The 117,176-nt window shown below is 43.3% G+C and overlaps 10 protein-coding genes across 14 annotated transcripts; 4 read left to right on the top strand and 6 right to left on the bottom strand.

The window, feature by feature from the left end:
• Nucleotides 1–6,385: 6,385 nt before the first annotated feature.
• On the bottom strand, nt 6,386–9,564 carry bcas2 (BCAS2 pre-mRNA processing factor). The gene is made up of 7 exons (XM_080534991.1): nt 9,414–9,564; nt 9,021–9,113; nt 8,753–8,823; nt 8,225–8,386; nt 7,939–7,989; nt 7,748–7,828; nt 6,386–7,041 (listed from the first exon to the last, which is right to left on the bottom strand). Exons 1-7 carry the CDS (start codon nt 9,504–9,506, stop codon nt 6,915–6,917), a joined length of 678 nt encoding a protein of 225 aa, XP_080391117.1. The 5' UTR covers nt 9,507–9,564; the 3' UTR covers nt 6,386–6,914.
• Nucleotides 9,565–16,564: 7,000 nt separating this feature from the next.
• dennd2c (DENN/MADD domain containing 2C) lies at nt 16,565–28,379 on the bottom strand (the record flags this gene model as incomplete). Its single annotated transcript, XM_080534510.1, has 18 exons — nt 16,565–17,801; nt 18,145–18,231; nt 18,380–18,631; nt 18,913–19,021; nt 19,450–19,491; nt 20,226–20,403; nt 21,838–21,986; nt 22,090–22,230; nt 22,574–22,651; nt 23,059–23,128; nt 23,470–23,579; nt 23,902–24,089; nt 24,308–24,358; nt 24,585–24,669; nt 25,838–25,981; nt 26,395–26,501; nt 26,708–26,832; nt 27,472–28,379. The coding sequence occupies 18 exons, from the start codon at nt 28,377–28,379 to the stop codon at nt 17,770–17,772; spliced, it is 2,856 nt and encodes a 951-aa protein (XP_080390636.1). The 3' UTR covers nt 16,565–17,769.
• A 3,888-nt stretch (nt 28,380–32,267) lies between these two features.
• Nucleotides 32,268–38,086, bottom strand: ampd1 (adenosine monophosphate deaminase 1 (isoform M); the record flags this gene model as incomplete). Its single annotated transcript, XM_080534509.1, has 14 exons — nt 32,268–32,423; nt 32,768–32,878; nt 33,199–33,372; nt 33,486–33,606; nt 33,844–34,007; nt 34,263–34,389; nt 34,530–34,693; nt 34,766–34,897; nt 35,186–35,380; nt 35,662–35,791; nt 36,084–36,303; nt 36,418–36,583; nt 37,368–37,473; nt 37,935–38,086. The coding sequence occupies 14 exons, from the start codon at nt 38,084–38,086 to the stop codon at nt 32,268–32,270; spliced, it is 2,118 nt and encodes a 705-aa protein (XP_080390635.1).
• A 6,977-nt stretch (nt 38,087–45,063) lies between these two features.
• Nucleotides 45,064–46,713, top strand: rassf11 (Ras association domain family member 11; the record flags this gene model as incomplete). The annotated part of the gene is made up of 2 exons (XM_080534508.1): nt 45,064–45,166; nt 45,311–46,713. The coding sequence occupies 2 exons, from the start codon at nt 45,064–45,066 to the stop codon at nt 46,711–46,713; spliced, it is 1,506 nt and encodes a 501-aa protein (XP_080390634.1).
• A 289-nt stretch (nt 46,714–47,002) lies between these two features.
• Nucleotides 47,003–65,767, bottom strand: csde1 (cold shock domain containing E1, RNA-binding). 5 transcript variants are annotated; one of them, XM_080534981.1, is made up of 21 exons: nt 65,697–65,767; nt 62,490–63,203; nt 61,423–61,714; nt 59,303–59,501; nt 58,415–58,581; nt 57,558–57,644; nt 57,370–57,488; nt 56,980–57,061; nt 55,913–56,041; nt 55,533–55,658; nt 55,104–55,319; nt 54,740–54,880; nt 54,390–54,557; nt 52,937–53,044; nt 52,154–52,329; nt 51,874–51,986; nt 51,657–51,779; nt 50,877–51,055; nt 50,498–50,661; nt 50,114–50,246; nt 47,003–48,515 (listed from the first exon to the last, which is right to left on the bottom strand). In XM_080534981.1, exons 3-21 carry the CDS (start codon nt 61,546–61,548, stop codon nt 48,468–48,470), a joined length of 2,604 nt encoding a protein of 867 aa, XP_080391107.1. In that variant the 5' UTR covers nt 61,549–61,714; nt 62,490–63,203; nt 65,697–65,767; the 3' UTR covers nt 47,003–48,467. The 5 variants fall into 5 exon arrangements, with proteins under 5 accessions (XP_080391107.1, XP_080391108.1, XP_080391109.1 ...); XM_080534982.1 differs by having other exon boundaries at nt 57,370–57,467; XM_080534983.1 differs by having other exon boundaries at nt 58,472–58,581.
• Nucleotides 65,768–79,974: 14,207 nt separating this feature from the next.
• On the top strand, nt 79,975–91,307 carry sike1 (suppressor of IKBKE 1). Its single transcript, XM_080534992.1, has 5 exons — nt 79,975–80,410; nt 80,513–80,618; nt 80,855–80,997; nt 90,077–90,190; nt 90,351–91,307. The coding sequence occupies exons 1-5, from the start codon at nt 80,252–80,254 to the stop codon at nt 90,468–90,470; spliced, it is 642 nt and encodes a 213-aa protein (XP_080391118.1). The 5' UTR covers nt 79,975–80,251; the 3' UTR covers nt 90,471–91,307.
• LOC308159627 (polyadenylate-binding protein 1-like) lies at nt 82,094–84,630 on the bottom strand (the record flags this gene model as incomplete). The annotated part of the gene is made up of 4 exons (XM_080533446.1): nt 82,094–82,188; nt 82,797–82,857; nt 83,207–83,635; nt 83,761–84,630. 4 exons carry the CDS (start codon nt 84,628–84,630, stop codon nt 82,094–82,096), a joined length of 1,455 nt encoding a protein of 484 aa, XP_080389572.1.
• Nucleotides 91,308–91,615: 308 nt separating the features above from the next.
• micos10 (mitochondrial contact site and cristae organizing system subunit 10) lies at nt 91,616–93,110 on the top strand. The gene is made up of 4 exons (XM_080534995.1): nt 91,616–91,748; nt 92,425–92,472; nt 92,679–92,788; nt 92,970–93,110. Exons 1-4 carry the CDS (start codon nt 91,685–91,687, stop codon nt 92,976–92,978), a joined length of 231 nt encoding a protein of 76 aa, XP_080391121.1. The 5' UTR covers nt 91,616–91,684; the 3' UTR covers nt 92,979–93,110.
• A 1,336-nt stretch (nt 93,111–94,446) lies between these two features.
• htr6 (5-hydroxytryptamine (serotonin) receptor 6) lies at nt 94,447–100,498 on the top strand (the record flags this gene model as incomplete). The annotated part of the gene is made up of 3 exons (XM_080534504.1): nt 94,447–95,400; nt 96,155–96,289; nt 100,139–100,498. 3 exons carry the CDS (start codon nt 94,447–94,449, stop codon nt 100,496–100,498), a joined length of 1,449 nt encoding a protein of 482 aa, XP_080390630.1.
• A 443-nt stretch (nt 100,499–100,941) lies between these two features.
• Nucleotides 100,942–115,848, bottom strand: tmco4 (transmembrane and coiled-coil domains 4). The gene is made up of 14 exons (XM_080535066.1): nt 115,733–115,848; nt 115,132–115,267; nt 114,736–114,910; nt 114,467–114,494; nt 114,223–114,352; nt 112,782–112,879; nt 112,215–112,358; nt 111,891–112,010; nt 111,588–111,752; nt 111,131–111,267; nt 110,678–110,762; nt 104,202–104,319; nt 103,686–103,803; nt 100,942–101,820 (listed from the first exon to the last, which is right to left on the bottom strand). Exons 1-14 carry the CDS (start codon nt 115,770–115,772, stop codon nt 101,224–101,226), a joined length of 2,091 nt encoding a protein of 696 aa, XP_080391192.1. The 5' UTR covers nt 115,773–115,848; the 3' UTR covers nt 100,942–101,223.
• Between the last annotated feature and the right edge of the window lie 1,328 nt (nt 115,849–117,176).

The following is a 117,176-nucleotide window of genomic DNA, read 5'->3' as shown; positions in this document are numbered from 1 at the left end:
GTGTATGTGCGTGTTATTTATTAAGCAGTCTCCTGGCCTGAGGAAAAAAGCTGTTCTTCAGTCTGTTTGTGCGTGACCTTAGGCTCCTGTACCTCCTGTCCGAGGGTAGCAGGGAGAACAGACTGTTGTGTGGGTGTGCTGGGTCCTTGATGACCTTCAGGGATGGTAGTTCCTACAGGCTGGGCAGCTCACACCAAGTGATGTGCTGGGCCGAACGCACTACCCTTCCCAGCGCCTTACGGTCCTTGCCGGTGCAGCTGCCATACCAGGTGGTGAAGCAGCTCGTCAGGAGGCTCTCTGCGGTGCCACGGTAGAAGTCTCTGAAGATATGAGGCCTCAGGCCAAATTTCAGGCGCCTGAGGCCATACAATCGCTGTTGAGCCTTCTTTACAACACTGTCATTGTGGCTGGTCCATGTCAGGTCTTGAATGTCTATGAATGTTTGCCTCTGGGTATTTGAATTTTTCCACTGTCTGCACCTCTGAGTTGTTGATGGTGATGGGGTTGTGCATGCTCCCAGAGTCATCTCTTTCCTGTAGGCCATCTCATCGCTGTGGGAGATCAGCCCCAAAACTGCTGTGTTGTCCACAAACTTCACAATGACATTTGAGGCTTGTGTCGCCACGCAGTCGTGGGTGTAGATGGCATACAGGAGGGGGCTGAGGAGACAGCCCAGTATAAAGCCCAGTCTTACCATTAGGCAAGTGGTAGTAAATATTTTCATAGGTGAAAGACTTAAATTGGTGTGGAAATAAAATAAAGCCCAGTCTTGCCATTAGGCAAGTGGTAGTAAATATGTTCATAGACAAAGGATTTAAGTTGGTGTGGAAATAAAATAAAGTCCAGTCTTGCCATTAGGCAAGTGGTAGTAAATATTTTCATAGACAAAGGATTTAAGTTGGTGTGGAAATAAAATAAAGCCCAGTCTTGCCATTAGGCAAGTGGTAGTCAATATTTTCATAGGCGAAAGACTTAAATTGGTGTGGAAATAAAATAAAGCCCAGTCTTGCCATTAGGCAAGTGGTAGTAAATATTTTCATAGTGGTGCTGGTGGAAAGCCAGTGGGAAGTACAGAAAGACTGTGTAAGGTAGGGACTAGGGAGATGAAAGGGATATGAAAGTTAGATCTTTACCTTTTCTTTTTAGTGTTTTCCCCTGCTTTTATATTCATTCTATGCATGTATATGTTTTTATATGTTTTTATATTCACTTTATGATCTTTACCTTTTCTTTTTAGTGTTTTCCCCTGCTTTTATATTCATTCTATGCATGTACTGTATATGTTTTTATATATGTTTTTATATTCACTTTATGTTCTTATTCCTGTTGTAAAGCACTTTGAGCTGCATTTCTTGTATGAAAGGTGCTATATAAATAAAGCTTTACTTACTTACAGCGTAGTAGAATGTATTGCACTCTGTGGCAGTGCGTGTGATGTAGTATTGAGTACTGTGACTGTGAGCTTAAGATTTAGGTAGTCTGTATACATGGGGTGTGCTTGGGTATGATAGTCAATTGTCTACAGTAGGTTTGTTTATGAGCCTGATTGCCTGGGGGAAGTAGCTGTTGGTTAACCTCGAGTTTTGGCCCGAAGACTCCGGAAGAGGCTTCGTCTTTTGGACGACATTGGTTCAAACAGACTATAGTTGGGGTGGCTGGGATATTTGATTATCCTCCGGGCTTTGCTGACACACCGTTTGTTGTATATATCCTGGATGGAGGGAAGCTCACCTCCACTGATCCACTGTGCTCAGCTGTACGGACCACCCTCTGTATCGCTTTGCAGTTGAAGGCAGTGCAGTTGCTTTCGTTGTGCCTCTGTAGAATGCCCACAGGACCCATGCCGAACGACTTCAGCCGCCTGAGGTGAAATAGGCGCTGCTCTGCATTTTTCACCACCTGTATGGTATGCTTGTCCCAGGTGAGGTCGTCGGAGATGTGGATACAGAGGAACTTAAAACTGCTGACCCTCTCTACGGCTGACCCGTTGATGGTGATGGGGTCCTGTTCCCGACCTTTCTTCCTGAAGTCCACCACCAGCTCCTTGATCTTGTTAGTGTTGAGAGAGAGGTTGTTCTCCTGGCTGTACTGAGCCAGGGGGTCGACCTCTCTCCTATATGCCGTCTCATCTCATCTCATCTGCCGTCATTGATCAGGCCAATCACTGTTGTGTCGTCAGCAAATTTTCTTTTATTTAATTTACCCTGCAGGTGTATCACTGACTTCCTGACAGACAGGAAGCAGCACGTTGGGCTGGGCAAGGTTGTCTCGGGGTCCAAGACCATCAGCACTGGAGCCCCACAAGGCTCTGTGCTCTCTCCTCTCCTCTTCTCGCTCTACACCAACATGTGGGGTAGTGGTGGTCTAGTGGATAGTGTGTTGGACTTCCGATCGGAAGGTTGTGAGTTCAGATCCCGCCTGAAACCACACCACTACTAGTGTGCCCTTGAGTAAGGCACTTAGCCCTCAGTTACTCCAGGGGGACTGTCCCTGTAATTCGTAATTGTAAGTCGCTTTGGATAAAAGCGTCTGCTAAATGGCTAAATTATTACCAACAGCTGCACCTCTAGCCACCCTTCTGTCAAACTCTTAAGTTTGCGGATGACACAACCATCATTGGATTAATCTCCAATGGGGACGAGTCCACCTACAGAATGGAAGTTGACAGCCTGGCTTCCTGGTGCAGCCAGAACAACCTGGAGCTCAACGCTCTAAAAATGGTAGTGGACTTCAGGAGGAGCCCAGCCCCAACCGCCCCCCTTATCATGTGTGACTCCCCAGTAAGCAGTGTGGAGTCATTCAGATTCCTGGGGACAATAATCTCACAGGACCTCAGGTTGGAGACCTGCACCTCCACCATCAAGAAGGCTCAGCAGAGGATGTTCTTCCTGCGGCAGCTGAAGAAATTTGGTTTTGGATGGTTCAGTTCTACACGTCCATCATCGAGTTCATTCTCATCTCATCGATCATCGTCTGGTTCGCTGCCTCCACTGCCAAGGACAGAGGCAGATTACAGCGGATTATTCGGTCAGCCGAGAAGGTCAGCAGCTGCACCACCTCTTCCAGAGTCTCCCATCTGGAAAAAGGTTCCCGTCTATGAAGACCAAAACCGTGTGCCATCTGAACAGTTTCTTCCTCGTGGCAGTGGTTCTCACAAACAAGCCCCTGGCCTCTCATTGACGCTGCAACTTCCACTTCTGCCCCCCCCCCCCCGTCACACGCACATACATACTAATATATGTATTAGTTTTATATTTTTACAGTCTTATTGCTCTACTGCCCATTTCTGTAATTTATTATTATTATTTTTGCTTATATAGTGTTGTTTATTACATTGCTGTTTAAAAAAAATAAATAGATTGCTGTCTGTGTCTTTATGTCTAATGCACCAACCACACCAAGTCGATTTCCTGTATGTGCGAATATACTTGATAATAAAAATTATTCTGATTCTGATTCTGACCTGAGACACTGGAACAAAGCTGATACTACACTCCAACACTGCAGGTGGCAGTAAACCACCACCATTTAAGGCCACTCAAATCATACAATATTAACCCTTGTGTGATGTTCGGGTCAACCGGACCCGTTTTAAATGTTTACTTAAAGAGAAATGGTACAAGAATACATTTTATCAATCTGAAACTCCATGGCCTTGGCTTATTTTCTATGAAAAACATGTAAAAGGAAAGATTATTTTTTTTACACATCCTACAATACCCCAACACATTTATGTCCTTCATAAGATGTTCGGGTCATTTAGGCCCGGATGCACAGAGACACACAGAAACATACACACACTCACACTGACACTCACTCACTCACTCACACACCTCTGCTCTGGCTTTCCCGCGCCAAGAAGCCGTCTGCTCTCGCACTTTTTACCCTTTGAAGTGCAACATTGTAAACATTTTTACATTTTCTTGCACTGTACAGAACGTATGCAACAACTGCAAAAAGTACATTTGAGGTACACACACTGTCACATTCTGTGCTTCATGTGTTGTGTAGAAAGGTATACCCATGCACACACAATTGTAGCCAGTGTTATTTCAGAATTATTTGGGATTTTTCAGACATAATACTGTATTTTGACAGTGACAGTGAAAACAGTGTACATTCCGTTCGTGTTTTGTGATTCTGCATTTGCAGACATTTTTGAGAGATATATTTCATAGCTATTGATAAAAACAATCTTAGTTTGGTTCTTTCATTTCTATTCTTGTTCATCACCTATATTTTCTTTACAGCTTTGATTATAATTAGATAAATGTGAAAGTCAATTGACAATATAAATTCAAAATAATAAACAGCAATGAAAACATTGTTTCATTAACATTTTTCCTAGATAAGTATGATTTATGACACCCAGGGCCCGGATTCACAAAGCGTTCTTAAGAAAAAATGTGTTCTTAAGAACAACATTTGTTCTTAAGACAAAATGTAAGAAGATTTGGTATTCATGAAGAAATTCTTATATTTTCTTTAGTTTTTTCTTAACTTTCTTCTTAAGATTTTTCCTAAGATAGAACTTAAGAACAAATGAGATTCTCGACAACAAAGTTCTTAGATTTCTTCTCAACTTTAAGAGAAGCTCTCACCTGTCTTAAAGCAACTAAAGTGAAAGGTAAGTCTTACTTGAACAATTTTGTATTGCTTTTTTTATTTATTTATTAATATTTAGTTTAGCCCTAGACAATGTGTTAACACATTTTGTTAATTCAAGTTGGTCAGAGTACTTTTGTGTGAATGTAGCCTATCACATAAAGCATGTTTGAGATATAACTGAAGAACTCCAACTCCTGCCTTGTGAAATTCTTGGACCTCTTAGCTGCACTGCTCTTCCATTTTTAATTAACCGTTATGACCGTTATAACCGTTATAGTCACGCGAGTGATCATAAGTTCAAAATCTAAGAGTGAGAAAACTAAGAAGTTCTTAAGACATAGGACAATTCTTAAGAAAAAAATTGTGAATAGTGTTTAAGAACATTCTTAGGAACATCTTATATTTTTTCTTAAGAATTGTCTTAAGAAATATCTTAAGAACACTTTTGTGAATCCGGGCCCTGGTCTTTATTATAGTGGATTTTGCATTTTCAAAGTTAGGGGCATCATGTGCATAAAAACGCTTCTACTCATCATGCTGTCGTTCGGCCCCACCTATTCCCAGGGGTCTGACACTTTGTGGGTTGTTACTAAGCATCCTCTGCTCCAGGCTCTCCAAAGGGCAGCCCCCCCAGAACACAAGATATGCACTTTTGAATGTGTACACAGTACCTATTGTGCATTATTGGGTACAGTACCTGTTTGTGCCCACAGGAGGCGCCCTTTAATATTATGGGCTATTTTGGGGCTTTCTTGCGCCCTGAGTATACCCCCTTGTACGGGTCACCCTTAGGACTAGGAGCACCGTGTCAGGACAAGTACTTTTAAAACCCCAATGATGTCCCGGGTTAACTGGACCCGAACAGTACGAAAGGGTCGAAAAAGTGAACATCACACAAGGGTTAAGAAAGTTGACTATATATCACTCCCTATATATTCAGTCATAACTTTACAGTCTGGACTTTTTTTTTTACAACTAACATCCTTTCAACTTGATCTCAATATTTCCATTACATGGTGAGGGAGAACTCTTTCCCAGGTGACATCCCTTACCAGGTAAATGTAATGGCCAAATAAGTATTTGTAATAACCAACTGCTAGTAAACATTAATAATGCTGATGTTGATGTACTAATCATTTAAGCATTAAATCATTTATCATTTAATGGCATAATCATGTAATCGTTGTATGAAGCATAGAACACATTGTACCTAGATGTTCTATTTTGTTACAAATACAAACTGGTGGTGTAGGGAGATATCCTGTTCCAGACTTGACTATCACTTCTATCAATTTTAATGAATTGACCAATTTTTATTAATTGACCAATATCTGTCTGGCTGCTTTCAGACTGATGGGTGTGACCAGACCCAGGTGGTGGCTAGAACTGGCACCTGGAGATCTATCATCCTCCAAGATAGGGATGTCTGATCTGACCACAGAGCCCCATTGTCCACCCCACTGTCTCAAGGCAGCAGGAACAGATAGTACACGTCTCAAGACACAAGTCTCCGCCGGCCTTGGATTTGAGGAGTGTAAGGAGCACTAGAAAACGATATTGTATTCTGTAAAGGGGGTCTTCTATCTTGGGTTCTTGTTTAAGACAGACTGGCCTATGTTTGCAACCATAATCAAATATTGTGTATGTGTTTGTGTTTGTGTCTCAAGTCTCATACATTATGAAGTGGAGAACCCTAGATTTCCCACAACCACAAAATAGGACACAATGCATCCCACGACATTAAAATGGGACACAATGCACAATGTCCCGACAAGTATGACATTTTATTATAACACTAACAGTGTAGAAAAACTAAAACACGGACAAAGAGGACATTTCTGTATCATAACTTATGTTGACACAGTTTTTTCAATGATTTCCCTCGTAACGTAATTTTCATTTGCTAGGCTACATCTGAGTGTAGCCTACTTTTGCACAGGAAAATGTCTGTATTTGAAGAAATTATCCTGTGCATTTTGTGGACAGAGTTTCTAGTTCAAGAAACGCTCAATTACCTTATTTCAGAACAATTGAAGATACATGAAAAGCATTTGAAAATACATTTCAGCTATGGTAATTCACCTAAGGTATCTAGAGTTCACTTCGGAAGAGATCTTAGGACTATTGATAGGGCCTTATTCAGGGGCAATATCTTTTCAATAGTCGACGTCAGACAATAACATAAAGAGATGCTGTGCAGCCAAGGCAACTAGGTTCTTCTGAAAGTATGGCGATACAGTCCAAAGTTCTCTTCATCTTAGTTCTCAATGTGTGCATGTTGGTTCTCCAAGATCCAGTCTCTTTATCTAGAAGTCTTGTCGAATGTTCTCTTTGTTTTCGTCACCCTGCTGCTGTTTGAGCTGTGCCGCTTCATTCTCGAACTGGACAATGGCACGCTCAATCTCGTAGTTCTTACTGACCAGAGAGACCCAACTGTAAAAAGATGTAGCGAGTTAGACATTATAATATAGTTCCAATACCGGACAGTGTTATTTATTCAATGTATTAACCAGAGTTAAGACAAAATCGCTATTATGCCGATGTGTCTAGCTAGCTATCTCTATCATTACAACAATGTTTTAAGGCTGATTTGAGCACGACAGTCCCATTGCATTTTCCCCCTTTAATGGCATATCGCGCCCGAAATGTAACTCCAACCCAGCCGTGAAGTTGTTGCACTTGTTACTGTTCCTCTAATATCAGTGTAGACTGGCAGGGTAAGAGCACGGGTTGCTACCCTACAGAGCACCGCTATTCTGTCATGACCTTCCGAAATCCACCCAGAATCAATCACAAGATGTTGGAAACATTCCTTTGAGATTCTGGTCCATGATGACATGATCGCATCAAACAATTCCCGCTGATTTTTCAGGTGCAGTTTCAAGCTGTGAATCTCCCATTCTACCACATCCCAAAGGTGTATTATCATGCTGAAAGTAGCCATTAGAAGATGGTAACAATACTCAAATAGGCTGTAGTATTCAACCAATGATTCATTGGTATTAACAGGCCCAAAGGGTGCCAAAAAAACATTCCCCACGCCATTACACCACCCCCATGAATGTGTGTGTGTACAGTTGTTCCTAATAAAGTGTTTGGTGAGTGTGTGTATGTATACATATATATATATAGTACTGACTTTGACTCCAGCTCTCTTAGTTTGGCCCCTCCTGCAAGCTGCTCATTCTTTCGCTGCCAGTTTAGGTCCTGAATCTGTTTTCTGCAAAAACATGCACAAACAAAACACCTGTTAAAACGCTAGTCACTGAACAGAAGGGTCAGTAAGCAACATAATGGAAAACATATTTTCGTATCAAGTATTGTACTTACCGGAATTTCTGTAGTTCCTTTTGAGCCAATTCAATCATAAATGCCAGGTTACTGTGGGGTGGAGAGGACAGTAGCAATGTTGCACTACTCATAACGGTCTCCCCAAGCACAAGCACAATACACTTCACCCATGGTAAACAGATTAATTTACTCATTCACACTAACATTATTTATAAATAATCCAATTTGTTAGCATCCATCCATCAAAACAATGTGGGTGTCTCCCCTGTCTCCCAGGCCAAATAACAATGTTCACCTCTACTAGGCATGTGCTGCAGCCACTTACTCATTGTAGACCTTCCATGCGTTGGTGCCATATTGTGACATAAGCTCCAGGTTCTCAATGCGCACCGCCTGATGCTCCAGCTGAGCCATGGAGTTGTTCACACACTCCTGCCACGCAGTGATGTCATTCTTCTGACCTGACGATGGAGCTGGAAGCTCATATCTGTACAAAGTGCATAAGTGCACAAAACAGCAGTAAGGGCACAGGCCAAACAAGTGATGTTTAAGCTCATAGGGTGAAGGCATAAAGGGACAGAGTGGGTCACACTGAATATCGAGTTTTTTTCAAATGTCAATTTTTGCAACTAACTGTAACATTGGGTGTGAGGGTTTGATTGATTTCACCTGAATCCATATAACCTACTTTCCACTAAGGACGCATCTAAATCACAGGACTGTGCTGAGACGTGCTGAGATGTTGAGTGGCAGGTCACATAACATATTTGGTAGTTCTACTGGAGGACAATTATTCACCTATGTTGCTGTCTATTTTGCTCTCATGATCAGGAGTATTCCGCATGGTGTTTACCTTTTCATACTGAGAAGCTCCAGAGGCTGGCGGGCTGCTAGCCTCTCAAACTCATTCCTCATGATCTCAGTCTGAATGGAGACATGGTTAGCAGCATTAGCACTCGGTTCACATCATGTCAACACAATTACTCTCCAGATAAGCATGTTCTAGTGTGGCTATTTGGAGTGAAATCAAATCAGCCAAAGCAGCACTAACTGTATCTACTGCTTGACTCCAATTTTAAGCTAGGCCAATTAGACTAGGTCTAGTAAAGTATGCTACTCACTTCAAAAATGGTGAAATCAGGTGTGAGTAAATAACTCAGGTAGTTCTTAGTGGGTCTGTATCTGCGCGTCTCCTCCTCCACCAAGGCTGCAGCCTGGAAGGACAGATGAATGGAACTGAACACATGATTGGAAACATGGTGCAACTTGGTAACCTGGCTTCAGCGTGTTGTTGATGGCTATAGAAATGTCATCGTTGTGGTTTATCACGGCGATATGGGCTAGCTCGGCCAATGCCTTTAGGCTTCTTTGATATATGACACAGATCATATCTGATCAGTTATTGAACATACTGCTAGCCAACTACATGGACTGGTAGCTGCTAAGTTAGCTAGCTAGCTGATACACTTCCATGTCTGCAGTGAAGCATGAAGATAGCTACAACTTTAACTCACCGCCTCTCTGACGCCGGTCGCATCATACCCCTGGTCGAAATACGGCAGGGCGTCAACAAACACTTCACCAGCTACTGATGAAGTTCCAGCCATTTTCACAATTTAGAAGAGTCCGTTTCTTTGATGTCAAGCTAGCTTGATGAGGCTTAATCAACGCGGCCGCCGCAAGTGTGGTGTCGTTTTCCTCCGCGAGACTTGTCATCCATGAACATGTACCAGGTATACCGCCCCCTAATGCACTGGAGGGCACTTTAAACCTGGCTGCACTCGTAAATTCGCTCTGGAAATCTGATCGGCATTCATGGAATGCCTCTTGTCCAATCAAATGACCTGGTCCCTTCATGACGTTTGGAACGCAGTATGAGCCCCGGCGCTCTTTAGCACATTTACGAACTGTATTCTAAAATCTCAGTTTATAATAATAATAATAACAACAATACATTAGACCAGAGGTGTCAAAAGTATTCACATTCATTACTCAATGAATGAATGAATGAATGAATGAATGAATGAATGAATGGACTTTATTGTCATTGCTACAGTACAGGTACCAAACAACGAAATTTAGGAGGGGTGGCTCCCAAGTAGAAGTATAGATACTATGGTTTAAAAAGACTTCTGTAGAAGTTGAAGTATCAACTCAAGCTTTTTACCCAAGTAAAAGTATAAAAGTACTGGTTTCAAAACTACTTAAAGTATAAAAGTAAAAGTAATGTAAGGGGGAAAAAATGCCATTAAGGACAAAAGCTTAGGCCACGCACTACCCCACCTTCCCCCCCAAAAAATATTTTTTCTAAAGGCTATATATGACTATTATGTTATTATTAAAATGTTAATGTTGAAAAATTTGGGATGCACTTGTTTCAGACGCATTTATGCCCATTGAAAATGAACACATTTTAGTACAATGCAAATACATTAAAGAACCATATATGTGTACTACTGAGCATTAACATGTGAACACGGAAGGTATGATGACTAGTTGCCTAAGTATTGTAATGGTGCAAAAAGTCAAACGTCAAAAGTCAAACGTCAAAAGTCAATAGCCTTTATTGGAACTGTGAGGGCAAAACCATACAAACCATAACAAAGTAGTGATTCAATATTTCCTGAAAAAACACACACATACACACAATCTACATCAGCATCAGAGTTACCAATAAGCTTTGTTCAGCCGCAAAAGCAGCAGGTTCTCAAAGTTCTTTGAGCCAATGCATGCTCTTTTTGGCCTGAAGATCAGCCCTGCGACACTAAACAGTCTTTCACAGGCTGCTGAGGCAGGGAGTCCCGTATTAAGTTTGAGTGATAGCTGGCACACAGCTGGGAAGGTCTTCAGTACCCTGGGAAGGTCTTCAGGCCCAAAAAACAAGACTCCAGACAGCCCAAAATAAACTGGTTAGGCTTCTGCTAGGCCTCAACCCTAGGACACATCTAACCGCTGCTCATTTTTTGAGCCTTGATTGGCTACGAGTAGTTGACAGAGTGCAGCAGCTTGCACTGGGCCTGGTCTTCAAGATACGCTACACCACAAAGACACCCAAGTATCTGTCAACATACTTCCAAAAAGTGAACAACGTCCACACATACAATACCAGAGGAAGCTCCACGAACCACGTTCAACCGCGTTGCACCACAAACAAGGGGTTAAACTCGTTTGCAAACTATGCAGTAAAAATGTGGAACGCCCTTCCTATAATCTTAAAGGAGTGCAAAACACTGCCCACCTTCAAAACCACTCTCAAAAAACATTTACAGGAGGCTGCAATCCGTAACTGGACCCTCTAAATCAAAAACTGTACATACTTGTTGTTTTGTCCCCCCGCCCGAACTACCCATTGTACATATTATATGTCTGTCCCCCTGCCCGAACTACCCACTGTACATACTTTGTGTTTTGTCCCCCGCCCCCACCTGTGGTGTATGTCCCCACCTGTCCTACCCGCTGTACATACCTTATGTTTTGTTGTATTGTTCTTCCCATGTTGGATGTATGTTTATCTTGTAGATAGTACTAGTTATTTGTCTGTATTATCTTGTAGATAGTACTAGTTTTTTTTTGTCGGTCTTACATGTAACGATGAATTGAGAATCAAGGACCCCAATTGAAATAAGCCAGTGGCTTTCTTGGGTTTTTATCCTGTTAGTTGACCTTGTATGTAATATGTACTTTCATGTACCTACTTCTGCAAATCTTCTAATAAAGTTTTCAATCAATCAATCAAAACCTCTACTGTGTCTCCTGGGCACCCCAGGTACGCATCCAACTGCTGGGACGTTTCAAGAGGGCCGGTCTTCTTCAAGGAGGAAAATAAGTCCTCTTCCTCAGACGATTGGGAGCCCTCACTGAAGTGTTTCTCGGCCTGACAGTCCAAGTGGCTTCTGATATAGTGAAGGCCTGTGGAATAAAAAACAAAAATCATGACAATTTAGACTATATGGCAGTATTGTAACTGTGTATTGGATAGTGTTGTGTGTGTGTGTCATTAAATGTAATTTCAAACTAATTTCACTGTCTTCATAGAAATTACACATATTAAGCGGAAGTGAGACACTTACCAAGTTTGAGGATATTTTCGTCACTTGTCCAACAGGTCTTAAATTTGGGAACTAGAATGGCTGCGGCTATCAGTTCTGGATCTGCAAGCATCTCTCCGAAGCGTTTCTCAAGGCCTGAAAGAAGTGCAGCAATCAAAGGCTTACAGAACTTGGAGGCGACTTGAAGGTGCTGTAGCTTGGTCCTTAGCAGAGTTATGGTGGGGACCAACCATCCCATCTGCACACTGGTTTCTCCCTGAAGAACATCCAGTGCCTTTGCAACTGGGCTCATTGTCTTCGCATATTCTGCAAGAAATGCAAGTTCCACTGGAGTAAACCTGTACAAAGAAGAAGAGAAAAACACAACATGGAACATTAAGTCTACTTGATGTAGCACCTTCAACTGGAGGAACTGATCATTAAAAAGGACAAATATTGTCATCTGAGACTTTTAGAAATGAAGTTGTGTTGCTACAAATCACATTCATAGTAAATATGGGGACTGCATATTGGCATAGTGCATACGTGTTCTACAGTATTCCAAGTATAAAACTGTGACTTAATCTATTGTTAATCACTTCATTAACTGTAAGGCAGAAAAACAAGCACTTACTTGGGTGTATCTAGTTCACTGCAGACAGCTGCAAGGGCTCCCTCGCCTTGTTCTCGTGTTATTCTCACTATTCTTTCTACGGCTGAGAAGAGTGAATTCCACCTTGTAGCAACAGGCCTTACGAGTTGGAGTTTGCAGTGGTCTTCAATTACTTCAGATGCGGTGGTTGATCTTGAACTTTTATTCCACAGGCTAGAGCATTTGGCAAATGTGGACCTTGACACGCGCTTGTACAGTGGGTTGACCTCTGCTTTTGAAGCATCAACTGTGGACAAAATTGAGGAGGTGGCAGGCGCAGCGATGGTGCTTGGGTAGCTGGTATTCTAAGTAGTCATCTTCTTCCAACAGGGCTCCGGCATCAACAAATTCAACACCCTCAAGGCTTTCCTCTTCTTCATCGTTATCATCATTTTGGCCACCATCATCCTCTTCTCCATCACCCTCTCCTACAGGTTCAGCATTGTTGTTCTCGTCAGTCTGCCCATAAACTCTGAAGGCTTTCAGGAAGTTTGATCCGTTGTCAGTTGTAGTGCGAACGATCTTTTCTCTGACATTGAATTCTGTGTGAATATCATTTAGGGCACCAGCCAGGGCAGAAAAGGTATGTGACCCTTTAAGTTGCTTGCATGCCAGGGCAGCACAGGATCTCTGCATGGTCTGGGGGTTAAACCAGTGCGCAGTGACACCAATGAAACCGCGACAGTGTGCCGTCCAGCAGTCTGTTGTTGTTGCTATGAACTCAATTTCACTAAGGGCAGCTTTCAGTTTTCTTTTAATTTCAACAGAGGCCTTTGTGACTTTGTTAACAACAGTATTACGCGTCATGACATTTGTATTTGGCTGAAGCTGTTGCACAAGCTCAATGAAGCCCTGTTGCTGAACAATGTGTGGTGGGTGCAAGCCTTGGACAATGAATTTGAGGACTACTTCATCCACACTTGCCTGGGACACTCTTCGAGCCTCCCACAGCTTGGTTTGTTTGGAGGGTGGGGTCAAAGAACCTTCAGTGGATGACTTCCTTTTGAGGGCTGTTGAAGAAAGTTGTGTGTACCTCTCTAGACGAGTGGGGTGTTTCTTCTGTGGAGAAAATGAATGCACAGGCACAGATTGAGATTCATATTATTTCTCTCAAACCACAAGCTGAGACTATCTAGGACTTCCGCTGTATTAAATGTCACGCTGGAAGTTCATGAATGGAGGTCAGACTACAAGTTAGGGAGCAGTTTCACTGGTCTATGCAATTATGTTGAGCAGACCAGAATATTGCCACTTAAAGCTGTTTTAGGACCACAAGCAGCTGCTGGCATGACTGAAAAGTAACATTATTGTTAATGGCACACACCGCGCACATTTCTTCTCCCGTGGGAACATAATTAACTCTTTACAGCAACAAACACGGTAAAACTCTGACCTCAACACATGAAGGATTACAAATCATACATTGAATCATAGCCTACTGCTAGCAAGCAAACCATGGCATGTTCTTAGCCATAGCAAACATTGCAAATTTACCATTAGTACGTTACTAGGTTACTACAAAATGTCGACTGATAATAACAAACTTTCAGCTTACCTCAATATGCTTTTTCAAATTAGACGGTGAGTTTTTGAAGGCCATTAGCTCGTGGTACTTGGGTGCGCAGAGCTTGCAGCGCATTCGAAAGGAGTTGTTTTTGCATCCAACCATTTCAAAAAATTCTTCCAGGTGCGGCCAGGGATGGAGAAGGGTTGGCTGATCTTCCTGGCTATCAACCTGGTTGATGCTGGTGCTTGGTTGGGACATTTCGCTGTTATTTTGAGTCTCTGGCACGGTCACAGACATCTTTGGCTACATACATCTGCTTTCCTTGCTGGAGTGTGATTTGTGTCATATGCAGCAGATGGAATGCATCTCGTACAAATCAATAGGGTGTTGGAATGGTATAATGTTTATACTTCTCATCCAACCACAATCAAATTCACTCTATCCGGATGGCGCGACTTATCTGGATAGGTTTTTTTTGTGTGTTTTTTTTAACGATGAAAAGCTGTAATGAAAACAAGCTGAAATGAAATAGGAGTAACAAGGCTATTTTTAAAATGTAAGGAGTAGAAAGTACAGATAATTGCGTGAAAATGGAAGGAGTAGAAGTAAAAAGTCGGCTGAAAAATAATTACTCCAGTAAAGTATAGATACCCAAAATTTCTACTTAAGTAAGGTAACGAAGTATTTGTACTTCGTTACTTGACACCTCTGCATTAAGAAGGCACAACAGCGGCTATACATCCTGAGAGTCCTCAGGAAGGAACACAGCAAGCAGGAGATACTGGTGACCTTCTACCGCGGCGCAGTGGAGAGCATCCTCACCTATGGCATCTGCAACTGGTTCTCCAGCTGCACAACCGCGGAGAGAAATGCGCTACAGAGAGTCGTGAGAACAGCCCAGAAGATCACCGGCGCCCCCCTCCCCTCTCTGGAAGAGCTGTACAACACACGCTGTCTCAGGAAGGCCTCCAAGATCTCCAGGGACCCAACCCACCCTGGGTACGAACACTTTACCCGGCTGCCCTCGAAAAGGCGGTTCAGGACCATGGCCGCAAGGACAAACAGACTGAAGAACAGCTTCTACCCCAGGGCCGTCCAGGCCCTGAACACAGCAAAGACCTAGGTTCTGGGCCCTGGACAGTCTGGACGGATTGATGGCAGCTGCTGGACTGAAAAAATCAGGTGTAGTGCTGAGGCACAAATATGTACATTTCAAGCCTGCAAACTGCGACACTTTAAATAATATGCAATAACACTATGTGCAATATGACAACCCTAGTCGTCTATCTGTACAGTATAGTATAGTGGATAGTGTACATAGCCTTTATTTATGTAAACCAGCTCCTTCCCTTCTTGTGTTTTTTTTTTAAAAGTGTTTTTTAAAGTGTTTTTTTCTTTCCTAACACCAGGGGAGCCACCCCTCCTAAATTTCGTTGTTTGGTACCTGTACTGTATCAATGACAATAAAGACCATTCATTCATTCATTCATTAGACTTATATAGCGCTTTTCTAGACACTCAAAGACGCTTTACAAACTGAGAAGATCAAGTAGTAATAATAAAAAGAAACAAAAAAGAAATAAAATAAAGTATACTATAAGGGCCTAATTAAGGTAATGCTGGAGACACATGGGAAGGGGAGGGGGAGAGGGTTAACTGGTGAAGGCAAGCTTAAAGAGGTGGGTTTTGGTGTCGTCTGCATAGCAGTGGAAGCGGAGGCCGTGGCGGCGGAGGACCTGTTCAAGGGGAAGGATGTACAGGATGAAGAGGAGGGGGCCTAGCACTGAACCCTGGGGGACAGCGTGGGTGACTGGAGCAGTGGAGGATTTATATATAAATATGTATATATTTCGGTCAGACACTCCTCTGGGATGGCATCCTCAACCAGGATTTGCCGCAAGTCAGCCAACATGGTTGCGTTGGTCACTCTGGCACATACAGCACGCCCAAGCTGATCCCACAAGTGTTCAATTGGGTTGAGGTCTGGACTCACGGCCATCCCACAGCAGTGTGTGACCAGGCTGGTGACCAGCATGAGGAGGTGCCAAGCTGTTGTGACTGTGTATGGATCTTCCACACCCTACTGAGGTCCCTGAGAGTGTAAAATGAATTGAGTGTAAAAATGGCCAATATGTGTTGTTTTTTCCTTATTACTGTGGGAGAGTGCAATGTTCCAATCCACCAAGCAACTCAAAACAAGAGTGAATACCAACAGAAGAATATTGCAGGGGATTTGGTAAAAATGCTGGGCCGCTACCCACACGTATTCTCTTAAATAACAATCTTTTAAACTATGTGGGAACAATGATGTGACTAAAATGGCAAGAGAGCAAATATAGAGAATACACACAAATACAGTACAAGTACAAACATTGTCCATTTCAATTTCTAGACTGTTGTCAGTAAGCCTAAGTGGCCTATGAATAAATACTGTTCACAATAGGAGCACATTTAATTTGAAATGTACAGTATGCTGAACATTTCATGTTTATAAAAATATACAAAAAAACTGTACATTAAGTCCTTGACATAGTGCCACATGAGAAGTACAACTCCAGTTAATAGGAAGGAGATATGACCAGTTTATGGTCTTTGTTTATGGCTGTCTGCTCCATTTATGAGAGCATCAAGTGAGATTCCAAGAAAGGATACAAATAATAATAAAATAAAAACATTAATTGGAATGTAGAATTTCTGAAATGTACACCTATTTGATACTTGAAATACATCCTTTCTTCCTGCCTGGTGATCTGTAATATTAAGGCGATTTCACCTAATTCCAGATAAGTGATCACTTGAAGGAAGGAAGGAAGGAAGGAAGTGTGCATCTTTGAAGTATTGAAACAGGGCATAACAATCTCACATGTTTAGTTGAAATATAAAACATTTTATAAAAGTAGCTGAAACTTTATAAACAAAATATTTTACAGAATGAGCAAAAAGGAATTCAGCATGAACAAAATAAAAGAATGATAAAAAAGACTCATGCAAAAATGCAATTCACCGAACAATCTAGGACAGATTGGGCCAGTCATTCATTATTCAACACATTATTCAAATTTCTCAAGAACATTTAAATATTTTATACACAAAGTGAATTATAATCCCAACATTGCTTTGTATCAGAGTGCTGATGTGATGCCCATGCAGATAAAACATGGCAAAAGTATCTATTTCCCCCCCAAATGGAAACATGACAGAAATAACTTACAAAAACACCTATTTTCATAACACTGAGACAAAATACTAGAGCTAACCACCCCCCCCCCCCCCAAAAAAAAAGACCTGAACAGACATGACGAGGCATGGTTAGTTACGACAGTATGACATCTGTTAAAAGTTAATTACTGCTACTTTCATAGTAGAAATGTCTTTTTTTGACAGCAAGTATAGTACGCTTGTTCGAAATTCTAAACACGCATTTCCAGTTTTCCTCGATTTACAATTGCACTGCACACTCCAGGGCAATACAAGAGAATGGCCCTCTCTCTTCCACAGCCTTCCATCTACATCTGTTGGCTTGACTGCCCTACATTCAGAGAAAGAAACAGCCTTGAATCCTCAGCTTGAGCTTGTCCAAGACATGGCATATCGTATGGTTGTCAAAGTTGGGCATGTCTCTTAGTCTCTCAGTTAGAACACCAGTAAAGGTCCATCTTTTCCAGACTATGTCAGCCATTCTTTTACTTCTTCTGTAGGAACTTCATCTTGCTCCCTGAAAATGAAATGTACAACATTATAGAACTGTGAATTTTGTATTTATTACTGTAGTTGAACAATGCATGAGCTTAGAATTATAAGGTTCTATCTCCGTTTAGGGTAGTTCAGAGATATTGAGCGTCAAAGTTTTTACATTCCATTATGTTTTGTGAGATGGAACCTTAGTATTTTATTAATTACTAACTAAAAAATTGAAACATTTTAAAAATAACACCACACAGGCATTAATAAACATCTAATGGATCAGATTATGTAAAAAAACTAAATTTTGACAAAAATGGAGATAGAATCTTATAATTCTAACGTCACGAATGGAGAATGAATGGAGTACAACTAACCAAGTGCCTTGAAGATTTTGTTCACTCCGCTAGGTTCAGGCTCTGGGTTCGACTCCAGGTATTCTGCAGCTCTGACTTCAAAGAGCCCTAATGGAGGGAGAGAGCAATTAAGTACTTATAAGGCCCATAAGAAAATATATGTCAGTTTTTCTGAACTGTGAGAAATTTGAGTTAACTGCCCCTTTAAATTACAACTATTTTCTCTTTGAGAATAAATGGTGACCCTCTCTCTGACCTTTGCCCCCTCCCTTCCGCAACTCCCTGTCATGGATGAAACCGGCGAACATCTGTGTGTCCATGAAGAGCTGAAGGAACTGGCGGGCACCGCGAGAGGGGTGAGATTTGCGGAAGCTCTCCCTCTGCAGCTCCCTGACCCCACCACCGGGGGCGCAGCCTTCACTCATGTGACGGGAATAGTGGCCCACCAGCTCCACAAAGAAATGCACAAACGCCTCTGACAGCAGGGCACTCAGCTCACATTCCTGGGCTGCAGGGGACAGAGGGAGAGAGGAGAGCTGAGACTGGTCTTATCAGTCAGGAAAAATGTATACGCAATGTGGTTAGAATGAGTCTTGTGAAAAGCTTTGATTGTTACATTTCTATACAATTACATCTTATGCAACATATTGACATGAAGGGTATTTGAAAGGAGTTCTACTGTCAATGTTTCTGACGGCAAGTCCTTTTTGAAAAAGACTCCAAATCAAATTAATGAAAATTAAATCTTAACAGACATTTTGTAAAAATACTTGCTGTGCTAACCTCCACCAGAGTGACAATCTCCATCCTCTTCTCTCAGTATCTGCTCTCTCTCTTCCAGGATCTGCTGCAGGGCAGCCTGGAGCTTACTGGGTAAGATACAGTCCTCATCACCAAGCTGGAGGAGACAAGAAGGGGTTAACACGAGAGGCAAGGTGAACTCAACTGCAACTTCCAATGTGCAAAAAGGTTATTAGCTACCGGCAACTACCCATACATTTTCATTGAGTACCGTACATTCACTTGAGCATTAAAATGGTTGCCATAGAAACTAGCCTTCATTACGGACCAAGAATTCATAAGTGAGAAACATGTACAACTCCATGGCAACTACTCCTCCTACACACTTTTTACTTGGAGAAGTTCATGCACTAGTTTGATGAAGCTTTGCACAAATCATGGAGTTGAATTGATTAACACGGTCATTTCAGAGACATCCTGGGACAAACAGACATGGCAAGCACAGACAACGCCCCCATTTCCAGTTCAGTTGATGTGTTTTGCAACCACACCTGTCATACATTGCATAACACCTTGTGTACACACCTGAATGACAAACTTGTCTGCACATAAATCCACAATAAGAACCTGGAATGTGAACAGAAATATAAAAGAAACACAGTTAAAATAGAATAAGATTAGAGTATAAAATACATTTATGTAAATCACGCATCACGGTCAATACAAAAATGTCATGTTAGGATTTGGCCCACTGTAAGGTTGCTGTTCATAGGTGAACCACTAGATGGAACTAAAATATTTGAAATACATTCTTCATGTGCCCCAAATCATCTCGTGCAAAAGTCTTCCTCAAAGAGGACTAACTCAACTTTTCCCAGTGCAATCTGAGTGGAAGTGGAATCTGATCCTACAAGATCGGTCGGTGCCCAAGGCCACGTTATGAGCTAGCTAGTCAGGAACTTACACACTATCATGCTGATGCAAACATAGCTCTTTCAGTAAGTACGGCACATTATAGATTCTGTATTCCTGCAGTAGCTTATCACTTGGCTTGTAAGTTATTGGGTTCAGCAAATTGTTTAAGTCAAACCCATCTGAAAAATGCAAATGTGAATAGAAAATATCTAAGCCAGCACAGTTCTGTTTGGTATTCCATGATGGGTTGAAAACCATGGCACAGAATCTCAAAAAAGTCTTTCCTGAATTCCTTGCACCCTCTCTCCTTGCCACCTGCTCAAAATGCATTTGAGGAGAAAATCTGAGATTCCTCCTGTTTGACTCCATCTTGTCCTGAGAAAGAGGCAAAAAGAGAGGAAGAGAGGAATCTGGGAAAGGCTTTTGAGATTGGGCTTGTAACTGACCTCCTCTATGGGCAGCTCTAGCAGCTCAGGCAGACAGGGCGCCAGCGCCCCCATGAGAAAGGGTGTGGGAGAGCAGCTGATGTCCAGCATGCTGGCGGGCAACACGGGTACAAAGGTGTGCTGCCAGGTAAACGGGTAGAGCAGCGCCAACGCAGCATGGCCACAGCGAGACAGCACACTGGGGAGAGGAAGAGAGGAATGAGATACAGATGAGATATTGCTGGTAAGATTCGAAAATATAATGAGCAGGGGGGGTGGTTGTTTCTGGACTGGGCCTCGCCAATATGTCTTCACAAGAAAAGTCAAGTGTCATGTCAAGGTAGCCTAGACAATAAGGATGTCTTATGGCCTGGGCCACCAGACTGAGCAATGTGGTCACTAACAAGAGAAGAATAGCAGAATACAGTTGAAGTCAGAAGTTTACATAGACTTTAGCCAAATACATTTAAACTCTGTTTTTCCACAATTCCTGACATTTAATCCTAGAAACACATGGCCCACGGCTGTCAGAACTGCAGAGTCACTCCCCATCCGCCAGAGACTGAAGACCCATCTCTTCAGGTTACACCTTAACTGCTCCTCTTGAGACATCTACTACCCCCCAGCAATGTGCCTCCTGAGACACTTGCTTCCCCCTATACTGTGTCTCCTAAGAGTTCTACTTCCCCCCCTTGTACTGTTTCTCCTGTGTTAAAAAATAAATAAATAATAATAATAATAATTTTTATTAATTATAATATAATCTTTCTGGATTACTCGTCCTGCTACGACTGGTGAATTGATGATTCACTTGCTTAGTCAAATGTATCGATTGTAAGTCCCTTTGGAATAAGGTGTCTGCTAAATGCCAAAAATGTAAATGTAAATGTAAACATTCCCTGTCTTAGGTCAGTTAGGATCACTACTTTATTTTAAGAATGTGAAATGTCAGAATGATTTATTTCAGTTTTTATTTCTTTCATTACATTCTCAGTGGGTCAGAAGTTTACATACACTTAGTTAGTATTTGGTAGCATTGCCTTTAAATTGTTTAACTTTAGGGTTTCGGGTAGCCTTCCACAAGCTTCCCTCAATAAGTTGGTGGAATTTGGGCCCATTCCTCCTGACAGAACTTGTTTAACTGAGTCAGGTTTGTAGGCCTCCTTGCTCACACAGTTTCAGTTCTGCCCACACATTTTCTATAGGATTTTCTATAGGAGGTCAGAGCTTTGTGATGGCCACTCCAATACCTTGACTTAGTTGTCATTTTGCCACAACTTTGCAAGTATGATTAGTGTAGGTAAACCTTTAACCCACTGGAATTGTGATATAGTGAATTATAAGTGAAATAACCTGTCTGTAAACAATTGTTGGGAAAATTATTTGTGTCATGCACAAAGTAGATGTCCTAACCGACTTGCCAAAACTATAGTTTGTTAATATTAAATGTGTGGAGGTGTTAAAAAATGTGTTTTAATTACTTATTGGTATGTAAACATCCGACTTCAACTGTTGGTGGCCTCTATAAATTGGCCACTGACTTTTCCCAATCTGAGCAATCTTTTGGGCGATTACATTTCTCCAGTATTATATCCAAATAATGATCCAGTCCAAGGTTGGGGGAAAGCCTTGCCTTAGTTTGTCTGCGATGAAGATCACCCTCCTCTCCAGCAGCAGGGAGGCAAACACCTGCAGGAGTCTCCCCAAGCTGAGGCACTGTAGCAGGCTGTCAAAGTCCACGTGTTCCAGTCTGGAGTCCACCGGCCGGCATAGTGTCAGCACCTGACAACACGTACACTTATTTTCTCACACAGACACACACACGCACAACTATGTTGGAGGAACCTCACTAGTGCAGAGCTTCCTCTTTCTACAGTTGTATTACCTCATTTCCAGAGCCTGGGAGGAAGCTCTTGACTGTGATAGTGCGCCCAGGGGCGGGGAATGGAGCCTCCATGACACTCCGCATGAACGGGTGCACCAGCGCTGGTGAGATCTCCCTCCGCCTCTCCACCTCCTCTAAGATCTATGCACACACGCACACACGATATATGACTCATTATAAGTGACGAGTGTTAACAAGTGGTGACAAAAGAATACATCAGGACCAGATACGCAACTAGCTACTTTGCCATTGTTTGTTAATGTGACTTTTATTAACACTAATTCACACCTTGTCTCCTGCACAAACTGGAATATGTGGTGTACATAGTTACACATCCCAAAACATGAATTATCCTTCTCAAAACACACCCTCTGATTGTTTCACGGGTCTTTTCTTTTTTCTGTAGACAGAAATAAATTAAAATGCTAAAAGTCACATGCTAAAAGAGCAGGTCTATCAGGTCTCTTGGCTGCCTTTGTGTTACCTTAGCAAAGAGATTGAAGCAGCCCAGTCTGCTAACGATACAGTGCACCTCAGGCAGCCTCTTCCCCTTTCCAACGGGCTAAAGGACACATATTAACACAGAGATGTAATGTGGACCCACCCTGTCACTCAATATCAACATCAACAACATCAAGATTGACCAGGGAAACATAAAACATAGAAAAGAAGAAGAAATATGTATTAAAAAAAAACTTTGTGCTACATCACATACAAATATGTGAAGGCAGATTGAAGACAAATGGAAAATGTTAAATTCTTCTATATCTCAGTCATTGATTTAGTAGGTTTTTATAGTCTATGACTCAAATGGAGTATCCCCATGAGACTTTGAGTAAGCACTGCCAGATCATGACAAACTGAGCATGATGACTCACACTCACGCTTATATACACACACACACACACACACACACACACACACACACACACACACACACACACACACACACACACACACACAACTCACCAGGATCTTACGACAATAGCAGAACCACCGGCTGCCATCCTCCCCCGTTAGGACAAAGGAGAAGGTCTCACTAGAAAGACAAGATCAAAAGAGCATTTCCTAATGAAAGGGATACAGCGTGGTTGAGTTAAACATTCCTATGGAACAGTTTCTCAGAAAATTGCTTTAGCGTTAAGTTATACCAACTGACTTCGAAATTCTCCTGTTTGTTTAACAATAAAGAAGAAGAAGAAGAATACTGTAATGCGTTTCATTTACTTGTTTAGTGCTTTTGACAAACCCAAAGCTTTTCCCCCAAAAAACACAGCACAAAACTCTGAAGTGGGCGAAGATAAATTGAGAGCCAACAACATATTGATTAAAGTGACAACTGTACATTACGTTTCTTTTATGTGACCCTCTCTTGCTTACCTGGGCATGTCTGCAGAGGGCCGCCATTCCCGGGCGTCTGGGAAACAGAACTTGGGGATGGCCCTCAACCGGTCCTCAGCATCACGGGAGTGACGCGACGACTTCTCAAACTACACCCACATAGAAAGAAACTCATCATATACCAACAATACAGCAACTTACGGCAGTGTAGGTAAACTTTTTTTTGCCCAAGGGACCAGCATGCTATGGTCCTTCTTTCATGGACGACCATTTACATTAAAACTAGCATGTATTAAATCTGTGTCACCTTAAAATATCAAGGACCAAGTTAGAAAATATCCTGGGGACTAGCCTATGGACCAGGGATTATGACACTATAAGGGTAATTCAATGGAAAAGAAAACAGAACACTTTAGGGTTCCTCTACTACGATGAGCTGAGGAGGGACCATTTTGATGGACTTCCTCTAACCTTGTTGGGGAACTGCTGTGTGATCTCTGGGGAGTAGGTGTTTGCCGGGGAACTCTTTCGGAGTGACACCACCACGAAGAGCTGGAAGAGCTGCTGCTGCTGGAGCTGGATCAGGTCCCTCTCCAGGGTGCGGTAGCCCGGCTTGCGTTTCAGTGTGGACTGGACATAGACCGAACGCCTGGACCCTCCTTGACCAGAGACACCACAATAAGACACTTTGATTGGACTAGGTCTATATTCATTTAAAACCAGAGGACTGTATTTCCTGGTTACCTCAGAAAAGTGCTTAAAATGAGGAACCATTTTGATGTACTTAACAAAACAATCAGAAAGAAAGAGATTGACATCAGCGATCTCACATTTACACATTCAATTGTTTTTGAGGAAGCAAGGTGTACAGTAGTACCTTCACTACTGTCCTCTTGGTCACTCTCTGTTCCACTGGTTTCCTCTGTTTCTATGAGAGAGAAGATAGGGAGAGAGGAGAGAGGAAGAGAAACAGAGAGGAAAAAAAAGATAGGATGAGACACTAAATCAGACAGACAGTGCCTTTGTTTGTGTTGTGTTCCAGGGACTGGATGTAACCTAGCATATCAAATGCTGGGTATTTCCAGAATGATGCTAATTCAATTTCATATAGACATATTGGAGTGTGTAATATCTGGGCTGTCTGGGTCTCATACCTCGAGCCAAGCCTCCCTGGTTCTTCTCCCTGGCTCTCTTCCTCCCTCGCTTGGCATCGAAGATCACATGAATCTTGTTGACGTACTGCATCACAGAAACCACAGACACAGACACAGACACAGACACACACACACACACACACCTAAATTCAACATGTGATATGTTCATCAGACTGTTGATGTACAGAACATGCTGTATAGCCATTTGAGAAGGAGAAATGCTTATCATCATACCATATTCAGTCCACTGGTATGATTCAGTCAAATAAATGGAATATTTCAACCCCGCATCCTCAATGCACTGCAGAAAGTGGTTGTCTACTGGTGACCAGTTTGGTTACAATAGTGCCCTCCGTCGCAATTTGAGCGGAGGAAATGAGAGAGCTGGATTCCGAGCCCAACACACAGGAAGCTCAGACTTATCTTGAGTGGGACAGTACACATGCATGGCTTCACTATGGGTGGAATCGTAGTCCTAGCTCTGCATGCTCCACACTCTAGAGCCTGTCAAACATAGCGTGTTCAATGGTTACTAAACAGTCGTGGGTGGGTGGGCAGTTGATGTTAAAGATGAAATTACTGACAGGTCGTAGCACCAATCAGATCTCAAAACTTCAAACAAGCGTTTTGTTTTTAGACTGCTGGACATCTCCATTGCTAACTTGTTACTATCTAACGACTTACTACTAGGACAAAAATGACGGGGTGGGGAGGAGCTTCCTCAGGCCCAATAGAAATGTGACTTTCGTGTTCGAGGGGTATCCAATCATGTTGGATTATTTTGGGGGGTCTCATTCGAATGCCAATATAAGGACAACAGGCATTCTGTTGGACCTATATCGCCTGTGAAAAGAGGCTAGTAGAATCCACACTTGAGATCTGCGTGCATAAGTCGAATCCACCCTGTGTTACCATGCACCAGCAAAAGGAATATGCACCAGTAGAGAATAAGGCTTACTTACAAAGGGTTTTAGCAGGGCTAAATTGCCAGAGTAATTCCCCAAATAAGGTATAAAAATGTCTGGTTTAGCGCAAAACATACGTATGTATGGGATTTCTTAACTGTGAGTAGTAATGTAGGCAACAATTTTACCTTAGCAAAACAAGAAATCTCAAGCAAATCGCAACCACTGACAGCATCGCAGGTCTTGATGCTATCCATCATAATCATTGATTCCACAAAGTAACAAATTATTATTAACAGAATATCTCAATGGTGGTAACTTCTATAGAACAGGTGGCAGTGTGTTTACCTGAGGCAGTCTGTATGTTTTGTGGGTAGCTGTGCGCTTGGGCATGGCTGGTTTGGGGGTATCCGTAACGCCCACAGGGTTGGGTGATATCACTGACTGTAAGACGTTATCAGTGTACCCCAACGTGAGGGGCTTGGGAGGCAGCTGCAGCACAGAAGACATGGGGTTAAAGGGATCACTATTTCTACAAGTTACATGTTTGATACATCTGCACTTCTGTTGCTCCAAATGGTCTTTAAGTTCACATATGGGTTATTTAGCTATGTCCCGTTGGCTCAACTCAGTGTTATAGTAGGACCTAATTGGCCAAACAGCTTTCTCCTCTACAAACACAGAAACGTCATTGAGTGAGTGGAGTCGAGTTTACGTGAACGGGCTGCTGTACATAGCTAAATAACCCAGACAGGCATAGAAAAAACCATCTCTTTAACCTATAATAAGGCCTAAATATTCTTGGTTTGAGTAACTGATTAGTATTAAAAAAAAGAAGAAGAAAAGTATTCAATGTTATGATGCATACTCTGAAAAAATAATTCAGGGATTTCTAACACAACTACCTTTGGTCTGCGGGGGCTCTGTTTCTGTGCGATGGTCCAGGAGCGGCCAATAGGGAGACACATGGCCGATGGCTTCACATCTTCATAAGGGTTATTATCTCTGGTCACTGAGGGGGTAGGGCCAAATATGATTGAGAGACAGATACTTTTGAGATACTTGGTCGTAAATGGCTACCCTTTTCCTTTACCTTATCTTATAAAGTAACCACCAGTGATTAGAAAGAATAGGATAGGTGTTAATAATGAGGGAAATACTATTGGGACCACCTTATTAAATGTATTTTTCAGTTAGTGTCACAGTGGGGAAACTCACAGGTAATGTCCTCGTAAATGTTGTCATCAGAGAAGGCGTGGTACAGCGCCGAGCGCCTGGCCTCACATCCCAGTGAGCCCTGCTGGGCTGTCAGCTGCACCACATCCTCATACTCAAAGGACTTCCTGTAGTGACGGAGGGAGGGAGCAATGAGATAGGGGCCTATCCATCCTAAAGATAGTCAGTGTGCTATTGTTCAATGTATTGTTGTCTGCTTCTTCAGAATGGAGTGATTGAGCAAGGAAGAAAGCAGGAAAGAGATGCAACATTCACAGAAAACTATTTGGTAATGCAAAATACTAATAGGAAATAAGGCGACTCTTGTTGAAAGCTAACAGTCGGAGTTGGAGCCAGAGTATGCATGTATGTGTATGTGTGTAAAAACAACCAAATGTGACCTCTAGACCCTTGGCTGCAATGGGAATCGGCCACATCCAGACAATGGCTTGTATCGCTGCCAAATATCATCTGACATCACACCTGGACGCTGGCCAAAAGCTTAGCTCTGACCCTTCTCTCACAGAAACTGTCCTCAAAAACTACATTTTGTCTCCTATAACAAATCAAATGATATACAAATTATGGCACTGTATTTTTAGACATAGATCACAATAGAAGAGAGCGGGGGGAGAATGCTGAATCAAGTATGCAGCACCTGCCACACATTGCCCAAATTTTAACACTACTTAAGTATATTAAGCCTACACCAGAGGCGCATTCTTCATTCTGCAGGAACAAAATAAGTAAGAAGTGCATCATCTCACCTGTTCTTTTTGTGCCTCGAAAATCCATTGCTGTTGGTAACAGGGCATGGAGGTGGTGGGAAGCTTGGTGGGTGGGCTAAAGGCCGACCACTGCTCCTGCTGCTGGATTGACTGGCAGACGGAGGAGTTCCCGTATTCCATTGGACCCAGTGTCCACGGTTGCCGTCAGTTCCCTGATACTGAAATGTCCGTTGTGGTTTAGGTGGGGGGTGAGCTACTGATCCCAAAACCCTCTGAGGGTCTGCTGCAGTATCTCTCCCCTTCTCCCAGAACAACTTATCCCCCTCCAGCCTCCGCCAGAAGCCCCTGGAGGTGTAGAAATTACCTGGGGGCAGGTTCTCTCCATTATCATCCACTGACTGAGGTAGGGGTTTGGCTATTTCAATATCCAAGATACAACCAGTCTTCAGTTGGCCATTGGTAGTAATGATCCTTTTTACTGGAGAGTTGTTCGTGTCTGTGTGTGAAGGTACTGTGAATTGCTTGGACTCTGGAATTGCGGTAGGAGTCTTATTGAGACAGGGGTGATTCTGTTGGGGATCCGACTTTCTGCCAACGCCAATATGTCCATCCCGTACTTGGTCTTCCCTGAAATCCAAACTTTTGGCTTTGGAGAGGTTCACTTTGCCCTGAGGCCCGCCATGCCGACAGTCATCGCATACACTGTTATCCAGGACGTCCCCCCCCGAGAGAGTTCTGGACAGAGCAGCTTTAGCCTTATCGCCAGGCGAGCTGTCCTGTTGACTGCGGTTTTCCCATTGGGAAATCTTCTGCCTGATGTTGATACCTGGGTCATGGGTGAGAGGCCTCCCTGAGGAGGGGGAGTGCCAGGGCGCGGATGCCCGTCTCTGTCCCTCGCCACCACCTCTCCCCCCTCGCCTCCCCTGCTCCAGCCCCAGAGCCAGCATGGTGAGAGGGGGCAGACTGACGGCTCACCCTCACTGCATCGTTGGTTGAGGCATGAGGGGCGTATAGGTCAACAGACAGAGACACTGTTGAACACAGTGAGTCTGTCCTATTGGTTTACCCAGAATATAGCCTCGAGGGCACAGAGTTTCACAGGGGCTCTGTGTTTGCACCTTTCCGTTTCACTTTCAAACTTCCTTTCAACAGCGATAGTGACCGCTCTTTCCCCTTCTCCTTTCAATGAGAAACCTGCAATGCATAGGACACATTAGGCTACTACTCACTAAGCCGTCAACACTTTGAAACAAGTCAAAACAAGTCCCTGTAAACTGAAGCCTGAGAACAATAATTGAGCAAAGACTCAAGAATACTCATGTTGTAGTGGCAGTCGTACGGGATGTGTGCAGCCGGAGGAAATTGGAAAGGATAGAGTCCTGTCAAGGTCAGCAGCCAAAAATAAAACGAGGAGGAGAAAAGAAGACAACGGCAGGAACAAGAAGCTGGAGCATTGTGCAGCAGTGTCTCTCTGTCTGTCTGTCTGTCTGTCTAGAGTCCACCACCCCAGGGGAGTTGGCCATCCTGTCCCATCCTTAACCACGCAGCTGGCCCATTAGGGAACGCCATGACACATTAAAACATTTAAACTAATTTACTCCCATCTCAAAGGTCTCTTTCAGTGAATCAGGAAGGACGGGTATTCCAAATATTTTTACACTGACTTCAGAGCCTTGACAGGAGCACAGACAATTGGAGCGATTATGGAGGATTGTGGTAAATACAAATCAACAACCACTTACACAGAGTGACATAGAAAAGTACAGTTTTATATGACTCTGAACTTTATCTAGCCTACTCATTTAGTTTGGTCTATTTGATAGGAACAGATACAATTGACGCCTAGGTATAGCCACATATTGAACCATAGGCTAATGCTTTCTGTTTACATTAATACATGTCTATTTAGATTGACTTTGAATAGTTTGGCTTGCTGTAATTGTATTCAGGCTCCTGCTCAGCCCTCTTATTGTCATGTACCACATCAAGACAAATGATTCTTGTCCTGATTTACTAACTTGATACAAAATGGTGGCTAAATGTCTACTGTCTCCTGTTCACTGCTCCCATACCAGTGAGGTTACTATACTCTGTTGTATGGGAGCTCTTTGCTGGAACCGAACCACTTGGACACGTTGCACATTACGTCGAAAGCTGAAACCAAGAGAGGGGAGACATGGTAAAATTCCACAGTGCAGCTCATGATAATAATAATTCTATGTGCTGCATTCCAGCAGAGCCAACTAGGAGGGGGTGGGGTGGGGGGTCTGGGGAATACATTTGACCAAAAACTGTCGGTCAGTCAGGCCTGCAAATGACGCCTTTGTTGGCTTGACCTAAATCTAATGCATGTGCTGGAATCTCACTAGATCACAGCCAGGACCCATCCTACACCGAAACTGTCACTTGTGTCTGTGTGTGTGTCTGTGTGTGTGTCTGTGTGTGTGTGTGTGTGTGTTCAGTCTTGTGTTATACAGGAAGGCCTAGCCTGTGTTTCCTGCGACTCAGGAACAAAGGATCAGCAGACTGTCCATAATTAGAGCTCTTAGAGAGATGTGCACTCAGTTACAGCCTACATAATGTATTGGTCTTATTTTCTGCTATTCCCTTTAAAATATACATATGTTTGGGCCTATAATATTGTTGTTTCTATGCACCAACCTCACCAAGTCAATTTCCCTTATGTGCAATTATACATGGCCAATTCTATACTCAGACAACACATTGAGACTATGTCCACTTTGATTCAGAAACCAATGAAGCCATATCAACTTTCATTTACAGTTCATACTGTCAATCAGATGTTACTGGCTGAAGAGTCCTAACACAAGACAACTCTGACTCATAAACCTCTTTGTATCTCTCATTCAGTGACAACTTTGCATGATCACCTACATGATCTTGTATCACTTGCCTGCAGTGTTTACCATACCATGCACCCTATAACAAATGAACCCTTAGCCTCCACCCCCTATGCACTTGTAGAGATCTGAGCAGATTGGACAGGTGTATTTGCAATATGTCTGCAATGACTCAGATCTCTACAAGTGCACAGGGGGTGGAACTTACTGACATCCATGAAGAATCCAGACATAAAGCTGTCCAAAATACCCTGTCATCACCTGGCAAGGTAAATTAAACCTAATTGCGCCTTCAAAACAGCCATAAACCGCCCTCTCCAAGAATTGCTGCATGACACAACTTGCCCTAGGTGGGGTTGTACCACAGAAAGCGTAGTGCAGATGCGTGGTTTACCAAGTCAATGGACAGTTATGTTATCCAACAATAGGCTACGTCATGAAACTCTTGACACCCAAGTAACAATGATATTAGGCTATATAGCTAAGCTGTTAGTTAAAACACAAATTCAACAAAGTTAAAACGTATTGCCATGCACCACAACACAAGTCTGTAATATATTAGGCTATGTTAACAAACCAAAAACAATGAATACAATAAATGCAACAAGTTAGTCATCAGTGAATGAAATGAGACACAAGCTACTTAGCTAGGGATAATGAAATGAGAGTTTATCTCAGACAGCAAATGTTTTGTAAAAACCTGTATTCCACCAAATCTGGAAGTGAATGTAGCTTAGCCACCCACCTCTTCTCCAGTCTCCTGCTGCGTGTGTGTGTTTAGATCCGCTATCAGTTCAGAAGTAGGCAGGCTTCAACATTTAATAGCAACAACAAAGTAATAATTAGCAGTAAAAACGACTTGGACTTTGTCGTGGTAAATGCAATATAGCCTGCCTGGTGGACTCCATGTCTCTCTCCCACTGTCCTGATCACGGCATCATCACACTCCACAACAGTGAACTTTGAGTCCCGGTCCTCGGAGATCAGCGGCGGAGGCGGCTAACTAGCTAGCTAGCATAGAGAGCTAGTCAAGCTAATAAATGAACTGTATCCCCAGAAAATGTCTTTTTGAAGAGAAAATACCTATGTGTTTATCTACGTACTGCCCAACCTATCAGAAATACACAGGCAGAAAGACTCAGGGGTAAATCCGGGGTACCAATCCGCCTCGAAACGAGAGAAAGTTGTTCAACTCCTCTTCCACACTGATGATCCTGGCGGTGAAGACGTCAACATCTCTGCTGTCAGCTGGCTGAGCCGGAGACCCACTGAGCCATTCTGATGATGGAATTAGCTGAGGGAGCATACAGTTTTCAAACATTTCTTTAAAAATGTCTTTAAAAATAGCAAGAAATATTAAAACAAAAAAAATTGATCTCAACCATGAAATGGAAGCTTTTTAATATGTATTTTATTGGTTCATTCTTGTATTTGTGTCCCTCCAATGGAGAACATCAGACATGTATTTTCCCACAAACAAGTAACCAAATGATGTAATGGAGCAGATAAGATCATCCAAATTCAAACTATGCATGATGCCTATGATGCTTATATTTACTATTTGAGATTACATTAAAAACACATTTTACATGCTATAATAAACTGTGGTTTGCAATAGAGAGAACACCAATAGACAAGAAGGCTTTGTCTTAAAGAGTCATTAGATTTTGCAGGGGCTGTCGACAAAATACATCACTTGACATACCAAATACTGTACTTTCACCTAGATGATTAAGATTGTTCTACAGTGAATAGGGAAAAAGTTATCTTCTAGGATCCTGTTTTGTTTTTGAAATGTTCAGTCATGTTTTTGTTGCTAAGCTCATGGTGCTTATAGAAGCAAGAATTGAGTGGACCTTTAGGGTTTGCCCATCTTTGACAAAGAACATCCACCCCAGCCACTGAAATGTCTCTCTCTCTTTCTGTGTGTGTGTGTGTGTGTGTGTGTGTGTGTGTGTGTGTGTATATATGTGTTCACTCAGTCTTCACACCCTCCTTGATGAGGTTCAGCTCATAGCAGAGTGTCTCGTGGCGGTAAGCCATACGAATTTGTGGCACGTTGGTCTTACGGATGTCATTGCCCTCAGGACCCTCCTTCAGGTAGTCCTTACCCAAGAAGGTGGTCTTCTCCTGTAAAGATGAACCAAGACATTATGTTGTGGTGTTGATATTATCAGGCTACCTAAACGTGTCACTCTGACATAGTGCCTTGTTATTCAGTCAATACTACCAAACCCTTTGATACATTACAATCCATAGGAGTGCAGTGCAGTCATATGTGTAATCAATAGCAATCAAGTACAATATTGACAATCTTTCAAAATGTGAAATGTGAAATGTTCCTTCATGATAATGCCTCATATACAACATGTACTGTATGCACAAATAAACTGCATTAGAAATTGTTTAAAAGCTATGATGTCTATAATGCAATATGTTATATAATGCCTATTGTCATCTGTAAAGTTTGTTACCTCGGCAGATAGGGCGCTCTGCAGCACACTGTTCTTGGAGATCTCACACATGTCACAGGTACTGAACTTGAACACCTGGGCTGCAATGGCATACTCCTCCATCAGGGGCTCCTGAGATACATACAGGAAGAGAAGAGTGAGGTGGACAAGGACGGACGAGGTCCACTTCATTCTTAACTGCGAGTATGACCAACTATTGGGAGAATCATGTACATGGTCGAAAAGAACGCACCAAAACAGTTAAACATCTTCACACATACACACACACACACACACACACACACACACACACACACACACACACACACGCACGCACGCACGCACGCACGCACGCACACGCAGACACACACACACACACACACACACACACACACACACACACACACACACACAAGGTATAGTACTAGCCACGTGCAGAAGTTTGGCCTCACCTTAGTGTAGTGGAACTGCATGGGGTCATCAGTGGACAGTGACACAATCAGGCCCTTACTATGGAATTCCAGTAGAGGATTCTTGGCGTACTCCAGGAAGAGACTGTTGTTGCTGAGTGGCGACATAGCAATGGGAAGCTGGGTCAGGAAGTACAAGTACTGCAGCACAGGGCTCTGTTGGGGGGGATATTTCAACATTAGCACCATGGGACCCTCCATCATATGTTGAGGTGTTTATGGTGCCAAATGAAGGACGGCTATTTATTTGTGTTTTCTAGGACACCAACCTTCTTCAGATTGAGACCGTGAGAGATGTTGTCAGCTGTCATGAAGGCAGCCAGCAGATGGGTCACAGCTCCAGCCTCTCCACAGTGAGGCCTGAATTGGAAAGTGTTCATTCCTCTCTCCCTGGAAAGCAAACAGAAATGTACTGACTCATAAACAGAGTGACACTCATAATAATAATAATAATAATAATAATAATAATAATAATAATAATAATAATGGTGGAAGTTGACACTGTGTCAGTGTCCTGCCTAAAAAAGTACATATCGCGGTACAGAAAGTGCTTGGGAAGAGGTGTTTGTGATTGGCTATATTATAAATGCCCTACACTGTTTTCATCATGGTTGTGGTCATACTCACTTGCGGAGCTGGTTGAGCATAGCGATGTTGGCATACATGTAATAGATGTAGTAAGAGTAAGAGGGATTCTTCACAATATCCCACTCCTCAGGCTTGGGGCTCTTGGTGCAGAACATGTGACCACTGTGCTTGGACTCATCATCCACACTGTCGAAACCTGTCACCTACACAACAGGGGGAGATGGTGAAAGAGAATGGACTGATTACCTTGAATTTCCCCTAATATGGGTCATAATGTTCTTCAGAGCTTAAAACTAACTTACTAACTAACTTTTTTATCAAACCTTGAGAATATTATTAGAATAAATAAATATATATATATATATATATATATAAACTATTTAAAATGTTAATTTAAAATCTACTCCAGCTTATAGCCTTCCCCATCCTCCCTGGTCCCCAGTGCCTGTCTCACTCACATGCTTGAGGAAGATGCTGAGCTCAGGGTTGGCATGGGGGTCAATGGTGGCCTGGAAAACAGGCAGGAAGATGTTCTCCAGCATCTTTCCAAAGTGGGGCACAAAGTCCCTGCCTCTGAAGACGTCACTAGGGGGGAAAAGAGAGATTTTCCAAAACATGTGTTCCTTAGACATCCGAGTATTACTAGTTCTTTCCATAAAATAGGAAAAAGACTTAATGGGGACTGAGAGGACAGAGTACATGTATAACTGTGAGATAGAACATACTAGATCCTGGGAATCTGAATCATCCACTTGAGGTGAGGAGAGAAGACTCTGTGCTTGTTGAACCAACCGGAGAGCTTGGCCCACTCATTGGGGTTGCAGCCATAAATGGACAGACGGGGCTCTGCATACTGGTACTTGGCATCCTCTAGGTCACTGGCTACTTCCTGGGTCAGAGAGCATTCAAATTAGTTGCCAGTCAGTGTTAATGGAATACAACAACCATAGTAGAGTCTAACCTTAATGATGCGGGCAAAGTACTCTCCATTGATGTGGTTCTCTGTCTTCATGTACAGGTCACGCAGCTCACTGGCACCCACAGGGTTGTACTTTGCATTGAATTTGTCGAAACGCTGGAACGTTTGTCTGCCCTTGACAGAATGGAGCAAAGGAAAAGAGGCATTCAAGACCAGGGAATGTCCACAAACGCATAGGGAAAATAATCAAATTTGAATTTGACCATGTGCAATTTAAAATGTTTTGATTATCCCAAACACTGTTATCCCTTCCTAAATTTCAGTATTGTCTAATGTACAGTAAATTCTACAGCCTCTGCAAAGAGGTCTGGCCCTTACTTCACTGTTGGACTGCTGGGTCAACCCTACCTACCCCCCCCCCCCCATCACTATTAGCACTGTAGTATAGTCTGTTGGACTCACGGCATGCACATCCAGGGAGTCAACAGTGAGGTCATAGGGGTGCAGGTTAAGGGAGGCGAACAGCTCCTTCAAGGTCATTTCTTTGCCCTTCGCCATGTGCACCACGCGGTCAGCATCCACACGGTAGGATCTCTTGATGAAACGGAGCAGATGCTTCTGGTTCATGCAGGCCGCTGCATGGATGTGAGTGTCTACCTGCAAATGTGAGAAACAGTTTTAAGTTATATTCATGGTGTTATGGCTATGCCTGAGCAATAGGGGGAGCCCACATAGCATGTCCTTAGAAGCCATTATATTTCATTCAAATGAAAACAAAATCTGGATGTGAATTACTGGAAGAAATAGTTGAGAATACAGTCAGCAACACCAGTTAACTCAATCATAACAAGAAGTCATAAAATAGCCATTGTAATGGATGTAAAACCTATTTAGCCTGCTAGTAAATGTGTAGCCTACCTTCTTGTAGTTGTGCCTACCTTCCTGCAGTTGTAAAAATCTCTGTGGGGGTTGCCCTTAACCTCCTTCATCTCCTCCATCTCATTCAGCATCTCATGAACGCTGAACTTGGACATGAGGAACTTCAGACGACGGTGAGTGTATGTCTTACTGTCCGTCAGGAGAACAAGAGAATGATACAAAATGTCAACTGGAGCTCAGAAATGTATATTCTTTACTTACAAATATGAGATGAAGTCCTAAATTGCATGTGCATTTGAGTTGATTGCCACACGACTGTGGCAATGGTCTTAAAAATGGATTATGAATGTGTTGTGTAATCACTTGGTTGAAGCCTACACTTACGAGGATTGTCGAGATTTAGGAAAAAATTAAATGTAGATATTGGGATGAGATATTCCCTGAAAAATGTGCTGTTGACAATTTCTGCAGTTAAACTCACGTCGGGCCCTGTGCGATCAGAGCGATTAGAAAATTCATGTCGTCGATGAAGGTTTCGTAGTCAACGGTGGGCAGGTTGTGGGGTATGTGTTTGTCAGCGGCCACAGCGTCTTTGTACACGTGGATGACACCATCTTTCATACGCGCTACGTAGCCCAGGTTTTTAGGAAGGCTCTTAGCATCGAAGGGATCCTCGCCATCCTTGCATGGGGGTGTGAAGACTGGATAACACATTGTTTGTTACCTGTTAGACATGTGCTGTGCATCCATCAGCCTATGCATAGATTAAACATACAGCACTTCCCCATGCCGTCTCGTCCACCTGGTCAGCCTACCTGGTTGTGTGGAGTCCTCAGGCTTGAAAGCCTCGCCCTCCATGGCACGCAGGCACTGAGATGTAGTTAGGGGGAAGCGCTGGTAGGCCAGTCTCATGTACTTCTCTCTGATAGTCAGAGCACGGTATAGGCCCGCGCAGGAGACCTCAAAGTCATCCGAGGTCACCTAAAAGTGTATAATTAATGATGAGAGTGGTTTAGCAGTGCTACTTACTTGTAGCTTGTAGTAATTTCACTGTTTGTCAATACATAAGATAACTGTTTTAGTAGCCCCACAGAGGAGCCACATACCATTCATACTTGTCAACTTGTAATTGGTGGAGAAGTTTAACCTAGCATTTTATCAATTATATTATTGTTATATAATATTGCAATATTGTCCAAATAATGCTTCAGAGGGTGTAATAACACAGTCTGTTCCAACACTGCTTTTATACAGACAGAGGGTTATCAACAAAAGTTTGGACACCTGTAGTAATTGTTTGCATCAACTTTCAAGACTTAATTTACTTCCATTGCTGCAGAAAAGCTGTAAGTTAACCCATTACCTTTTCAGTTTTTGGTAACCTAAACTTTTTCTTTAACCTTTGGCAAGTCAATTCTATTATTGTTAAAACAAGTTATTATGACGCAATATTCCTGTGTATCAGATAGACCAAAATGTCAGACCCCCACTCTTGAAACATAAGCTTAAAGGTCGAAGGTGGACGGCTTATGCAACTCTAGCACCAACACCCAACTTGGGTCAACTTGAACCTGTCAATATGGACACTGCTCCACAACATACATCGTAAACAAGGCTTAAAGCAACTGTACAGTATGTTAAACATTTACAATATTTGTTTTCATATCGGTAATTATTGGTAAATCCCACAGTTTGTGTCATGCTGTCATCTTGAAAGCAAGATTTTATCATCACACTGCACTGCAACATAGATGAAAAAGAATACCCCAGAGGCGTAGTCTCCGATGATGGCCACCCTCTGGAAATCTGGCACCTCCAAGTAGGTTGGGGTGTCTTTCGCCACCTCAGCACAACGCTCGAGCCTCTTCTTACTGTGGAGGGGACAGTGAGAGGAGTCACAGAATGAGTTAGTGCATCTGTTACTGCTTTGGATGGTACAAAAATACATTAAAGACCATAACCGATTTGATCAGTATCATAAGTGCATACTCTAAAATACCTTATTCTGTTGGTTTCATTTAGTTAGGTATCCAATCTAGTATATCTCTAATCATTGTTACTTGTATCACTTTCAATATGTGTGGTTGAATCAGAAGCCTGGATCTATAATTCCCAAATCGTAGCTCAGGTAGCAGCATATGCTTTTGGGACACCTCTGAGAACTAGATTGTTGCTTAAACATTTTTATTGTTTATTTTATCCCAATAATTTGTGGGATGGTTGGTTGATGGTTGATGGCACAAAAAGATTGTAGAGATGGCACAAACAATAACTGGACTCGAGTATGTGATATGAGGATCCCTAGACATCCATAGTGACATCCTCATCTCACCGTTTCGCAATATCGTCCGCAGTGTGCTGGTGGTTGCCCATCTCATTGTGGAAGATGGGACAGTCATCTGCCACGTCGAACAAGTCGACCTCATCGCGGCTGTTCTCGCTTTTGGTATCAGATGCAAAGACACTCTCAGCGAGGGCTCGCATACGGTCATCGGTCTCTGACAGATATAAACGTACTGTTATATTCCTGCTTCTAGTATAGGTCGAAACCAAGTTGTTATGATTTGCAAATATTGTTTCCCAAAGCAGAAATGTGCGGTACAGAACATGGTGCATTGAAAAGGACAACATGGAACACTACTAATCCAGAACAAACATAGAACATGGAGCGAGCTAACAACTACAGGTCTAAAACAGATGTGACCAGGCAAACTACTCTAGATGCTAGGCCTACATGAAAACCGTGAATGTATGTCATTCAAAATGAATCATGAATGAAATGATTGGTTGAGATGATCTAGTAAACTACAAGGTACTATCACAAAATAGAGACATACCTTACTGTGACAGTTACTGACTCCAGCACATGCTTTGTGTACAAGATCAAGCAGTACTTGGTCCAACGTTAACTCTGCAGTCACCACTCCACAGCTCTGAGTGACCACTAGTTTGAGCTGCGAACATAAAGTCTCATGCAAACAGAACTACTGTGATCCAGCACAAACAAACATTAGGCCTGAGCCTCGACTCACATTGAAACTCAACAGCACGCTTTATACTGTACTTACACTACAGTACACAGGCATTAGCGTCAAACAACAAACTGATAATGATACTACACATCTGCAGTGCCACTTGACCGATTGTGTTCCTGGAGCCAGTCGTGACTGGACCATATCCAGCCCCCCACCCCCATGCGTGCGCTAAGTGTAGTCACACACTCATCCGACTAAATCATTCATTGATTCATTTATTTGTCACGCTAGAGTACACCTCAAACTCTATTCTACGACAAACAAGTGAGTGAATGAATGTTGAGAGAGTCATGGTTTTTCTACACTAGAACATCAGCTCATACATCGCACGTCAAGCTCAGTGCCTTTTTCGCACCCATACTTACCACCTGATTATGTATTCCCAGCAGAGCAGAAGAAAACCCCAAATGGAACCCCCCAAAAAAGAAATTCTGATTAGTAATACGTGGGTTAAGTGGTGTTATGTGTTACACATTCAAATAGATCAAGATGGTTGTCCCTTTCTCCATTTAGAGATGTAACACAACCATTCATGGACAGTGTGTGATGATATCTGAAACATAGGCCTACAGAGATATTAACAGTGATTTAACAATGATAGAACAGTTAAGTGTTAAATGCATGAATTACAGAGATACAATTAATTACACTATGACTGAGACATAACAAAATGTATTAGTGCAATGATAAACATCTATCAGAGCAAGACAGCACATGGGAGTTAGTAAAACTGCATTTTACATTTACAGTTGTAAAACCACAGTCAGACAAACAGTACACTTAGTTAATTTAACCTTTATATGGTACCTACTATCCATCCATTCACAGCTCACACAAGTATGGAGGACAAAGAGCATCTTGGTTGGGTTGCCTCTTCCAAACTGTCATGCACTCCCATGAATAGTCAGTGAGACAGGCTACCCTTGATTCATTTATGTGTTCACTCTCAACATGGTTTTCTTGATAAACGATAATAGAAATTTGATTACTATTGCAGGTGAGAACTCAGATAATGACCATCGTTTCAGAGTGAATAGATAAATAAAGAGTTGCAGCCTTGCCAATCTGCATTTCCATTGTATTGAACATATTGTAGTGCATTCAGCATGGAGAAGACAATGATTGAGGGGAATGTTGAAGATGATGCAAACCTATCCTAATATGATCCATGCATATGAAATGCTTCCTATCTGATCTCTTTTTGCTGCCCTCCATACTTAGCGTTCACTGTAGCGTTATCAAAATGTGGTGAAACAAGGGGAAACAAGACAAAAGAGGTGTGGTTATCTTAGAGAAAGTAGTAATTACAGTAAGACCTTTAAATATTTTTTTTAACTCTGACATTTCAATTCAATGTCAAAAGAATCCAAGACAGATATTCTACTTCAAACAAATTGAGACTTTTTAGCCACACCATTGTCTGCAGTCTTGGAATGCCCCTATATTTACCTTGGGCCTCATGCCTCATTCTCTACCCATGACCACTACACTGACAATTATCTTGATACTGAGTCAATTGCTCCTAGAGAGCTCAGCTGTTTGTAAATGATAGCACTTATATTACCCACCCCTTAAAAGAATCTTGCCCAAAGCCAGTGCAACCTTTATGATGTGGGTTATACTTAGCCACCTGTTACAGTAGCCATCCTGAGAACTAATAGCGATGGTATCATATCATTCAGTATACCAAGGAAAAAGTTGATTAGCCAAATATACTCTATATAATATATTGTAGCCATACCTCCAAATCATGTTGTTGTCATGCCTCTTTTGGAGGTCTGGAGAATTTTAGATTAGCCAGTCTGGTGTGAATTGAACTGAATGGAGCGATGGGAGAATGTGCTCGGAATTTCATTGGATGTTACATTCCAGAACCATCCCCCCACATGTAGAATGGTTGTTTGTTGTTATGTGTGTCATCTTTTCCAACTGGGTAGGACTGTTTTGCCTATGCTAGCTTGCAACATTGTAGAAAGGTGTGAACACCTTCCATTTGTGTTCACACCTTCCACACCGCCATACCAACCAAAAACACTTAAGGTATCACTAACACCCAGATATAAAAAAGTAAGTAGATAAAAACTTGAATTGTGACAAAGGCCTCATGTTTCATTATATAATGTTATGGCAGGAATTTCACTATTGCACAAAAGTGCATAACTTCACCATCAACATGTGTTATACTACAATATAAACAATGGTGAAATTGTTTCTGAAATTCAACATGAAGTCACAGGATGTTCTGTTCTGATGACACCTGACCCAGGAGAATCTGCTGATGATAGACCTTGCCTGCCCTCTCACTTCTTCTCTTACCAAACACTCACTTCTTCTCTTACCTCACCACTCAGCTCAATCTCTATGCCACGCTCATTCGAGAAAGAACCATGTTGTCACTTTTTTTTTTTTTTTTTTTTTTTTTTTACTTCAGTCAATTGTTGGAATTTGGTATTTCTTGCTCTAGGCACCCCTGGAGCAATTAGGGGTGAAGTGCCTTGCTCAAGGGCACATGCAGCTCCCTCCTGAGGTGGGGATCAAACCAGCAACGATTGCTAGCCGGCCTCTCTAACCTCTAGGCTACTGCCGCCTCCTTACTTCAGTAACATGATACCGTAGAAAATCCTCAATCCACATGCATATTTAGTGCCCTTGTATATATACATATACATGGATATATATACTTTGTCTCATATAATATGGTATATAGAGTGGGGAGTCTTTCCAGTATCTCTATCTGAGAATGTGATGATGTGATACAAATTACACATAAGGACTTTGTAGTGGAACATAATGCATCTCGCCACCAAAGTGTTCACACACTAAAGCTGTCAGGCCAATCACCTGCCCATCTATTATAATTTCAGAGTGGCATGGGCAGGCAATGCAAGTGCAGCGATGGGAATTTATCATCTGAACAGGTGGTCTGGTCTGTGCCACAGGACCAGGTGTAGCTCAATCAGTGAATAAAATACCACAGCCACATTTAAAACAGACTAGAACTGTTATCCTTTGTAAATCCTGATCATTTCAGTGACATGCTTTAAAAGGTATTACCATAGATCCTCAGATACACCCTCACAAGAATTATGACTGACTACAGACGGTACAAACCAGATGTATGATGACAAATGTGGAAAACGAGTGGAGACATGATTTGATTTTGATGCACACAGTACAAAGTAGGAATGATTAATACTTCAAAATGTGTTACAGCATGAAAGATGAGACTTATAAATCATTAAAAAGGTTTAAGAGGAAAAACTCTGCGCGAGTCAAGCACTTAAGTCAAGACAGTCTCTAAAGATAGCAACATACTCCATACCAACTAACAGACTAAAAATATCTAAAACTATGTTCCAATGATGATTCTGCTGTATGTATCAACAACCACCAACTATGACTGCCTCATGCATGACTGGAGAGGGCAGGCATGTGTCAATACATCAGCATAGGCGACTCACCTGGCTTTATGACTTTAGGCATGGTGACAGTAGTTCCTTTTCACAGACCCACTCTCCCTGAGGACTGGCGAGGCTGGTTAGTTTGCTGTGCAATATTAAGCTCTCCTTGCCCTGTGTAACCAGAGTGGACACGACAGTGGATCCTGTATGCGCTACTCTATTTTAAGTTTTAACATGCTGCCAGGTCTCACTGATAGCTGGACAAGTTCATGAGCACATAGTAATGTTGTTTCCAGAGGGGTGGGCTGGGTAGAAATACAGTTCAAATGTGGCATTGGAGGGAAATCAAACATATGTTGGTTGTGGAGTCACAGTCAGTTGTGAAATAAGTTGACTTGAGGTTTCTTAAATGTTGATCCCAAAGGTGCATCAAACACACAGCTCTTAAGGCTGCAGCAGACAACTGGTCTTAAGCTGAAAGGTGAGTCCACTACTATCATGCTACATAAGCCTAGGGACTTGACTAAAGAAGGGCATCTCTTCACTGACTGACTAGTAGGGAGGCACGCGTTGGAAATGTAATAATATGAAAGTGAAGAAGGCCGTACAAACCAACCCTGAAACCCAGCATGGTCCCAAAAAAAAGGGTTTTGGCTGAAGTAAAATGGCCAACACTTAAATTGACAACTATGAAAGACTATAACCACTTAACATCACATGATGATATTTGAGGACTCATAATCATCATGTAATAGTGAGAGGACTGACTAGAACAAAGTGTGATGGAGAAGAGTCATTGATGGCCTATGCTGCAATGCAGTAATGACATATGTTTATGCAAACCGAGTGTCAGGTAGTAGGACACTTTTTTCCCCCATTGGATTTATTTCAAGGGATCTCAATCCCTGATCACTACCAATTAAACAGTCATTACAACCATCAGGAAGCTTTTTAGAAAGCTTGAATTTTACATACTGGACCATTACGTACATAGTCCATGCTCCAACCTCAAGTCTGCCCCCCCTTTGACAGCATATGGATGCTCAGACTAGCCCTGAAGACACTCCCCATCCAATCTATTTAGGGAATGCTCTAGGCTAAATGTCAAGGCTAGCTACTATCAGTGGAGAAGAGGTCAAGTGAGAGAAATGGACAGTGAGTAGGGAGATATGGGGGCACTGGCACAACAGTTTACCAACACAAAAGCTATGAGACCTGGGAGCAGCTGGAGATGTGGTTGACATGGTAGAAAAGGGGGGGGGGATCCCTTGTTGACCCACATCACCCCATCAACACAGGGGGAGGGACTGTCAGACGGTACCAATGATACAACAGGTGTTTCACTGTTTTTAGTCTACCACTAGTAAGACTGTTTTTAGTCTACCACTAGTAAGATGGTTTTCTGTTCCATTTTCATCACGTTATTTTAGATAACAAGTTAACAATGTTAAGTTATATTCATATCAAGTGGCATAGTACATCAATAGAAAAAAACATCACATTCCACACCCTTGTTATCACATTCCACACCCTTGTTATCATAACATTGTTATCAATGTTATGATGTGCTCCTGAGACATTTGAAACATTTTAATGTGGTACTTAGGGTTAGTTTAGTTATGGTTTCTCTTGGGACTAATGATTGTAAGTAGGAAAAATATACAAAACCATTGCTCCCCCTTGTGGGGAGACCAAGGATTCTGTGTCAACATTCTGCTAACTGTAGTTCATGTTCCATGTACAACATTCTATTCAGTTATGGTAATGTTTGCAATAATAATTTCCCAATGTTGTCAGAATACAATTCCTCCATACGTAATTGATCAGGGTTGTCGTCAAATACATTGTGAAAGTACTGCAAGGAATTATGTAAAGATTGATAATGGAAAAATATCAATTTTTACAATGTAAAAATTACAATTACATCTTGTACAATTACACCTGAAAAAACAGGCAATAGTTACTGCAGATACTTTGTGAATTAGGGCCAACAACAGTTTGACCAGGTCACTCACATAACCTAATCCTTGTTTAGTTATGTGTAAAATTGTAAGCACTGGGCAAGTTGAGGAATTTTCCACTTGAGCAATTTTCCACTTGAGCATGTGGCTTTGGACAGTTTACCAGCATGTTGACATGTTCCATTCTGATAGAATCACCGTTCCTGTCAGAAAGGACACAGAAAACATCCAGATCCAAAAACTAGTCTGACACACTTTATTGATACTAGACTAACATATATAGGGCCGGTTTCACAGACAAGGCTCAAGCCTAATCCTAGACTAAAAAACATCTTCAATGGAGATTTTACATTGAAAGTGTGATTTAGTCCAGGACTAGGCTTAAGCCTTGTCTCTGAAACCGGCCCACAGTGTTTTGGTCATTTAAAACACAAGCCTAGTCTGTGTACCAACTTCCCACATATCAGCCCTCAATCTTATTTGCAAGAGGGGTGGGTTCATAAACCTTCCTGCAGCAACACATGCTCTTGGGAATTCTAATTGGTCTTAATCATCCACTGTACTCCTCGCAAGAGTCATACAGTCCTACGCAGGGCATTGTGCTTTCAACTGTAAGGACAGCTCCCAGCATCTGGTCTACTTTGAGGACTTGATTGGCAGGTAGAGTGTGTATTTTTCTTTTTAAATCTCATGCATGAGCTTTTAAGGCAACTAAAGGTGACAGATTTGGTAAAAAAAATAAAAATAAAGACCTTGCATAAATGTTTATCTGACAATATATCCGCTATTGGTTTCTGAACCAAACATTGTATTTGTGTTGGTGTATGCTACTATTCATGCAAAGACGTCTATTATTAATTGTGTAAAGTCTACTACAAATAACAACTTAAGTATTTATACAACTTCCAACTACGCGGTTTTGACTGCCCTCAGGCGCTACGGCCATGTGAGGAGTGGGTGGGCAGACAGACTGATTACAGTTAATCTCCAGCACGTCTATCAAGTCATCAGAGCCTAACGTTTCAAATGTCATCCATTCATTCTTATGACAGGTGGGTTTCAGAATGGAAGTCAAGGTAACAGTGGAGGGTGTACCTCGTATCGTCTGTGGGGTCACAGAGAACACAACGTGTCAGGAGGTGGTCCTTTCTTTGGCTCAAGCCCTTGGTAAGTACATGTGTGGCAGCTTTCAATGATCATCACTGTACAGTGTACACACTCACGCACGCACACACACACACACACAAGACTTGCATTTTAAGTCAATCTTTCCGGTACGGTAATTCAACTGACTCAAATTCTTGTGCATAGGTCGTCCTGGGCGCTACATACTGAAAGAAAAATTCAAAGACTTTGAGCGGAATTTGACACCCCATGAACGGCTACTCGAGTCACTTGAGAAATATGGCCAGCAGGCCAGAGAGGTCCAGCTCACCTTGCAGCACAACGGCCCATTGCTCTGGGAAGAGACTAGCAGGGTGAGGGGAGGTCGATATCAGGCATGCCCGCAGCTGAGGAGAACCGACATGGGGGGCAGAGTACGAAGGGGTAGTGGTGCCCTCAGTTTACATCGTCAAAGCCTACCACCCTTAGCCCGTTTGAGGCAGCAAGCCGAACAGCCACCAGAAGAACCGAAGAAACCCAAGAGAAAGTCGCTGACACTGATGGAGGAGGCCTGGGGTTGGCTGGAAAGCCTGGGAAGGGGTGGAGCGCAGCAATTGCGTCGCGATAAGGGAAGTAGCAAAACTGTTGATAAAAAGGGTGGTAGTAGCCTAAACCTGACAGGCACCACTGCCAAGGACGCCTCGGCATCTGGGTGTGTGCAGAGCAAATTGAGGGTAGAACAGTGTGTGAAATCCACAGAGCAACAGCGAATCTCATGCTGCTTAGGAGATCAGGGCCAGGACAGACCGAGAAGTGAAACTATCACTTCTAATCAGGGAGCAGAGGATAAAGATGGTAAACATCCAAAACCTCACTCAGATGCTGGTATGGCAAAGACAAAAGCTGAGGACCAGCAGATTCCGACAGCCAATAATGTAAAAGATGAGAATAGAAAGTTAAGGGCACTTGTCACTCATCAACAGGCTAGTCTGCAAGAGCTGCAAGCCCGGATAATATCTGCAGATAGCCAAATCAATGAGTTGGAGGAACAACAGAAGGCCAGGCAAGCTGACCAAGAGGCTCAGCAGAGAATTAAAGAGGAAGAGACAGAACAGCTCCAATTTTGGGAGAACGAGCTGAAAGCAGAGGAGGGATACGAGAAAGACTTGCAGGAGCAGTTCCTGAAGATGAAGGAGAAAGCTACGGATTGTAAAGCCAAGTTGGAAGAGTACAAACGCAAAATGCAGGGACTTGATCCTTCAAGGAGTATGAAAACTAGCCTAGAGTGGCAAACGATGGCTCTAAGACCAGACTGCACAACTCCTGCTGCTGCAGATCGGACAAGGCAGAACAAGACACTCAATCAGCCAAAATCTTCTGCAAACAGTGTGGTAAATACAGACAGGAAGTTAGCTCCCCAAGAGGACTCTAATCTTCATCGCACTCTAGCTTCTGTAAGCCAGATCAAGGACTCACAAGCCCCAGGGCCAAGTCAGCTCAGGGAACGTTGGACACGCTGGTCTGAAGACAGCTTCCTAAAACCAGAAACCAAACCAAAGGTCGTACACCGCTCAGAGATAACAATACACCTGGGCAGCACAAGGGTTTGAGCATGGACTGATTTTTTCTGATTTTCCTGAAAAGACACAACCTGATTTTAATGACAATTCAATCACCTATTGCTATAGACATTTATTTTATACCCATGTATAAAGATTAGTTTTAGATTTCCATACGGACTTGTATGAATGTTAGATGTGACAGTAACAATATTAAATGTACGATTTGCATTCCTATACAAAGATTTTGAATTATTTTACCACCACTGTAAAAAATAAAATAAAGGATTATTCCAACTATATGGAATCAATGATCCAGTTGAATAAAGGCAAGCCAACAGTGATTTTCATAAAACTTTAATTCAATTGTTTCCATTCAAGACCATTAACAAAAGTACATAGGAGAGCCTCTGTATCTGGTTCAGCAGGAACCCAGTGATCTCCTGAGTGTTTATTCATTGACTGTAACTCGTGTGCAGAGGCACAACAGAACAACCATCCATGTCTCCAGAGCACAATAATAGATATCCTGATCCTTATGGTTTAACTTAATTATTTCTAATACTTTGTTACCTTTCCCCCGCTTTTTTTAACAAGTTAAATTTGTTTTTATTTGTTATATTGTGATGTTTGAATCTTTCACTAAGAAAAAAGCACACAATTACATACAGTATAGTTCAACCCACAGGTATCTGGGATGCAGACCAGTATTATTTCTACTTGTAAAAAGCCATCCTAAGATTGTTCTTTATATTTTGGCGGTTGGCTGGGGAGGAAACATCTAATTTTTTTGTTTTGTTTGTAGTTTTTAGGCACCTTATTCTTACTTAATTGTATTCATTAGCAGAATTTGAGTTTCAACAGAACAAAAAAGCAAAGATGTGCAAAGAAAAAAAAAAAAAGTACATGGTATAAAAGAACTGCTGGATATAAGATGCCATTGGGAATTCTGCACCTGGAGAAATTGCTTAAATGGAGCATGTGAATACCAATGCTCCCAACTTGAGAGTAATCCCAATCATATATAGGTCACTTAAACATTCACATACAGCACAAACAAACATCATGCTTTCACTCCAGCTCTTGAATAAAGCGTTTTAAAACTGCTCAAAAAAACGAGCAGAAGTAGCCTCTGTTTAAGCCTGCACATATGAGAAATATGATCCTCCTTATGGAGGGAACATTGCTTTGCTTTATGCATTTTGTAGGAAAGCATAGTGGAAACTTGACAAATGAGAATCGTGTAGTTTCCTTGAATGAGGGAGAACAAATGGAGGAAATAAAGCAGATGTGTAAACACATGCCAACACTCACACACACATACACACACACACCACAAGGTTGCAGGTGCAGAATTCCAGACACAAAGCAGATTCAGCAAAGATGGGGACAAGACATAACCACACAACCGTCACTCAGATTGCGAGGAGCAAAGAAACCTCAACACAAATTCCTCCTTAATACACCTCTACCGTTTCTATAACATCTCATACACAATCTCTCACACACACACAGAAGAGAGATCCCCATGTACACTGCAGTATGGAACTCTGTATCAAGCACATCATACATGGGCGGCTGGGAACATATGGAATGAGAGGGTTCCCTTGCAGGTGACATGGGGAGAGGGGTTACACATGCTTAATTCTGTGTGTGCGTGTGAGAGAGTATGTATGTGTATGAGCATGTGTGCGTGCACCCGTACGTGTGACAGCAAAAATCCCTTTCTCTTGTTGTTGTCCACTCTGGGATTCCATTTCTAAACCAAGGCCCCACCTACACTGGAGAGGGCCAGGGAATATTGCTCAGTCAATTACATCAGGTTGACGGGTCTTCCTCTCCACATTGAAGCCCTGCAAGCAAAAACAGGAGAATGGTCATTACAATCATCACGATTACCTTGTAGAATCCTTTAGTCTGGATTCTGTTATGCATCACTTAAAGGTAATAGATGGTTCAGCCTATTTTCATGTTTAGGTGAAATATCATCTTAGTTGTCCTCTTAGGCCAGTAGTGAAAGCTTCTCCGGTTCTCCATGTTGCTACCGCAGGACAGGCTAACAGTTAGCAGCACACTCTCAAATAGACAGGATTCCGAAGGTACTTAGTTTAGCATCATTGAATGACAATCTCATCTGAGAAACTGAAAAGTTCAGTAGTGGCTATTAGGGGTGAAACGGTTCTCGGTTTTATTTCGGACGGTTCGGTTCGCCTTCCACGGTTCAATACACTAGTGAACGGTGCAGGTTTTCGGTTTATCCTGCGTTTCATTCAAAGTCGGAGGTGGAGTTGGTCTGGAACGCAGTTGCTTCTTGCTCAAATGTTTGTTCATGGCGAGCAGAGTTGAGAACATTTTGAGAACAGCAACAGTTTGAGGAAGCGCCGGATTGCTACAAATCTGCGTTGTGGGGTGGTTTTGGCATTGAATACAGCGATGAGGAAAGAAAACAGTGAACAGAAACGTGTGTCGCAGAAATGCTTCACGCATAATATGCATAATGTGCTTCACGCATAATATGCATAATGTGCGCACAATGGGCTACAGCTGGTACAGCTCTCATAGCTATTCATTGTTATTGTTTTCCGGAGGCTATCAGTAATTGGCTATCGGTTTACATGGCTTGTAAATATACTTTCGTTTTAGGACGTGTTCAAAAGCAAGGACTGCGTGATCATCTAATTATGTGTAGTTATGTGTTTTTAGCATGTTGATGTTCTATCAGCATGTTGTGATGTTATTAAAATACAGTTTATACCTTCGTAGCGCTGTGCTTTGTTAGCCGCTAGCTGTTAGCAGCGTTTGTTTCCGGTTTTCTGGATGACAGCCAGTTTAACCCAATATTATGTGCCTGAGGTCTAACAACATTCAGGGTCCAGCAACATTCAAATGACTAACATAGTCATCTTTTTTTTGGGATTTCAATGTAAGACATGCCATTCGAAAGCTTACAATCTGTAGTTTCAGTACAAGTAATGTAGCCTACTGGTATATCAAAACACTGGCTGGTGTCACATTTGAAAGTGTGTTCTTTTTTGTTTATTTATATTTGTTTATATAATACAATATACCAGTCATATTCTGGAATGTGTCTAAATGTTAAAGTTCCATAAGTATAAGCAAAATAAAGTAAAGTAACAGTTTGTAAATAAATAGTAGCATTTTTTTTCTTCTTATGCACAAAAACACATACCGAAACCAAACCGAAACCGTGACCCAAGGAGGTTCATACCGAACCGTGGACCAACTGAACCGTTGCACCCCTAGTGGCTATATACTAGACAAACCTGCACATTCTTTTCTTGTATTCTCAAATCCGGTTTGCTATAATATGCAATGATCAGTTGTCACATATACCCTGGATTTCATTAGGATACCAGCAACTATTTCACCCAATTGGCACATACTGTTGCAATACGTCTTCAATGGGGTGGCATTGTCAAAGAGACTGTACCTTTGAATTGTCTGGGCCACGGGGCTGCCTCACGATGACTAGGCGGGGGGCACTGGCGTCGTCCAGGGTGATGCTTTTCAGCCGGTTGACCAGCCGGTCAGGACGGGGAGTTGCCACTGGTTTGGGCCCTTCACTGTTTGGGTAGGAAACAAGTTTGCTGCTTAATCAAAACAACACAGCCAAATACAAGAAGCTGGCCAAATGATGGTCCAGTCAGGTATAGCTAACAAGGGAGCCGCTAGTTGACATCTAGGTAGTTGGAAATGGCTATACTGTACTTTCTTGAGAAGCTTTACTTTCAGTATGACATAACTGTCTTTCTTTATTCTAATCCAAGCATTATGAAATCGAAAGGGGCATCACTTAACCCACTTTTACCCTTACCTGACTCTGCGCACATTGCAGGCACTACATTTCCCTGTGCGTTGGTTGAGGATGACTGAGAACTCCACCTCATCCCCAGTCTGGAGCTCCAAGCCATCCTGCACCTCTTTGACATGGAAGAACAGCTTCTTACTTTCGCCAACTTCATAAGTGATGAATCCAAACTGTAGGAAACAAATCATAGGGCCAGATCAATCAATAGTAGCCCCAATAGAGAAAGTAATACAAATGCATCCCTGTAAAAGCAGAAATACTGATTGTTACTTAAACCTTGAGTTAATATAACTTGAGTAAGGTTATTTTCAAGAGATTTGTGTTTTGAAAGTAAATTCCATCCATTCGCCTTTCCATTTGTTTTCACAGGGGCATAATCGGATACCTGGTCCTTGACGCACTCCACCAGAGCTTTGCGCTGGGGAACGACAGTGCATGCCATCTTCTGCCCTGTCTGGGTCACTGTGCACAGCTGGAACTTCACCATCTCTCCTTTCTGTAGACAGTCCACCTTGTTGGCCATGCCCACGATGCCAAAAGGGTAACTCTGGCCCTTAGTGCCACCTGAATGGGTAGAGAGATAGGTGAGGAGTGTCCATGTACAATTCTACATTTAACCATTGAGCAGAGGCTTTTACAGTATATGCACACTAGGGTGTCTATGGCCTGTACCCAAATTGAAGTTATATGGGCCTAGTTTTACAGTCCTGTTTTTAACTATCCAATAAATAATAATAAAAATAATAAAACAAATAACAAAGAGACTAAAAATGAAAGTATGTTGAACTGAATTAAGTGTTTAAAATTAGCTTTGGGTGATTAGTAGAATCAAGCAAATTATTGAGAATCTATCAAACCAATCAATTAGTTAGTCAATACTTGAGCTATAGCCGTTTAGATCAACAGTAGAAACAAAACTAATAGAAAATGTTGGACAGGGTGGGTGGACACCCTGGAACCGCCCATGTTTGCTAGCAACAGGGCAACGTTGGCAGGAAAGCTGCCAGTTTTCAATGTGGATGACGGGTTCAAAAAAGCTTTTATTCTGGTACTTTACTTATCTTCCATAAGGAAAAGTGAACGAATAAACATTCAGCCCCACCCCCCATTCTTCCCTTCAAACCCAACAATGTTACATAAATGTCCTGTGCCCATGGTAACTCACCTTCTTCAACAGTGAGCTCGATGAGGCCCTGGTACTCTGTCTGGGAGGGGTCAACACTGCGCAGAGGGCGCACCACCTTACCCAGCATCACAGACTCCCCAACATCCACATTCACCCCATTCACTGCAATCACAAGAGGATTCACAATGTTAGCACAAGCCATTGGATGGAGAACCATATTAAGTTGTTTCATACAGAGCCTAACGTGTCCTCCTACCTGCTGCCACCTTGGTAACCTTCTCAGCGCTGACTTTGTTTCCTTTGCCTTTGGACAGGGTGTACTCCACACTGTCACCCAGCTCCAGATTCTCCAGGTCCCCACACAGCTCACTGGAACAGACCGATACTTTAACAGCATGAAACATCTGGCATAACATTTGACATAACACCGCTGTAGTTTTAGAATTAAGTCATGATATGTAGGATTTGGTTTTCACTGGATAAAATCTACCATCAACAGAGGACATTCACACTGAATCTTGTTTGAGTTGCTTTACCTATAGTGAAAGAAGATCTCTTGATCGTGATTGGCCGTTTCGATAAAACCAAAGTTGTCTTTCAGTGTGGCGATGTATCCCAGCAGCCTCTTGGTGTTGACAGTGCGGTTGAGGATCTTGATGGAGACAGCACTCTGCTGGCCCGTCCTCTTCACCTCATTGATTGAAAACTCCACCTAGTGGACAACAAGCACCATATAAGTAAACAAACTCCATTTAGGTCAAATGCTTCTTTTGAAAGTACAGTTGATTTGTTTTACTTGTAGGGCAGGCAATGAAGGATGTGCCTGGGGTATGATCAAATATGGACTGCACTTATATAGCACCTTAATCCAAAGCGCTTTACAATGGCCTCTCATTCACCCATTCACACACCAGTGGCGACAAGCTACCATACAAGGCGCCGGCCCGCTCACTGGGAGCAATTTGGGGTTCAGTGTCTTGCCCAAGTACACCTCGACATGTGGCCAGCCGGGGATCGAACCGCAGAACTGCAGACCCTATGATCATTAGACGCCGGCTCTAACTTGTGAGCCACAGGCGCCCAAATATTAGGGTTCTCCACAAAGAATGTAAGAGTGGTGCTGTGCCACGCTGTGAAGTTGGTGCCACTAAGTAAACATTTCAAGTCGGGTTTTGATAATACTCCCTTTGAGAAACTCCCATTTACACAGCACATCTTTATTTCAAGCGTTGGCAGCTCAGATTTACAACCTGGGCTTGGTAGTGTTGACTGTTTAGTTAACCGTTTAAACAGTTAAAAATGATCAGTGACATCAGTACCTTGTCTCCAACCTGTGGCTGGCCTGCTCCCTCCAGGTCTTTCACATGGTACAACACGGTCAGCTTCACCCCACAGTCTTCATATGCAATCACCCCCTCTTCTGCTTCCTACAGGAAGGAACATCAGACATCAGCATCCAGATGGATTAGACTAGTTCCAGTTCTCTCTGATCCATTTAAGCAGCAGTTTGAATGAGCGGATATTCAACAGCAGCACCCAGCTATCAGTTGAGGCCCTACAGTGGTTGTGAGTATTGGGCCCTGTTTGAACACACCCTTCCCTGCTTAAAAAATATATTTTTTTAAATCACTGATCTGGCAAGGATAGACTGTGAAAAACAACAAGCTAGAGGAAAACTTTATTTATCCAAGCAGATGTAGACCAGTAGGTTACCTCAGTCTTAAAAAGCATTGGAGTAACATGTTCAATTAGTGGTGGTCACAAGTCCTTGAACTACGAGTGCAAATGAGAACTACTTGCACAAAGATGTGCAATTCCACACATTCCCCATTAGTAGTGTGTTAGCATTAACAGCTGCTGTACAAAACCAGCCATTATCATCCTCCTACAATCAATGTTAATGTCACATCATAAAATACAGTGATGCAGATTTCAAGATAGAAAAAGTGAAGTGTTTGAATCTAATGTCTATAGTGTGTTAGGTTCCATATTTAATATACGGTAAGTAATAATAAATTAGTAGGACTGAAACCAAGCAAATCAGCTCTGGGGTGAGCAGCACATTCAGCAGGCCGTAGCCAACACCACTGACCTTCTCTACCATTTTACCCTTGAGACAAAATGAGAAATAAGAATTAGATAAACAGTTAAAGTTTCAGCCTTGCCTAAATTCATGGTGAAGCAGGAAAAACTAAGCTCTCAGCAGTAAAGTGAGGGCCAAGGAAGTTAGAACATGTAGAGTGATGAGTCAGGGGGGGACGTTTTGAGGGAACTTCCTCTCTGGCCATGTAAAATCCCTTGTAGCTACTGGAATCTTATGCCAAGCAAGTTTGGAGGCTAGTGGTTAGTGTTCAAATATAAATATTCAATATCTGAGCTATAAAATCATACAACATAGCATATGGGCATTTCTCTAACATTTATCAGGGGGAGTTGGCATCATGCAAAGACCAGAATCCTACCTTGTCTCTTTTCTAATGAAGAGAAGGAGCATGAGGGGATAGGGTGAAAGGAGAAAGCAAAAAGGACGATTAGAACTAAAGAGAGAAGCCATCGGATACAATGGTCTGAAAAATGCCTGACCATAATGGGGAAGTGCGGGGGTGTCAGGGCTATTATAAATCTTTATTCTAATACTACTTAGAGTCGGGTGTGGGAAGGGGAAAGAAAATACCAGACAGGGAAGAGGGACAAATAAAAAGTGTACCTCAAAACAAAAAGGACAAATGTTATTGACTTTGCTCTGGTTCCTGCACTGGGAGGCTCTTGTACCTTCTCTTTGACCTTGCTGGGGCTCGCGCTCTTGTTGGTGATGGCAGCGATGGCTTCCTTCTCTACCACGCCGGCAAAGCGTTGCTCAGACTGGGTGTGAAAGGAGACTGTGCCCTTGGCCAACTTCTTGATGCGCACAGCATGGTTCCTCTGGGCTGACAGCATGTCCTACACAGGTGAGAAGAAACCAACAAGTTAAATATGAACAGACTCAATTGAATGATTACATGGGAAGAGCCATGTAGTCAACTTTAACTTAAATCCAATGTTGGGGTTTCAAAGAAGAAGGTAGGCTGCATTTGTATTCAAACAGGGACGGGAATGTTGGTGTTTGTTTTTCCTGGACTCACAGGCACAACGGTGAACTCCACCTCATCAGAGATGTGCAGCTGGCTCTCCTCCAGGACCTCACTGAAGTGGAAGAACATCCTGGCGTCCCGGTCCACACATTTGATGAAGCCAAAACCGTCACGCATGGCGGCGATCACACCCTACAGGTGAGGGAGGCGAGAAGGTTTGAGCGATTAACACAGCAGCGATATAGTGCAGTTCTCTTAAAAACATTTTTTTTTTTAAACCAAATTAAACTGAAACAGCCAAGCGGGATTTTCTCTAAAAACATCATCATATCATAGATATCTATTAAACAAGCTGTGATTATTTATCACAATACCATGTCAGCCGTCATTATACAGCCCTCTAGGTGAGCCATACCATCTCACGAGATTCCTTGGTAAAGTGGAAGGTGTCAGGCAGGATGTCAATGTTGGTGGCGCGCTCCAGCTTGTCCCGGCGGTCGGTGGAGATGTTGAACTGCACGTGGTCACCCTCTAGCAGGGTCACCTTGGACTTTGTGTCCTTCTCTCCAAACAGAAGCTCCTTGTCAGTGAAGCTGATCCTGGCACTGATGCGGCCTGGCAGAGGATCATTCTAGACATGGAGGGAAAACGATCACGGCATGTCAAAATGTGAGGAAAGACAGATGGAATAAGCCAAACTTGTTTTCATAAATCAACTGATCCCACTTCAAAAAAGGAACTATACTGCCTGTAAATCAGCATTCATCAATATCTAACATTTTTGTTGAAATAGTTTTCAACTAAAACCAAACTAAACTGATGTGACATGGGGTGACTTGCTGACCTGGTTCTTGGTTGGGACTTTGGGGATGACCTTGGCGACAGTGCCTTCAAACTGCTCAATGCTGATGTCCTCAAAGATGACTGTTCCCTGGGCGAGCAGCCTCACGTCAGTGGCCACCTCCTTCCCCTGGAGGAGGAACAACATATTTAAGCTGCTCCAATGTGTTCAGGGGAAGAACCATCCCACAGAATGTCCATTGTATATGTTAGGGAAACGCACAGCCTTGGTAGATTCGCTTTCAAAGTTGAGATCAAATTTGGATCAAAGTCAGTCAGAGTTGACACTAACAACTATTACAACGCATACAAATGCATCAGATCATTTAAAAACAAGGGAGTCGTCTTTGCCACAGCAGTTTGAGCAGAAGACATTTCACCTACATTTCTCTCTTTGATGGTGAACTCCACATCATCCCCCGCCTGCAGTGCCTCCAGGTCTCCCTTGAACTCACTGTAGTGGAAGAAGATCTCCTTCACCACGTCAGCTCTCTCGATGAAACCAAAGGCCTCCTGCCAGACAGCACAAAGGGTCAAAGAGGAATTGCACTGGCTGATTTCACCTTGATTTTACCCATTAAAAGAAATTGAAAGAACTGAGAACTTGAAATTTGACAGAGAAAGGAGAGGCGTGATAACTTTCTGCAAATCATGATCGGTTCTCAGACTCACTAAATTTAGACTGAACATGAAATTATCCAAAAGGTAGAATTTTTACACCAATGCTACGAACACACCGCCGACCTGTACCTTAGCAGCGCGTTTGCATGGCTGAGCTGCTGCTGCTCTCACACTTGCGGCTTCCCTACCGGCTGCGTGTCTCCTACGGCTCTAACTGTGGAGCTGCTACTGCCAGCCCTGTCTTTGCACATTGAGCTTTGCCTTTCCATGCATGGCTTGCGGGAAAAATAGGCGAGAGTCCTAATCTCGATGGCGTGTCGCGGCAGCTAGTGTGAGAGACACTTGAGACGCACGCCTCTCGCGTGCTGTAAGGCTGCTCTAACCCGTTAACATGGGTGCCGAAATTAAATGCAAACGCACTGCTGAGGTTCAGGTTGGTGGTGTGTTAGAGCCGTTGGCAATCAATTTGGGGGCTCTAATTTATGTATGACTACTAAACGATACTACAGACAGTATTATTAACTTAATAACTGTTGTTACTAACTGCTGTTACTAATAGTGTAATTAATAATACTAATTTAGTATTATTAATGACACTATTAGTAACAGCCAGGGATCCATTAGGGTAAAAGGCAGTGATCTAAATCCTGTTTCTGGAGAGCTACAGTGCATCAGGGCTTTGGCCACAGCCTAGTGCAATCAGTTAACCAAGTTCTCATCTGATATTCAAAACCTTGATGAGCTGAATCAGTTGTGTCTGCAGAGCAGGGACCGAAGACTGCAATAGTAATGTGCAGCTGTCCAGGGAAGAACAGTGGTGCAGGGCTAACCTTGGTGGCACAGACAACACCCTGGCACCTCATCTGCTTCTTCTTCACCAGGTGAATGTTGTGAGCACTGACTGCACCAGTACTGAAACACACAACGGAGCAGAAAAGCATGAGAGAGGGTTGAGAAAATGGAATCAAAAACATGGTGACACCAACATCTAACATAGGAAATATGATTCACAAACAATATTCACACGAAGGAACCATACTGGCCCAAATATTTTCTTTACACCTGGTAAATCTTTCTAAAAGCAGCCTGAACTGGCCAAATACTATCTGCTGCTAGCTGCCCTATCGGACCACATTCTGTGTCCTACTCAATAAAAAGATCACAGTTTGGGTCAGCACTTTAGTGTGAGACCCCTATGACATTCAATACAAAATACTCACTGCTTGTTGGTCTCCATGTAGAAGCTGACCTTGTCTCCCGTGTCCAGGTGCATGTTGCCCTCCACGTCATCTGGGGTGTAGGTCAGGTAGAACACCTCCTGTGCAGGTGGAAATCCACACTTTACATTACATTGACTACCAGCCATTTCAGTGGCAAACAATCCTCGTCTGACGTTTGTCAGTCTTACCCCATTCCTCTCATAGCAGACACTCCCAGTGGGCACCTGTCCTGGAGCAGACTTGCCATCCAGGTGGGTGGGGATGGCCGAGACAACCTACAGGACAGCAGGGAACACAGATGGTGGGGATGGTTAAGAATGGCATTGGGGTGAATCAATAACAATAAGAGAATCTAGTTATATTCATTGGTATTAACTTTTAACATTCTAATAACAATGATTATTGCCATTTAAAACTGTCAATTACAATTACAAGTGTCAATTACAATTACAACAATTACAACTAATTTGGGGAAACAAACTGTTCCAAAATGGCATTGTACACAAGGTGTGAAATGGGTGAACTGCTGATGTCAAGAGACAAGTTGCTTCATTCATATAATTAGAAGCTAACTAAAATAAAAGGCAATGGCCATCAAAGCATTAATCTAAACACACAAATGTCACTAATATCTGATTACATGATTTTCAAAGAAATATAGGCAATGTTGGTCTATACTACGATCAACTACCTGGTCAATTGTGTAAAATTAATAACCCATTTGCTGCTTATACATGAACCACCTCCACCCCTGAACACCACCACAAAAAACACACAACATGTATGTCGAGGACAGTCAAGCCCATTGTAAATCCCAATGCCAAGTTTGAGCTGGTAATGCTACTGTTCTGACCAATGTGGGTGAATAAACTAGCTCTATTATTCAATGGAATCAGATGAAAAATCTAAACAATTTTGTGGAGAGAACAGGCCTAGCAAGGATTTATAATGAGCTTGAAAATACACCACAAAAACGACAACAAGTGACTGACACTGAGGTGACACAGACAAGAACAGAACCAAAAGTAAAATGGTGTTCCTTAACTGGATGAATATAACCATGCAGCACAGTAAAGGGAGAGGCGTGCGAGTCTGGCCCCACCTGGCCCGAGATGCGCTCCTCTGGAAGCACCTCTGGCTTGATCTTTAGCAGCTTCACTGCTATGGGCTTGCCAGTGCGCCTGTCTGAGGACACCTCAAACTCCACATCATCTGGAGGACCAGAAGGAGGGAGCGAGGGAGAGAGAGAGAGAGACAAGGAGGGAGAGAGAGAGAGACAAGGAGGGAGAGAGAGAGAGACAAGGAGGGAGATGGTGAGAAAATGTGACACTGTTCCATGCCATCACAGTCACACTTGAGACAATATTTTGTACAGCTGGTCATTGTATAACCGTCAGTTATGGTTATGGACAACGACTGAAATAAATTAAACATCGTCAGAAAGGTTTTTAATACATACATTTTTATATCCAGTAGATATACTTTACCCAACAGCAGAAGTGTAAATGAATGATTATGAACCATCTTTTTGCTGCCTTAGGAGCAGTCTCCAACACTTGGGTACCTGAAAACAGCTGCCCCCTTTGGCTTCAAAGCAGCCACAGTGGGAAAAGACCTGGCTCGTTGCTACCAGATAAAGTGCTTCAGCTGGCAGCTGGCAACGATTAGCGATTACGGTATGTCAACAAGATTTGAGCCATTTCTAGTGCCATAGGACTGCATAGAGGAGGATGCTATCTGGTTACACTGTCTGCTGCTTCTCCGTCCTCACCCATAGCCAGAGTTCTAAATTGCGACTGGCTCTAAAGTGACTGGGACACAGACATTGTAGTCTGTCACCCCTGGCAGCGTTTCTCTCAAATGATGTCAACTGATAAAGGCCTCCCGGTCTCACCTCCTATCTAGTCAACTGATAAAGGCCTCCCAATCTCACCTCCTATCTTGAGCTCCTGCAGGTTTCCGTTGTACTGGGAGCAGTGGAAGAAGAGGCGTGCCTGCCGCTCGGAGCACTGAATGAAACCGTAGGAAGTGAGCAGCTTCTCCACCACACCAGTCTCCCTGATGCCTGCGGCTGTTCCGTTGGCAAAGGCAGTGTGCCCGTTGTTGTGGAGCATGCCCGGGTCAAAACTCATCTGGGCAGAAGAGGAATGGAGAAGGTTACTAATTTAACCAAATCAACAGTTAAAAACAGCCTTTAACACAATGAAAGCAGAGTTGGGACAAAAGTGCTTATGGTATAGTGAGAATGTATGACAAATTCTCTCAAACTAATTATGATCCTAAGCCCATACTATGTATCTCATTCACTCTAACATGCATTTAGTGGCGAGCCATCTGAAATGGAAAAAAAAGACCCAAAATTGGTTTCAAAAGGGTCCCAAGTTGAGAGACTAACCCGAAGAGCTTTCTAGTGTTCTGACTATTCCTCTCTCCCTGAATACCCACGAGCAGCACAAGAGTTGGCTAGCCGCAGATGGGTTTTCATGTCGATTCAGACCATTCACTACCAATAAAGGGCGCACTGTATGGTAATTTCTAGTTGGCTCAAGAGAATCCTGCAGTCCTATTCACTCCCATTTTTTACAATCAGTATCACAACTTTAAATCCCAAACATCCTAGGCTTAGTTAAGGACTTCACTGCAACCAAAACCATTTTAAATATCTTGGCAATCAATTAGTAAAATTGAATTGGGTGCTTAGAATTTGACTTGAAAAAAGTAAATGAATGTTATATTTGTCGTCAGGGCCACTGCAAGGCAATAAATCACACCATGCAGTTAGAGCAAGAAACCGTCCATAATGGAAGACAGGGATGTCAAACTGTGGGCAGCACTGTTGTCCACACAACATGCCCACTTACTGATCTCTGATACAGGGGGGTCCGCTTGTGTTTTTTGCTACCCGGATGGGGGTGGCAGGAGACTGAGGAGGAGCGAGGGATAGGCACGGGCACGGCAGAGGTGGAGGGGGCAGGGGCAGGGGCCGTATTACGTGCCAATGGGGGTTCAGAGTACACCCTCTCCATATCCGACAGTGGGGGCAGGACTGGGATGCACTGTTGGGAGGTGGGCATCATCTTTAAAAAGGTGATTTTAGGGACCAACACTTGGAAGGATGGATTTATGCTTGAGCTCATCCAATTCTGTTCCATTAGACCCAAAGTCTTCCTTTACTTACAATCGATACAAAAATGAGGGACAAGTATACATTAAGAATGAATCCAGGATTCCTGTGGTTATCGCCAAAACGTTCTGTGTAATGTTCCATATGAAACACTGAAATCCTCCATATATGGTCAATTAAACTCCTGTGTACATGTATGGTCTACATTAGGATTTAAAACATCATTGCAAACATATGCCACAAGGCATATCATTTACCACAAGCAGACACCTTTGAAAAGAATGAAAAGATGGACCCAAGGAGGGTGGTCATGTACAGGAAGACGTTTACTGCATATGTGAATGGAAACTCATGAAATGCAGCTATATCACTATCACCAAATATAAAGTTAAATAACAACTAGAGTGGACAGAACCAAAGAATGCTGATGCAGATGAGAGGTTAGACAAATAAGCGAGTCTATTGAAGTAAGATGGTGGTTAACATGAAGGGTCCCAGAGCAGCCTCGCCTGTTAGGTCCCTGAATAGCATAGCATCAATTCTAACAGAGTTAAACCTACTAATTACAGTGGTTTGGATGGGCCATGGAACACATTTGACGTCATAGGGGTCAATAACCATGGATATACTAGAAATTTCCATTGACGTCTGAATCCTTTTTGAATGTTCCGAAAGTCTGATAAGTAACTAAATGTCAAGGGCACACTAGTAGTGGTGTGGTTTCAGGTGGGATTTGAACTCACAACCTTCCGATCACAAGTCCAACTCACTATCCACTAGACCACCACTACCTCTATCTGCTACACTGCACCTGAGCAGAGGCTAGTCTCTGAGCCCGGAGAAATGGAAAGGTTAGGCCAGTCAGGGCAGGGCAAGGTGGGTGGATGGGGATTCAATGGGGGGGAGGTGGATGGGAGGATGGAACTTACGGATCGGCCGTACGGTGACAGGCTCAGTCCGACGGGGGAGGTGCTGCTCAGGTCAGCGCTAACGTACGCGGCGGGTGGCGACGCAGGCAAGGTAAACTCGACAAAGCCTTTCCAGGGACTGCCCATATTTTTCCATAAAATCAGACCAAACTCCACCCTCTTGTTGTACTGGATTACTGGTTTGCTTGACTGCCTTGATTATTTTGCTATCTTTTGTCTTTTTTTCCCCTCTTATCTTTTTTTTTTTCTTTATTTTTTTTTTTACACCACCCAATGATACACCTCTGGACGTCTGCAAGGGTGAAAAGAGGAAAGGAACAATAAACAAACAAAGGGAGAGGCAACGGGGACAACCATTGAGCGAGGTGTCACAATTCTGGGGAGTGGGATATAGGCTAGTGAGGAGACAAGAGAACAACTGTGAAAACAGGACCAGGTAGAGGGGCAGGACAACGGGGCAGGAGGGAAGACTGCTAAAACTTCCCAGAGGAAGTACATCATTGCTACAAAGACACGATACATAATTACAAGTTGTGATGCATTTTAAAAATGGTGCCATGATTTCATTGGCTTTTCAATCTGTTCTTAACTACAAAGCAGTCGAAATAGACCCAATTGAATAATGACACAAACACCAAAGTAGGAGGCCATATTCTATGATGGTTAAAATGGGGGAAGATGTGCGCTTATATAAGAAGAGCCAATTGTTTAGCTAGTCAAGCAAGAGATTCTTGGGGCATTCATGTGTTCATAGTAATACAAAAAAAATGCCCCCATAGTTGCACTATAAAAGCACAGTAGGGAGTCAGATGACTGAACATTTTAGAAATTCACACATTGCTGTGAATTTAGCTGCACATCAAAACTTGTTTTGACATGCTGTTAGGGCTTCCAGCAGAGTTACTGTATTTAGGAGCTTCCTATCCAAATGTCAAACACATTTAACAGCATTGTGTATCAAAAACAAAACATAACATTTAGTCTAATCATATCCATCAATGTTACTAGAAAAAACAGATGCCCAACACAATTATCTCATAAAGCAAAAAATAAGGCGGCAGGCCTACCTTGATTTGGTGTTTTGAAACTTGCAGTTGTCTCGAACGCGAATGACTGTGCAGATGTTGCAGATCTTCTCTTCACATACACACGCACACACACACACACACTTATTTGTTACAAGTTTCTGGCACACGTTCTAGATAGAGTTGCATAAAGCGAAAGGGGGGAAAAAAACTAGAGAAAAAAAGGCGAACGCAGGTGCAATAACACTGCTTAAAATCAACAAAATGAACAGAGCAATAGGCGATGGGGACAGAGGAGAGAGATGGGGAGACAGTTTGGGAATTTAGGGGGGGAAAAAACTAGCAGATAGCAGCCCTCTCCGCACCCCGGGGTGAGTCGGTGGTGCGGTGAGGTGAGGATGAGGAGGGCTGGGAGCAGCGTTGGGACGTGTGCTTTGTCAAAGCTGTTGAGTAGGCACAAACTTCTGGTCTCAGATCAGGTATTGTCTTCTCGTGTTGAGATTGTTGGCAAAGGATTGCTTCTGGAGCGCGTTTCGATTAGGCTGCCGTGTCTTATCTTTGGTTGTTTCTTCGTTTGGTTGCTTCTTGTTTTTCCTTTGAAGTGATCCTTTTTTCCTTGTCTTCTTCTTGAGAGTTGTTGCGACTTTTTGTTTGTTTTGGGATGTTTCTCTTGAATTTGTTTCTTCGTTTTGTGATCTGAACTTGAAGAAGCAGTTGCGGATGGTACAAAAAAATTCAGTTCCGTTTCACTTCATACTGTTGAGAAAAAAACAAAAATGTATTGTTAGTTGAAACATGGTCAGTTAAAAAATCTCACAGTTTGTCATGGGGGAAATAGGCTAACCATTAGCCAAGTATTATGTTGTATTGGACCCCATGTGAGAAAACAATGCAAGACAGGACCGAAGGGGCTACTATTACACCATTTGAAACGGTGGTGGGGGTGTTGAGATTTTTGTCACATGACAAGTTACAGTACCCTGTAGATTAGTACCCTGAACCATTTCTTTTTCATGTGAATTCAACTCTAGATTATTTGCCCTCAGCCTCAGAAGCCTAGAAATAGACCCTGTACACAGCCCATGATACCAGCTGACTAGATGCACAAAGTCATGTGGATCAACAAGTCCCTGTGCATAGCTTGGGTCATGATGATATTTATGGCACAGTTTCTGACCAGGGAGGTCTGTTTAATCATATGAGCTACGTGGATCATGACAACTGCCTCAAACCGTGGCGTCTAACTTGTGAAAGCTATTTGTATGCAACCATAATCATGGAGAAAACAACCAAGTTGAACAGTTCTTTGTTCTTCCAACATATCAAGAAAGAATCCCTAGATTTTGCTGACCGTATGTGTAGGCCTATTGACCTCAACGCTGCTGAATGAAAACAAGTCGGCTGACTGACATATGAAACCTAGTCTGACATTGCTGTTACGCAATGAGTGACATCCCACATGGTTTCCAGTGTTCAAAAATAATGTTGTGAAAGGGGTCAAATTCAATTCCAGGGAGTGGACAGGATCGCTATTCCTGCCACTCATTTAGGCTGAAGTTGCTTATTGGCAGCACTCCGCTTTGACCGTGGTAAGTCACAGTCCAACTCCAACTACAGAACTAATGACTGAGTACATATTGGTCATGATTCAAGAAGTGTCCATATAATACAAGCAGCTCTCAATGTCCACTATAATAAGGAGTACAGGGATAATAATCAGCCATAAAGCATTGCTGCTAATAATACATAGAAACACCCTGCTGTGTGTAATGGTAAGGTGACTTAATACAGCATCATCCACCATACCAGAAATGGCACTATGGTTAGAAAGATCAACCAACTCCTCTTCCACGGTTACTACTTAGCTACATTAATTTAGACAACATTTTAGTTGAAGAGTCTACTCTGCAATTTCACCACGCGTGAGAAGGGAATTAGGGTAGTTGAGGCAAATTGTCTGCCCGTTTCTAAAAACAACTTTACAACCAGTGAAGTAGAGAAGAGATGCATCTTTAGGGAAACAAATGGGACCTGGGGAGCGCCATGCCTCTCAGCTGCTCGTGACGCAGCCAAAAACAACATCTGCCTCCGGTTCCCACCCACCCACCCACCACTGACAACGATTGGCCATCTCAACACGGGATTCCGTGCATCATCCACCTACTCTAGATATCAAATCAATGAATACAAATCATAAGAAAACTAATTCTGTTAGTTCGGCATATTGACGGCATGCCAGCTAGCCAGTACCACTGTTTTTGCTTGGATACTGTACATGAATGTCAGTGGTGATACTAAGGCTGCAGCTGCTGGGGCTTGTCTTTTTGGCCTAAGCTAGGGAACACCGGCCTAGCTTCCGATAGCAAGCATACTATCATTACAATAGAGCAGCTTCAGTTTAGCTGGCGAGAAAAGTACAACAAGGTTTAAAATTAGATCACTTGCTAACGTTTTAGATAGCTGTGCTAAAATAATGTGATCAATATTAAACGAGCTGGCAGCTTGACACTATCAAACCGATATGCCACACGTGATTGCAACTCTGTGACCACGTGAGGACACGGGGGCCTAAACAACGCAACGTTCGCAAAGCCGACCAGCTCGTATCAACTCAACGTTGGACGTACGCTAATAACGCCACAACGCGGGCTGACAGTTTCACCTAAATGAGCATTTTTGTCACAACTTTGTCGGTAGCTAGCTAGGCTGTATAAGCTACCTATCGCCATCTGAATAAACATATTGATCGTTGTATTTCAATGGATTGTCAATGTCCACACAGCTCAGAGTTGTGCCCCGGGCTTAACATGTCAAGAACGGGACAAAGAAAGTGCGACAGCAAGGCGGCTGGAGGAGCTCGTGGCTGCCGGACCACTCAGCCCTTCCGTGTAGTCGAGCAAATCACAACGTGGACATGATGTGCATACAATACATATATACATATATATGATGTTAACCTACGTAGCTAGCCAGTTAGCTATCTTGGACAATGCCATCGAACACACGGACCACACCACGAGCTAGCTAGCTAAGCTAGTGTGTGTCGGGTAACAGCCGCTAGGATGATTTATGTTGAGGAAAAACACCGGAGAGCCCTGCCCCCGCCCAGGCCTACACTTTAAAGGGTAAATAACTCGCTGACATTGCCGTTTATAGACTGGTAATTTCACTCCGAGGTATATAAGAATACATACTCATATTAACATCTTTAAATATTCCTTTCGAATACGTAATTTTAACAAAACTCACCCCAACAGCTTTCAGCACTGTCACCAGCGCCGCCAGAAGCAGCACGGCACATTACGTAGTGATTAAAGTACGTTTCCACCGCGAGACTTCCGTGGGCAGTGGCAGAGCAACGTAGCTGGAGGTTTTAGGGGTTTGTTCAAGAATGAAAAATTCTAACATTAGGCTGACCTTGGTTGCAGAAGATCCGATGATTGATTGAGAAAAGTCCTCGATTCAAATAAGGAACTTATTTTCCCATTTTACTTTACATACACTGATTTGGGTTGCTCTATCTACAGCCATAACACCCACATGTCAATATAAAAATAGTACTAGTCACAAAGAGGACTAGGATTTGGATGGTGTAGAAAAGGTATTAATGCATCATGCAAATTATTGAAAGAGAAATCATAATTCCAAGTTAAATTATAGATTTTCACATGTTTTGTTGAATCAACAAATTGTAAAAAAATAAAATAAAAATGTTTTACAGCTACACTGCCATTGTGCATACTTCAAAGAGTGGGCCATCAACAAAATGCAAACAATGGAGTAATTGTCTTTTATTCATGTTGATAACACTTTTCTTTGATTTATCTTTCGTCTTCAAGGAATGACTCCATGTCACATGCTTTGAAGCTATATATCATTTGTTTACAAAGTCTCCTATGACAAAAAAGTAATGTTTTACACTAGGTTGTTATAGTATATTTGGTTATGATAAAGTAAGACAGTTCATTCATTCAAGTAAGGTATCTTTTAGTGAAATTCTTCAAAAGGGGTACTTAAAAAAAAAAAATGTTATTACTGGAGATGTTTCAGAATGCATCGTTAAAATGCTATTTCTAAAACGGATACCTAACCGGGTTTTTCATGTGGTTTTGATATCTGTCTATTCACAGTTCCAAATGTTGTTCCAAATGTTTGGTTGTGCCTTGTGTTCCATCCTTCTCATGCTTTCTGGCAATCAATTTGGTTCAGCTGCACCTCATTCCTCATTACCTCCATAGTGAGTGAGTGAAAATTCAGTGTCACAATTCTCTGTTCAGACCTTCATAATTCATCCATTGTATTTTCATTCGGGTTACAGGAGAGAAGTGGTATAGGTGAGAGCAGCTCATGGGTATACATTTATGCATGTAGATTACTCTTGTCTATAGTTAGTTGGCTGCACGTGCCATGTGTTGTGTTTTCGTTTAGCTTAGAGTGTAGGCGTTAGACTGTGTCGAGCGGCATTCTTAGGTAGGCTATAGGTTAGTCTTGGTTTCTTTGGGCACAACCCCCTCCCCCCCATTGCCTACTTAGTTTTAGTACAATAAATAATCATTACCCTGTTCACCTTGTCTCTTTGGCATTGTTTTTCCCTGTTCTCACTTCTGTGTGTGTCCTATGTTTACGTGCTTCACCTATCCCCTAGATTTTTTCCTTGATGCTGAAACACGTTTGCTGCATGGTAGCACCACCCAGTTGTGAATGCTTAAAAGCAATTGCAAAAACATTACCCGTAGAGGGACATGGAGGTGAGAGGTCTCACCAGCTCTCACTCAGCCCCAGCAGGACTGGATGCACCACGGAGGAGGCAGTGACGTCCAGGCTGTAGAACCTCAATGTATGTGGAGAAGCCCAACTGGCGACAGCACTGTCAACAGATCCCTGGGCTGCAGACCCCTGCAACCAATGCCTCGCTGAGAGCGCCCACAATCCAGTGGGAAAGGGGTCATACAGGGTTAGCAAAGCAAGCAAACAGTTGGTCACATCCCCAGAAAGCTCATGTTCTCCCCATGTAGATATGTACATATGTACAAACTGGACAGAAGGTGGACAGAGGGGCTGGTTGTTCTGTGAGAGAGGAAGGTGGACAGAGGGGCAGGTTGTTCTGTGAGAGAGGAAGGTGGATAGAAGAGGAAGAGCTTGGAGGCTTGACTGCTGGAAGCCATGGTAACGAGTCTGCCCTTAGAAGCCATGGTAACGAGTCTGACCGTGGGCTCCAATACAGTGCTAGGCTGCAACATGACCCTAGCATCGCCAGGGTCAAACTGAATACATGAAGGATGGACAAAAAGCACCAATTGCAAGTTACCTAGGGTTTGAATGAAGCTCTGACGGGAGCCTCCAGAGCCAATGTCAGACGGCCTGTTCCCTCTTGGGGGAAGGTTCTGGAGAATCTCACTGGCGTTTCATTCAACAGGAAACAGGACAGAGACGGCAAGCTCCCTCCATAAAGAGACAAACCACAGGATGAGCTCCCATAGTCGCGCCAACTAGACCTACGTGGCAGGCCAATGGACGTCGCATGGACGTCTGCGCCAGTCTGAGGCTATTAGGAACAGCGATAAGCTGTGCGTTTGTGTTTTTTTATGAACAGGAGCGTTGTAAGCCGACATTGAGAAGAATAACTGTGTTTTCCTGAGATGCAAACAGATCTACGGCAGCTTGGCTGTAACAACTGCAAATCTCCTGTGACTTCAACTTGTGGGTGAAGCCTCCTTTTAGTTTGACCAGCACATGTGTTGCTCTGAGATACAACAGATGTATGCTGCTCCACGTCAGCATTCGTCCAGCCAGAATCAGCAGTTGTCAGAACCGCAACCCCCTTGGTGGTTGACTTATGACAATGTGGACATATTGCGTATTGTCTGCTCTGACCAGGCGTGATCAGTTTATATTTTGATATAATATATATAATATATTATTATCAGTGTTCCAACTACTACGTAGTAGTAGGAACAGTATTGTTATTGGTGGTTTACTTCTTCTTCTTCTTCTTCTTTTCCTGGCTTTGGTCAAATAAGTCCCTGATCAAAACTGCTATGAATCAAGGACCCCAATTGAAATAAGCCAGTGGCTTTCTTGGGTTTTTATCCTGTTAGTTGACCTTGTATGTAATATGTACTGTCATGTACCTACTTCTGCAAATCTTCTAATAAAGTTTTCAATCAATCAATCAATGAATTTGCATGCCACAACTAGAGAGTATCAGTAACTATGGCAGAAAGAATTACCATCATTAGACCATAGGTGCCGCTATAATAACAAATAGAAAATCAAGTAACTTCACAATGCTGGCATTTCTACCCCGTTGTATGAAAATGTATGAAACTTGGTACATATGTGTCTTTCCTCATGGGGAACATATTTGCCTCAAGAAGCCATAAAGTCTGCCATGATGGATTGTTCTGCAGGTGGAAATTTGGCCAAACCTATATAGTGCGGTGGCTTAAGACCATATTTGAAAATAATGGGGACGCGCCGGACAAAAGCACAACATTTTTTCCATGTGCTCTACATCACCATAGCTTTCAATTTTTGGTGGGAGCCACTTCATCAAGATGGCCGATGGCGGCCATCTTGGATTTCCAAGGTGGCCGCCATGTAAAATCTACAAGTGCAAATATCTCAGCTTCCAAGCCACCAGGTCAATCTTGGTGTCAAAATATACATTTTCTGGGTCAGGGAATGCATTAAAGCTATTGAGAATATCATTATTTGATTATTTTATTTTTTTGGACCACTGCACTGACTGAGGCTGGTATCGCATCCTCTGGCACAGCTGACTCTTTCCTCAAAGCATCCCACCTCACTAGGACAAGACATGCCCACCAAGTGAGCGCTCTGGCACTGGGGAAGCTGCAGCAGGATGCCTTCTTGGACATGGTGACTGAGGGACCACGTGATAAGAAGATCAAAGAAGCTTGGAGACAAGATATGATCACCAAGAGTCCAACATTCCAGTACTGGGATACCATCCTCAACTTGGAAATAATGGGTCTGATATTTGTACGTGCCCACAGAGAACAGGATTTCCCCCTCTATGTGGAGTCACTGAAGGCTCTCGTCCCATGGTTCTTCTTCGCCCTTGATCACCAGAACTATGCCAGATGGATTCCTGTCCACATCCGCGACATGGAACGCTTGCCCACGTCCATTCACAATGAATTTGAAGAACATGGTCACTGGGTTATTCCCAAGACCACAAACAGATTCTCAAGCATACCGATAGACCAGGCTCATGAGCAGAATAATGATCTGGTGAAGGGTTCTGGGGGTGCAGTGGGACTCACCGAGAATCCCTCAGCATTTAAGAAGTGGATGATTGCAGGGCCTGAACAAGCACGACTCCTAAAAGAGTTTGAGCAGGAGTATATTTCAGAAGAAGGCAATAAACAACAACACCATGAAGAAGGAATGTCTACACAGAAGACATTCAAAGAACAAGCACTAGCTCTGGTGCACACCATCACTGGGATGAGCAATCCATTCCTAGATGATACCCCCGAGCTTCTAATGCTGGACACACGAAATATAACTGACGAGTCTGTGGTTAACACAGTCCGCAATGTGGAATCAGTGGGCAGAGATCAGTACAACAAGTACCATGAGAGAGTGATCAGGAACCGCACACACTCCATTCACGAGCCCATCAAAAAGAACTCACTGCCTCTCTTCAGATGCCCAACACCCAAGACCAAGACCAAGCAGGCAGGGCAGATCTCAATGTTGAAGGATGATGTTGCACTCTTCTCCCAATTATATATAGCCATGCAACACAGAGAGGGTGACATGAGCACCTTTTTTAAGCACGAAAACCATCCATACCCTCCCTCCCTATCTGACAGAGGGAAACTACGCTTGGGAAAGAAGTCAGATCTGCTAATTGTTCTGACAGAGAAGACACAACAGGAACCTCCAGGTACTTTTTTTTTTACAAACAAGTTGTAATCAGTCAGTGGCATTAAGTAATATCAGTAATAATCAGAAAAAATTGCATATCATTCTCTTCAAGGTCTGTAGAGATGAGTCCTTATTTACAGTTTGTTTTTCGTTTTTTAACTAACTTTCTTTTTTACCTCCAGGGACTTTTGATGTCAAAGTACTGGACGGTGCTGCTGTTGTGCACTTCCTGTCCACCACCAACATTACCACATTCGACGAATATGCCAGTTGTGTCTTTGTTCCCCACATCATGAAGCACTTGGAGACCTCTGCAAGAGTTCATGTGGTCTGGGATACTTACATCACCAGCAGCATAAAAGAGTCAACAAGGGAGAAGCGAGGCAAAGGGATACGACGGAAGGTGGCTGGTCAGAACAAGCTGCCAGGGAATTGGCCAGATTTCCTGCGTGACCCTATGAACAAGCAGGAACTCTTCACCTTCCTCTCCAGGAAGATTGCATCCATTGCCTGGCCAGATGGTAAGCAGGTCTTCATTACATCTGGCACCAGAGTGGTCGGCACAGACACCAGCCACTTCATACTGCCATGTAACCATGAAGAGGCCGACACCAGGATACTGATTCATCTGCTTGATGCCCTGGAGCATCGCTCTTCTACCTGCTTGGTACGCACTGTGGATACAGATGTTGTCGTTATCCTCATCGGCAAGTTCCATGCCCTGCCCTCCAAGTATCCAGCTGCAGACATCTGGGTCGCTTTTGGCACTGGCAAGAACTACAGATATCTTCATATCAATAACATCTGCCATACTCTGGGCAAAGGTAAGTCCACAGCACTTCCAGTCTTCCACTGTTTCACAGGCTGTGACACAACCTCAGCATTCTGTGGGAAGGGGAAGAAGTCAGCATGGGAGGCTTGGAAGTCCTACCCCGAGGTCACCCAGGCCTTCAACTACATGGCAGCGAATCCGCACACTCCCGTGACCATAGATGCCCAGCAATTTCAACTTCTGGAGTGCTACACAATCGTCCTTTACGACAAGACGAGTGATGTGGAATCTATTAATGAAGCACGGAGAGAGTTGTTCTGCCAGAAGAACAGAACCATGGAACACATTCCACCAACACAAGATTCCCTTCTGCAGCACTTGAAGCGAGTTGCCTACCAGTCTGGGATCTGGGCAACATCTGAACTGGCTCAGCAGCCGACACCCAGTCCAGAAGGATGTGGATGGACATTGGATAGAGACATCCAGGTCTGGCTTCCTGTGTGGAGCATTCTACCAATGGCTTCGAAAGCCTGCACTGAACTGGTCAAATGTGGCTGTAAAAGCGCAAGTGGCTGTGGTGCAAAGTGCTCATGCAAGAAAGCACACTGGAAATGCACAGAGCTTTGCAGTTGTAAATGTGACCGATAATTTGATGATATAAAATGCTTTGTTATGTTAAAAAGTGAAGCACATAAAGTTCAATTCAATTAATGCATGTTGTACATTTTTCAATATACATGCCATTGAAAATATACATATGTCCAGCTGCTTAGGAACCAAGTTGAAAATTATGGATATACATTGCCAGAATGAACATATTTATTTGATCTCGGCACAAATAATCATCTAGTGATATTCTCAATAGCTTTAATGCATCCCTTGACCCAGAAAATGTATATTTTGACACCAAGATTGACCTTCTATGTGGCTTGGAAGCCAAGATATATAGATTTTACATGGCGGCCACCTTGGAAATCCAAGATGGCCGCCATCGGCCATCTTGATGAATGGTGATGTAGAGCACATGGAAAACATTTGGTGCTTTTGTACGGCGCGTCCCCATCATTTTGCTAAGCTGCAGCACTAATAGAAATTCACTTAAAATCAACTGTAAGTCAGATTGATCCGAAATTGTATATGAACATGCATGGTGCACGTCTCTCTATCTGGTGTTAAAGGATAAGAGATCCATTTAAACATATTGGAGAAAATTATATGAAAAGAAAAGAAATTGGGCCAGAATTTTCAAATGCTCTGAGAATTTGCTCTGCTACGTCAATATTTATGGCAGTCGACAGGCTGATAGAGGGCACTACAATGTGTTACTATGTTGAAGCATTTGAAGATATCTAACAAAACAAGGACATTACAGATGTTAGAAATGTTCAATGTTTTTTTTTTTTTTTCAACGTCTGTGACGTAATGGTGCTTCATTTGGCGAGGGCACAACACGTACCCACCCTCCTCCCCTCCTCCATCTTTTATGAATACGGGAAAACAGAGCTCGCAGGTCGCAATTAGCTAGCTATGTTTTCTGTCCAGCCTTTTCAATTTGAACCCGAGCGCAGTGAGGAGGATGTAGTAGATGAGTGTAATAGCAGACTAATCTACCTATTCTATGTCATGCCCACTGTATGTCCTTTACGGGGATTCCGTACCTTGAAGTTTACGAGTAAAGTCACACTTACCTTGAGTCTGTGTCCGTGCAGTGGAGCCCCTAGACTTTTGGGGGCCCTAAGCAAACAACATTATGGAGGCCCCTGGTAAGGGTCTTAGGCGGGTGACGATGTGGACATTTTAAAATGTATTTATTTCCCTGACACTAAAATATAATACGGTTTTACGAAGTTCGCGCATATGCGCGCGCTCGTGTGTGTAAGTAAAAAAACAGTCTGAAACTTAGGAATTAATTATAAATGTCATAATGTATTAATTAACAGTCACACACACGTCCGAGTATTTGATCAACAAAGGAGCCATGTGTATGTAACGGAGTAGAAAGGGCAAGTTCAATTATAGCTAAAATAGGTATAAACTGCGCCTTCTAGGGGTTTAATGACGTGGTATATCCGGGGTGTGTCCGTGACCCGGACGCTGTGTCCGTGACCCGGATGCTGTGTCCGTGACCCGGATGCTGTGTCCGTGACCCGGATGCTGTGTAAATATAGCTGGACAGTGCAATTGCACGGGACGTAACGTGATCTCCCTCAGTGCATTCTTAACCATTGAGACGGTAAGGTCATGTTTTCTGCAGGGTCTGAGATCGCATATAATTTAAGAGATTATTAATGTACCTATGTTTTATTTGAATGTTTGATAAGTAAGATAGCTGTTTTGAGTTTCCCATTCATAGTATGTTAGTTTGGAACATATCACGAGTTTGTTAATGTGAGTTTTCTGTTGTTAACAATGATGGAGCTAACGTGAATGTCCATGTGTAACATCATTTTAGAATGTAGCTCGATGACCCTGCAAGTCCCGTGTCCAGAAATTGATGCACTGTTGTTCTGCAGGTAATATTATTATTGTTGTGTTATTATATGTCTGTTGTTCTGTTAGTAGACCGTATTGTATGAGGTTGGGTCTTCCACCTCGCTAGTTTGCAACACGCTCGCGGCTTACCTAGCAGTCAGGTAGCAGCCATTGTTGCACGTGGTGCGCATGCGTATTCCAAGTGCGTGGTTTTTCCATGCATTTGGATGTTATGATTTCTTGTTGTTGTTGTTAAATTGATACGACTATATGATCACACAAGTGAAGATTTATGTAGTCTACACATTTTGTATTTTTGTTTTATATTATTGTTATAATTTGTGTAGTGTGAGTGACTACTATATGGGTCAGTGCATTCTTAACCACTGAGACGAATGTAGCTCGATGACCCTGCAAGTCCCGTGTCCAGAAATTGATGCACTGTTGTTCTGCAGAATAAATGAACGTGAGCCATCCAGCTAAGAGTGATTCATGAAAAGATACACCCCGTCACATGTAGTAACATCAAATTGGAGCAATATAAATAATGAAATATCAACTCACAATGGTGCTTATTAGAACTCTTAACACACTTACATTCTGAAACTGCTGGTGTTTTCACATTCTGAACCAGCAACATTAATATGTAATATCAAACAGAGCAAGAACAACAAATAAATAAACAAATAAATCAAAGAATCAATAAACAAGTATATTCTGAAACCGCTGGTGTTCTTATTTACATTTTACATGACTCCACTGGGTCTGTCTGTCTGTCTGCCTGCTTGCCTGCTTGTCTGTCTGTCTGCCTGCCTAAGACATCTTACTTATTTTGCACTCTGCATCTTATTTACATTTTTGCACTCTGCAGCTTCTATCCACTTACCACTATCCTGGTGTCGTTTTTCATTGTCTTCTCGTTTCTTTTTTCTTTTTTGGTGACCAGAAATGTGCGATCGCTTCATGATTGCTGCTGACAGTTGAGAGGCAGCTAGAAGTCCATTTCAAGCTAGAAGGGGGCGGGGCCCCACTAGGGGGGTTTTGGGGCAGCGGCGTGGATACTGCCAATAGTGGTTACGGATATGGATGTCCGTGGTGTTATAGATCATATAATAACGCCGTAATTGCAGGGAATACTTTACCAAACTAGCTATTTCACAATGAAAAGTAGTTAAACTCTTAACTACCCTCATATTGTTTAGCTTGTCAAACTGTCCTTGGATGAATGTATGCGCAGCGCGAGCGCAGCGCAGCGAGAGCAGACTCAGAGCGACTGAACGCTGAATGCCATGATTTCCATTGAAAATACATTCATCCAAGGACAGTTTTAGTTTGACAAAAAGGCCCTTTTTGTTTGGTGGCCCCAAGCAATTGCCTTGGTTGCCTCTATGGACGGGGCGCCTCTGTGTCCGTGCATCCTTATTAAGAATATTACAGTGGCGACGAGTTGATGATATCGTAAAAACATTACAATTCTTGAAAAGAAAAAAAACTTGAACTTGAAAACTGACCAAGTGAACTACGGTAGAAGAAATAAGGAACCTGCGCCGTTTTTGTCAAGAAGTGAGTGCGGCTATCAACAAGTCAGCAAGCAACGTTGCCGCGGCATAGCGATGAAGTCATGGCTTTGATGGGCTCTGCTGCCCTCTGTTGGCGAAAGTGAACACTACTGAATATTCAGGTAAAATCGTTTCTACAAGGCAATATATATTTCTTTTCTTTTTTTTAAAGAAAAAAAAGACTACCGGTACTATTGGAAAAGTACCTGACTTTGATTCAACAAAGGAGGATTTTGAGTCTTATCTGGAACGTTTTGAGAGTTGGCTGGCTGCAAATGAAATAGAAAATGTGAAGAAAGCAAATGTGTTTATCAGTGTTTTGGGCCCAACTGAATATAGGCTGCTGAAAAGTCTTGCAGAGCCAAAGAAATGTGTGGAACTGTCTTATGCTGAGCTTACTAAAGCACTACCAGACCATTTCAAGCCTAAGCCCATTATAATTGCTGAACGCTTCAGATTCTATAAGCGTCACCAGAACCAAGGTGAAGCACTGGCAGACTACATCCTGGCCTTAAAACGGTTAGCTAGTTCATGTGAGTTTGGCCAGTTTCTGAATGATGCTCTCCGAGATCAGTTTGTGTGTGGTCTTGTAGTTTATTTGTACTTAATAATGGGCCTATATGTTTGCTATGAAGAAATGTCTCCTGACTGTGGGGTTAGGGCATGGTATTTATGACCTCCTGGCCTCTCCCCCTTGACCTGATAGGACCACTGGCTGTGACTGCATTTTGACTTTGTTTATAAGTAAGGGTGTGGGCTCTGGCCCTCGCTCTCTTCTCTCCCACCTCTTGACCAAGCAGCTCTCTCTCTCTCTCTCTCTCTCTCTCTCTCTCTCTCTCAGGCCGCTCCTCTCAGGCCCTCTCTCTCTCTCTCTCTCTCTCTCTCTGTGCCTGACCACGCAGCTCCTCTCTGTCCCTCTCTCTCCTCTCTCTCTCTCTCTCTCTCTCTCTGCCAGACCAGCGTCCAGCTTTGATGTCTGTATACTTTTGTATTTTGAATAAATGGTCTTAACCTGCTCAATAACTATTCTTCATTTTAGTAGCCAACAGGTTAGAAATATACAACAGTCTCACAGGTGAAGCCTATCACAGACGGCTTTTGACAGAAAAGGATCTGACATTCAAGAAAGCCTGTGATATTGCCCTGGGACTCGAGCTTGCCCACAAGGACACCATGGAGCTGTCGGAGCACTCAGAACGCCAGAAGGTTCACAAGGTACATGACTCAAGAAGTGCAAGACGTGCACCCAAAACGCAGTATGCATCGGACAAAGCAAAGCAAGGTTGTTATCGGTGTGGAAGAGATAATCACGGACCCAGTGACTGTAGGTTCATTAATGAGAAATGCCACAACTGTGGGAAGACAGGTCACGTGCAGAGGGTGTGTAAAAGTGCAAAACACACAGGAAGAACTCACAATGTGTCAGAGGAAGAGGAGGAAGGTGAAATTGAGACAGTTGAACTATTCAACATGTACACCGCTGAAGGACACAAAGAGGGAATATATGTAAAAATGGAGTTAGCTGGAAAACCAGTGAGTATGCAGTTGGACACAGGTGCTTCAGTTACCATAGTTCCGGAACATATCTACAGAGAACATCTGAAACAGTGCCCTCTCCAACCAGCTGCCGTCCGTCTCTCATCTTACACGGGGGACAGGATTCCTGTGTTAGGCCAGATACAGGTACCGGTCAAGTATGAAGGAAGAGAGTGGATGTTACCACTGCTCATAGTAAAAGGCGACAAGACAGCCTTACTTGGCCGCAACTGGCTGAAACAGATAAAGCTGAACTGGGCAGAAATCTTCAGTGTGAAAAATGACAAGCCAGTGAGTACACCTACACTCACAGCCCTGCTAGAGAAGCACAAAGGACTGTTCAAGGATGGCTATGGAAAGATGCAGGGTTTCCAAGCGAAGGTCAGAGTTCAAGAGGGAACCAATCCTAGGTTCCACAAGCTCCGCCCTGTTCCCTATGCTTTAAAGGAAGCTGTAGAGAAGGAACTAGAACGCCTGGAGAAGAATGGCATCATCTCAAAAGTGGATAGGAGCGACTGGGCTGCCCCTATTGTCGTGGTTCCCAAGAAAGACCGCAGTGTGAGGATATGCAGAGACTACAAGGTCACAATAAACCAGAGTATTCAGAAGGAAGAATACCCACTGCCAAACGTCGAGGATCTGTTCGCCACCCTAGCCGGGGGTAAGGTTTTCAGTAAGCTTGACCTGTCGTTTGCTTATCAACAGCTGATGCTAGACTCAGAATCGGAACAGTATCTAGTCGTCAACACCCACAAGGGGCTATACAAGTACCATCGTCTAGCCTATGGAATCTCAACAGCCCCTGCGATATTCCAGAAAACAATGGACCAGATCTTACATGGCATAGACAATGTGGTTTGTTTCCTGGATGACATTCTAGTGACAGCCCCCACATTGGAAAAACACATGGCTGTACTGGACAAGGTGATGAGCAAACTGGAAGAATGTGGCGTGAGAGTGAAACCGTCGAAATGTGAGTTCCTCAAAGACTCAGTGGAGTATCTTGGATACAAGATCGATAGCCAAGGTCAGCACCCAACAAACAGCAAAGTGGAGGCCATTGTCAGTGCACCAGCACCCACTAATGTCTCTGAGCTAAGATCATTTTTGGGTCTCCTTAACTACTATGGCAAGTTTGTAGCAAACCTGTCAACGATTCTGCACCCCCTTCACCAACTACTGCAGACTGATACCAAATGGACATGGTCCTCACAATGTGAAGAGGCTTTTCAGACCTGCAAACAGCGCCTACTACAGAGCAAGTGGCTCGCGCACTACGACCCTGAGAAGAAGTTGAGACTGGCGTGTGATGCTTCTCCGTATGGAGTTGGGGCCGTCATATCACATGTCCTACCCTCAGGCGAAGAAAATCCAATTGCTTTCGCCTCACGAACCCTCACACCCAGTGAGCAAAATTATGCTCAAGTTGAAAAAGAGGCTTTGAGCATAATCTATGGAGTGAAGAAATTTCACAAGTATATGTATGGAAGAAAGTTCCAGTTGCTGACACATCACAAGCCTCTCCTGGTCATTCTAGGACCTAAATCAGCTGTTCCGACATTGGCTGCTCTCCGCATGCAAAGGTGGGCTCTGATCCTGTTAGCCTACGACTATAACATTGAATATAGAAAATCAGGTGACCATGCCAATGCAGATGCTTTATCAAGGTTACCATGCAACAGTGACTCAGGTGGTCAAGATGATGCAGCTGTTTTCCAGATCTCACTCATCGAAGAGTTGCCACTATCTGCGTCAGACATAGCAGAGGAAACCAGACGAGACCCGGTCCTATCAAAGGTGATGGACTTAACACTGGCAGGCTGGCCAGCATATGTGAGTGACCCTTACCTTCGTCCCTACACAGATAAGAAAGACCAACTCTCTACTGATAGGATGTTTACTCTGGGGATCTAGAGTAGTGGTGCCACCCAAGTTCAGGAAGAGATTGCTCACAGATCTACATGAGGGTCATCCAGGGATCACTCGGATGAAAGCTCTTGCCAGGAGTTATCTGTGGTGGCCTGGGCTCGACCAGGATATACAGCAGTGTGTCAGTCAGTGTTCTCCCTGTGAAGCAGTCCGAAGCAAGCCTGCTGCTGCGCCCCTCTATCCGTGGTCCTGGGCTACTGCACCATGGGAGCGTATTCATGTGGATTACACTGAAATAAACAAACAGCACTTCCTGGTGGTCACGGACGTTCACTCAAAGTGGATGGAGGTGTTCCCTACTCAGCTGATGACAGCTGAGAAGACCATCGACCTACTGAGAGCCTCAAATGGAGCAGCTGAAAGAGCTGTGCAAATCTTCAAGAAGGCTTGGACTAAGCAGGAGGTTCAGGCTGTGCCCACTCACCAGAGGCTTGCCCGCTTCTTGTTCAGCTACCGAAATACCCCCCACACAGTGACTGAATGTACACCAGCTGAACTGTTCCTCAAACGCCAACCCCGCACCCGCCTGACACTACTGAAGCCAGACCTGTCAAACACTGTAGTTAAGCATCAACTACAGCAGAAGAAGGCCCATGACAAGCACTCAAGGCCTGTCAGACACTTCAGTGAGGGGGAGAGGGTGAAGGTCTGTGATTTCCGCCATCCCAAGCGCCTGTGGAACTCAGGTGTTATCCTACACCGTAAAGGCCCTCTAACCTACACCGTACAGGTGGGTCATCGCCAAGTCAGCGTGCACGTGGATCATCTGCTGAGGTCTAACGTTCCTGCCGACGCAGACAAGGATATCAACAACGACCCAGGGAACTTCGAATCACATAATTTGAATTGCTCAATTTGATTTTTTTTTTAAACTTTGAATCACATAATTTGAATTTGTATTGTTTAACTTGAATAACTGAATTGAATACAAATTCAAATTATGTGATTCAAAGTAAAAAAAAAAAATCAAATTGAGCAATTCAAATTCAACGTCAGTAATTCAAATTCAAAGTCAGTAATTCAGATTCAGATTCTAGTGGCACAGATCTCTGCCCATAGGTGCAGTCTCCATGAATTCTGAAATTGTTGGTCAGCCAACAATGTGCAATGTAGCCTATTTGTAATCACTACACATGATCTCCATCTATCTAGATATGTGACATATCTACAGATTAAATTCTTTTTCGTATATCTCGCATTTGTAATATTAGTGTTTGTGTGTGTTGTGTGCATTGATATGGTTTAGAAACTGTCAAAAACGATTTAACAACATTCTAAGACGTTGCAATCGTGAACACCCTTATTGAAAGCAGAAGTGATGTAAAACCTGTGCGTCAAGTGTTGGTCCTGAAGACGCAAAATCTTATCTAGAGACGGAGTTTGTTTTTAACACATACTTGTCATTTTGGGCCTATATTCTCATAATTTACGGGACGATTCGGCTACTTGTCTGTTAGAAACGGATTTAAACAATCCCCTATCTGAAATCGGCCTCAGTTCCGGAACAAGTTAGCTAGCTAGCTATTTTTAGCTCATTGTATCTTATGAACATGTCCATGTAGTTAGCTAGCTACAGGCGGGTTAAGGGCTTAAACATATTCCGTTTGAAAACGTTGTGCAGCCACAGGCACAAGTCAATGGCGTGCACTTTGGAAAAGGTTCTCGGCGATGCTCGCACTCTTCTAGAGAGGCTCAAAGAGCACGACACGGCAGCAGAGGGTCTCATTGAGCAGTCAGGACTACTGAGCCAGAGGGTTCACGGTATGAGAGAGGTGGGGAATGCCCTCCCAGACAAGGTAAATGGCTAGATAACTATAGCTGTATGTATACGCAAGCATGTTTGATGGCATTTAGATGAATGAACACCTTGAAAGTCTGACGGTCTTTTCCCCCCTCAGTACCTGGTGGAAAGTTCTGCTATTCAGGAGTTGTCCAAGTACAAGCCTCACGTCCTTCTAACGCAGGAGAATACTCAAATAAAGGAGCTTCAGCAAGAGAATAAAGGCAAGGAACAATGCACATTCAATTCGTATTCATCAGAAGACGTTGTTGCACACTTGACATTATTGCATTACTGCTATTGTCACTTTTTAAATGACTATTATATTGTATGTTGTTGACCTGTTGTTGTTGAACGAAGAGCATGATCCCAAAGCGTTTCACTGTCAATCATGTCTATTACGGCCGTATCCGATGTACATGACAAATAAAATGTGATTTGTTTTATTTTCTTTCTGCAGAACTGTGGCTATCTCTCGAGGAGCATCAGTATGCTCTGGAGCTGATAATGGGTAGATACCGCAAGCGGATGCTACAACTAATGATGGAAAAGAAGGATCTGGATACAAAGCCTGTGCTCAGCCTCCATGAGGACCATGCTAAGGTACACAACATTAAGTGTGCTTGCAGTAGCAAGCAACACTTATTGTTATTGTACATTATATATTATTAAGTGTCACACCCGAATCCCACAACTCCACCCCTGGGTGAGCTAGAGAAACGCGGTGTTCGCAGGGGGGTGCAGGAGAGTGGCCCAGGTGTAGGGGGCTGGCCCAGAGGCCACTGAACTGCCCCCTACTGGTTGTGAGGGGCAAGCACACGTAGCAATTTCCACAGGAATTGTCCCTGTCTAGTGTGCTTGCTACTGCAAGGCACACTTATTGTTATTGTACATAGTACATATATATTTATTTATTATTATAGTAACATTTGCACCGGCTACTCGTCCCACAGCTTTGGCACTAGGTAGACATGAGACATAAAAACGTGCAATTCGTTCCAACTCGCGTTGCTATTGTCCAACTGAAGGTTACGACATACGGTTCTCCCACAATTTGACTTTTTGTGGACACAATTTCCCATAGGGATGAATGGTGGAATTTCCAACTGTCACAGTGAACAACATCGTTTTTTAAAATTAATGTTTTACACATTTTATAACTTGCTTGCATGGCTACAATTGTGGGTCTATATTCACAATTTTTACAGCAAAACGTTGAGGGACTCACTGTCACTGAAAATATCAACATATATAGATCCTGCCATTAATAGTTTTGGACTTTGAACCGTTTGTTTCAGACCCCGTAAGACACAAAAAACAATGAGCTCAGAGTGGGTTGTATAGTGACGAACAGTTCCAATAGAAAAATACACACACACACACACACACACAATAAGTCTAATGTTCGAATAGGCTTGTTCATCTTCAAAAGCAGCGTAGCTCATCTAGTTGTGGAGAGAGAAAGACAGCGATGCTGAGCTGGGAGGTGCATTGCTGGTCTTGGCCTGGTCTATCTGGTCCAACCAGGGCTTTAACTTGTATCATCGAGGTCCAGCTTACCCTTTTCTAGACATAGCTGAGTCAATCAATTTAATTTTGTAATGAAATAATTTATTAATATTGCAATATCTTTTCAATGCTTAAATATGCTTTATCGGTGAAGTCGGTTTAAAAAGTCTGGATCTTAGCCGCTTGGAACTCAAGATGGGATGTGGCCAGATTTCTGTGCAGCCTCCTCTGCCCACTGAGCCTCCTCATGTAGCATGTTGTGGATGGATGAGATGGGACGTTCACCTGGAGGGAGGGAGAGTAAATATCAGTAACAGTAACTGTAACAGCTAATGGGGATCCATAGAAATAAACACACAGACTCACGTATTATCTGCTTCTGGTCCTCATGGGCAGCGACAGCCAGAATGGAGGCAGGGAGAGGCTCCTGGTCCTGGACATGGACAGCAGGCTGCTGGGCCTGTGGAATGGCAGCCACGAAGAATCCAGGTGGGGGAGCAACTTGGTAGAGGTTGATGTCTGGGTTGGGAACGGTGCAGACACTGGCCATCCTCTGCATGTGCTGGTTGGTTGTGTGAGTCTGGCGCTCCTCCTTGCGCTGGGCCAGGGCCACGTTCTGTGCAGCCTCCTCAGCCCACTGGGCCTCCAGCACAGCGACATCTAGCATGTTGTGGATGGGTGAGATGGGACTCTCACCTGGAGGGAGGGAGAGTAAATATCAGTAACTGTAACAGCTAATGAGGATCCATAGAAACAAACAAATAGACTCAGGACGCTTTCTCAAGGCCTGGGTAGCTGAGAGGGAAGATAATCATAATCAAATATATTTATGGCAAATCTTTGGATAGTGGTCTTGTCTCTATGTGCAGGGTGGCTTCATTAAATATACTGACCTTTGTGCGGAGAGGTGAGAGCCAGCTGGTTGGTCCAACATGGGGCAGCACAGTTCTGGGCCTGTGGAATGGCAGCCATGAAGAATCCAGGTGGGGGAGAAACCTGGTAGAGGTTGATGTCTGGGTTGGGAACAGTGCAGAGGCTGGCCATCCTCTGCATGTGCTGGTTGGTGCTGTGAGCCTGGCCCTCCTTGTTGCGCTGGGCCAGGGCCACGTTCTGTACAGCCTCCTCAGCCCACTGGGCCTCCAGCACAGCGACATCTAGCATGTTGTGGATGGATGAGATGGGACTCTCACCTGGAGGGAGGGAGAGTAAATATCAGTAACAGTAACTAACAGCTAATGGAGATCCATAGAAACAAACAAATAGACTCACATATCATCTGCTTCTGGTCCTCATGGGCAGCGACAGCCAGAATGGAGGCAGGGAGAGGCTTTTGGTCCTGGACATGGACAGCAGGCTGCTGGGCCTGTGGAATGGCAGCCATGAAGAATCCAGGTGGGGGAGCAACCTGGTAGAGGTTGATGTCTGGGTTGAGAACGATGCAGACGCTGGCCATCCTCTGCATGTGCTGGTTGGTTGTGTGAGGCTTGCGCTCCTCCTTGCTCTGGGCCAGGGCCACATACAGGGGCTTGGTGGCCGAGATGCGGCCGTTCATCTCAGTCACAGCCTTGGTGGCCGCCTCAGGGGAGGAGAAGCACACAAAGCCAAATCCCTTGCTGCGTCCACCCTCCATCATCACCTTTGCACTGGTGATCGTTCCAAAGTGGGAGAACTCCTTGTGCAGCTGCTCATCATCCAAGCGGTCATGCAAGTTCTTCACATACAGGTTGACACCCTGGTAGAGAGAAACCCTGTTTAGTGAGATGTTTTTCATCCCTCAAATACATCAACAATGTTTACCATGACTATCCCCTTATTTTACTTATACAGTATATGTATATTTCTTTCATAAACACACACCTGGTATCTGCAGCCCTGCTTTATCTGCTCAAACTGCCGCTTCAGCACAGTCTGGCGCTCTTCTCTCTTCAGGGCACGGCCCACGTAGATCCATCTCCCATTTATCTCCTGGCCATTCATCTCATCAATGGCTCTCTTGGCATCCTCATGCCTTTCGAAGTTGACAAATCCAAAACCCATGGATTTACCAGCGCCATCAGTCATGACACGGACGCTCAGGGCTGGTCCAAATCTTTCAAACCTCTCCTTAAGGCGTTGGTCATCCATATCCTCTCCAAAGTTTTTGATGTAAATATTAGTGAACTCTCGAGCCCTGGATCCAAGTTCAGCCTCTCGTTCATCGCAAGATTTGAAGTGTCCAATAAACACTTTTCTGCCACTCAATAACATGCCATTGAGTCTCTTAATAGCTCTCTCAGCGGCCTCCTGGGTATTATACTGCACAAAGCCAAAGCCTTTAGAGCCATTCTCATCAGATGCTACCTTGCAGGAAAGGATGTCCCCAAACTCAGAGAACATGTCGTAGAGGTGCTTACTGTCAAAAGTCTTCACTAAATTCTTGATGAAGATGTTGCCGACCCCACTTTTCCTCAGAGAAGGGTCAAGCTGAGACCACATGATGCGCATAGGTCTTCCATTAACGTCATCAAAGTTCATGGTGTCCAGGGCACGCTCTGCGTCAGCTTGCTGGTGAAAGTTGACAAAGGCATACCCAAGAGATCGGCGTGTTATCAAATCCCTGCACACTCTTATAGAGATGATTGGACCAGAAGGGCTGAATTTCTCATGCAGCATTCCCTCAGTGGAGTCCCTGTGGAGATCTCCTACATACAAGGAGGCCATCGATTGAATAGACGCACTAGGATTCATGTCTGCTGACTGTAAGATTGGAAAAAGTTTGGAAAAGTGTGTGAAACAAATAACTGTCTATCTATCTAGCTCTTCACAGAGGACTTGCAGGTAAATGAACAGCATGTGTACTGCAGATGGATTCTAGAACTTTGTTATGTCATCACACTGTGAGATTCTTAATGACTGGATGTGATGTATGTAATGTTTTAGAAGAATTCTAACTTCAGTCATTGTTACATCACAGACCATAGCCAGGGTCCATTTAGAGGCCCTTAAGCATGTCTTTCCCAGAGAGAGAGAGTTGACCATATTACACATAGCTGCAACATTTGCAGGAAAAGCACTATGCAAATAAAAAGTTATTATTATTATTATTATTATTATTATTATTCTTATTATTATTATTATTATTATATTAATCACAAGTCATTTCACAGCAATCGGACTGGTTGAATTATGGCTCAAAACCACCAAGGTCATGTCCTCTGTGTGTCTCAATGGGAGCTACAGTCCTGGTCCATCCATGTTGGCAGAGCCTTCTGAAAAATCATTTCATAGAACACTTTGAAAGAAGTTGAAACATTTGAAACAATGTAACTATTTATTGAACTAATAGATATTTCTTTGTTCATTCTCTAAACAACAAGTTGAATTCAGCACTTTTTCAAATGTTTAAATAACTTTAACTTTCCTACACATAACTGTGTAGACAGAGAGCTTCAGATGTAAGACTGACAAACAGTCAGATATTGCTTCCAGCTGTTTTACTTTTTCTTTTCAGTAAACCTCATTATGGTTTATGGATACCCAAGTATATCAAAGTTAGCGTTGTTTTGGGGCCCAAAATACCATAACTGTCCCATCTCACTGCTGTGTAATACTGATATAACTACATCTCACTGCTGTGTACTACTGATATAACTACAGTAAACTGTGTAATACTGATATAACTACATCTCACTGCTGTGTAATACTGATAACTACAGTAAACTGTGTAATACTTAGAGATGCTCCGATCAGGGTTTTTGGTGCCGATCACCGATCACCGATCACTGGAATCAGTGATCTGCCGATCCGATATCACCGATCACCGATCACAGCGTCGAAAATGGCAATTGAAGCATTCTATTTATTGTGTAGCATTATTTATGTTTTTAATTATTCTTAACACCATTGACATTGTATATTAAGTATTCAAATGAAATTAGGAGATGAGAAAGTATCATGAATTGACAACCATCTGTTTTATTGAATTCACAACCACCTGTAGCTTACTTCAGGAAAAACAAATAAAATGTGAAAATGAAAATCATAATAAATAAAATGTACACTGTCACATCAAATGTGCAACATTCCACTCGAATGAGAGGAACTAGGGGCTCTTAGAGAACTTGGAGCTTATACTGTAGCTTTCCTGAGGAACAATAAACATACCCAAACTAAACTGCAACATAAACAGGCTATAGCCAAATATAAAATACTGTTTCAAGTCAGTCAGTTTCAAGTCATATTTAGGAGGAGATAAGACAGCAAGTCAGCAATAATCAATAAAACAAAAAAACAAAACATTGCACCTAAGGAGATTTCAGACTCAAACCTTACTTAAGCAGCATCACTGGCAGATTAGCCTTGAGAAATACAAGCATCTCAGCGTTTTTGGCACTCAGCCTGTTCCTCTTATCATCTCATATGTCCTGCTATGCTGAAAAGTCGCTCGCTAGGTGCACAGAGGAAGACCTAAAACTCGCGCGCTAATAGTTGTTGTTGCTATGGACCTTAGTCTAGCTTAGTGACTTCCTGCTCGCGGGGTCACATGACGTCGCTGAACACTACCTACACTACGCTCGTGAAGTCGCGCTGGAACTCTGACCAGCACTCGTGGAACGCCTCTCGTCCAATCAAAGCACTCGGTCCCTTTATGACGTCGAGCCCAGTGTGCGCTTCGGCGCTCTCGGAGCGAATCGACGAACGCAGCAAATGCCGTATGATATTCGTGGTATTGAAAGTCCTTGCGTGCGTTCCTCCGCGAGGAATTTCTTTTGAGCAGACATTACAAACTGCATATTTGTTGTCTCTTTCCGACACTGTGTAATATTTCCAGACTGGCGGCGCCATTTTGTAAACTGATCGGTCGTGTTTGATCGGCCGTTTTGAGAACTCCGATCAAAACCGATCAAGGCCATATCGGCCGATACCGATCGGCGCCGATCAGATCGGAGCATCACTAGTAATACTGATATAACTACAGTAAACGGATGCTTGGTAAAGTCTGTCAGTGCTGCTCCACAAGGGATGTGTTAATAGTCTCCATGATGGAGGCTGAAGCTCCATACTGACAAAGGCTGACAGTTTACATGGTGACAGTGGCTGTAGCTGGTCTGCATGGGGAAGGTGAATGCTGGTCGCCATAGTGATGGAGACTATGGTTGGTGTCCATAGTGATGGAGACTATAGTTGGTGTCCATAGTGATTGAGACTATAGTTGGTGTCAATAGTGACTCAGAGGTCTCTGATGATGTTGCCCTTGAGGCAGATGTCGTCTCCTTGGCTGAAGACCTGCAGACGCAGCACAAGAGTACACACAGAACCGGGAACGCGCATACAGCACTGAACAACATTCGTAGAATATAAACTTGTGACTGACAGTCACATACATACATACACACACACACACACACACACACACACACACACACTGAAAGATTATCAGCTCATCAATACGAAGTAGGCCTACATGAGAGTACATGCACAAAACGGGCTAACGTTACTCATTAACTGTTTACACAACAGCGTCAGTCAAATCACAGTGTGACAGTCAGATGGAGCATTAGGTAAACAACCAACAGCAAGGTAATGCATATTATCTGAGAAAAACAACGTTTACCTTTGATGACATCGACATGAGCCCTGTTTACCCGTACCTCCGCCGTTCTGTTCGTGATGATTTTAGATTATTTTTGCACCGCACATATTGCCCTGTAATAGCATGCGACCACAGCTCCCTTGTGTCTCGTATTGTCCAAATGTTCCCTGAATTTTAGCTGCATGTTTTTCCAGCATGTAAATCCGTTGTCTATAAAAATTCGACTCCAATTCTTTTCCCCTGCCAATATTGTGTCGTTGTTAAAACAAAATGTCCTGCTAAATTCAGACCAATTACAAGCCCCGCGGTGGCGTAGCGGTCTAAGCACTAGCCACTAGTGCAAGCTGCCCACCGGGGACTGGGATCGAATCCCGGTCTCGCCAGACCCGGATATGGCCGAGGCACACAGGGAGCGGCATATTGAGCGGACAAGGATCCGTCGCGCAACAGCGCCCCCGGGGTGCCGGAATAACGGTGCTGGGCTCGAGGAGCCAGTCAGCTAGTCTGCCTGGCGATCTCCTCTGGGGCTGCCGGCCACGGGGTCGTGCGGCGGATACTACGCAATAGGCAGGGGATAGATAATTGGATGCTAGGTTGGGTTCAATTGGATACCAAATTGGGTGAAAAAGGGATAAAATCTGAAGAAAAAAAAAAACAAACAAAAAAAAACATTCAGACCAATTACAAAACTGTTTTGCAAGCGTGTCGCCTCGCGCATGTTGAGAGCGATTCAGTCTCGATTACGTGAACTGAGTGGAACTTTGACAGGCGATGTCACGTGCGGTTGACTGTTGCATGTAACGTCCATTTCGGACACCAGGGGGCGAGAGAGGAAGGAACCGAAATCTCCGTTGCAATTCGGTTCGGTAGGTACCGAATGTAAAGTAACCGGTACCATACCGGTACCGGTTTTCGGTACCCAACCCTAGTTAAAGCGCCTGGCCAGTAAGCAGGAGGTTGCAAGTTCGAATCTCCGCTCACCAGGGGATGCAAGGGGGGGCAAGCACACTTCACAAAAAGGAATTGACCCAGTCTAGTTTACTTATTTATTATTATAGCAAGATTTGCACCGGCTACTTGTCCCACAGTTTTGGCACTAGGTATGAATGAATGAATGAATGAATGAATGGTCTTTATTGTCATTGCTACAGTACAGGTACCAAACAACGAAATTTAGGAGGGGTGGCTCCCCTGGTGTTAGGAAAGAAAAAAAAACACTTTTTAAAAAATCACAAGAAGGGAAGGAGCTGGTTTACATAAATAAAGGCTATGTACACTATCCACTGTACTATACTGTACAGATAGACGACTAGGGTTGTCATATTGCACAATAGTGTTATTGCACATTTATTTAAAGTGTCGCAGTTTGCAGGCTTGAAATGTACATATTTTAGGTAGACATGAGAGGTGTCATAGCGTGCGGCTCGTTCCAACTCGCCTTGCTATTGCGTGGTGGAAGGTTACGGCATACAGTTTACCCACAATTCCTCGTTTTGTGGAGAAGAAATCGGGAAAGTGCTGTGTCCCTTGTTGTATAAATAGATCCGAGTCTAAAAAACGATTGAACTGTCATTCTACCGCTGTAGTACACTGGTACTCTGGTGCAGGGAATTTCTGGTTTGGAACCGGAAATTGCTAAACGTCACGTTTGACGTCAGACTTAACAACCGAATAGACACGCGGATTTCGCGGGTGGTGCAGGGTGGTGACCCACTCACACTCACTCACTCACTCACACACACACACACACACACACACACACACACACACACACACACACACACACACACACACACACACACATAGACACAATTGGACTTTTTGTGGAGAAAAAACCCCATAGAAAATGAATGATGGAATCTTGACAACAGTGTGGAGAGGCACTGAGAAGAACAATTTAAAAATATGTTTTGTCATAGCAACGACCAACTGCCACTTAACTCTTAAAGCCAATGCACACGGCGTGCGATAATCGAATGTTGTCGTGCGACAATATCGCATCGCACGCCGTCGTGTGAATTGCGATGCAAAATTGTCGCAGGACAACATTCGATTCTCCATTCACACCCACTCACTTCGGTGGTGTGAATTGAGAATCGAATGTTGTCGTGCCACAAAATCGCGCGCCGTGTGCATTGGGCTTTACAGGTGTCCCACTGATCTAGATCCAACAAGAAAGGGTAAGAGAGAGAGAGAGAGACAGAGAGGGAGAGAGAGACACACACACACACACACACACACGCCCGAACCCCACAACTTGGCCTCTGGGTGAGCTAGAGAAACGCGGTCTTCGCCGGGGGGGTGCAGGGGAGTTAGCTAGTTAGCTAGCGCTAGTTACATAGTGCTAGTTCGCTAGGTTACACACACCCGAATCCCACAACTTGCCTTTTTTTTGGTGGTACACATTGAAGATACACTTGAAACGGAACAGAATAGTCTTCAAGTCTTATATTTGCTCTTTTGTGAAATATTTGCTGTATTTGAATGTAGTCCAGGATAACCTTTTTTTCCAGGGTTGAGGACAGTAAATGTATGTAAATGTTTTGTTATAAATACTAGAATTACATACATCATTTGAATTTGGATTCTTCTTTCATTCAGGAAGTGCAAAGCCAACTGGAGCGGATATGTGAGATGGGTCAGGTGATGCGAAGAGCTGTCCAGGTGGATGATCAGCACTACTGCTCTGTGCGAGAGAGACTGGCCCAGCTAGAGGTAAACAAATGACATTAGTAATCAAGCAAATGACAATGTCAACATACACCAATGCATATCTATAATAGTTATTATTAGGCCTAATTAGTTTTTACAGTACGTTTTTTTTCTCCAGTCACTGACTGCAATTTCATTATGCTGCCGTTTTTCATCCATGTAGATTGAAAACAAGGAGCTGCGGGATTTACTGACCATCAGTAAGAGTTCTGTGAGGGCGTCGAAGGAAGACTCCAGCCAACCGGCAACGGAGGAAGAACCCCAACCAGGGACCAATCAGTGATGGAATCCATAGAGGAATGTAGATTGTGGGTGGGGATAGAAAAGTCCCTCAGGGCCAGGAGGCAGGACTGATTGCATCTTCACCTCAGGTCAACCCCCTTTTTTGTTGTGAAAGTCCACATTTTGTTTTGTGGTTTATCAGATGTATCCTCATAGGAGCAGAAGCACGGTACCAACACAGACAAGAAAGAAGAAGCCACTTGTTTGTGTATGGCAACTGTTTCTCTTGGAAAGAGAACCTTGTGCAGATAGTTTTAAGAGCTTGAAACTGTATTAGCCAAAGAGACCTACATTTGCCTCTTGGGTTTCAGTGTCTCTGTTCAACATCTTGCAACATGTCATTTTTGCTATCAATTTACAAACTAAATATGATTCTTCACTGTAAGTGATGTTGCGCTGTCCAAATGCAAGCTTTATTGTTTTCCTAACCCTGAGCTGTGGACATCTCCAGATGTTTTAGTCAAATCAGTTTAGTCTGACTGTCAGCCTCACTTGCTTGTATCTGAGTGTAACAGCACATAATCTGTATGTAATTTTATGCCGCTTTAGGACTGTTTGATACATTTTGTCAATGTCTGTTTGTAGAATAACTATGTAACATAATAGAGTGTAACATGTTTTAGTCTTCAGCATTTGAATGCTGGTGGGTCTTTAGCCAATGCAACCCGCCTGACCTACACCCTTTATTTGTATGGTATCCTTGGCTTCACTGTTTGAGAAATACTTTCCCTTTTTACAATCCAACAGCTAGACTCATTGTTGGCAAGTTGTATATTGTTATCTCAGGAAAAATATATTGTCATAATAATTGCAAAAGAAAGCTGTAATTATTGCTATTATGAGCACATTTATTGATGTGGTAATGGTGTGTCAAATAGATAGTATTCATTAAAAACGATACATTATTCAATTGAATTTTGATACTGATATTTGGTGTATTGTTGCATCGATTAATCGGCATTTAGAAATGCACACTTGGACCCTTGTAGCCCTACAGTCATCATCACCATCAATCAACCTGATCGGAGTTAAAAGACGATTGAAAACGCCATTGGAATCCGCACTTCCGTACTCCAGTAAGAAACACGTCACGGCGTGAGTACGTACAAACCAGCTCCGTCGCTAGATGGCGACTTCAGTCTATCGCGAGACTGTGGCTGACGACAGTCATTGACCAGCTCGGTTTGACATTTGACAACCACCAAAAACAACATCATGTCTGAAAAGGAGATGGGACGAAAGTTGGATCGGTGCCTCGCAGATAGTGCCGTGAAACTTGGTAATTAAACCCTACAGTTTGAGTTTTCTTTCAGAACTTAAGTTCGTTGCAGTCTCAGTCTGCATTATCACTGACGAGACAGCTTGCTACTGAGAGCTATCACTGGGCTGCATTGCTACCAGAAGGTCTGGCTAAGGACAAGTATCACTAGCTGCTAGCATATAGGCCAGGACAACAACCCCGCCTGGCTTCTGGCTCCTTCTATCACCACCTAGCTAGTACGTACTTAATCGTTGTTTAACCCGGGTGGCCTGCAAGCTGTCTCTCATGACTGACTGCCTACAGTCATTGCCGCCAGACTGATTGACAGTTGCATCCAGCTAGTCACATAGCTTGTATGAAGGTTGTGCATTTCCACTTTCTCTGCCCTGTCCCAGTATGTATGAGCTACTGTCTCAGAGAGAGAGAGGGAGGGAGAAACACATCTCATTAATGTGAGAGGGATCCAGAGCTGTAATATACCTAATCATATTCATCTTACTACTACTCTGTTCTGTGAAGGAAGGTACATTTTGGCATTGATTGTGCCATGCTTCATTGTAGCCTTACCTATTAATTGGCAATAGTTCAGATATGCCACTTCCAGCCCTGGGGTGCTGCAGTGCAACCAGCACTCTGCTGTCTGCCTCAATTCTGTGTGAATCTGATTCTTTTTCCTTTTCTCCCCTGATTTTAGGTGCTGGACTGGGCTTAGGAATTGTGTTTTCTGTGGTATTCTTCAAACGTAAGTACACTGCTTTCAGAGCGGGTTCTAGAATGGTGATGCAGACAGATGAAGCAAAGGATTTACAGTTTGCGGAGTAGCAAGCCACTGCAGCTTTGAAAAAAATATAGATCTGCAGATCTATCACAGACGGGACTGTATTTATGCAGATGCATTTATGTAAAAAAAAAAAATACAGTAGCTTATATAAATGTTTTTATCCACAGGACGCACATGGCCGATTGCATTTGGGTTAGGAACAGGGATTGGCATGGCCTACTCAAACTGCCAGGCTGACTTGAGATCACCATATCTACTGCTCAAAAATACAGTTAAGGTTAGTAAATACATCCACAGTTCCACACACTACACAATGAGGCACACGCCAATGCATTGTATATCTAATCTGACTGAAGTTCAATACCCATACATGCATTGTATAATCATGTTGTGTTTTTGGCCATAGGGATATGCATCTTAATAATTTTTTCTTTATTTTTGTTATCTTCCCCTCACAGGAGCAGTAATCACATATCAAGCAAGTCTTTTTTTCCTCCCTTTTGTTCTTTTTTTGGTGCCCATCATTTGCACTGGCCTCCATTCAGACTGTCTTTCTGTGGGCTGACCCCCCCTATATGTTCAGTATCATTTCTATGTGCCTCAACAGGACAGTCTGTTTTTCAGTAATAAAAGAATCATAAAATCATGAAAATTGAAGTATTTGTTTCCTCCCGAGTTGAAAGATTAATGAGATATGTTGTGTTATCAATGCAAAAGAGTGAAATGAGAAATGTAGCTAACGATACAATGTTGCTATTCATTTGAGAAAACATAAACACTGGATTTGGAATGGAGGCAAATTTGCCCAGTTTCATCTTGTAAGTACTCATTAGCACTCAAGTGCCCGATGACTGAGCTGGCTAATTTGCCTTGTCTTAGAACTCATTGAGAACAGTGTCATAGAGTCTGCATAATTGTCTGATACAAAATGTTTTTGTCAGCCTTGACTGTCACTTATCTATTATGAAGACACATTTCAGGGTCGTATACCCTCTACAATTGTTTTAATTTAATTTATTGTCTTAAATCAAGACAATTCTTTAATTATAAAGATAATACAAAATGGTCATGGCTATTTGGCCATCTTCAAACATCAAATCATACAGCAGATGTAAAGCAGCTCAATGCTCAGACACGCTCCTACCCCAAACACTGAGATCTCTGGCTGGGAGGTGCGCTGGAGTGGCCGACACAGGGATTAACTGGAGCAGGGCGGTAAAGGCAACACCACACCAGCCATGACACCTGTACTTGTGGGCAGAGTCTTGCTTACAAATGACAGCCACAGTGGTATTTGCTCTGTTCCATAGTCGACATAAACGCCACATTCACACAATCAAGGGACTGGCTCTTTTTTTTTTTTTTTTTTGCTGTTTACACACATCCAAGCTCCCACATGAATGTTTACAATGAACATGTGTAGTCAGAAATAAGATAATTGGTTGTTTTCCATTTTCTTCCTTACTGCCTTTTCTCACACAAGCTTGTAGCCTCTCTATTTGCCCTCCCCCAGCGAGTGTCATCATGACACGCAGCGTTGAAAAACACTGACAGCCACAGAATTGCTCACTCTGGCTCTAAGCTGTGGAGAAGCAGAGAAGACTACTTCATAGGATGGAGAGATGGAAACAGTGCTGTCACTTTAGAATGCAGCAGCGGCGGCATCAAGACCACCTGGAGGCTTTCACAATGTCCAGTAGCTATACCTCACGAGCCACCTGTTAACCTTTGAAGTGAAAGTGGGTTGAATGGATCAAAACCTCAGTCGTTTCTCTTTTATTCTTTTATTCTCCTCAAACTGCAGTGAAGTTTTGGCAGTGCTAACCGGCAGACAGAAGTGACAGCCTTTCTTGTGCTCAATAACATCAGCTGTCGGCATTCAGACTCCAAGAAGAAAGTCAAGAGTTCACACATTTACTGATGTCAACTACTGCTATGGGGGACTCACCTGGTTCAGAGGCAGCAGGACTTCCAGTAGGTGTGGACCGTGTTAACCCTTTAGGTAGCTATAATGGCAGCTTGCCCACAAGCAGTGCCGTATGGGGCATCAGTGGCAGCGGTCCCTGGCTATTGGCGTGCGTGCTGACCCTCATTATCCTGCTGACGGCATGTGGCAACATGTTGCTGATCGCCCTGGTGTTTGCCCAACGCTCCTTGCGCTGCACCTCTAACTGTTTCCTGGTGTCACTTTTCCTGTCGGACCTGATGGTGGCCCTAGTTGTCATGCCCCCGGCCATGCTCAACGTGTTGTGCGGGGCCTGGGTGCTCTGGCCGGGCTTTTGCCCTGTGTGGCTCTGCTTCGATGTCATGTGCTGCAGCGCCTCTATTATGAACCTGTGTGTGATTAGTCTGGACCGCTACCTCCTCATTATCTCCCCGCTGCGCTATAAGCAGAGGATGACCCCTCCCCGGGCCCTGCTCCTGGTGGCAGCGGCCTGGGGGTTGGCGGCATTGGCATCCTTCCTGCCCATTGAGATGAACTGGCACAGCTTGGGCCACGGGAGCGGGCACGTCCTGATGCACGGTGCTGGCAGCGTCAACGTCAGCACGTACCCGGAGCTGAGTGCACTGTATCCGGCGTCCTATTTCCAGCTGTCGCCATCTGGAGGCCTGTCCTTCCAGTGCCGCCTGCGGGTCACACTGCCCTTTGCCCTGGTGGCATCCTGCCTGACCTTCTTCCTGCCCTCTACTGCCATCTGCTTCACGTACTGTCGTATCCTCCTGGCGGCACGGCGGCAGGCACGGCGGGTGGCGGCACTCAGTCACCCCCCGTACCCGCATCACTTGCCTGGGGAGCCCTCCCATCCTCCCTCTCCCGGCGGTGCCACTGGGCAGGCTGATGGAGACGACTACAGCCATCATGAACCTCCGGTATCACGGCATGTACTGGTAAGAGTGAGAGGTGGTAAGGTTATGATGTCATTACGCTGTCTCTCCTGCATGATCACTGTGAAGGCTTCCATCAAGTTGCTCTCACCTGTTGAGCCCTTTCAGCAGTTGTCAATGTAGAAAGGCAAATGAGAGGAACTCGGTAAGGTTATTTAAGCATAGCCATCGACTTAGGAGAAGGATCCAAGAGGGTGAGAATAGAATGGAAGGAAGAGAAAAGCCAATTAAAACCCAGGGGATTGATTAAACTCAAATTAAAACTATTGGCACATTGTGTGTCTGTTGGCCTGGCCAGGTCTCTCAACTCCATGAAAATGATTAAGTACCTGAACAATGTATACATTCCATCTACTTATACAACACTTATGTTGTAGATAAAGGAGTTTGAAGCTTCACTTAATGAAATGAAAATTAAAGAATGCCAGAGAGGGAAAGGGCGACAGCATGATGGAGCCTGTTGATGGAGAAGTGGCTAGAATAGACAGCATAGACCTTGTGTTGTATTAATGCACTGCATCATTTACCCTTACACACTTCTCATGGAAGCATTATATTTTGTTGAATATAACTGTTACATACCATCTCTCAAACCTCTCTGTGTCTTCGTCACAGATACCACAACAAGCTAGCACAAGAACAGTGAATGATTGCTACCAGTGCAGCAAAAGTAAAGGAGAAAGTAGAGGAACACACTTTTGCACTATTAAGATGCAGCCCTAGTCTCCACCTGCCCTCTCTCCCCCTCTCTCCACAGCTTTCGGTGAACAGCGAGCGCAGGCTGGCTCACAGACAGGGCAGGAGGGCACTGAAGGCCAGCCTGACCCTGGGAGTTTTGCTGGGCCTCCTCTTCGGCGCCTGGCTGCCCTTCTTCATCACAAACATGGCCCAGGTTAGTGAGGCACAGACTTGGCATGTGTCAAGATAAAAAATAAGGGGTTTAGTTGAAGAAATACTGCTTTCAAGTTCCAAGAACTAGAACTACCGTACACAGAATTAAAACACAATATGTGGAAATGCAAGTTAACAGTGTCGATTGGATCAAACACGCTGGAGTTAGAAGAGTAAATGTATACTGATATAAACTAGCACACTATGACGTGATGTGTTGGAAATGTACTACTAAAATATACAAATGTATATATTGGGTTATAAAGCCTAAGAGCTCTAGTGGTGAAGGAACAAGAGGATTTTATGATTAAGATTTCAGCTTAACAATGTCCTCTGGTCTGTCACACACATACAATTCATCTCTCTTCTACTCTCTACCCACAACTGTTGCATTTAATTACAGAATTCTAGAGACAATGAAGGTAGATTCTTTAATGAATTTGAAGCTTTGTTAGATTTTCAAAGGATATCTCAGCTGTTGACTAGTCCATTTCAATTCACGGTCAACAATGAGCAATCATTTTGCTTTTTGTTCTGGGCTGTGATCAGTTCCACATTCCATTCACCTGAGTGAATTCTTAGGGATGTTTTTACCATTTTAACACCAGAGTTTATCATGGCTGGTGTGTTGCCAAGTGGTTGAGCATTAAAGCAATGTGTGAAAATACAAGAAAAAAAAGTCTTGGAGACCAGTCTATTTTAGTATTGGCCAGTCGTCCCAGTGCGGTTGCCCTGCCAATCCCTGCTATCCAAGAAGGAAAAAGACTGGCATCCTGGGTATATGAGAAATTACTCATACCAAGACTTGGGTTAGAAACAACACATCAAATTACCATTTTTGGTTGAGGTCAGGTCTTGTCTCTTTCAATTTCTTTTTTTGGGTGAGTGGACGGGGGGGGCTGATGAGATGCATAATTAGATGAAAAAGAGGAGAAGATACAAATACTTCAAGATTTAAGTGAGTAACATAAATGGGTTTAATCTTCATTGGTAATTATGGCAGTGCGGTTTCCAGGCTTTCAATGATCCAGTCATTTTGATTTCCATCTGCGTCCCTCACTCCTCTCCTACAGAACAGACAGAGGGCTTGAGTGTGCCTGCTCTCCTCCCTCTTGGCACTCAATGTGGTGTGTGAATGCCCCCCTCCCTTTTTTCACCTTCCCACTGCCTCCCTTTCTCATCAGGGCCCCTCCCCCAACACCTGCCAGTCTACTCTCTAATGTCCCCAGCTGCTCTGTTAATGGTTATGTCCCCAATTACTTTCATACAATATTTTGTCCAGTAAATGTATTTCCAATGAGCCTATTCAAGTGAACTTTGCACCAGACTTTGGTATTAACCCAAACAATCCAGACAAAAAATCAAACCATTAAAGTCCATATGTAAATAAAGTTGTGTGTAATATATTCATGGAATTAAACAGGAAAAAAGTATTGAACACACTAGGGCTACGTTCACACTGCAGTGAAATGTGACCCAAATCTGATTTTTTTGTAGACACGCGACTCAGGTCTGATTTATGCATGACCGTGGTGGTATTGTATCGTGGTATTATATCGGATACATGTCTGATATTTAGCAACGTGCCCCCGTCTGAACTGTCAAGTCGCGTTTAATGCGACTTTTACGTCACTCTAGCAAGGTTGCCAGATGGGATTGACAATTTACAGCCTAACCAGCCCATAACCGCTAAATCCAGTAGCCCATTCAGCGGTAATCCGCCCCCATCTGGCAACCCTGCACCCTAGAAAACAACTGCTCATATTATATCTTGCTCATATCTTTACCGGCTGCCGCTGCACAAAAACTTTAAAATGAAACCGGTTGTAACATGTTATCCTATATATGTTATCCTATATATTATATATCATACATCTAGATATACTTGCAGTATACAGAGTAGCTGGTCTGTTCAGGGCCGTGGAATGTTCACACTAGTCAATGTAGGTCAAATATAGGTCACATTTTAAAAGTCGGATAACACATTATCCGTAAGTGGAAGCAACATCACTCCACCATCAACCGGCCACGCACAGGAGCTCCTCACAAGATTTCTGATCAGGGAGTCAGAAGGATACATAGAAGAGTAGCCAAAGAGCCAAGGACCACAAGGAAAGAGCTCCAGAAAGGCAGCAGGTACAACTGTGACAGAAAGGACAGTAGGCAATGCACTCCACCGCCATGGCCTCTGTGCACACTCAGCCTGCAAGACTCCACTACTGAAAAAAAGACATGTTGAAGCTTGTTTAAGGTTTGCCAAACAACATTTGGACAAGCCAATGAACTACTGGGAGCATGTACTCTGGTCAGATGAGACCAAAATGTAACTTTTTGGCTGTCACACAACACACCATGTTCGGAGGAGAAATGGCACTGTGCATCAACCGAATAACACTATACCAACAGTGAAGTTTGGAGGTGGAAGTATCATGGTGTGGGGCTGTTTCTCCTCTCGTGGTACTGGCAGACTTCATATCATTGAAGGAACAATGAATGGAGCCATGTACAGAGAGATTCTTGAGATGAACCTGCTGCCATCCACCAGGATGCTGAGGATGAGACATGGGTAGACCTTCCAGCAGGACGATCCAAAGCATACAGCAAAGGAAACTCGCAATTGGATTCAGAGAAAGGAAATCAACTTGTTGGAATGACCCAGTCAATCACCTGACTTAAACCCAATTGAACATTTGTGGAAGCATCTGAAGATCCAGATTCACAAGAGGGCCCCCCGCAATCTTCAAGATTTAAAGACAATCTGTGTAGAGGAATGGGCCAAAGTCACACCTGAATACCGCGGCCGATTAGTTACTTCATACAGAAAGCGCCTTGAAGCTGTCATTACAAACAAAGGTTTCTCCACTAAGTATTTATTAAATTAATTAATTTCAGTTAGTGTGTTCAATACTTTTTTCCTGTTTCATTCCACTTTATTACACACAACTTTATTTACATATGGACTTTAATGTTTAGATGTTTTGTCTGGATTGTTTGAGTTTGCACCATAGTATGGTGCACATTTCACTTGAATAGGCTCATTGGAAATAAGACAAAATGTTGTTCAATACTTATTTCCCCCACTGTATGTACATTTGAGCTGTAAAAAAATCTTGTCTGGAAGCCGCTAAAGAGAATAGTAGTACACCATGCATGCTATACCACAATATCATCTACAGAGGCATTTCAGAAATAGTTTTAAGAGACATGACCCAACATTCTAAATAGCCTTGTGTCTTTGTTTTTTTTCATAACCACTGCAAATGGAAGTAGGCTAACAGGAGGCTACTGAGACTAATCTTACAAAATGTTGTTGGGTTAGGGTTATATGAATGTTGTATGAATGACTGAATCTCAGTTTTCCTCTATTCTTCGTGTCCTCCTTGCCTTCTCATCACATATTGGAGAGGGTCCAAGGAGAAGACACAAGGAATCGAGGAAAGACTTTGAGACACAGGCCAAGGCTGTGTCCAAACGCTCATGCGGCCTATAGTCTACTACTACATATTAACCATACTACATACTATTTAGAGCCTACACTTTAATAAAAATATATACAGTAGGCAACACATTTTAACATACACCTCTAGCTCAACCATGTTGTTCACTGCAATTTCTCTACAGCCTGCCCCCCTTTCTTGCTCCATTTGATCTGTGCCACTGAAATCCGAATTCACTTCCTGAACAGTGTTCAGAAACTAGTATGACATCCTAGCATTTAAAGTGTGCTAAATTTGATTAAAATTTGCATTCTGGCTAACACTAATCTTTCACTCAAAAAGCCGGCTAACTAGACTGAAGTATGAGCTTTCAGACATGGCCCAGTCTAACGGCCTTTCCTTCCTCCCCTCAGGCGGTGTGTGAGTGTGTGCCGCCGGCACTCTTTGATGCCATCACATGGCTGGGCTACTGCAACAGCACCATGAACCCCATCATCTACCCACTCTTTATGCGCGACTTTAAACAAGCTCTGGGGAGGCTACTACCCTGCTGCACCTCCCGCTCACCCCGCCGGCCGTCCCCTGCCCTCTCCCTTTCCCTCCGCAACTCCGGCGACCCCAACCTGCCCACGGAGCCCCCGTCCTCCCTGCCCTCTGACCCACCGCAGCCCCCTGCCACCGCCACAGATGCCGTCAACCTGTTTGACGCTGCTGAGCACGCTGGGATTGAGCTGCCGTTGCTGTTGCCCAATCAGGTGGACACACTGGACTAACTGCAGGACACAATGGAGAGGAGAGAGAGAGAGTGGGAGGTAAAGAGGAAGCTTTGTGATCCTCCGATAGGAGTCATACTGAAACATACAGTATGTTGAATAGCACGGGTCAAACGAGCCATAGGTCAGAGCATTGAGGGGGAGGTGGAAAAATTGTCTAGACTAGAGACTGTAACTGAATGAGCATACAGGATGAAAGGACAGAGAATAACTGGGAATTGAGGATCACTGGGTAAGACACTCGGTGCGTCTAACGTAATCCCTCACTGGGATTACCATGACAACCAAAACCAATTACATGGAAAAAAATATGGAGTGGAAAAGAGGAATGTAGATGGTACTTATCACGCTGTGTTTCATACTCATAAAATCCATAGAACTTGAACTGACAAGTAATTACAGTATTTAATTTGACATCTATCTTAATCATGATGAAGCCAACAACACACATACAATACAAATAAATTATGATAACACTTTTCTTTTCACAGAGGAATTAGCGGTCAGAATGATTCATATAACTCTAACTACTAACATCTAAAATGGCCCTTGTGGGCATCACATTTTCATGACTCGTGGTTCATTTAGGCAGTTATATTCACTGGAAGTTGCCATTTGTCTCTACTGATGCCGTAGCAGTGGGTTCTGACACCTGAGAGTGTTGAGAATGTGAAAGACCTCTCTCCAAACATGACGTGGACGATTCAATTTGAGAAGACGTGGGCTTACAATGAGGCAGTTGATCCTGTAACGTGAGTCGTTTTGCGAGTTTGGTCATGCACGTTTGTATGTGTGTGCTCAGTGGTCCAATGTGTGTCATCCCAGCTCCAGGACGTGTGTTCATTGTCCGACCCTGCCTTCTCAACGTCTTCCCACCCTTCCTCCCACTTGGGATCGTAAGCTGCATGGTTGTCCTTTTCCATAGAGGTCCTCCCAGGACTGAGGGTCTGGTTAGCCCTACCACTCATTTCAGATGCAACATCTACTTCATTCAGGGAGTCCAGGAGATCTGTAATGTCGGGAATATCCCAACCATCACCCATTTCCTCTTTCTCCTCTGTTGGCTTTCCCTCTTCCTCCTTTCTCCCTCCCCCATCCTCCCCAGCACAAGTCCCATCTGCTCCAGCCAAGCTGCATCCAAGGTTAGGCTCATCAACCACTTCCTCTTGGAATGACTCGACCTTCCTGATGCTCACTTTCCCCTCTGCCATTATGAGTGGTTGAAGAGGACCGCCTGTGGCCCCTGGGACTTCTCTGGTGGGCAATCCCACTGCTACAAGGATAGTGTCCATCTGACGCATGTAGTCCAGATGACCTTTCACCTGGGAAGGAGGAGAACTGTTTGAAAATGTTTGGAGAGGAGAACAGGGAATTCTGGACACATATTGTAATAATTAGACATTGATTGTAATTATTTGTAGGTCTAATATGTTGTACCTTGTGTAATTGCAGTTTTTCCTTGTACAAAACCATTATGTACCATGATACAATATACTGTACATACATACACTCACAGAACACTTTGGAACACTATACTAATACTGGGTAGGGCCTCCCTTTGCTCTCAAAACAGCCTCAATTCTTTGTGGCATTGATTGCACAAGATGTTGGGAACATTCCTTTGAGATGCTAGTCCATGATGACATGATTGCATCACACAATTCCTGCAGATTTTTCAGGTGCACTTTCTGTCACAGCTGTGAATCTCCCTTTCTACCACATCCCAACAGTGTTATATTGGATACAAATCCGGTGACTGGGAAGGCCACTGAAGAACAATGAACTCATTGTCATGTTTATGAAACCAGTTTGAGGCAACTTTTTCTTTGTGATATGGTGCATTATCATGCTGGAAGTAGCCATTAGAAGATGGGCACATTGTCAGCAACAATACTCAAATAGGCTGTGGTATTTTATGGTAATTGGTATTAACAGGCCCAAATCGTGCCAAGATCTTGCCAACATTCCCCAAACAATTACACCACCTCCACCAGATTGGACTGTTAACACAAGGCAGGTTGGGTCTATGGATTCATGATGTTCTGACGATACCATCTGTGTGCCTCAGTAGAAATCGAGATTCATCAGACCCAGGCTACATATTTCCAGTATTCAACTGTCCAGTTTTGGTGAGCCTTTGTCCACTGCAGCCTCAGCTTTCTGTTCTTGGCTGACAGAAGAAGTGGAACCCGATAAAGCCAATCCACCTCAAGGTTCGACGTGTTGTGCATTCATGGAACTGGCAGAGGCCCTACCACAGATTTTCTTCAACTTTTAATAAATGGTGTAACAATTAATCTATGTCTGTTGTGGTGTGATAACAAATGTATTGGTGATACCAGTTCATCACCATTAAATGCAGCAATGCTGATGAACTATTTGCTAACCCTGATTCAGCGTGAAATAAATACACTGTTTTAAATATCCCTTTTAGTCACCATCAAACCATCTGAATTCCATCATTTGACCGAAAGAAATGTACAGCTGTCTAAAACCAGCCTAAACGTTTCACAGAATATAACTAGAGTAGAGCAGTAGTCTCATAACTAACAAAAACATTTCTTCTGAAATACTTGCCACCTAGCAAGTGAATAGTAGACTTACAGTGCCTATCGAAAGTCATCATACCCCTTCACTTTTTCCCTCATTTAGTTGTGTTATAGACTCAATTTAACATTGATTAAATAAAAAAATAAATGCATCAATCCACACACAATACCACATAATGACAAAGTGAAAACAAGTTTTTAGAAATGTGTATGGTATGGGTATGATGACTTTCTAAAGGCTCTGTATATAGCCCGAGATCTCACACTTCTTCCAAGGACAGTGATTGAGGGCTGAATCTTGAAGCTACGATGTGTTCGGGAGGATGAAAGCATCGAATTGGTACTGAACGGGGATGTGTGAAATGTCCCTCTACTCGTACCTGTTATGTTAGTCATCAACTTCCAGTAATTGCTTTTTTTTTTTTTTTTTTAAGGGTCAAGTCATTGCTAAAAAAACAATGGGTTAGCGTTGGACATACAGTATATGGGAATGGAAGCATTGGACAACCAATGAATAACCTAGTGAGTCATTTTGAGGGTGTTTTCAAGTGCCACTTTTTAAATGTACTTGACATTATAAAATGTTTGTGCTACTTGAAAACATACCGCTTATAAATTACTATAATTTAGATACTCACCACAGAAGACAGATCCACGTTGATTATGCAGCGATCATTCACGCTGATTGGCTGAAGCCCCGCAACAGACATGTGGGCTGACGAACCCCTGTACAGGAACCCCAGGAGCCAGTCCCCTCTGACAGGTAGAGGGACCAATGGTCAAGCACCATTGTTTGTTAGTGTCATGCATGTGCTACCTTGAGCTCATGAACGGGCTAACTACTCTGTTTATTTATTAATTCCCAGTGCCGATGAAAATTATTTGTGAAAAATAGAATCATATTGAATGTATTACTTTGTAGTTTGGAAATAAATTATGCAACATTACAAAACATTTAATGATGTGTTTAAAAATTGCAACATACTGTATCTCCTTCACAAAATTTGCCTCAGTTGATTGATTCATGGTAACCTTATTTTCCACTCAGCTATTTCTTTCTGATTGGTGATAGTATCACAGAAAAAAGGAAGGCAGGATGTATTGCAAAAGTGTTGAACTCTGTTTAAACTTCTGCCCAACTCCCCTTTTCTTACCTGCAGTATCCATTTACTATCTTCCCAGCAACCACCTTGGCTATTCTCTCCCAAGCCTTCTCTGACCCATCCACAGGGGCGCCCAATAGGAAAACATCCTCCACCATTCCCTCACAACCTGATGAACACAGGGACAACAAGGATGAAACAGAGCCAGATTGAGCTACTTTAACATTTCTGAAATGCAATTGTTTGTGTGAAGAGAATGCCAACTGTGACATGAATATGGCAAGAAAGAATATTAATTGTCTATTATGATTAATTGATCACAAGGCCGGCCCAGATTAATAATATGCAAATGCTCTGTCTATGATAAATACAGAAAGCAAAAAATACAGAATCATACAATTTTATTTTATTCATATTCACTGTGACCTTTTTGTAAGAAACTAACTCTTTGTACATTGCTTTGGGTTGACATTTTCATTTCATAGTCACGACTAAGAGTTTTAAAGTCAATGATCTCAAATCATTACCGGTATTCTTCACTACTCTTTTTGTGAGACCTGTTTTAATAGTGTTAGATCTTAGCAACATTTATGCTTCTGTCTGTCAGACACACACATGACACAGACCCACACACACACACATACTCTATTCTCAGGTCACTCAGACACACACATTCTGTTCCTTCCAGGTCAGCCTGCTCTTCAGGGGTAGCAATAACACCACAATATGCAGACTCGAGAGGTTGTTATCTTATAAAGACCTTGGGGGTTAGGCGCCAGCGCACAGACAGAGGGTGGTCGAGAGAGTATTTAAGCCTGTCTGTATGTCATAATGAGGTCGTTGAATGTGGTGGAATGGTCGTGGAATGCCGGATGCTGGTTACCGTGCTGATGAACCATTCGCTGACTGTCTTAATAAATCAAGTACAGAGATTCCGACCCGTGTTGAACATTCTATTTTCTTGTTAAATCGTGTATGCTGCGCACCTAATCTATCCTGAGATGACACAACGCATTTAAGATCACAATCCTCAATAGATTGATCCATTCCATCATTTTACCGACAAGAAGATTCTACAATTGGTTTCCGTGACCCAGGATTTAGCGACTGAACTTTTGAACTGGTACATCGTGGTAACAGAGCCGTCGGACAGCAAAAACAAAGACGTGCACCCCTCCACTCCCTTCCTGACAGAGGAGAGGAACTCTGTGGTGACAGGTGGCTCCAGTCCGTGCTTACAGCAAAGATCAACTAAAAAGTGAGTTCTAAAAAGTCGCTCAGATCAAATAAGAACCTCTGAGATAGAATATTCAACACGTAAAGTGCACAGTAAAATTGAGCAGATTTTATGTGTTTATGGTTAAATGCTTGTCATGAATTGAGATTTGAGATATGACAAGCCTGGTTTACTGACAGCCTGGTGTACTGACAGCCTGGTTTACTGACAGCCTGGTTTACTGACAGCCTGGTTTACTGACAGCCTGGTTTACTGACAGCCTGGTGACAGCCTGGTGATCCAAGATGGCGCCGCCCATGGCAGCTATGGCGTTACAGTTTGTTGTGTTCTGTCTGTTCTGTGTCTCTGTGTCCTGCCTAACGTCGTACACAAAGGACGAACTACTGCACATCGGGGGTTTAACCCCACCGGACATCTTCCCCAAACTACTCACCCGTTCCACGGACATTCTGGATATGCTTGTGAGGGGGACCGCGTTTTTCGCCAGTGCTGTGAGGTGGATCAGGAGGCAGCGAGGTCGGAGAGCCGGCTGCTTGGTTCGCCTACGGCGGAGAGGGACGCGACCACCACTACCGGGCATATTCCTGAGCAACGTGAACTCCCTTTGCAATAAAATGGATGAACTCCGGTGTCTCGTTGCGAGGAACAGCGACTTCCACTCCTCGGCTGTCTTTGCGTTCACGGAGACCCATCTGTCTTCATCTGTCCCTGACGAGGCGGTGGAGCTAGAGGGATTCTCTGCGTTCCGGGCTGACAGAGACTTCGAGGCGGTGAGCAAGTCTAGGGGTGGGGGGTTACTGTTCTTTGTAAACGAGCGCTGGAGTTCCGAGGTGACAGTGCTCCACCAACACTGTTCCACGGCTATAGAATACCTATTCATCCTCTGTCGTCCATTCTATTCCCCCCGCGAGTTCAGCTCATTCATTCTCGCGTGTGTCTACATTCCACCTGATGCTGACGTCACCGCAGCAGTAGACACACTGGCAGAGCAATTGATGAGTGTGGAACGTAGTTACCCGGACAGTTTTGTTGTTGTTATGGGGGACTTTAACCAGGCTAATCTTAGCCGGGCGCTCCCCAAATACAGGCAGCAAGTCACGTGTCCCACCAGGGGGGTGAACACTCTTGGCCATTGCTACTGTACAGCTCGTCAAGCCTACCATTCTGTCCCCCGTGCCGCACTGGGCTACAGTGACCACATCCTCATACACCTGATCCCTGTGGCTTCCCCCTCCCCCCCACCTCCAAGTCTGCCCAGGACTGAACATGCACTGGACCTTGAATAACTCTGCACTGCACTTTATATACAGCACTATTCATGCACTGTCTGTCCTGTGTTGTCCTGTTTTTGCCTGTCTTTTCATTTGTATTTGTACTTGTTTTGTTCATGTATATGTGAAAAAAGCATAAATGCACCTTCTGTAAATGCCAAAGCAAATTCCTACATGTGTCAAGCATAATGGCAATAAACGTTATCTGAATCTGAATCTGAATCTGGTTTACTGACAGCCTGGTTTACTGACAGCCTGGTTTACAGACAGCCTGGTTTACTGACAGGCTGGTTTACTGTGTGTGTGGCAGAGCGCTCGGGCCTCGCCAGGATATGACCTCATAAAACAGCGCATAGTGAAAGTAATGAACTCTCAGCCCATTGAACTGATCTGAGCATATTTGACATGTCTTCAGGGAGACGGAGACAAAGAAGAAAGCAGTATTTCCGTAATTGTGCTGAATTGTATATTTTTTCTGGCTCCGTATTTTTCTCTTGGCTATCGATAAAGTCTATAGTGGTCTAGAGCTGAGGTCGATAGTTGGATATCGATAAAGTCTATAGTGGTCTAGAGCTGAGGTCTATAGTTGGCTATCGATAAAGTCTATAGTGGTCTAGAGCTGAGGTCTATAGTTGGCTATCGACAAGCCTATAGTAAGTCCAGTGGTCTATCGAAACAGGAGATATGATACAGTCTCCCTGACGACAAATGCATAATACAGGTGGTGGCTTTGTCTAGTATGGGAGAAATCTGAAAACTAATCATAACAAGCTTGTGGGGAATGTTCTGTGTCCATACAATTGGTAATAAAGCGGACAGGATGGGCTACTGTCTTACTGTGATATTGGGATCTTGTAGAACAAACAGTCTAGATAACAAGAAAAAACAAGCTTGTGGGTAATTGGTGCTTCCTTTGTCAATACAATTGGTGATTAAGAATAATAAGGGAGATTTGGGGAAGTTGATATAGACGTTGTGTGTTATACATTGATTCAGTGACCCAACCAAGTTTAAGAGTTGAGTTATTCTCAGAGGAAAAAAGGACTGTGTCTGGTAACCTTGGCCCGATTCAACACACAGACTCGACACACACACACACACACAGTTCACTCTGTCCCTCTCCCTTGCTTGCCTCTCTACACGGGCTAGTCTAGTCTTAGAATGTCACTACAAGCTGTTTCAGAAATGAGTTTGACTAGCTGTGTCTATCATCATGAAGTGATTAAGGCAGAGGAGAAATTAGCACAAGCTAACATGCAGAATTCATCCTCGGTGGAGGGGGGAGCATGGGACCATGTGTGGTGTGTTTACAATGAGTCTGAAGAGGAGGGGGAGAGCGCCGTCTCCTCATCTGGCCCACAAGGCCGAGGAGGGAGTGTGGCGTACCGTTATGTCCCAGAATGGGACCTGTTAGAACACTGGCTGGAAGTCTGTAGACGAAAGAACTATGACACAGGCCAGCAATCTTTGTAGGAGACCCCTCTGTCGTGTGTCAGAGTATGATCTGTGTCACCTTAATAGATATGTCATCTTAATGGATATGGGAGCCGAATTGACAAGTGGTCCCATTGGTTTTGAAAAACAAAAACAAACAGAAAACACAGACATCTGAGCACACAAGCTATAGATTGCGTCAGGGCAGAGGGGGGAGAGAGAATGACTGATGTGTGTCACTATTGTGGCAAAGCAGGCCATTGGGCCAGGGAGATTTGGCTGTATCTTGCAAGGACACACACACAGGTTCAGCAGGAATAATCATAATAATCGAGAGTGTGACTAAAATGGGCATCTGGTGTAATTGAAGTTAAATGAAACTAAAAAGTTGAACTTTTGATGGCATTATCTTACAAATTTGATCATTGCATCTCAGTATCTCAATTTGACAATTGCTTCTGGGTAAATTGTAAAGTATTGGGTTTCAACACTCCAAAAGAGGGACAATAATGGCATGGGTCACTGGTGCAGAGCCTTCGAACTACAGATCTACACTGTTTAGAGTGTGGGGGCCTATTCGGGGTGAAGATGACATTTTGGGAAATCACAGCTGATGTCTCAATATGTCCCCCACTGTACCATACCTACAGGTGTCTGCAGGGAAAGATATGAGTGTTGAAACCAGGGGGGAGGTTTTAACAGAAATTGTGGAGGTTATAAGAGTTTTGCCTGAAAGTTAGAGTTAAATGTAAATGATTACCGTAGGTTTCAATGGGAAGCGGGAAAAAGTAAAATGAGAAAAATAGCAGCGTTGAACAAAAACATGTTTTGAGAAAGAATACAGTGGTGTTTGAATTTTCGAAGATACTGCTTGGTTGGTTTGTGTCCTGTGTTCCAGACAACAATCTGATTGGAGCTGGAAGTGTGCGGCCGATGAAACCAGGAGGGGGGAGAACAACCAGGCCTCCTGTTCTCACACGGCCCAGCAGAGGACTTGATCGGGGAGAGCCGAGACGAGTCTACAGGGAGAGCCGAGACGAGTCTACAGGAGGAAGGGGGAGATCCACCTTTCTTCGAAAGATTAAAGATTGAATATCGAACATTGGGAATATTGGACTGTGGAAAATAAAAAAAAATGCAAATTGATTAAACTTTCTTCCCTAGGTGACTCTGGTGAATGGGAATGTGGTGTAGGTTAATAGGATGTAAACAATATGGTTATGAGATTGCTAATCCCTTTTTTTACAGTAAAAGTGTATGCATTAAAGATTAGACAGGGTAGGCTGTGGCCTTTGACCAATGTCTACTAATCAGGCTGTTGAAAAATACTTTTCTAAAAACAAATGACTTGTTTTGGTAGTGTTATTGGAGTAACTATCATCTAGCAGGAGAGATCTATTCTACTCTCGAGGAGGGTCAATTAAGGGAACAGAACAGTAAGGTTTTGTTTAAATTAGTAGTAATGTAGGGGTCGAACTGATGGTCAAGGAGGTGAGAAACTAGCCGGTGCATTTGGCGATAACGAGACAGGGAGGTCTCTGTAGAGATTTGAACACCACCTGTGTTTCTACATCCTTGACCATGGATGACCGTTAGAGTTCCAGGGAGGGGGTCGGTACTCAATCAACCGGACCCTGACTAGTGGAGGAACCGAGGGGGGACTTTTCTCCCGCATGATTTATGGCTGATTTTCTTATAAGTGTAAGGATGGTTAAGATGGAGGTGTATTTCTTCCTAAAATGCTCTGTGTGTCAGTACAGAATCAGAATTATCACCAGTTATGTTTGGCTAAAAGCTTATCTGAAACCAGGGACATATCGGCCTTGAGTGCTTTGCAGGAGCTGATTCGTGTTCAGCCAGGCCAGTATACAATGGGGCCTGGCTGAAAAAATTGTAGGTTCCTCATATATGTTTGATTATTATTGATTATTATTGATTATACATTGATCTTTAAAATTCTGTAACTTGTTGTTTAGAATTTAGGGGGGACTGTTAGATCTTAGCAACATTTATGCTTCTGTCTGTCAGACACACACATGACACAGACCCACACACACACATACTCTATTCTCAGGTCACTCAGACACACACATTCTGTACCTTCCAGGTCAGCCTGCTCTTCAGGGGTAGCAATAACGCCACAATATGCAGACTCGAGAGGTTGTTATCTTAAAGACCTTGGGGGTTAGGCGCCAGGGCACAGACAGAGGGTGGTCGAGAGAGTATTTAAGCCTGTCTGTATGTCATAATGAGGTCGTTGAATGTCGTTGAATGTCGTTGAATGTCGTGGAATGTCGTGGAATGGTCGTGGAATGCCGGATGCTGGTTACCGTGCTGATGAACCATTCGCTGACTGTCTTAATAAATCAAGTACAGAGAATCAAATCGTGTATGCTGCGCACCTAATCTATCCTGAGATGACACAACGCATTTAAGATCACAATCCTCAATAGATTGATCCATTCCATCATTTTACCGACAAGAAGATTCTACAATAGCCTCACAAATATAATAGTTTAATAATCAGTTATTTACGGTATGAGCACAAGCATTTAGTACTGCTATATTTAATCCTTTTGGCATACCTTTGTCATTTGCAAGTTCCTCCAGACAGAAGTAGATAACCCTTGCTCCTAGACTGAAGCCAATAAGACTGACAGGACGCTTCCCCTTTAAATGGATAGAGATAAGAGGGAAAAGAAAATGTGTAAGATGATGTGTAAAAGGACATATCCTGATCTAAATATACCAATATTCAAGTTACAATAGGGTAGCAATATTTTGGTTCAATGTACAACACATCTAGCTTACAATATGCATGTTGGTTTTTGTTTGCATTATGTATGTTTACACAAAAAACACCATTCTACATTAACAAAGAAATCTACAACTAACAAAACTATAGCTTTTTTCCTTTAGAAGTTTTCAATGTGAATGTTCAAGCTCATGTGGAGCATTATGTATTCATATGGGTACATCAAGTAAGAGTGGGCATACTTGAGTGTACTACTACTGTAGTACTGTGGTGAGGAGCCTACCTGCTGCCTGGTCCTCAGCACCTGGGCCAGGTGTTTCCCCACCTCAGCAGAGCGACTCAGACACACACACCAGGGGTTGTCAATGACGCTGGCCACCGCCAGGACGGAGGCAGGCCAAGTCAGAGCAGACACAATACCTGCCCCCAGCAACAGCACATACACACATTCAGAACAAGAGTAGGAAACTAGCGAACTATCTGGGACTGAATTAAATCAAGTCAGGGGTTTGGTGGCATTCAATCAAACTCACAATGTGTTTTTTCCCCCACTGTGTAAAATACAAATGTGTTTTGTTTCATTCTAACCACAAAATAAAATCCAGTCATGTGAACCATGGTGTTCACTGGACAGGAGGAACATTATGTGACCACCAATGCAGGTTGAATACAAGTTCTTAAACTAGAACATTTTCTGACAGGGCCTGGGGCCTCAGTCAGGTCCTGTCAGGCTGGCATACCTGCGAGCACAGTGTACTTGAGGGCCTCCTGGGCCACCATGCTGACCAGGCCATCCAGCAGAGAGGACATGGCTGAGCCCAGATCCCTGAGGAAGCGAGACTCCCATGCCAGGCAATACTGCTCCCCCCATGCTCCCAAACTGCACCACGGAGCCTGGAACGAATCTGAGGAGAGAGAGAGCAAGGGAGTGAGGGATTCATGACAATTTGACTGTCAAATAAAGTGGTTGTGATAATGCTCTGGAAATATTTGAACTATTAGTAAATTCTGTAGTGAAAGTGACAGGAGAGATGTTTGCTCACTGTATTTGCCGCTGCACAGCCAGCCCGTCACAGCCACCGTCAGGTGGAGGTGCTTCCCTGAGCTCAGAGGCAGGAACTCAAACTCCTCTATCGCTCCCACACGCTTATTCATTTTATAGCCTGGAGAGAAACACATGCAGAAAAGAGAGAAAGGAAGGGGGAAAGAGAGAGCAAGAAAGGTGGAGAGAGAAGCAATGAAAGCAAAAGGTAAAGAACAGAGAGGCAGAAAGAGAGAGCGAGCACCCAAACCAAAATCTTAGTTCCATATTCAGGATGTGTATCTTCATACACTACCAAAGCGCATTCACCTCACAGTAATCTCACCAGTTAATCCAGCCCCCGCAGCTCCGAATAGGGAGGCCATGATGGCTATGCCAGTGGCTGAGCCCAGAGCAGCTGCCCCTCCTGCGCCCAGGACAGCCCCGGCTCCTGCAGCCATCAGGGGAGCTGCCAACCCGCCCGTCACACCTGAAGGAGCATAGATACTGTTAGAATGGCTGCTGACACGGCTAGAACACATTCTTTTCATTTGGCAGATGCTCTTAACCAAAGCTAGTTGGAACAAGTGTATTAACATGAGGAAACAACAGCATGAAAGACCCTGTTCAAAATCAAGCATTAGGATAGTGAATAAGAGCAAAATAAAGGTGATCATGTTTGTTAGGGCATTTCTGCTTTATTGTACAGACAATAGAGATTGACAGGAAGGATGGGTGAGAGAGAGGGGGATGACATGCAGGATATGTCGATGGTGGAATTGAACTAGGGACCGTGCGATAATATGGCATGCGCCTTAGTGTGCTACACCAGTTAAGCGCGCAAGAATACATTTGTTATGGACATCAACAATTGTGGAATTTCAAGCATGCTGGATCAAGCATTAGCACTGACCAATCACAGTTCCACCTCCGACTGTGGCCAGGCCAATGAGGATGTAGCGTCGTAATTTGCGTCCTCTCTCTTTCTTCTGTCGTCGAGATGACTCCTCTCTGAGAGATCAAGAAAGAGGAGGACCATCTGAATATGCAATAAGTATAATAATATCAATCAAATCCTACTGCACAAATGAATATGTGAACTGGATCATCTAGCCTACTTAACAGGGCAATATTTACAGTGTGAAACTACAGGAATCACATTTAGACATGTTTTCTTTCCTTGACAGAAGAATAATGTTGACAAAATCTTGGAAACCCAGTTTTTAGGTTAATTCAATAGGGCCCCTCAAACCAGTTTACAGTTTTTCTCAATTGCTTTCACACTAACACTGGAACTTAAGACACAATAACCAAAACCTTAAACTCATGTACCTAATCTCACACTAATTCTGCACAAATAAAAACATATTTCCTGCTTTTCACTCATTGTGCAGTTCTAAACCACACTTTCTGCAAAACACTACACACAATTCTCTACATTTGGCATAGTCTTTTCATTGATAAAATCTCTTATGTTCACAAGGAAAACACTATCATTCAGAATACTAAACTCAAACCACCAATCACACTCCTTATGGGCAAACAAACACCTATTGCTTTTCAATTAGCAATCATAGCTTTAGCAATAAAAGGGCTAAAGGTGAGCTCTCCTGTGTTGTAGAACAATGGATGCCAACTTTGAGAGAGGAGAGAGGTGTGAGAGTCAGAGGAGGAGGACGAGCAAGAGCAAGAGGACAACCAAGGCTACGACCTAGGAGTACAATTGCCTCTGATGAGATTCGGGCCACTTTAGTTGACCACGCTGATAGAGTTGGTTTCAACCTCATGAAAAGGCAACAGGGAAGAAATGTTATCGGCCAGCATGACATTGTTGAGGTTCCTGGCCAGAGACGGGAGAACATCACCATGTGCGCAGCTATAAACCACCAAGACATAACCCATTACCATTCAACTGTGTTTAGAGTTTTGAGAAACTGAGCCATGCTTTCAGAAAACGTGTGGAAGCAATTGAGAAAAACTGTAAAAGAGTCATTATCCCCTGAAACAAAACCCCAGAAATGAAGAACATGCAGGATATGCATAAAACAAACTTACTGTTGTATCCATTCTTGACAGCAAGCAGTGACACAAAAAGAGAGGACACTCAATATGTAACTGCCCACACAAAAACCTTTCTGCCATTGTTAACATTGGAGATAAGTACTGCATACCACTTACATCTTGAAACATTCTATTCACACAACCCTTCCCCACTTATTCCCCTCCCTTCCCTCCCTCTCTTCATGCCTGCCTGCCTCACTCAGTCCCTCACTAATTTACCTGTCCTCCCATCCTCCTTCACTCGCTCCTTTCCCTTCATTCCTCACTCTCCCCCGTCCCTCCCCCTCACTTACTCGCTCTCCTCTCCACCCTCTATTAGTCTCTCTCCCAGTGTTGCCTCGAACTCCTCCAGTTGCTGAAGGGAGACACGCAGCAGGCAGCTGACATGGCGGATCAGGACTCGTGCTCTGGAGTCGTAGTGGCCTGAGGATGCAGACAGGGCACGTATGTGTTTTTATGACTTTCAGAGGAAACTTTGGCCCCTTTTCTTGGTACGCGCTATATGTCTGACTTGACAAACAAATGAAAGATCCTTACCATCTTTGAGAGAAAAATAAACCAGGTCCTGAGACAGAGGGGAAATGAGAGACAAGGAGGAATTAAATTACATGAGCACTGTATGTACATCGCCCATCATCATTTCCCACCCCAACTGACTCTGTTGCCCCGACCACACAAATAATTGGCCTCTATTGGTTTCAGTTGAAACTGGTTTTAACTTTGCAGCTCAAGATGATGCTTCAGGGTCCTTTGCCATCAACCAAACAGACTATGGGAAATGCAGGCTATGGTGCAGTGTAACACACCTGTGTGATGGGCATGGCCCCTGCAGACAGCAGTGGTTCAGCCTGTAGTATGGAGAGGAAGGTGTCGCTGCCTTCAAAACCCAGGCCCGCCAGGAAGGCCCCCATGACGGGCATGACCGACTCATCCAGGCCTAGCCAGCACACCAACCCCTCCAAGTACTGCTCCCGGAAGCACCTGTGTGACACAAAACTGCCTAGTTCACCTCACAAGAGCATTCATACAGTACCTCACTATTGACTCTCCTAATTAAATTTAATTAAATCCACCTTACATTATTGAGTTGATCCAGCACAGGAGGAACACCAACAAAAACTTGCATGCAGTGTCATTTATTGTTGACCCTACATAAAGACAGGGGCTACTATTACACGAAACGTTAGTCTTTCAGTGTGTACCTGTTCTCGGGTCCAGGAAAGAGCTGGCCCAAGGAAACCCCACAGAGTCCTGCATAGGCGAAGCGCCCTGGTTCGGTGAGTTGCCTGCCAATCACCCCCTCAGAGCCAGGTTCACTCGGCCCATCTCGAGCACGCTCTGATGAGACAGACGGACAGGTGTTTATGCCGGATGCAGCAGCACTAGCCTGTTATGTCTTGTACTAAATATAACACCATGAGATGTTTAATGATGCTCTAGTAAGTGAGTCAAGAATAACATCTTCAAAGCCCACAGAGTACACAACACTTTCAAACGTATCTATCCTGAATGTAGGCCTAACCAAATGTACACGTCGTTTGCGTTAAGAGATTCCTGGAATCCGAGCATTTTATGTCAACATGGATATATTATAGAATAAGTACGTGTTACTGTGCATAGCTGATCAAGCTATTCCTTTACAATGTCAGAAATAGAAACTTGCGCAGAACCACAACCAGCTGGACTTCTTAGTGCCGGCTGGCAGATAGCTATAGAGTAGCGAGCTAAACCTTCTGCCATTGACAGATCGATTTAAAAGTTGGACAGTACGTGATGAATTAACCAGCAACATTAGCAGGTTACCTGTAGTCAATTCTGGACCCTTCGTTCTTTCTGCTTCCATGTCCCCGATGTTGATATTATGCCCTGTCACTTTTCTCTTCCATGCATGTTGGCGCGTGAGTGTTGTTGAACTCCGTTTGGAACTTGTCAACGTTGTCTTGAAACTATCAGGGGTTCATTCAATATCACAACGTTTTGAAACAGCTTTCAACCAAACCTCTCGTCTCTCTACCATTCATTTGTTTCCTTTAGACGACATGGGTTTTTAAAGCGCTATATATTGGGGAGGTAAATGTAACCAACTCAATCCACCAACAGAGCAGATAGACGTTAGGGGATCAGGTAACGACTGCATTCCTTATAAATACAGTGAGAATTAGAGGGTGTGCTCCTGTCCAGGGACGCGGGAAGGGGGGTGCTGAGGGTGCTGCAGCACCCCCTAGCGGCAAGCAGAAGGAGCTCCTCCTGCCTGAATTTTAAAAATAAAAATATTATTCAAACAATAATTTAAAACAATATAATAACTATTGTTGCTTTTGGGAATAAAAATAAATGTGTTTTTTGTAATAAATGTAAAAATGTGTTTGTTAGTTTTAATGTTAGTGATCACATGGTCATATCTTGCTAGGGACTTGACATCCGAGTCTTGACACCCCCACCCCCACCCCCGTTTGACGAGCCGTGTCGACCAGACATACATTTTCCTGGGAGGAAAATTGGAACAGAGACATTCGAGTTTCATTTCATTTAAAAAAAGCTGGTTTACCAGGTGGAAATGGTTGCATTATGTCACTGAAAGAGACCCTGTTCTTTGCTTCTCTTGCAGTAAAGCTATATAGGGAAGGGGTTAAGGCACCACGACAGAAAGACAAGTGCATTTACAGTAGGAGGCTTTTGTAAGTTTAGCCAACAAGAGATGTCTGACATACATTCAGAATCGGTGAGATTGCTTGCTTCGCTTAACAACACTCCCATTAATGCTCTACTGTCGGACGTTGTTGAGAAAGAGCAACAGACGGCCAGAAACGTATTAGAACTGATATTCAGATCCATCCGATTCTTCGGCAGCGAAGGGCTTCCGTTAAGATGCAATACCAATCGACATGGAGTGCTGTCTGTAATAATGGTCAATATCATGTTTGTGGACATTGTGGGACACTGTGAGCTGAGTGGAAATTACTGTAAATTCCAACACATTGTTGGTAAAATATTTAACGTTACGTCTTTGTAGTGTGTGGGTGCATGCGTGCGTGCTTAACTATTATTGCCCGTGCATTGGGGCCCGTCGTTATGCCACTGTGTGCGTGTGAGCGAACGAGCAATCAGCGAGAGGGAGGGAGAGAAATCGTTATAATTTTTTCCCTGGCAATTTTTTTCCCTGTAGCGTATATAGACAGCACCTCAGCACCCCCAGTCAAAATACCTTCCCGCGTGCCTGCTCCTGTCTCTCTGTCACTCCAAGGGT

This window comes from Nansenia antarctica, assembly GCF_963989245.1.
Source record: "Nansenia antarctica genome assembly, chromosome: 6".
Lineage (NCBI taxonomy): Eukaryota > Metazoa > Chordata > Actinopteri > Argentiniformes > Microstomatidae > Nansenia > Nansenia antarctica.
This window is presented reverse-complemented; position numbering and strand designations above follow the sequence as displayed.

Excerpts from the sequence above, each read along its gene's own strand:
- csde1 (XM_080534981.1), bottom strand. The coding sequence starts at position 61,548 with ATGGGCAGTCCCTGGAAAGGCTTTGTCGAGTTTACCTTGCCTGCGTCG. Across the intron at positions 57,489-57,557 it reads TCTGCTATGAGAGGAATGGG|TGTGGATTTCCACCTGCACA; the intron begins GTAAGACTGACA and ends TGTAATGTAAAG. Across the intron at positions 54,558-54,739 it reads TGGAGTTCACCGTTGTGCCT|GACATGCTGTCAGCCCAGAG; the intron begins GTGAGTCCAGGA and ends TCACCTGTGTAG.
- tmco4 (XM_080535066.1), bottom strand. The coding sequence starts at position 115,772 with ATGGAAGCAGAAAGAACGAAGGGTCCAGAATTGACTACAG. Across the intron at positions 115,268-115,732 it reads GGGTCCAGAATTGACTACAG|AGCGTGCTCGAGATGGGCCG; the intron begins GTAACCTGCTAA and ends CTGTCTCATCAG. Across the intron at positions 110,763-111,130 it reads TGCTGAGGACCAGGCAGCAG|GGGAAGCGTCCTGTCAGTCT; the intron begins GTAGGCTCCTCA and ends ATCCATTTAAAG.
- micos10 (XM_080534995.1), top strand. The coding sequence starts at position 91,685 with ATGTCTGAAAAGGAGATGGGACGAAAGTTGGATCGGTGCCTCGCAGAT. Across the intron at positions 91,749-92,424 it reads AGATAGTGCCGTGAAACTTG|GTGCTGGACTGGGCTTAGGA; the intron begins GTAATTAAACCC and ends CCCTGATTTTAG. Across the intron at positions 92,473-92,678 it reads TTCTGTGGTATTCTTCAAAC|GACGCACATGGCCGATTGCA; the intron begins GTAAGTACACTG and ends TTTTATCCACAG.
- sike1 (XM_080534992.1), top strand. The coding sequence starts at position 80,252 with ATGGCGTGCACTTTGGAAAAGGTTCTCGGCGATGCTCGCACTCTTCTA. Across the intron at positions 80,411-80,512 it reads GGAATGCCCTCCCAGACAAG|TACCTGGTGGAAAGTTCTGC; the intron begins GTAAATGGCTAG and ends TTCCCCCCTCAG. Across the intron at positions 90,191-90,350 it reads AGAGACTGGCCCAGCTAGAG|ATTGAAAACAAGGAGCTGCG; the intron begins GTAAACAAATGA and ends TCATCCATGTAG.
- bcas2 (XM_080534991.1), bottom strand. The coding sequence starts at position 9,506 with ATGGCTGGAACTTCATCAGTAGCTGGTGAAGTGTTTGTTGACGCCCTG. Across the intron at positions 8,387-8,752 it reads GAGCTTCTCAGTATGAAAAG|ATATGAGCTTCCAGCTCCAT; the intron begins GTAAACACCATG and ends CACTTTGTACAG. Across the intron at positions 7,829-7,938 it reads AAGGAACTACAGAAATTCCG|AAAACAGATTCAGGACCTAA; the intron begins GTAAGTACAATA and ends ATGTTTTTGCAG.